Below are 144,179 nucleotides of genomic sequence, written 5' to 3'. Positions count from 1 at the left end.
GAGGCGGAAGCCGCAGGCGGACCTACCGAGCCAGTGGTGGACCAGGAGGAGGAGGAAGCCAAAGGAGGTCTCGAGGAGGAACCCAACGAAAACGAAGATGGTGATTCGGACACAAAGTTCGAAGTCATCAACCCCCCTTATCCGGTTAGGGTACCCGCTTATCGGGTAGGCCCCACTGGTCCTACACCCCCTGGTGTATCGACCTTTGGAGGTGGAGCAAGTAGCAGGGACAGCAACCCCCGTTCGGCATGTCACACGAGTTCTATGACCTGAGGGATGGAGGACCGGCCGATCAGATGCACCAGATGTGGACTAGGGTCGAGCGTGTGGAGCAGGAAATGCGAGAGGTTATCCGAGAGTTCCACATGAGACAGGCGAGGTGGGAGGCTCGACTCCGAGATGTGGAATGACAGGTGGCTCGTCTTCAGGGAGCATCCACTTCCTCAGCACCACTCCTTGGCACATCCCACCATGACTAGGACTAGTCATACCCGTCTTTAGTACTATTTCACTAGGATCGATGCTATGTACCCCGACTCTATGTTTAAGTGATTACACTACTCATAGAGCCGTTATGCTGCCGAATTTGCACCACTTATGTATGCTTTTTCGAGCAAAATTTTCATGTATCAAAAATGCGGATAATATTAATGAAAGGTTTTATGTGTTCTACTGTGATGTTGTAATCTGCTATGTGTGATATATCCATGATTGTATGCTAAATTGTGAAATTGCTTAAGTTCGTGCTACACACCTAGTTTATAGGATCACAATCTCACAAAACCATAGGCACTCAACATCTTTCCGTTCCATGACAGAAAGATGCCTCGACGACCAACTTGCGGTAACCCTGGACCAACCCCTCCAGAAGTTGACTCAGCTGCATTCCAAGCAGCTGTGTCTGCTGCGGTCACCGCAGCAATGGCACAGATTCACCAAGGGAACAATAGAGGAGTCAACGGAAAAGGGGCAAGAAGTTCGAACAACTGGATCAATCAAGGACCAACCAAAACATGCTCCTACAAAGATTTCACTAATGCCAAGCTGCGGACCTTTAATGGCACAGGTGGTGTAATAGCCCTGAAAAGGTGGATTGAGAAGGTGGAATCAGTGTTCGAAATATGTGAATGCCCCGAGGAATTGAAAGTGAAGTTTGCCGCGTGCACCTTTGTCGACCAGGCTCTCACCTGGTGGAATGGACATATAGAGGCCATGACTCTCCCTATAGCAAACTCTATGCCATGGATGGAGCTAAAGCAAATGTTGATGGCTGAGTACTGCCCTCATGGCGAAATTCATAAGATGGAGCGAGAGCTGTGGGATCTCACCATCCGAAACTCTAATATAGATGCATACATATCAAGGTTTAGCGAGCTGTCATTATTGTGCCCTGGCATGATTACGTCTAAAGGAAAGAAAATCGAACGATTCATCTGGGGACTGACCTCCCCAATCAAGGAAATGTGATCGTTGCAAAACCTGAAACGTTCGACAGTGCCAAGAGATTGGCCAAGAAGTTGTACGACCACAACAACAAAAAGGGCGAGAAGCCAGCAGAAATCGAGGGTAAGAAAGAAAATGACAACAATAAAGGAAAGAACAACAAGAGAAAAGGGCGACAAGGCTCGGAATCGGTAAAGAAGCAACAAACGGTGACGGTCAATGCTGCAACCACTCAAGTACCCTTCACACCACATGCTCCAGCCTCAGCTAATCCAAGTGCTCCTAGGCAGTATTCGGGAACTCTTCCAAAGTGCAAAAAATGCGGTCTCCACCATAACAGAGAATGCAGAGAAATGCATTGCACCAGTTGCAATCGGAAAGGTCACACGGCAAAGTATTGTAGGACCTATTCTCCCCAAAGTCAACCACAAGGAAATAGCAACAACAACAACAACCGCAACAACAACAACAACAATACCAACAACAGCAACAATAACACAGGATCAAGCCCCACTTGCTACAGATGTGGAAGGACAGGGCATATCCGTCGGAACTGCCCCAACACCAACAACCCTGGGAACGTAGGAATAGGAAGGGTGCTCGCTATGGGTCAGGGAGAAGTGGTTCAGGATCCCACTGTTGTTACTGGTACGTTTCTCCTAAACCACACTTATGCATGCATCCTATTTGATATCGAAGCAGAACGGATTTTTGTGAGCAATAAATTCAAACACTTGTTAAATCAATAACCCCAGAAGCTTAATGAAACCTTCATGGTGGAAATGGCTAATGGGAAGACAGAATCCATTGGGGAAATCTATATCGGATGTACCCTAGCCTTAAATCACCATGTCTTTCAAATAAACTTAATGCATGTTTCCATTAGGAGTTTTGATGTGTTTATTGGCATGGATTGTTTAAGCCCCCACCATGCTGAAATTATGTGTCACGAGAAGGTCGTTCGCCTTCATCTCCCAAATTACGAAACCCTAGTTGTTTACGGGGACAAACCCAGCACGAACCTTTGTCTTATCTCGTGCATTAAAGCGCAAAAGTACCTATGAAAGAAGGACTTGACGTTCATGGCTCACATAGTAGACAAATCCAAGAAAGAGGTCAACATTCAAGACATTCCAGTAGTTTGTGAATTCTCAGATGTCTTTCCTGATGATCTTCCGAGGATACCCCCAGAAAGACAAATCGAGTTTCGAATTGACCTTGTACCAGGAGCTACCCCCATTGCCAAATCGCCCTACAGATTGGCTCTTGCGGAGATGCAAGAGTTGTCCAGCCACCTCAATGAGCTTCTGGATAAAAGGATTCATCCGACCCATTTTCTCACCTTGGGGAGCTCCAGTTCTCTTTGTCAAGAAGAAAGACGGTATATTCAGGATGTGTATCGACTATAGAGAACTTAACAAGCTCACTGTCAAAAACCGATATCCACTTCCACGAATCGACGACCTATTTGACCAGCTCCAATGAGCTAGTCACTTCTCAAAGATAGATATGCGATATGGATACCACCAACTCAAGGTCCGGGAGGAGGATATTCCAAAAACTGCCTTCCGAACTCGTTACGGACATTATGAATTTGTCGTAATGCCCTTCGGTCTAACAAATGCTACTGCCGCATTCAAGGACCTAATGAATCGAATCTGCCGACCTTTTCTTGATAATTTCGTAATCGTTTTCATCAATGATATCCTAGTATATTCCCGAAGCGAAGAAGAACACGGCCAACATCTTCGACAAATCCTGGAAACCCTACGAACCGAAAAGTTATACGCAAAACTCTCCAAGTGCGAGTTTTGGCTCCGAAGCATGAAATTTTTGGGACATTTTGTTATTCAGGAAGGAATTCATGTGGATCCTTCTAAAATCCAAGCTATCGAAGGATGGGCAACCCCAACAAAACCCACAGAAATTCGCCAATTTCTAGGTCTCGCAGGCTATTACAGGAGATTCATCCAGAACTTCTCTAAGACGGCCAAACCGCTTACCATGCTTACACAAAAGGGCATACCCTTCGTATGGACGGACAAGCGGGAAGCCGCGTTTCAATCTCTAAAGCAGGCACTCTGCAGTGCGCCGGTGCTACCGCTACCCGAAGGAACAGATGACTTTATAGTCTATTGCGATGCATCAAATCAGGGTTTAGGCTGTGTACTCATGCAGCGTGGAATGGTGATAGCCTACGCGTCCCGTCAACTAAAGACGCATGAAGTGAATTACACGACCCACGATCTGGAGCTGGGAGCAGTGGTCTTTGCCCTGAAGATTTGGAGACACTACCTTTACGGTACCAAGTGCACTATCTTCATCGACCACAAAAGTATCCAGCACATCTTGAATCAAAAAGAGCTAAACATGAGGCAACGAAGATGGGTCGAACTGCTAAATGACTACGAGTGCGAAATCAAGTACCACCCAGGCAAGGCTAACGTGGTAGCCGATGCCTTGAGTCGAAAAGAATACTCAAATCATTTTGTGAAAACTCTCTCGATAACCGTCCAATCCCACCTGACCTCGCAAATCAGAACAGCCCAGTCAGATGCCATGAAGGCGGAAAACAAAACAAGTGAAGCACTGCGTGGAATGAAGAAGAACTTGGAGGTGAAGGAAGATGGAGCATATTACTTCATGAACCGCATATGGGTCCCTAAACTTGGGGGATTCAGAGAGGTAGTCATCAACAAAGCTCACAAGACGCGATACTCCATCCATCCGGGCTCAGACAAAATGTACTTGGATGTTAAGCAACATTATTGGTGGCCAAATATGAAGGCAGAGATTGCCACTTACATGAGCAAGTGCCTCACTTGTGCTAAAGTAAAGGTGGAATATCAAAAACCCTCTGGATTACTACAGCAGCCAGTAATTCCCGAGTGGAAATGGGAAAGGATTACCATGGATTTTGTGACCAAACTACCCAAGTCAACGGACGGTCTGGACACGATCTGGGTAATAGTTGATAGACTAACGAAATCTGCCCATTTCCTACCAATAAAAGAATCATACAAGATGGAGCGCCTGACAAGAATCTACATCAAAGAAATCGTGAGACTCCACGGAGTACCGGTATCTATCATCTTAGATAGAGATAGTAGATTTACTTCACGCTTTTCGCAATCGCTTCAGAAAGCTATGGGAACACAACTCGATATGAGCACTGCCTACCACCCACAAACGGATGGTCAAAGCGAGCGAACCATTCAAACACTATAATACATGCTCCGAGTGTATGTAGACTTTGGAAGATCATGGGATACCCACTTGCCTTTGATCGATTTCTCGTATAACAACAGTTATCACTCGAGTATCAAGGTTGCTCCTTTCGAAGCATTATACGGGCGTTAATGTAGATCACCGTTGCGCTGGGTTGAGGTAGGAGACACCCAACTAGCAGGAGGGTAGACTCCAAACAACGCCTTAATGGGACCATAAATCATATGCGAGACGACCGACAAGCTAATTCAGATCAGAGCACGACTGCAATTGTCACGAGACAGACAAAATACCTACGCCGATAAACGACGAAAGCCCTAGGAATTCAAAGTCGAAGATAGGCTGTTACTAAAAGTCTCTCCTTGGAAAGGAGTGATTCGTTTTGGGAAGCGGGGCAAACTGAACCCTCGATACATTGGACCTTTCGAGATTCTTGCCCGAATCGGTCCAATGGCTTATAAACTGCAACTACCCGCCGAGCTCAATAGTGTACACCCTGTGTTCCATTTTTCCAACTTAAAAAAGTGCTTATCCAACGAGACTCTCATCATTCCATCAGAGTAAATCGAAATCAATGAGAACCTTATGTTCATCGAGGAGCCGATTGAGATCATGGACCGAGAGGTAAAGCATACCAAGCAGAGCCGCATTCCAATTGTGAAAGTTCGATGGAACGCGAGACATGGACCAAAATTCACATGGGAACGCGAAGATTATATGAATCAGAAGTACCCTCATCTATTCTCGCATTCTCAAATCTAGCTTTTAAAAGAATTTTGGGACGAAATTCCCTCTAACGGGGGGATGATGTCACAACTAGAAATTTTGGTTCCTTGTAACTACAACACTTATAACAACTATGAATCAATAACATGAAAACATGCATGATGCTTATTCGATAACAACAAAACTTCATCAAATACTTCATTCTAGCACTACAAATGGTCAACAAAGAATTGGAAACCTTTGAAATCCCGATTTAAGTCCATTTTGGACTAGGATTTCCTTATTGGGCCTAATGGAATAATAAACTTCCAAATTATCCATCTTGAATCTAGATCTCTCTAATGGGCCCTAATTGGACTCATATACATGAAACTTAATACTTTTGGGCCTTATGAGCCCAAAATACACTAGGATAACTTTAATGGGCCTTAATGGGTCACAACCAATTTAATTCAGCCCTAATGAATCATAAAAATTATGCCTTGATTTATTTTGGACCAAAAATCATCTAATAAGTCATGATATGGGCTTAATCCAAGGCGCAATCATCTTCTCTTTTCCCCTCTCCATTCTCGGCCCAAGCCCACAAAGAAGGAGGAGTTGACTTTTAGTGTGCCACCTCATTTTTACTTAATGGTTCTCCATGCATTCTCCCATATTTCCATGCGACCATCTCATCAATCCTCTCTCTTCTCTCCTCTCTTCTTCTCTCAGCCGAACACAACACACACACGCTCACAAAATTCATTTTCATTCTCTCAAACTCTCACCAGAACATCCTTACATTCATTCATCAAATTTTCGAGATTAAGGGAGCTTTCAAGAAGATCTTCCCACAAATACATCATCTAAGGTAAGATATTGCTTGGATCCATAATCTAGCTACTTCATTTCATCAAAAATCTCTTCTAAATCTATTCAAACTTGTGATCTTACACCCAAGAAGCCACTAAACTCGAGATCTACCAAGAAGACTTGCTAGGATCGAAATTTTTGTAACGCTCTAAAAATCCAAGCCAATTTAAACTTTTCAAGAACCACCCAGTTTCATTAAGTTATTACAAAAGGTTTTTAATACATTTATTATCAGAGTATTCCCAGAACCATATCATAAAACAAGAACATGAGGAGCGGTACGATTACGCCTTTGCCTTGCCACGGTTTCCTAAAGTACCTGAAAACATTAAACCACAACTGCAAGCCCAAAAGCTTAGTGAGATACCCCCAAAATACCAACCACATATACCACGCATAACATATCATAACCGAACAGAACAGCCATGCACCTCGGGTCTACTGTGTGACTGGTCCGCCGCACTGGGCCTTCAGTCCACGTGGTCCACCCTCCGAGTCTAGCCATATCCATCGAGTCTGCAGTGTGGTTGGTCCGCCCGCACCGGGCCTTCAACCCACCTGGTCAACTCTCTGAGTCTACAGTATGACTGGTCCGCTCGCATTGGTCCTTCAGTTGGCCTGGTCCACTCTCTGAGCCTCGACATGTCTGGTCCGCCCTCGTGGGGCCTACATCCTATCCGGACCGCTTGCTGGGCCTTCGGGATAACCGGTCCACCCTAGGTATGTTGGCCTACAACACAAAGCAGGACCCGCCTCAACCCAAACCCAGTCCAAAAACCATGTGCACATAAACATACAATCATATAACAATACGTATCCAATCAAACCGATCTAGCAGATCACATAACATAACATCATCCTAACTAGGATACCGACCTAACCGGTCACTAGCATAGCATCATCCTATATACCAGGATACCAACCTTAACCAGGTCTCTAACATATACCATCCTAACTACTAAAATGCAAATATAGTAAAGCGATAACATAACAACGATACTCGGATCATAATCCGATAAAGGGCTGGCCTTGGTGCCTTAGACCCTGTTGATATAGTGAGGATAACTCACCTCGCAACTGCTGACTGAAAAGATAAGGTCACGTTGCTCCAACCTCTGACACGAACTTCACCACTGATCAATAACCAAAACACTAAACTCAATAAATACCAAAATACCCCTGGAAGACAACTGGTCAACCCAATACTATCTCTACTCGCCGAGTCACCCCGCTGACTCGTCGAGTCCCTATGCTATGAAACTCCCATAGCACGACTCAACTCGCCGAGTCACCCCAAGACTCGTCGAGTCCCACAACTCTGAGTCTAATCTCACTCAACTCACTGAGTCATCCCTTGACTCACCGATTCATAGCTAAACCAGGAAAGGTTAGGACCTCAAGACCAGACTCGCTGAGTCCAAGAATAGATTCGCAGAGTCCAAGGCTATCTTCAACCAACTCGTCGAGTTGTTCTTTCAACTCGTCAAGTTTCTGCCTATCTTCATGCAACTCGCCGAGTACACCGATGTGACTCGCCGAGTACCACTAGCTCTTAACCCATACAGAGGCTTTCCAAGCCATGCAGAGTCTCTAATCCATAAATCTACTCTTCTACAAGCCATCCATCATGTAAAGTGGCAATCTTTACATGAATCCAAGGAGATTTTGGCATAATACCCTCTAGGTCTAGGGCTTGGGACTAAAAGGCTTCATCAACAACTCTTGAACAGGGACTTTATGCTCTTTTGGATCATCACTACACTAGATCTGAGGTAGCAACCTCAGATCCAACCTCCAAACTCAAGATAGCACTAGATATACTCCCAAAAATCCCACAAATGATAGATCTAGATGGATAACAGCTCAAACAATGAATCATTACCTCTAGAAAAGACTCCAACAGAAGAATAAGCCAAAGCCTTGCAAATCCCCTTGCTCCAACCCTCTTAATCTTCAAAGATCTCGTCAACAACACTCCTTCAAGATCCAAATGCTCTCTAATTCTCTCACAAACGAATATTAGGGTTTCTGGACTTCAAGGGAGGGTAAAGAGGCTGGGGAGAGGGTATTATGTCCTTTATATAGGGCTCAACCCCCGGAATTAGGGTTTTCTCCACACGGCACCAACTCGCCGAGTCCAGCCACCGACTCGCCGAGTTGGCCACTTATCACGCGACCAGAATCACGACCTTACTCGCTGATTCTACCCATGGACTTGTCGAGTTGACCATCCATATTTCATTTTGAACCCTGAACTTTCACTCCTGAACTCAGGATGTTACAATTTTCTTCTTTTCTCTCTTCAAAACCGAAACTACAACCCAAGGTGAGCTTCATACCCCTCTCTTTTCGGTTTTCATATGTTTTATGGGGGAGAATACAAGCAAATGTGTAGATCTATGTGTATGTGTATGCTATGTGTGATTTTATGCATGTATGTGTGTGATTTTATATGTTTTTGTGATAAATACGTAACCAAAAGGGGTGTTAACTCGAGATCTATGACATGATAAAGGAAACAAACATAATCTAAGTTATTTTACACTAAACAAGTCAAGAAAAATAGCTTATAAGGTTATGAGGAACATATTCTAACATAAAACCCATTTTAGGGCTTAAATTGTCAAAAATACAAAACTTTGGTTAAAAACTGTCAATTAACGGTTTCTTGAGGGTCAAAAGAGTCAAAACAGTTTCTATAATCATTTTCTGAATATTAGAATTTTCAAAGGACTTAAAATGCAAAAATTTAGCTTAATGGGCTAAATTTGGGCTTTTCGGCCCAATAAGCCCATAATTGCGAAATTTGAAGCTTAAAGGGGCTTGAATTGTAACATTCTGCAAAACAAGGGATAAGAAGTGAAATAAAACTATTTCAAAGGTCAAAAATGCTTTTCAATTCCAAAAAGGATCAAAAATGTAAACTTTTTATATTTTCGGCCAAAACTGTAAAAGTTGCGAAATATGGGGTTCTAACCGAGAAACTCCATTCTGGAAGGGCTAAAGTTGTTTACAAAATAAATTTTGGGTTAAAACTGTCTTTTCAACAAGTTTATGATACAAAAGTGTCGAGAAAATGTTTTAAGGACTAGAAATGAAATTCTTTTATATAAAGGACTAAAAGTGTTATTTTTATAAAAGAAAGATAGTGAAAAGGTCAAAATCATACTTTTAAACAAATTAATTCATTAAGACAAAATACAAAATCCACGACTACCGACAAAACGGAAAACGAATACACATTCAACACCAAATATCGTTATAAACGAATTGATTCGGTCTCGAATCAATACAAAACAACAATCGTTAAATCAAAACTCTCCAATAGATATGTGATGACTAAAATGAATAAACCTACAAACTTTGGGCTTATGAGTTTCAAATCATGCTTGTTGGGCCTTGCTAGCCCACCAACATGATCTTTGGGCCCAAAGGGATAACGCTTATATGTTATTGGGCCTTCAATGACCCAATATTTTATAAAAGGACTTTCAATAGCTTTTATGTGCTAGTGGCCCAAAGTGTCCCATTAGAAAAGCTAGTAAGGTCACAATAATCAAATGTGAGTTGGACCATCATGTCTTTCGCATCCACGACAGCCTAAGGTACTTACGATAGTAGTGGGACATAATGCTCCCCTTCTCTTCGTTCGCTAAGGCTTACGAGAAGTCAAAGTAGACAAAATTAGGACGATGTACAATGTGCATTAATCAATATTCATTCATTAAGACAATACAAAAATCAGTAATCACGAATACATTTCAACATCGGAAAACATTGGGTTTTCCGGGGAATTCAATACTACTCGCTCGAAATTTTATAACTATAATACAAAATACCCTTCATATATATATATATATATATATATATATATATATATATATATATATATATATATATATATATATATATATATGTTTTTGAAATCATTCATGCATCAACTTATGGATCTTCAGACTTTGATAAACAAAAGTCTTTTCAGAAAATATCGGATTTTCTGGGTTTTACAAACTACACAAATCATTTTATCACAACATTGCTTATGAACTCACCAATATTTCATATGTTGACGTTTTTCCAAAATAACTTGTATTCTCAGGTAATAGGTAAGCGGAAGAGTAATATGAAGTAATGTTAGGATGTTATGTTGTTAGAAGCACTCAAACAATTTATGTTATGAATGTGTAATGTTAAAACAATGCACTTGATGTGAACAATTCCAGTTGTAATATATTGATGCATGGTGATATTTATGTTATGATTCATGTATATTCATTGTGATGATATTCAATTTAAGTCACACGAGCCCTCAGACGTTTCCGCCGTCTGGTTCGAGGTGTGACACAGATGCATCTCTTAACCACCGAAATCACCATGTTCATTGTGTGTTCTTTTTATTCCGCAAGCCTAACCAATGTTCATAATTCACATCAGTGTTGTTGTGTACAATTTGATGATTAGTTAGTACAAGCATGTGATTCGAAGTTTATCTGTTCCTTTTACTCATTGGAGGATTAAAAGCAATATCTTGGGCCCCTCGATGATTTTGTTTTGACTTATGTGTCGGGCTGGTCAGAACTGAATTGATGTGTTCGATTAAGTTTTATGTCAAACAAATCGGAAATCGGGAAACAAAATGCTGGACAATAAGTACGATGTTGTTCCATGTATTTGTCCGGCTGATATATTGAGAACAAAGGATTATATGATCACTTTTCTAAAATGGCACAACTTAGTTCCACGAGACTTTTAAGAGCTACGATTGGTGGTTGGATCCTGAAGTCATACTTGCAACTATAGTTATTAGGCTTATCCAAGTAGGAGACTATTGGATAAGGTATCTAAGTCCATAACTATATTTGGGGTGTACTTGACCCGATTTAGCATGTTCCATTTGGGTTGCATGGCATCGGAACAATTTGGATAGACTTTTGTGAGAAGAGGATATTTATGATTTATTAATATATTATAAGTTCAAATATATTAATATGAAATCATATTATTTAATTAGTATTGATCAAGAAGTAGTTTGGAATTAATTTTGTGATCAAAAGAGACTAATTAAATAAATGGGGATTGATTTAGTAAATCGTTCATTCTTATAAAGCGGGCTTATGATCCATAGTTCTTCATGTTGGGCTAAATCCATGTGGTGACCCATGGAGGTTAAAATCCGTGGATCGTGAGGAATGTGGAAAGTCATGAGTTACATGGTGTAACCCTAATGTGCACACTATATAAGAAGCCTCATAGATCATGAAATGGCACCTTTAAGTGATAAGAAGTAAGGGCTAGCCGATTTATGAAGCAAGTGCTCATCTCTCAAGTTATTCCAATTGTTGGTGGTGTTGTGTGAAGCATTTGAGGCATCACATTTCGGGTGATTGGCTCACAAAGCCTTAAGGAATCAAATCTACAAGAAAGGTATGTCATTCTACTAGAATTTGTATTACATATACCCCATGATATGCTAGTTAGGATGAAACCTTAGAAAAATGAAAGTTTGCATGTATAATAGAGAAAACATAGATCCAAGGTTTCTAGGGTTGCATGCACACTATAGGAGTGTTAGAATGCTCAAAACCCAACAATGACCCGTAAACCCAACTAGCGGGCCCCGTTGTGGTGGTTGGAGGTATTTTTTCCACTTTATAGGCAACCGCCAAAAACAGTGTTCATAGATTACATTGACCCTGCTTCCGTTATCAATGTGTACACGCTTGAAAAGTTTCTGACTAATGACCCCTATGATGTGTAATGGGTTGTTCATATCCCAATGTTCTGTTCAGGGATCACTCGTTGAAAAGGCTATGTTAAGCATGTTTTGATTATATACCGCTGCGCTGGCTTGTTGGCCTTCATAACCGCTGAATGGGCGAGGCCCGGTGATTGTTAGTATCTCTGGCCTCTTATCATGGCCCTTTCCCTTGTCTTTTTGATTTCTAGGCTAGTGTTGGTCCTCATCAAATTTTCTTCTGAGCTCTTTTGTGATGTCAACTATGTTTCCAACCAGTTGCTTCTCATCTATCTCCCTTTTCAACACCGCGCATTCAGTGGTATCATGAGTTTTGCTCTTGTGGTACTCGCAGAACTTGGCCTTGTCCTTTCTCTCCTTTGATGAAGTTTTGTTGATTGCATGGAAAACTGCATGACCATTCCTGTTGTCATCTTTGTGGAACGGCATGTACCTCCTTGACATGTGTCTAGAGTGGTGATTGTGTTTCTGTTGGTTACCCTCTTGCCTCTCCGACTGATTTGAACTTGGCCGAGATGCCGCCTCCTCCTGTTTGATGTATGTGTTGGCTACAACTTTGAGATTGGTCTCCTTTCGCTCTTCTCCTGCAATTTGTCTTAGGTATTTTTCCACTCGGAACTTGAGCTCATCCCTCGATCTAGGTACTGTCCCTTGCATCTTCTTAGATAGGAGCCCGAAAGCAAACATTGAGTGAAGGCGCCCATCATAAGGAACTCTTCATGTCATGGGAAGTTCAAGGTAGCTAACGTGAATGGATCGTAGTAGGCACGAATATACTCTCCTTCTATTTGCTTACACGCCATTACAGAGTTGGCGTCCCCTTTTCCTTTCCTCAACTGCATGAAGTTGTTGAGGAAAAGGAACTTCAGTTGCTCAAAATTCGAAATACTACCTGGTCTCAGAGACTTGAACCATTTTCCTACATTTCATGTTAGGGTGCAGGGAAAATAGGTGCAAGTAAAGCGACAATCCATCTTAAGAGATGTCATCGTCGAATCGTAGTTGTCGATGTTGTCATGTGGGTCAGAAGTGATGTCGTATTTCGGCATGTTCTGTATAATCACAATGTGTGGGATCTCGTATTGTAGTAGTTCATCGTCCACTCGTAGTTGTCGATGTTGTTATGTGGGTCATAAGTGATGTCGTATTTCGGCATGTTCAGTATCATCGCAGTGTGTGGGATCTCGTATTGTAGTAGTTCATCGCTGAAATTAGAGCTTGCACTTCGCATGGAATTATCCATGTACGAGTATGGCATACCACAATAGGCCATATGTTGATGTGCCTGGTAGTGGTTCGCGTACATCTGGTTGTACATGGTTGTCGGCGAGATGTACGGTTGATATTGTTGCAAGTTTGGCTATGACCCAAATTATTGAAATATGTATTGCCCTGTTGGGTGAACTATGTATGGGTTTGCTCCTGTTTATTGTTGTGAGGACGAGTTGAATGGTTGAGCAGTCACCGTGAAAGGGGTGAATTCTGGTGCTACTGAGAAATGGACACCAGTCGCCAGGTCCGTAGGAGTTGGATCCCTGGTTGACCGAGGTCTGCATGCCTGTGACTTGCGGATGAGACAATGTTGGGATTGGACGTTGAGCTTGTTGTGCGAACGGATTGAACACTGGTGGTTGTTGTACGAATAGTGACACGTGAGGCATGCCTGTCTTGGTGGCGTGTGGGTAGATCACCGATGAATATTGTGATTGCGGTTGAAAATTGTGAGGGATCCAGGTTCCGATCCTCGAATTGTGTTGAAACGATTGTTGCTGAGAAACAGGTATCTCTGTTTTCTGTGTTGCGACAGTCTGTGGAGTTGTGGTTACGATTGCTACTTGTTGAGATGGGTTAACTGTTGGACGCCATAGACTGGCTATGTAGGTTGCTGCCATTTTAGTTGCGGAGTTGGATAGTGTCTGTGTGACTGGCGTGAGATTTGAAGCGTGTTCTTCCTGGATGGAAGCTTGCCCTCCATCTAACAGTTTCATTGGATGCATCGGGCTTTTCTCCGCTGCCCTCGACATCGCTGGAATTTCGCTTTCCATCTTTGCTCTTTGATTTTGCTTCATGGATGTATCGTTCTGGAGATACATCCGAGTGGCACAAAATGTTGTGATATATCGGAGATGGTAGGATTGAGATCAAGGTTGGGTGTTGAGCTGGTTCTTTCTCCTGATATCACAGTACACAGAAAAGAGATGATTGTTAGACAACGTCTGGGAGTGGTTTCCAAGACGAAGCTCCTACGATCATGTTAGAATTGATTCAGAGAGAAGATATAGAATGTCTGAGAGAAAAGGAGTTGAGTCCCCTTCTCCGCGGAGAAGAATGGTTCTTTTATACCTGATTGAGAGGCACATGCCTCCTAACTGATTCTGTTGAGCCTTCCCTCGTGAGACGAGACGTGGAGGATCCGTATTAAAGGATCCTCCATCACGTCTTTCTATCTCGTTCCCCTATTGCCTACAGGGGAATCTTCGATATAATAATGATCGAGGCTATCGTTAGATAGGCAAGTGGAGCTCTCTGATTGGTTCCACCTTTGTTGGGGTATTTCTTCCTGGAGAGAAGAGGGTAAGGCGCAGTTCTGCCCCTTAACCGCCATACCTGTGAGTCCATGCAAGCGGAGGCCCGACCTTGGCCTCAAACTGGGTATGACCAGACTCTAACTAGGCCAAGCTTGGAGCTAGTTTGACATTTCTTCATTAACGTTTTTCCTGAGGGATACATTCACAATTCCCTTACCTAGGAAGGTTCTGGACCCTTTTTCTCAACTGTTGAAGAATTTCACTTTTAGTCCCTGAACTTTCAATTAATCCCTTTAATCCCAAAATTAATTCCAAATTAATTTTTGATTAAATATTAATTAAACAATATGATTTCTAATTAATATATCATTTCCATAACATATTAATAAATCATTTATTCCAATTTATTATTCCAAATAATAAATTTTTTCTCTTTCTCAATTAATCATTATGTCTAGATGCTAGTGTGAAGCCAAAAGACCATGCCACTGTCAATTCAAATACATACCAATTATATTTATGGACTTAGACACCTAATCCAACAATAACAACGTGTATTGTGTTTGTAGGTAAGTTTCCACTACCAGTCACTACCGCCATCACCCACCCTTCACCCCTATTGGAAAATGCACCACCATCGCGCACCACTTACCAACACTACCAAAGAAAGCCTAATACGCTCCGATGCTTCTCTGTTTCTCTCTAAATGTCATCAGACACTACCAATTACACTTACTGCTGCATGTTGCTTCCTACACCATCCAACCATTGAGGTATTTTTAGAATAGACGTAATTGCCCATTAGTTAGATACTTAAGCCTTTGGTAGAACCCTAATTGGTTTTTTTATTGGTTTGTCAGTTTTTATTAAACTGTAAGGCTCAATACAAAACATATATGGGTTATTTGTTTGTTGCTGAAATTGTACAACCCTAATTGCACATTTGTTATCCATTGTGAAAAGTAGGAGAACTCAAGAAAAAGTTTGATTTCATTCAAGGTTATGTAGGTTCTTAATATTGTTGACATTTACTATTTTTCCCTCATGATATGGTAAATATTTTACTATTATCTCATAGCAGGACTTAGGAAAAGATTTATTAAGAAGATGCAAGCTTGATGATAACATATTAATTAAACAATGGAGGGTAATGTAAAGAATTCTCCTTCTTGTTAACTTATTTTACTTTCAGCAAAGATTTATACTTCATTTCCTACATCTTTATGTTGGTTATTTATTTGGTTTGGGTTTTTTTTGTTATCTTATGTTATGTTATATGATTTGCAACATATAGTTTTAGTTTCAGTAAAGATCTATATTTTGGTTATTCATTTTAGTTTTGTTAAAGACAATATTTTGGTTACTTATTTGGGTTGTTTGTTTTTCAGAAAAAAAAAGGTTTTAATGTAAAGTGGTTCTTATAGGCATCATTAACATGTCATTTAGATTGTAAGCTCTCTGTTACAAAAAAAAAAAAAAAAAAAAAAAAAAAAAAAAAAAAAAACATTGATTTAGCTATAATATTGATTTATTTGTACAAAACACTTTGATTTAGTTCTAATATTGATGTTATTTCATGCGCAAGAAATGAATTAGAGATTTTGGGTTAAGAAAAAATAACCCTATGTACCCTCAAGGCATGTAATGTTCGGACATTTCTCATAAACGAGCCAGAAATGGTATACATTCTATTATTTATTCTTATATTTTGTTCTCACAATTCTAAATTATATTGGATAAAGAGTTCCTATTGTTTTAAAATCCTACGGTTTTTTTTTTGTATTTTTTTTAAATAGAAAGTTTAAGTTCTATAAAAAAAATAAAAAAATAAAAAAAAAAAACCCGAATACACCAAACTTAATTTACTATCTGATGTCAGACTATGTAAAAAACATGAATGAAAATGAAATCTAGAAGATTTGTTGCATTTGATAATATTTACAATAATTTTATTTGCACTTGAATGCCTTGTGTAGAATTTGGTTTTAATTTTATAATTTTTATGTGTGATTAGTTTTAGTTCTCAATGAATTACTCATTGATTTCAAGAAAGTTGCATTGCATAATGTTGTTTGATTTTATATGTTGAAGGAGTGTGAATCCAAAGTCTAATGACTTTTGTTCATCTTTTTATATCTCTACTGATCTCAATCTTAAACTCCGTGGTTTCTTTTTGTCTAGTGGATGTGGATCTATAAAAAATTGTGGTTCTTTCTTGACTCTATTTAGGGACTTTTGCATAGAAGGAAAAAAAAATTCCAGCTGGACCCCTACTTTCTATTTTGCAGATATGTTACGTCTCTCAGATGAACTTTAACTTAAACCTCTTTATATTTTCAATGTTTTTTAGGTTTTGTTCATATCTGTTTAATCTTCTCATTGAGATCCACTATATTCATATAGTTTTTTCTATTTAGATTTGTGATGAAGATAAACTGTCGACTTCTAAACATTTTATCATACATTGCTTTTTTTTGTGATTTAATGTTTTTTTTTTTATTTTAGAGATTTTGATTTTTTTTCATTTTCCATTGCCAAATGAAGACCAAGGTTTGAAATCTAGATTTTTGTTGTCTAAACTGCAAAATACACTACAAAAGGCTTTGTTCCAAATGATTTTGATTTTTCTATCCGACTCTAAACCCATGAATCTACCTTTGAATAACCTTTAATGGTTTTGAATGAATGTTATCAGGTTTGGAAGATTTAAACTATAAAATTTAATTTCACCTGACTTGTAAAAATTCAATGGTTTAGGAAGATGGAATGTAAGTTTAGCACATAGATAAAGAATAGAAAAACTTGGTTTAAAAAAATGATTGTAACGTGTAATTGAGTACTTTGATGTTGTTAATTTGTAATTTTAAGCTTACTTACTCATAATTTTTTTATCACCTACTGTTTTTTTTTCACTATAGCGATGGAGATGATTCCTATTATAATTGGATACAAGAAGGTCCTATCTTAATTGTGTTCAAGTTGTAAGAAAACGCTTTACTTTTACTTTTGTACAACCATCCTAAGGGCTTAGGCCTTGTGTATAATAGATTTTATTAGAAATTATAAGGTTGGTTGGTGGGTGTGTTTGTGGCAAATAGTAAGGAGGTATGTGTGTGACACAGGTGGTAGGGTGTCTGTGTTTTTTACTCAAGTTCTACCCTTTTGTGATTCTTACAAGACCTCTATGTTACTTTAGGTGTTATTATTGTCCAAACACAGACTCTATGCTTATTTGCTTATCTTTGTTCTCACTTGGACTGGAAATCTGTTTAACTTTTAAAGACTTACTCTCAAAATGAATTCATAATTTTGAAGACTTACTCTCAAAATGAAATTAGTTTTCAGTAATTAACGACTCAATGGAGATATTCCTTTGTCATCATTGTAATTTAATTCATGGTATGTCTTCATCAATCTTAGGAGTTAGACCTGCCTTTGCTTTTTGAAGTGGTAAAAATATTGAGATAAATAATAAATTATAATTTCAATGCATTTTAATTAATGTAATTGTGTGTGAGCATGAATCTTGGACTTTTTAGTAATTGTACAAGTCAAATGTAAACATAAATGTTATAATGAGAGGTATGTTTCCCTATTTTTTTTAGTGAGAGCAGAATCTTACTTTAATTTCTACTTCTTGATTTTTTTTTAAATTTTTTAATTTGTTTTTTTTCTTATTTAAACAATATACTTTATGTGTGTATGGTACATGTGGATGTGTGTTTGTGACCAAAACATCAAGAAATAGCAAATTAAAAGTTTCCCTCAAACGCATTCTTTGTTTTGTAGTCCTCTCTACTTTGTAATATTTTCATGAGATAGACAACATAAACAAGGTAAGAATGGCAAGTTATTTTACGATTTCAATTTTAGTAGCTCTTCCTTTTACTTAACTACTAGACAAAGTGAATAACGCTCTATGCAGTCTAAAATCTTACTTTTACTAATTGGGTTGATTTTCTAAAGTACAAAGTGTTTATAATTTTTCTTAGTACAAGGATATAACATAAAGAAGATGAGAGTAAGATGCTATTATAAACCAATAAGTCAAACTACATTCTTATTTCTTGTATTAAGCCATTTTAAAAGGACAAAAGGATGATATGAATGTTATATGATGCACCTCTATGCGCGAGATGAGTGTGTAAATATCTGAAGTAAGTATGTGGGCGTGATATTTTGGCTAGGGCTTGATATGTTTTTATGAAAAAAAAAATTGATCTTTGTTTATTTTAAAGGTTGTCAGATTATTAATAGAAAATATAAATTCTTTTTTTGATAGAAAATCATTAAGTTATCATTTTTTTCAAAAAAAATTTAATAAGTTATCACTCAATATAAATTTTCCACGTAAGCATAAATTTAAAATTTAAACAAACATCGGAGACAGTAAAAAACGGTCAACATCGGTCTAGGCAGTCTAAATTTTAAATTTTCTAAATTTTTAATTATCATACAAAAAAATTTAAATTTTCAAATATTACATCAGAAGTTTAAAATTTCAAATATATATTTTCTTAGGATATATAAATATTTGAATATTTTTTTTAATAAATTATTTATAGTTTAACAAAATAAGTAAATAACAAAAAAAAATGTCATATTTATTAATTTTGTTAGAATATAATTAGTAATATTTAATTTTTAAACTATAAATTCTAATACAATCAAAATCTTTGTCTAGGCATCGATTAGTCGTTTGACCTCAACCGACCACCTAGGACAATTAAGTGTCTCCGTCTAGGCATCGATTTATCAGTTTCCCTCTGTTGTGATAAAAAGAACATATATCATAATTATATTAAAAATGAAGATTTAATCGGGTTTTTAATCAACTATGTACATTTATCTAAAAAACAATAATGTACATTTATTTTAGTCAAGAACAACACTTCTTTTTAACAAAAAAACATCAAGATGCTTCTATTTTTAATCCAAACCAAAGAACAATTCGCCGCCGCCATTTTGCGCGAGTAAAAGACTAGTGTATGTATGCGTGCGTGTTTGTGTGTGTGTGTATATATATATATATATATATATATATATATATATATATATATATATATATATATATATATATATATATATATATATATAAAGCTAATCCATTTTAAATGCATAAATCTGCAAAAGTATTTAAATGTGGTAAATGTGATTGTATACCATTTGATAATACGAAAATATCATTAGCATAACAAAAATAAAATCATGATTTTTATTTTGTTTGAAATATTTGTAGAACATTTTTTAATTCAAAAAGCATAACAAACCATTCGTATTGTCCTTGAGGTGTTGAAAATGCAATATACGAAATACTATATGGGTGTATTTTTATTTGCCAAAATCCACTTTTACGATCAAAATTTGCAAATATCTTTTTATTTCTAGTCCAATTGATCAGACTTTCTTTATGTGGTAAAAACTATCCATCAAATGCAGTTTTATCATTTAATTTTTTTATAATTTATCACCATTTTAACTTTTCCTCTGGCTATTTTCAGCATGTTACCTTACCATAAAGGCACGAGGACTAATTGGACTATGACATTGTCTGATTATTTTAAGATCTAACAATTCTTTTGTTTGTATTTTAAATCATTTTGATCATAAGGATTATATGTAAAAGAAATTAATAGTTTATTTTAATGTGTTCAACAGAAAACTATTTTTTAACAAGTTCCTTATAATTACCAAGAGCTAAATAATAGAACAATAATATTTTCACATTATAAAAAGAAAAGGTCCAACATGCTTCTGTACCTATTTTCCGCTTTGACCAGAATATTGTCGGGTTATAAGGAAAAGAGGAATTTATTCAAACATTATTTTTATTACAAATGTGGTTTTCACAAGATAACATGATAGAAAACCCAGGATTACAAAGGATGCCCTTTTCTTTACCATTGGGCCTTTATTTATTGTACTACGTACATACATCAAAGACTCATCCCTTTCTTTAGTTCTTTAAATGTCTATCATCTTCATGTAAGAGTTTTTTCATGCATGCATAACACACACATGCAAGATGCATCCATTTCTTTAATATTTAGCCACGTATATCCCATGTGTAAGTTTCATCCTGATAGCTTGTTTATAATATTTTTCTTCTTAAGTCAACATGACTTATCCATTAGTACTTGTATTTTTGTCACTACATGGGACCCACAATCAATCTATATCATCGAAATTCATTGAAGAGTTTGATGACGAGGCTTTTTCTTGATCTTTTGATAAAGTACATGCTGGACAAATATCTTTAGTATGTTGTTTGTATTGACAAATTCTTCCTTATGCTTGTGGGCATGATTTTATCTTACCTTTATCAATTAACTTTATTTTTTATTGTAAGTATTAAATTGATGATTTAGGGGATTCCCTAGCAAATGATATCATCACTAGCGAATATATATGTCCACCATTCGTATGAAATCCTTTTTTAAAACTGGCTTCCATAGCTTGGAGAATAACTCTGATTCCTATAGCTCTTCGATAATCAATATCTTTTTCATAAAACTTTATAAATTATTTTTTCTGCCTTACTGTAGTAATCGAAATGATTATGTTGTTCCTACCTACAGGAAATGATAGGAATGATATATGTCTTCTTCATAAAAATCTGGTCCTGCTGATATGAATTGAAGGGCCATAATATCTTTTGGTGATATAGTAATGTTATTTGTATAACAATTTTTACACGCTCTATTATCCATTGTGGTAACATTTTTATCTCATGAAAATCAGGAGATATGAGATATATTGAGTTTATGGCACCAAAATCATACAAATATCTAATTTCTTCTGGTGGAGAATCTTGTTAATATTTAATTATAGGATAAATTCCAGAAAAATCAACATATCTAAAACATGTATCACATAGGTTAAATTATTCTCTCATTTTTATCTTTGTATTTCAACAAATGAATGTTGAGTTGTAAAATTAAGCTGAAATCTTATTTCATCAGGAATCTTTTTCCCACTCTAAGGTTTCAAAGAAATATGATCTTTAATAATTTTTGAATCTCTTGGTATATGTTCATCTTTAGAAATTGATTTCCATGTAGAAGAAGAAGGAGGTGTATTGTCTTTTTGGAAATTTAAACTTTCAATTATACTCATAATAGTTTTATTCTATGTATCATAATTGTTTGTTCTCTTTTCCATCAGTTTAATAATTGAGAGTAGTAAAGTAGTAATCTCTTTTGCATTGCTAGGAAGATTAGCAATATCAATAATGTTTGACGTGTATTCTTTGATTTTGCTTATATGTGCATCCATGGCAATGAGGAGATTCGAGATTTTCTGACCATTCTGTTCTTCTATCTCTGGTTAAGAAATCTGCAAAAACATTTTTATTAGATCTGATAATTTCAATATAAAAATATATATCCAGATAAAAGTGTTTTCCATCTTATAAGTCTTTTATATTCATGTTTAGAAGGAAAATTATTTTTTATAAATGCTTTGACCTGGGTGTTATCAGTTATTAATAAAAAGTTTTTTGGTAATAAAAAGTAATACATTTTTTTACAACTTTTAACTTCAGCTAATAACTCTTTTCATTAATATGATATCTAGTTTGTGTATCAGAAAACGTTCCTGAAGAATATCAACATATACTTTCACTAACCTTTTCATTTTTAGGGTTATACTCTATTCTCTTAAGAACTCCACTCCAATAATTTTCAGAAGCATCTATTTCTAAAATTAAGTCATCATCTTCTTTCGGTAATTGGAGTTTTGGTAAATTTTTTGCAACTTTTTTTTGTCTTATTTACTTGGTTTTCTAAATCCTTGTCAAAGCTAAAAACTCTATCATTTTTTAGTAACTTTTGGATGAGTTTCCTTAATGTTGCTAAATTATTAATAAAATCCGAATCATAATTCAGTATTCCAAGAAAATTTGTACTTGTTTTTTGTCTGTCAATTTATTAGGGAAATTAGTTATTTTTTCAAGTATATGACTTTGAAGTTCTATCCCATTACCGTTAATTTTCATTTCTAAAAATTCTATTTGGTCTTGTAATAATTTAATTTTCTTTTTAGATAAAGATAATCCATTTTTAATGCATAAATATGCAAAAGATTTAAATGTGGTAAATGTAATTGTATAACATTTGATAATATCGAAATATCGTCACCATAAACAAAATAAAATCATGATTTTTAAATATATTGTCTATTTTTCTTTGAAATATTTGTGGAACATTTTTTAATTCAAAAGACATAACAAGTCATTCGTATTATCCTTGGGGTGTTGAAAATGCAATATACAAAACACTATCCGGGTGCATTTTTATTTGTCAAAATCCACTTTTACAATCAAAATTTGAAAATATCTTTTTATTTCTAGTCAAATTGATTAGACTTTTTTTATGTGGTAAAACATATCCATCAAAAATAGTATTATGATTTAATTTTTTATAATATATCATCCTTAGAGCTTTTCCTATGGCTATATTTCAGCATGTTTCGTAACCATAAAGGCAGGAGAACAATGTAGACTATGACATTGTCTGACTAGTTTAGGATCTAATGATTTTTTTTGTTTGTATTTTAAATTCATTTTAATCATTATGATTATATCTCATTGGTTTGATTCTTATGTCTTTATCTTTATCTTTCATTTCCAACTTAGTTGTTATTTGGTTTTTCTCACAAAATTGTAATGGATATTCAGAATAATATTGCTTTATTTTATTTTTAACTAGTTTATAACCCGTGGAAACCACGGTTATAAAATAAATTGAAATTTTATAGTAAAACCTCAAAATTAATAATTAATTATTTTAAATAAATTATTAATTACGATATATTTTTATTAGTTTTGTGAAATTATAATCGTTGATTCAAATAAATATATATAATTAATTTTTAATATATATTAGAAATTTTTTATTTGTGAATTAATGAAAACAATAATATAAAATTTAAAATTTAAAATGGAGAATAAATATATTGACAAATAACATCACATTAATTAGGAGGTCTAATAAATTTAAAATGAAGAACTAATATATTGACAAGTGACATCATATTAATTAAGGGGTGTAATATAGTGACACATGGCAAAATGGCTACTCTTTTATTAATATAAGGATATGTTGTATGTCTACATCTAGTTTAACTGTAACTGATATTGTAATAATGGAGTTCCTTTTTGGAATATTACTTTTTGTTTGTAGCCTATGTCACCACGTTGGGTTTTGCAGGGTTTAAAGTCAATTGTATATCTTTTTGCATAAGCTTATATATATATATATATATATATATATATATATATATATATATATATATATATATATATATATATATATATATATATATATATATATATATATATATATATATATATACACATTAGCTGTCTACCCGCGCAATGCGGCGGCAACAATAGTTTCATTGGACAATTAGTTTCTTTCGGCAATTAGTTTTAATCGAAAATCTATATTATATTTCAAGGAACACAAAAGAAATACATATTGCTATCAGTCGGTTTTGCAGCAAGAATAGTTTCATTTCGTCAAATAGTTTCTTTTGGAGATTATATTCGTCTCAGATATTAGTTTCTATACGGAAACATGTCATCTTCCAAAGAACATGAAATGTATCGGAATTTGATTGCATCTCACAAAGGTCAAACACAATGTTCTTGCATGCAACCTGTTATCTCGAACTACAAAACAATAATAAAGTTCTTAGAGTTTTTAAGAACATATGGAAATTAGTTTCATTTTGGAAAATACTTTTCAAAAGTTAATTAGTTTTCTTTCTTCAAAATCCTTTTGACATTTTGGAGAAAAACATTTGTAAGAACAATGCTATCTTCACCCCTTCGATGATCTTATCGTGTCACCATCCTTCTCTCATATCCACATCCTCTTTATTTCTCTAGCATTAATCACATCCTCTATTTGTTCGGGCTCCTAGCTGTAATGTTGATTTCATGGAGCCAACCGGTTTCATGGAATACGGAAGCGATGGTAGATTTCATGGAGGAAAGTGGTCACAACAGTGTATGAGTTTAATTTTAATACATAATATACTTGCAACATAAATAAATTTAAATAAAACAATTAAAAATAATTTAATATATACATCAAACACAGTTTATACACACATGATATTCAATGAAAAAATAATAAGTAAAATGTCTTTTTCTCATTATCTATAAATAAACAAAGTATATCCGAACAATTCGATCAAAACTAATACAAAAAAAGGATCTCTCATTAGGAAGCAAATCGACATGGTATTGTGCTTCATATGTATATCTATTAGATCGGTCATCTTCTAAACATTTCAAAATCAACAAAAACTAAAAAAAATATAAGATTTCAAATATGATTTATGAATAACTTACGATTAGATATTGTGTAAAACTTTATGCAAAACTTGATATAGACAAAATTGTTGAGAAACTTAGTAAAGAGAATATTTTAAAGCATATTACAACCATTACTCCTTGTCAAATAGGCCTTGTTGTAAAGAAAGGTAAGCGATCAGTTGGGTTGTTGATCCGAACCTGAGTAAATAGCAAAACGTAAGTTCAAATATTAGGAATTTATGTCCATATGTGTGTGTTTGTGATTGTAAACCAGAAAACAACTTTTCCCATACAGTTTGTTTACACTACTTGAAAAAAGAGTAAACAACTACACAATAACCTTGATATGAATACAATTAATACAGTTAGATTGAGGGGCTTAAAAATACAATGCACCTGTTTCTTAAGCAATCTACCCATACAAATTGAGCCTGTATAAAATATATTCCTTTTGGACAAGCCAAGATGGACGCCAACTCTCCCTTCAACTGGTCCAAACATGAGGAACAAAATCATCATGACTGCCATCTATATCTTCTTTTTTACTCCATACAATAAAAAAATAACAAATGTTGTTAAGTTAGGATTATGTAATTTAGTTTCAAATATAAAATTAAATAACTATAAAAAAAAACATCATTGGCTTCAAATAACCGTAACCATAATAGTGATATACTTGGGATTTCAAATATGGCATTTTATTAGTTGATAGTGTATTATCTTTGAAGAAAGAAGTTAGAGCAATATGTTTTCAAAGTACATAAACTAACCACTGTGTGACCGTAGCTAAAGTCCTGCTTTGTTAAAATGTCGTTTTCATAAACAAAAATACAACATATATTATGAGAGAGAGAGAGGGACACACACACACATAAAGAGAGAGAGAGAGAGAGAGAGAGAGAGAGAGAGAAAGAGAGAGAATTGTCTTTAAACGATAGCACCTTAAATCTTATGAGTGTTTCACCTTAAACCATAAAACAGAAGCAGATGATTTGATAAAAGTTAAAACTTGATTTTTGTAAGTAAAAAGGTGAGATATAGAAGGTGTGATCAAAAGCTTATGTACAATCTTACCTGGAGGGTGGTGAAAAGAAAGCAACAGCCCATGGCCGTCATGGGCTGTCTCTGATCTCCAAAGAGCGAGGATGTAGTTCCTTTTTATGAAGATTTGTTCTGCATACCGAAATGCTTACACAATGAAGACCTTTTTGATTCTCGTGCGTCACTATCAAAGATAAATTAGTTGTAGACACAGTTACACATATTAGGGTGACATATACAGAGAGGAAAGTGGTGGGACTTACTTTGTATTGTCTCTGATTAAGGTGTCTCCGGGCGAAAAACACGTTGTTCTATGACCTATGAAATCAACAAACACACATAGTTAAATAGATACCTACAGTTAAAAACACATACGCAATTAGAAATAGGATTTTGAAGGAGAGAGTGGGAGAAGGTAAACAGTTAGCAAAGACGCAACTAAAAATAGATGCAGATCTAGATACTTACATTATCAACATGATAGTGTCGACCGAATTAAGATACGGTGAGTGACACTTACTTCCGGTCGTTAGCGGTCATTAACAGAAGGTCAAGACGACGGTGAGTGGTAATAAACGTTTGTCTGCGACAGAGGGTATACGAAGAAGGCAGCGACGTCTTTAGTTTATAGTGACAGAGGGGGAGATGGTGGTGGTGGTGGTAGTGGTCGCGTTTAGGTGGTGTGCAGAAAGAGAGTAAGAGTAAGGGGTACGACTATGGTTTGTGAGCGAAAGAGATGCAAGAGAGATTGAAAGAAAACACTTTTTCCCCCATTTTAAAAGCGTGTTTTTTTAATGGGAAGAAAGGTTATACGTCTATAGAAAAAAATGGAGAGATCGAGATATATTGATAAGGGATGAAAAATGGGGATTTCAAAATTTAAACCTAGAGAACTTAATTAATCATCCGATATATATGGATCCAACGAGACTCAATCATCGATTAAAGAGGCTGGGTCAAACTAAGGAAAAATATGCATCGATTGATTGTATATTCACATTGAAGATTTGGACAACTTAAATTTAATATTATTATATTGATAGTTTGTTGTACTTTAACCTTAAACGTTTGGACGTCTTAAAAAATAATATTATTATATTCAATCTATTTATAGAAATAGTGAGATTTCTTTTATAAGATAGTAAAGATATATATATATATATATATATATATATATATATATATATATATATATCTTTACTATCTTATAAAACAAATCCCACTATTTTTAAAAATAGATTGAATAAAATAATAATATTTTTTTAAGACGTCCAAATCATTAAGCTAATTGTGCAACTAATCACTAATAAAATAATATTAAAATTTAAACAAACTCCTATAAATCTTCTTTTCCAAGGTTTTGACCAGATCTTTTTTTATCAAAATAAATACTCAACACCCTATAATTTGGTCATTTCATGAATTTTCTTTATTTTTAATATGACATGTTTCCCAAAACAAACTAATGATTGAATTGAAAATAATCATTCTTCATCGAAAAGAAATTAATTGTCGAAACAAACTATTTGTCGTCCGCCGCTTTGCGCGGGTAAACGGCTAGTATATATATATATATATATATATATATATATATATATATATATATATATATATATATATACACACACAACGAGGTTCATGTGAAAATAAAAAGAAGATGTGAAAATGCAAGAACCAATAAAAATTGGACACATGTATGTGATTTATATTTTTATTTTTGAATTATATAAAAGTATTGATTAAAAATATAAGGGCAATAAAGTAATTATATATAGGGAAATGTAATCGTGGGTAGTAACTAGTAACTGGATTAAAGATTTTGAATTTCAAATTTCTGGATAATGGCTTTTGAATGTCGAAGAACTTTAGTAACTTCCCAAATCCTGGAGCGTGAATATAATCTGAATATACGACAAGAACAAAGAAGTTGTCTTATTTGGAGGTATGTTAATATTTTCGAATTAGATGTTTGCGTTTAAAGCGATCTTGGATGCTAGTTCAAGTAGGAAAAGGGTTAATACGCAAAGGAAAAAAAGAAGGTTTTGCAAATGGAATCTGAAGGAAATGTTAACCGGAACTTAAACTCTGTTGATAACCCAATTGAAATTGAAGATGACGAAGAATCGGATGACGATTGTTCAGTTGATCATTTACTTTTCCAGAAAAAGTTAATCGATGAAGGTTTGTGGTTTATACAAAACATTGTAGTTTTTTTGATCAAAACTTTGTGGTTTTAAATTTATATTTTGTATCAGATATGAAGAAGACAATTGAGATACATTCAAGTGGTTCTGTGAAGATTGAGAAAGATGACGAAGAAATTCCAGATGACTTTTTTGTGTCAGATATAAAAAATCCAATTGAGATACATTCTAGTGGGTCTTCAAAGATTAAGAAAGATGATGAAGAAATTTCTGATTCTGTTTTGTATAATATACATAGTCAGGGGGGAAATTTTGATGAAGGTATGTGGTTGAGAAATAAGTTTTTACATTTAATTTTAAATAAATTGAAGTTGTTTTATATGTATATCTATTGTCAGATCTGAAGAATACAGTTGAAATACATTCGAGTAATTCTTTGAAGATTAAGAAAGATGGACATCAGATTAAGAAGTCAAAGTCTAAAGTAAAAAAAAAAAAGAAAAAAAAGAGTGTATACGGTAATATACATTCATTAACATTTGAAGGTCCCGGTTACATATATTTTATTATTGTATTTTTTCGTTATGTTTTGTAGGTGAAAATGATTTTTCAAGTGATTCTGATTATGAAGAGGCGAGTATTAAGGGTTTTAAGAAGTTCATAGTCAAATCTCATAGAAAAGTTATAAAAAAAAAGTTGGTAAATCTGGGAATTTGAAATCTTTGTATGCTCGCGTGTCGCTTAATTCTCTTTATGGGGCTGTCAATTCTATGAATCAGATCCAAAAAGACTGTGTAAGAAGAATAGGATTTGGGTCATTGCTTGATATGAAGACTCAAAGTATACCAACAAAATTATGTTACTTTGTTGTGGATTCTTTTGATCATGAGGAGATGGTGATTAAGAGTAATGTTGGAAATATTGTTGTAACAAGAGAAGAGGTGAATAAGGTTCTAGGTTTGCCTTTGGGTGTTGAGCAGATAAGTTGTCTAGGTGTTCGTGGCAATGAGGATTGGTTTGAAATGTGGAAAGATCAATTTAAAAAACCATTGTCATTAGTAGTTCCTTCTGATTTGGTGGTTAAGATAGTAGAGAGAAGTGAAGCTGATATGGTATTCATTGCAAATTTCATAATTCTGGTTTGTACATGTTTTGGATCATGTACCAAACAAGGAGGATGTAATATGAAAGTACTTCCTTATTTGTCTTGTTCATCTAAGTTAGATAAAATTGATTGGTGTTCATATGTATTGAACTATGTGAAGGAGGAGAAATTGATATGGAGCAAGAATGACATAAAAACATTTTTAATGGACCATGTGAATTTCTGACGGTATATGATATTAAATTATTTGTTTAGTATATATAATAATAAATACAAATAACATGTTTGTTTGTAATTAAAATTGTATTGTGTAGTTGCTTTATGTTGACAGGATTAAATGTAAGGAAATGTCAATTGTGAGAAGATATCTTGTAATTAATTTCTGGACATCAGAACAACTTAAATTTAGAGAAAGCAAGGAATTGGCTAATGGAGATTTCGGTAATGGAGTTGATGCTGAAAAGGGTGATGAAGAACTTGAAAGTGGATACATATTAGTAAGTTTGAGTAATTGTATTTTTTTTATAAAAAAAATTTAAAATTGCAAACGCCTTATTAATGTATTGTAACTATATTTACAGGATATTCAGTGGGTTGTGTCTGACTTGTCGAAGAAAGTGGAAATGGCATTGCAAAAGCATGCATATCATCAAATATTTCATTTTTATAAGGGGAAATTAGAACAACTTGTTTTTGATATTTCAAAATTCCAACAGAGTGATTTTAAGAATGATTCAAGGTCTGACTCATTATCAAGGAAAATTACTTTTGAGGATAAGTCTTTCACAGATAAGGAAATGGGGAAAGGGTTTTACAGAAAAAATAATGGGCGTTTGTATGGTGAGAACGATGAAAGAAACAACTTTATGAATGAAGATGTACCATCATTTTATTTAGGAATAGAATCTGAGATGTGTACCCCAAAAAAGGATTGTTTGAGTTCGGGTATTGAAATTCAAGATAAATCAAAGTCTTCAGTGGTATTTGAATCGCCGGTGAATTTAGTCGGTAACAAAGTGGATGTTCCAAGTTATTTGAGTAAAAGAGTTGAAAGTGAACCGGATAAAAAATCAAGGCCAAAGAGAAACCAAATGTTACCACCGGTGAGAAGGTCTCCTTTTGTTATTCGTGCTGTTGATATTGAATCAAATTTAACGAGGGAGGAGAATATCATATCAAATTGGGTATTCAGTTTATGCCAAGATCCAATGTAATGTTTAGACTATATTAATAAATGTTATTATTAAATTATCATGTGTTAATATTTATATTGTAATTTTGTAGGGACAACTTATTTCAAAGCATATCAGGTCAACATGGAGAACGCCATATGTTTGAGAGTTTATACCCGCATGAACATCTTTTTTCTGGTACAATTGATTGCTTTGTCGATGTTTTAAACTATGATGAGAGATTAAGAAATATGGACACTCCTTCATGTTTCTTTTTCAAGACGTCTGTTTTGGTAAACCTCATATTCTTTTTAATTTTATTACTTATTTGGATATAACATTGATAGTTAGTGTTTTCTGAATATGTAGGATCCTTCATTTATGCACATAAAAGGATCAAAAACTGAACAAGATTACCAAATTTTCAAAGAGAATGTTGTTCACTGTTTGGGTGTATCTCAAGATAGAAGAAGGTTGAAAGGAATTGATATGGTAATGTTGTAATATGTTATTTATTTATTTATTTCAAAGAATAAAGGGTATTAGTGAAATTATGATATTGATTTCCAGGTTTTTTTTCCTGCACGTTCAAACAATCACTATTTTGTGTTTGTTTATGACTTTAAGAATCGCAAAGCTGTGATTTTGGACAACATATTGTACAGTTTTTCCAACGAAGCATATCCAGATCTTATGCTTAATTTGGTAAGTGATTTTGTATTTAATTAAATTTTAATTTTACTATAATGGATTTGTGTTATATTTTTTGAAAAGTGAAAATAATTTTATATATCAATGCAGAAATATATGTTTGGAAGGTATCTACAAGAAATAAATCATAATATGGCGTTTGCGGTTCAATATGAGATTGATTTTGTAGATCAATATATGACTTGGAAAACAAGAGGTAACTCTAATGATTGCGGTATTTTTTTTAATGAGGCATATGGAAACGTATAAAGGAGGTCCGTTAGCACAATGGTGTTGTGGTTTAAAAAGGGAAGGTGCTGAACAGTTATTTCAAATAAGTAATCTCCGAAGGAGGTATTGTTTGAAAATACTGTTGAGTGAGGTGAACATAATGAAGCCTAAAGTTGTTAATCTAATTAATCAATATCAAAGGATGCCTGCTAATGATAGGCGGATTATGTATCATGAGGCTATTATTAACATAGGATCTCGTCTCTCAGCATTTGGTCCATGAAAATGTGTAATGGTTGTTAAATTAGTAATCTGCAGTGGTAGGTTGTAGAAGTGATTGTGTTTAGTATTATGCAGTAGCAGTGTTTTGTCTTATTGTTTAGTTTTAGTTAGGTATGCTATAAGTGTTTGGTAGATAATATAATGTTATCTTTACTGTTAGATGTGAATTGATGAAATGTAAGACATGTTTTAAACTCGATGTGTTAATGATGTTTTGTTAAATTGTATAGTTATGTGTTAAAGTTACAAGTTGTTTCATTTGTAATGGTGACAAGTAGGGATGAGCATTTGCATCGGGGAACCGGCCGGAACCCGTATTGTAACCAGAACCGAATAGAACCGTTCGGGATGGACCGAGACGATTTTCTTGTGGATTTTTGGAACCGGGAATCGGTATTAATTGGCGGTCCGGTTCGGTTCATATTTTCCACCAAGTTCGGTCGGCTCCGGTTCGTGCCGGTTACGGCCGGGCTGGGTCACAAGTAAGTTATATATATATATATAAGTGAAAGGAGAACAATTCGTGAATAGTTATTAAATTAGTTTTGTAAATATTTTTAAGAATGGTTAATATGTAAGTGAAAGGAGAACAATTCGTGAATAGTTAGTTGATGAATTGAAAATGTCTTAACATATATTTCGGATGTTGTGTGGGTTATATATGTCTAAAAGATAATCAAAAATATACAGAATGGAGAGTTTACATGAAAAAAAAGTTTAAGAATAAAGAAAAGAGGTTGTGTAAGTTATGTAAAATGTTGGTGGATCATGACTCTAGGAATTGTCCATATGACAAAAGAGTTGCACAGAGGAGTTGCTATGAAGAATTTGAAGGAAAGAGATTTTGTAAGTTCTGCAAAAGAGTTGGTTTTCATGATATAAGAATTTGTCCTTATGACAAATTACATTAAAATTTATTTTTTATTATTACAATAAGTTTTGGATTTCTTTTAATTTTTATATATTTGTTTTCCAATAAGGTATGGGTTGTAGGTGTAATTGAAATAAGATTTTATATTATGTTTTAATGATGTTTTGTATATGATTTTTATGAAATAATCGGATTGCTTTTGCATAAAGTTTATTTGATGTTATTATAATAAGTTTTGCATTGATGTTACAGTATGTTAATATGTCGTTTTGGTTTTGAATGCTCGTTATATGTCATAATCTATTAGAACTCTAAAAGCATGACTACATAGTATTCCAAAAAATTGGAAATGCAAACATGCACAATCAATTGTTTGCTCATGTGCATTGAAAGATACCTGAAAGATAATCAAAATATTTGATTAAACAAATATTAAGATAGAACTTAAAATAATTGTAAATAAATATCATCAACAAATAGAATTAAAATTAACCTGAAATTCGGGTCTTTTGCCTGACTTAACTTCCTTGTAAACGATTGTGCATTCTTGAAAGCCATTAACTATGATAGAAGTCTTTTGAAAACACTGATAAAATGCCTTTTTAATCTGTTTCTGGACTTTAAGGAATGCTTCTCGTGTGTAGACTAATGAAGCATGTTTTTCAATCTTCAAAGGATCAGGAGCAAATAAAAGTTGGGGAGAAGTATCTCTTGATGCAATATCCAATCTTTTTTGCTCATGACGTTGCTTTGAAAGTGCAGTGTCTAAATTGAATATAAAGTTTACAAGTAAGTTTGTTGCACTGGAGAAAACATTGAAAAATGAATTTGAACTTTCAGACCGAGATGTAGTTTTCATAAGGCCACACATAGGTATATCTCTAAAGTATGAAGGAATCCACTTGTCTCTCTTGTTGAACATATCATCTAACCATTTATTTTCCCTCAGATCAAATTCATCCAACATCATATCCCACTGACACTCAAATTCTGATGGTTCAATATTCATACGCCAAATTAGTTGATTTATGCGTTTCTTGAAATCTGAATTTGAAACTACATTGGGATCAATCTGTCATTTAAAATGTGTAGATATTATTATTTTTACATAAGATATATAAAATTTAATGAATAAACTAATATATTACCTTTGAAGGCATTTTTGACATTATGTGCCACATACATAATCTGTGTGTACATCCTTGAAGCTCCTTTGATATAAAAGAAGTTAAAGCTGGATCCATATCTGTCAAAATCATGGTTGGTTTTTTTTTTATGTGCTGATAGAAAAGCTTTTAATAACCAGGAGTATGACTCGATTGTTTCATCTGATATTAGTCCTGCTCCAACATTGATTGTCTTCTCATGGTTGTTAATAGCAGTGAAAGGAACAAATATCATATTGTACCTGAAATTTTTAAAAAATTATATAAATAAATATATACTATATTTTACTATATATAATCATACCTGTTTGTTCTGTACGTTGCATCCATTGAAATAACATCTAAAAACTTAGAGTAGTTTTCTTTTCCTGTTTCATCAACCCAAAACATAGCACTTAGTTCTTCATCATTTAACTTGTATTCAAAATGGAAATTTGGATAATTATCCCTGCGAATTATCAACTGGTCTACAACACATTGAGCATCATTGGGTCCAACAATATTGGTATAATCTCTCCAAAAATTCTTGAAATCATTCTTTGCTGCTGGCAAATGATCATATCCTCCTTTTAATGATGCCCGTATCTTGTGTGCTTTAGTTGCACCAATGTTGAGAGTTGAAGCTTTGAAAATAAGTTCTTGATCAGAAATACTAAGTCTATGATTATGAGAACAAAGACTTTCTTCATTAAATTCAATAAGTGGATGGTTGTGTGCTTCTTCAAATGCATATATAGTAATAGTATTTGTTTTATAATCTCTGTCAAAACCAATCATCGCCATACATCCTGTAACTTTTGAATATGATTTTCTTTCCTGCTTTTTCAGTCGTTTGGATGTAAGAGTATCACTGGATTTTTTTCTTGGTTGTCCATATCTGTTGCATCTTACATGTTTTTTTCTTAGACTGTAGTCACCATATGTAGTTGTGGATCCTAATCTAATTCCAAAACCAGCGGCTTTTTCATATGTTCGATACATTTCAATTCCTTCATCTATAGTTGACACAGTTTCTCCTTTTTTAGGAATCAAATCTGTTGGAACATTTGGATGATTATGTTCTTCTTTATCTATGGTTGATTTTCCTGTCAAAATTTCAAAAAGCTATATATTGATGTTTATACTTTATATATATAGATATATATTTAATATAAAGTATGAAAACTTGCCCTTATAATTTTCGTTTATTGTTGATTGTGAAGTCCCAATTGCAGAATCATTGAAAGATACAGTTGCTTCATGGAACAAATAAAAAGAACATAAGGATTTAAAAGATTGCGTAATCATGTATTTCAATTGATAGTATATTCTTTTAAAATTAATCAATAATATATAATAATTAAATAATGGTTGAATCTTACCTTTATCACCTTCGGTGTCTTGAATTAATGTTGATTTGGAAATTGCAATAGCTGAATCATTGAAAGATGCAGTTGCTTCATAGAACAAAAAAAAAATAGATAATGATTTAAAAGATTGCGTAATTATCTATTTCAATAGTTAGTATATTCTTTTAAAATCAATCAATAATATATAGTAAAATAATGGTTGAAAAGTTGTCTGTATCACCTTCGGTATATTCAATTAATGATGATTCTGAAATTTCAATAGCTAAACATCGGAACGATTTATGCCCTTCATGATTAAAATCATAAGAAGATGACTTTTCAAATTCGTGCGTAGACATCTTTTCAAATGGTAATTAAATGTTTTTAAAATCAACGATTATCTTTTTCAATCTATGAATAATTGTTAGAAGAAAAAGCAATTGAGTTAAATGCGTAAAGATTAATGTGTTCATACAAGAAGTTATCGCTAAAGCAGTTAACGCACACGGTTTAGTAATTTGTAAACTGATTCAATTCCTTTTTCAATAAATTACTTATATACCATTTTTAAATAATTTAAATTAACAAAAATTTATAAAACATAACTAATGATGTGTAGCATTCCTATTGGTTTTCGCGTTTTCACATATTCTTTGCGTTTTCGCATGAGCCTTCCTATATATATATATATATATATATATATATATATATATATATATATATATATATATATATATATATATATATATATATATATATATATATATATATATATATATATATATATATATATATATATATATATATATATTCATCAAGTCAAGTTGATGAATGATAATATTTGACGTAGTTAAGAGTGATCTTTCCAAAAAAAAAAAAAAAATCTAATGGATATGTGAAAGAACACATCGTCTATCCACAAAATTGAAAAATGTTAGAATCAAATATGGCGAAGAAAACCCATGAACAAAAAAGCATACCTTTAATTACATCAGGAAATGGAATCTACCGGATATCGTTCATGACCCTCTCCCAAATAAATCTTTTATCTTTTTAAAACAAAAAACCCTAAAATTGTTTCTCGTGGACACATTTGCTTCTCCATTTAAAATCATAGGTTAGAGCATCAGGTGACGATGTTGAATACCTTAATGGAGAAGAAGAAGTATGAAGTAAACATGATTTGTGGAGTTGAGGCAGAATCATAAATGAGATCTCTTTCTTTCGTCAAAATGAAAGCAAGAGACAACGAAGGTCTCTTTAATAAGCGCTATTTAAGATTGTGGGTGGTTGGAACGTGGGGAGGAGTTTAAGAGAATGCCAGACGGAGAATTTGAGGAGAAAACCGTCTGAAAGCTGTAATCGACAAGGGTGCAGGAGGTTGAAGTTGATCGTGGGGTAAGAGGGAGGGGGAAGTTGAAGGAGTAGTTCTCGGATGCGTGAAGAAGATGATGTGAGAAACTAAAAAATACCTGTAAATAGAGAGTTTATGTGGCTGTGATTAAAATTTTGATGGATCCTACAGCTGAGGTTTAGAGGACGGTTATTAACGTCCCGACATTGCTAATAATAATAACAATGATTTTAAGATTGTGCATTGCAGCGGAGTTTAAGCAATAGTCTTTGAGATATAACATGTTCTTTTAATTTTTGCATTATCTGTGAGATCTTTTTACAATGTTGATGGAAAATGTATAATTGATGCATTTGGGTTATGTTATATTTTTTGAAAGGTCAACAGAAAGATACAACAATTATAGCAAGAAACCATTTGCATCTATATTTTACTTTTCTATTAAAGGGTCAATTTGTGTAATTTTACTACTACATCGGCCATTTCTATAATTTTATTGTTACACATGAACCATTCATGTAATTTTGACATTTCCGGTGTAACTAATTGCAATTACATTGGGACACCTTCTAAAACTTTGTCTATTTCATGAAAAATATAATGAAACAGGATATTTTTGTAATTTTAGCATTACATAGACTATTTCTATAATTCTGCAAATTAATAACATAGACTCAAATGAACATGGATATAGTTTCTTTGCAAGCGTTTTTGCATGAGATATTTGGGCTGTTGGGCAATCACATCACACTTACAAAATAATACCTGCCACGAATGATTGATATCAAATTGCAAATTACTTCAGATTCTTATTCAGAAATTTTGTATGTCCATCAGGCGTTGACGGTTGAACTAGCCATCAAACCCATGATTTGGCTACATCCCAGCTGTTGATATTCATTTAAGATATTCCTGATAAATTATGCGGGGATAAGAATAGATTTAGCTTGTGTGATTATGAGAAAATAGGTAATACATTCTTGAATTGTTATATTGTCCATGCCTATATATACATTTGTCAGCTTGTTTTAAGTCCAATATGTGCTTCAACATACTCCTGCTTGATATAATTGGTTAAGTTCAAACTTCAAACTATTAAAATAATACTATAAATGAAGGGAAATGATGTAATAATAAAAGTTGAGATAAGTTTAACTTGTGTGTAGTAGGTGTCTAAATCCACCGTTGCTCTTTGTACTCAAGTTTTTTCCCTCAAGGAACGCATTGCAATCGATAATGTTTGATGACCAAACTGCATAAACAATATATTTTAATAACCATTTTTACTCGTAATTAGTACATCATATTAATATATGAATACATCTTACACCCAAGATTTAAAAAAAAAAAAAAAAAAAAAAAAAGAATACAACAGTAGATCCGTAAAATACGGATTTATAGGACTAGAAGATGGTTTACTTGTGGCAATCTCTGCAAACACATGCTTCAATTGTGTGACTACAATAGGCGGGTGTTAACTATAACAATTTCTTAACAAATACTGTTGTTTTTGCATTGATTGAAGGGTGCAATTGCTTTAGCATATACAAAATTGAGCAACATGGTCGCCAAATTCATTAAATAGGTACTCATGTTGTGCCATCAAAAGTTATTGTATCTTCATGACCTAGGTAGCTTCTCTCTTCACCAAACTTGTTAAAAATATTAAAATTAAACAAAAAAAGATGAAGAAAAATTATCAGCAATTTGAAAATTTTACTTCATAAATATCAAACGAACAAAAATCAAAACAAAAAACATTAAATAAAATGGAGACACCCATTTACCACCAATTATAGAACATTAGGAAGATACACACTCAGAAGCTCAATGGAGAAAGCCTCACAAAATAAGTAAAAGAAAACAATGATATTGCCAACTTTCGTGTAGCTTGAAATGCCATTAGAAGAAGAAACAAAGAGACCTTTCATACGTACAACATAAACCTAGAATCTAAATTAGGCATGCATGAAGCACAAACAAAGATTTTAAACCTAATAAAGGCACAACATAAACCATAATCTACATCCATTTTACATAAATATAACCTGAACAAAAGAATAAATTTAAAGCATTAAAATGTAGAGCAAAAACCTTCAATCAAATCAAGTCTCGAGAGAAAAAGAAAAAAGAAGAACAAAGAACCAAGCTAAGGTTGTGTGGCTTTGAACTTATGTGATCCTTCAACCACTGTTCGTCAAACCACCTCCTGTAATAAAAAATAAGACATGTTTAATTTGAGTGGCAGTAGACGTAGTTTACTACCAAAACCTGCAAATCGAAAAAATCAAACCTAGTATCGATGGCCGAGTAGTGAAAAAGAAGACTTCAGGTGTCAAATTGAGACAGAGGAAGAAGATTTCGACTTAATGAAAACATGTATAGTTTTTCCTATTCATGCCCTAACATAATTCACCCTATATTTCAAAGAAGTTAATCAAATTCTAACATACCTATTAACCCAATCGGGCACATGAACTGGTGGATAAAGGAAAAGGAGGTTTTTACCAGGCTAAATGAAATCGAAAGAAAAAAATGAGAACGAAAGGGGAGAGAATGCTTTACGCTGCAAAAAGGAAGTAATTTGGTAACCACCACCTCTCTGCCGATGTCATATGCCACTACAACTGCGTTGCCTCCTCCCCCAAACTCTCTCTCTCTTCTCTCTCTCTCTCTTTATGTTAGATATTTATTTTCTCTCCAATTTTCAGTTCCGCCTTAGCGATGATGGAGGTGGTGGCCGCTTTTCGTCTCTCTAAACGACCACCGTTGCTTTTCCTCTCTGGAACCAATAATATCGTTTGGATTACAAGCCAATGTATAATTTGTTTCTCTTCTTTTTCAAACAATATGCTTCGTTTTTTTAAAGCCCAATTCTATTCAACCCTAACTTCTAGGGGTGAGCATTTGGACCGGCCCGGACCGAACCGGACCGGACCGGCTCTTGGACCGGATCGGTTATGGAGAATTTTGTGGACCATGGACCGGACCGGATGAGTCGTGTCCGTGTCCGTGTCCGTGTCCGGGTCCAGGTCCGGGTTTTCCGGTTTTTGGACCCGTTTGGACCGATACAACTTTAATTGCATAGAGTATAATAAGTAATCTACATTGATGTATAATATTATAACTTGCAAAATTAATATGTTTCCGTTTCATGCCTAACTAATCTACATTGATGTATAATATTATAACTTGCAATTTGCAAAAATTAATTTTCCAAATAAAAGCAACTAACATATAAATCAAGTTCACCAACAAAAGTTAAACAATTTTAAGACAAACATACAAAAGTATTACCGTAACAACAAAAATCATAGTTTAAACTTTAAAATCAATATGTAACATATTTAAAGCTTGTGCAATCTCTAAATAAACACAAATGAAAATGTTGTTAGTATTTAATAAAAAGTAATAATTGTATAAAAAAAGAATAAATATTGTAATTTTTTTATCCAAAGCTATATCATCATCGTTCAAGATGTCACCAACGTTGTCAACTATCGGATTTGTAAACTTTATCACCCAATCATGGGTGCATAACAAAGCTTCAACTATCAATGTTGATAAACTAGTTTGATACTTACTTACAACTCTACCACAAGTGCTAAACGCGGACTCGGAATTATAGTATAAAATAATACTAAAAAGCTGAAATATTTCAGCTTTGATAGCTCTACTTTGAAGGATTGTAACTCAATGAATATAATACCAAAATAAACAAAATTATAGTCTAAATTCATCTACAAATTGTAAACTAAATGTTGGAAAAAACCGTAGGTCAATCCGACTTAAAACGAATGAGTTATGGGTGTTTAAAAAACGTCACAGATTATAAAATCTTGCTAAAAAGCTGAATTTTTTCAACTTTGATAGCTCTACTTTAAAGGATTGTAGCTCAGTGAATATAATACCAAAATAAACAAAATTATAGTCTAAACTCATCTACAAACTGTAAACTAAATGTTGGAAAAAACCGTAGGTCAATCCGACTTAAAACGAATGAGTTATGGGTGTTTAAAAAACGTCACAGATTATAAAATCTTGCTAAAAAGCTGAATTTTTTCAACTTTGATAGCTCTACTTTAAAGGATTGTAGCTCAGTGAATATAATACCAAAATAAACAAAATTATAGTCTAAACTCATCTACAAACTGTAAACTAAATGTTGGAAAAAATCGGAGGTCAATCCGACTTAAAACGAATGAGTTATGGGTGTTTAAAAACCATCACAGCTTACAAAATGTTGCTGAAAAGCTGAGTTTTTTTCAGCTTTGATAGCTCTACTTTGAAGGATTGTAACACGGTGATTATAATACCAAAATAAACAAAATTATAGTCTAAATTCATCTATAAACTGTAAACTAAATGTTGGAAAAAACCGCAGGTCAATCCGACTTAAAACGAATGAGTTATGTGCGTTTAAAAAACGTCACAAAAATCTTAATCATGTCCAACCGGTTCTAAACCCGGTAAAAACCGGACCGGACCGGGAAAAAAACCGGACCGGACCGGCAAGAAATCTTAGAACCGAGAACCGGCCCGGAGGTCCAAAAAAACGGTCCGGTCCGGTCCACCGGTCCAAATGCTCACCCCTACTAACTTCCACCATAGTTCACATCATGTTTATATGGTGAGTACCTAATATTTTTATCCTTCAAACTCTTGATTATCATCCGATATCTTTAATTTTGACTTTTTTTTTCTTGTTTCTTTTTGCAGTTTTTGCATTCAGAATTAGATGCACCGTGCACTTCTTTCTTCTCACAAAATCACACCACCACCGGCTTGAATTTATTTTGGCGGTGTAAGAAAGAGTAGGTTTACGGTGGAGATCTAGATACCAACTTAGATAGTGAGAACATTTTTCGAATTGATATTTCTAACCATGGGTTGCAAGAAATTCAGCCTAGGATATGTAAGAACGTGAATTTACAAAACAATTTTCATTTTAAAATCTTATTTTCAATCATCAAAACAATATCAAACAACTGTATCCAATGTCATCATAATAAACAATCCCAGAATCTCAAAGATATCAAATACATAAATCCTCTCAGTGTGTACGGATCATGTCGGCGCCTTCCCATGGTCCTCGCTAGTACCTCAACACACAACACAACAACTGTAAGCATAAATGTTTAGTGAGTTCCCCAAAATACTGCATACAACACATACGCCTTTCCAGGCCATAACTTTGTGGAACCTTCCGGTCCAAGTGTCTCAGGGGACTTCCGTCCCAAATCTCGGTAGACCTTCCGGTCCTACCCGTATCGACCTTCCGGTCCGTAATCTTCTGACCTTTCGGTCCACGTCCTCTTGATCTTCCGGCCTATAACATCTTGACCTTCCAGTCCTTATCATACATAGCATACATAAGACATACATATCACATAGTAGCATGTAGCACATACATCTCATAGCATATAAGACGTTCCGGTCACACATAGGTACCCTTCCAGGTATAGTATTGTGAGAAGACTCACATCGGCTATCTCGTATAATCTCACACTCGTATACACTGATCTAGCCTCCGCCTAAACACATAAACAATTATCTCAAATCAATAACGGCTCTCCAGGCTAGACTAGTCTCTTCCATGTCCTCTAAGAAGGCTAAAAGACCATTTTACCCTTCAAATGGTCCACAAGTCTGATTGTTGATCAAACCCTCAAAGTCAACAAAAGTCAACGATCAAACTTTGATCAGACTCGTCGAGTGCACTCGTGTGACTCGGCGAGTAGATGCATGTCCTCTTCGCCCCTGGTCCTCACTCGACTCGCTGAGTCGACCCTACACTCAACAGGTTATCACAGGTCGCAAATTGTGGGGCAACCCGACTCAACTCGTCGAGTCCCTTATGGGCTCGACGAGTTCCTCCCATGAAAACATTCGAACGATCTTTTGAGGTCAGATCTGCTTCACCAACCAGTAGATCTAACCTTCTAACACTCGAAAGTCACGTAAAGGTTCAAAACTTTACGTTCATGCAATGCTTATAAGACCAAAAATGGAGAAATAACCATTAAAATGGGGTTCTACTCTCAAGGCTCACATGAAACCTCATAAAGCTGGAAGCTTGGGACCTTTTGGACCTCTCAAGGTCCAGATCTATCATCTATACCCAAAGGGACCTTATATCTTCACAATCTAACTCAAAATTGTGCAAAGGAAACCCTAGATTCAAGGAATCTATCAAATACACGAAATGGGAAGGAACTTGTACCTCAAAACGTGAATCTCAGTGTGAACAACACAGATCCAAGCTCCACAATCGATCTAGCTTGGATTTTCCCACTCCTTCTTGCAAGATCACACCAAAGGATGAAGAATTAGCCTCCAAAATGCTCTCTAAGCTCTCTTTGCTCTCTAGGGTTTTCACAGGGGAGTAGTGGCCACAAATGACGGCCATAAGGGCCTTTAAATAGGGCTCAGGCCCTGAGATTTAGGGTTTCACTTAATAGCACAGACTCGCCGAGTCCACCCATCGACTCATCGAGTTTGGTCATTAATCCAGACAAGAATTCGCGATCCTACTCGGTGAGTCTGAGCGCCTACTCGCCGAGTCTCTCCCTAATACTCAAGATAAATACTTAAAATAAGATATCTGGGAATCCGGATGTTACAATTCTCCCCCACTAGAATCAGACTTCGCCCTCGAAGTCTCATTCTACAAACAGCTCTGGATGAAGCTTCCGCATCTCCGCCTCCGGCTCCCAGGTCAGCTCGGACCCTTTTCGATGCTGCCACTGAACCAGAACCAGTGGCACTTCCTTGTTCCTCAAAACCTTGATCTTCCAATCCACCACCGCGATTGGCCTCTCAACATAATTCAGGCTCACATCCACCTAAATATCCTCCAATGGTATCGTCGACTATACACTTCCTCAGCTGAGACACGTGGAAGGTATCATGTATCTGACTCAACTCCGCAGGTAGCTCCAACTGATATGCTACTCTGCCCACCCTCGTGGTCACCCTAAATGACCCAATATATCGAGGCCCCAGCTTGCCCCACTTCCTGAATCGAATCACTCCTTTCCAAGGAGACACTTTCAGGAGTACGAAGTCTCCGACCTGAAATTCGAGCTCGGATAGTCGCCTATCCGCGTAAATCTTCTAGCAACTCTGAGCTGTCAACAACCTCTGCCTAACCTGTTGTATCTGCTCTATCGTCTGAAGCACTATCTCAGTGTTGCCCATCACTCGCTGCCCTACCTCTCCCCAACAGATGGGAGTCTGACACCTCCTCCCATACAACAACTCGAAGGGAGGCATACCAATGCTCGAATGGTGACTTTTGTTATAGGAAAACTCAGCCAACGGCAAATACGTGTCCCAACTCCCTCCAAAGTCGAACACACATGCCCGAAGCATGTCCTCGAGCATTTGAATCGTCCGCTCACTCTGTCCGTCCGTCTGAGGGTGCTAAACGGTACTGAAATGCAGCCTCGTGCCCAACTCCTCGTGGAACTTCTTCCAGAACCTGGAAGTGAAACGTACATCCTAATTTGACACAATCAAGATCAGCACTCCATGTTGCGATACCACCTCCTTCACATACAACTATGCCAACCTCTCTGCAGAAGAGCTCTCACTGATAGCAAGAAAGTGAGTGCTCTTCGTCAGCCGGTCGACGATCACCCAAATTGCATCGACACCCCTCACGGTCCTCGGCAATTTGGTGATGAAATCCATAGAAATATGTTCCACTTCCATTGGGGAACCTCAAGTGGCTGCCACTTGCCATGCGGACGCTGGTGCTCGGCCTTAACCCTACGACAGGTTAATCACCTCTCAACAAACCATGCTACATCCCTCTTCATACAGGGCCACAAATAATCTTTCTTCAGATCCAAATACATCTTAGTGGCCCCGGGATGGATCGAAAATCTCGATCTATGCGCCTCCTCCATCAAAGTGGTGCGTGCCCCGCCTGTATACGACACCCAAATCCGACCCTGGAAGGTCATAAGCACGCGACTATCGGTAATGAACTCTAGTACCTGCCCAATCACCCCTCTCTCTTACGGTTCTCCGGTCTCACGGCCTCTGCCTAGGCCTCCCGAATGGTGTCCAACACCGGAGTCATCATTGTCAACCGCATACAAATGTCTCGAATCGGGGCGCTCTCTGCCCTACGGCTCAGGGCATCAACTACAACATTATCCTTGCCCGGGTGGTACAGGATCTCACAATCGTAATCCTTTACCACGTCCAACCATCTCCTCTGGCGCATATTCAGAATGGGCTGATCCATCAAATAATTCAAGCTCTTGTGGTCTGTGTAGATGGTACACTGAAACCCATACAAATAGTGACGCCAAATCTTGAGGGCGAACACCACTGCCCCTAACTCTAGATCGTGGGTGGGATACCTCGTCTCATGAGGCTTCAGCTGCCTCGATGCATACGCTATCACATGCCCCCTCTGCATAAGTACTGCACATGTGACAACCCGAAATTTCCATTCTGAACAAACCATATCAAGCCAATAGAAGTTAGAACAGTTTCAGCAAAATTCCAAACTTTGGGTATAAGTTTGGCAGTTTTCAGGATTTACACTTAAGGAGATATCAGGAGAGTGGTTGCACTAGGGTTTTGTGCAACACTATTATTCTAACACTCGGTTATATTAGAAATCATTTCGGGAATAAAAATATTTTTCTGCCAAAATATCTCAGGACTATAAATAGAATTCTGAACCAAATTATGTCATTATTCGCATTTCCAACTAGAGAAAAACAATTTTCTCTCTCACGGATCTTCGGGTTTTTATCCCAAATCGTGAGTACACTTCTCTAGTTGTCTTATAATGCTTATTATGTGCTTAATAACTTAGATTACATATCAAATCTGTGAGATTCGGGAGTTTACTGCCCAAGAACGTTCTTGGAGAGTAAACTCCTATATGTGGCTTAAATGCTACCTAGTCTTTTCCCCATGTTAGGTAACTACCTTAGGCTTGTATATAAGTGTGTTTGAGACTAGAAAACAAACAAAACCCAAAGATTCAGGAGTTTACCGCCCAAGAACACTTGGGGAGTAAACTCCATTTTAAGGGCTAAAGGTGTCCCAAAGTCCCTCAAAGCCTCAGATCTCAAACTAGAAGCCTACATTACATGTTTAGACCACCAAATCAATTAATATTCAAGGGAGAAAGAGAGTTCACGGCCCAAAAGGTTCTAGGGCCGTGAACTCCAATAAATGGTGCCAAATGGTGCCATAATTCCTCCTAAAGCCTTGAACAATTGCCTAGAACCTATACCAAATGAGCAAGAGACTTGAAAGCATCAAAAACATCCATACTTAAGAGTTTACAGCCGCAAACTCTAAGGGAAATGGCCTTAGGTCCGTAAACTCCTAAATGGAGTGTTTCTATGCCTTAAACCCTTCCAAGAATTTAACCACCAAGTTGGAATAATTCTAGGAATCATTTGGAACTTCAAAACACACCAAACACCCATGGTTGGGATTTTACGGCCGTAAACTCAAGAGTTTACAACCGTAAACTCCATGTGTGATGGTATATGAGGAGTAAACTCATATATGGGGTCCTTTGGAACCCTAAACACAAGTACCTTGTCCCACAATAGCTTAGATGCAATCCTTAGGGCTTAAAACACTTATATAAAGTGTTTATTATGTCTAGGATGTCTTAACATTATCAATTAGTGATTTGAGACTAATTGAGTGCATATATGTGTGATTATATGTTCATTAGGATCGTAGTGTGTGTACAAGTCCTCGCTTGACACCTAGCAATCCTATACCGTTCAGTTCATCCCAATCACCAACTTCAGGTGAGTTCTTAATCCTAATCAATGTTTTAAATGATTTTAAATGCTTTAAAGGGGGGGGGGGGGAATTCAAGTAGAAACAAACATGTTATTAAATCATTAATATGTATTTTATAACTGTGTTTGTCATTTAACAGATTTCACATGCTACAAAATGTGATGCATGAAATGGTTTTAAATCTTAAAAACACATTGTTATCAAATGTTTTACCTTTGAAATGTTTATTAAAATGACATCAAGTCATTGTTAATTATTTTTCAAAACCCATAAGATGTCTTACAAAACCATTTTACATTCTTGAACTAAACTATGCATATACACTTATATTCATATATATATATATATATATATATATATATGTATATATATATATGTATTGATGTTATAGTTTACACCTTTCATTTAGTTTCCCACACCCTTGAGTAGTAAGAGTGTATAAACCTACATGATCAACCAGTTATATTATAGTAAATTATCATAGGGATAATTTGAAGATATTAAACATTACTTCTATTACAAGGAATCACACAAGAGTCAGTTCATTCATGAGTCTATACTAGTACATTACCTGATACATGAGTACTTACAGATGTTTACCTGATACATGAATATGTTTACATATACTTAACTGTTACATGGACACACATACATGAATACCATACAGGAACACTTTTACATAGGTGCATTATCTCGTATTCACTTACCTGGATACTTGTACTTAGAACTACGTGGACGATTTATTAGTACTTACTGTGTAAATTATCTTTCCTATCTCGGTTCAATGGGATAGCTCGGCGGGACTTACCATTCCAAACCCCACTGATTAGCACCAGTGGTCGATGACCATCTATGGAGGTCTAAGGTTACTACTTATACTAGGTAGATCTTTAACAGGGGCTAACCCCTCCACCCACCTGCTGCTGCTACAGAGGACAAGTGGACAATCTTCGATTGTTCATTAGGTTATACCTTTCGCTTATTGCGATGTTGTGTTACTCCTAGTACCCAACGATGACACTTACATTAATACTTGTTCTGGACAATCTTCGGATATTCATTAGGTTACATATTTCTCTTGATGCGATGTTGTGTTAGTCCTAGTACCCAGTGACAACACTTACAGTAGTACAACTTACATTAATACTTGTTCTGGACAATCTTCGGATGTTCATTAGGTTACATATTTCGCTTAATGCGATGTTGTGTTAGTCCTAGTACCCAGTGACAACACTTACAGTAGTACATTTTCCTGTTTACTTTATTTTGTGATACTTTCACATAAACGATGAGTTAGACTAAGTACTTTAGTACTAAACAATTGAAGGAAAAACTATCATTTTACTTACAAAACATTCGGGTCTTGGTAGAAGATTACATTATCATAACAAAACATTCGGGTCTTGGTAGAAGACTACATTATCATAACAAAACATTCGGGTCTTGGTAGAAGACTACATTGTCATAACAAAACATTCGGGTCTTGGTAGAAGACTACATTGTCATAACAAAACATCCGGGTCTTGGTAGAAGACTACATTATCATAACAAAACATTCGGGTCTTGGTAGAAGACTACATTGTCATAACAAAACATTCGGGTCGTAAACTCACTTTTATGCCCTAAATCATTGTGTTTTGATGTTTAAACACTCCTAGGCTAGATCCCTAATTAGTTTCCAAGCTTAAGGGCAAGTTTAAAGGCATGTTTGGCACCATTTTAGGGGTTTACGGCCCTAGAGTGTTCCTGGGCCGTAAACTCCTTATCCCATGCCTTCTTGGATGGTTTTTGGGCTATAACTACAGCTAGTAATGTTTAGAACAAGCTAGGGTAAGCGGACTTACAATTTGGAAGCGTTTGGTTGCGGATTCGGGGCGAAAACGGGTCTAGAGAGAGAGTATAGAGAGAGAGCGTAAAAAGTATCCAATGGACTCCACTCTCCCTTATATAGCGTTCCGGGTCGGGGCTCCGTGGAATTTTACAGGTACTGTCGTTAAACGGGGCTTTTGGTCGCACCCGATTTAGTGGTCGTAACAATAAAACTTAACATTTTCCAAATAAATGGAAATGGGTGTTATGCGTTTTTACTTCTCTTTATCACGACTTAACGGCATTTTAAATGTACACAATTGGGATGTTTATTAAATTGACGCCCTCTAATTAACGGAACTTTTATACAGTGGAATATTCCGTTAACGGTAACGGGGAAATGTAACAGGACAACTTGGGTTGTCTCATCATCCCCCCGTTAGAGGGAATTTCGTCCCGAAATTCAGGTCTAGGCAAGGAAGTAGGTACGAATGGCCAAGTAGAGGCAAGAGAGTACTTCCTATACGATTGTCCTCGCATTCCCAAGTGATCTCTGGTCTGTGTTTGTCATTCCAACAGGCCCTCACGTACGGGATGCGGATTCCGCCTAGTGTAGCTAGTGGGTTCTAACTGGTGTATCTACAAGGTTAGGGTTCTCGATGGATTCTATCAAGGTGAGTGAGGCACGAAGAGTGTTGTCGGGAAATCTCATATCAAGTCAAGAAGTGGGTCGACCAGGTGTGAATCTTGTGGTATATCCGAAGGTAGCAGCGGCTTGAATAGGGTTGGACCATGACTCCATGAGGATTCTCGGATGGTCCTACACTCTTGGAAGGGTAGATATTTTCAGTACTTAGAACATAGTGTACTTCTATGGCAAGGTCATCACTGGCGTGATCGCCATTCCGAAGTTCCTAACGTTCTCTTTCGTACTGGTAGTGTAGTTCTTCAGGTTGGTTCTTAGAAATCTCGAGGGGTCCTTGGTTTCGTGTTTTCTGTCAACTGCCTGATAGAGACTTTCTAGATCGTCAAGCGGGTTGCGTGACTATGGTTATCGGTTTGCTGTAGAGTGTCTATCTCAAGCTTGTGCAAAATGGACCTGCACTAACGAACCTTGAGATACGGAAACCCTGAGGGTCGGGGAGATAGGGTTTCATTAGACGAGTGTTGGACTATCTCGGGAGGTGGTTCTACTATATGTGTGTGAGATAGTATTCATGGAACACCTAATAGTCCAATGAATCTCTAAGATTTTGGTTTATTCTAGCATGGAAAGTGTATGCTCCTGCATAACCCCTCGACTAACACCAAGGCTGGTGTCGAGTCTATAATCTCTTCAGGATCTGGGTCATGAGGCTTAACGCAACCACTTTCGCACTTTGATCAAGTATTCTTGGCTGCGAGGGTTCTCCTGTGGGTTCTCGGTATCCTAGTGTTCACTTCGGAGAGTGTATTTCATCGTCTACAGGACGACGACGATTTCCTCCATGAGAGAGGGTGGAGGATGATAGGCACTCCTTGTCTATAACAGGGTGGACAAAGTGCCTGAGTAGTGCGAGCATCTACTGCAACTACTCTTCCGAAGGTTATGAGTTTCCTCGGTCTAGGTCAAATCTAGTGGGTATAGGGTCTCCCGGGGGATTCTACGGAGTATGCTTCGGATGGTGGTCGTCTTCTTAGAGTATCTGCAGTGCCTTTCGCTTCGGTGTTTATCTGCCTACGAGGGGTCGGTTAACTGTGTGCGGTACCCTCTCCTGGGTACTTCAGAAAGTTTGAGTTAAGGGGAACGATTGACGGATCGCATTATGTTTGATTATTTGTGTTAGGTTTAGGTTTGGGAGAACCTTTATTTGCCGACATGGCTTCGGAGAAAGTTCTTTTACACAACACTAAAGGTGAACACATGGTTGAACGAAGTCAAACCATGATCGATAGGGTCGTCGAAGTTGGCACACTTCGACCTGATATAAAGTGAAGATCGATAGAGTCATGTGCCGAACAGGCACACAAGTTCTAGGCGTCTCGGGGTTTCGTCCTATGTATCACTACCGCGGATACTTGGGCTGATAGTGTCGACGCGGAACTATAGAGAGTTCTAAGTGCTTCCGAATAGAGTATCTTTTCATGAATGGATTCTCACGAGGCATTTCTATAATCGCCTCACAAATACTAGTCATGTATATTTAAGGTGGGGAGGACTGTTGACTGAGCGACCCCGCCCTAAATCCACAACCAAACAAGGAATAGGAAATGAGGCGGCATTCGCTCACTCTAGGTCTGTCCATCTTAAATATACATGGCCGTAACATATATGTTTAGCCATTATAGTTTTACCTAATGAATTTTAAATTTTATAACAGTGCTGCGACTTTCGCCTTACTGGGAAGAATTTACACTTGAATTAGTCTTTTGTTTTTCTTAGTTTAGTTATCCTAGATCGAGAGACGTACCAAAAATCTAACGAGTTCCTTGCTGCTTCTCCCTAAGCAGTAGTGTCGGGCTCCTTCTGTGTCTTTGTCTTTCTCTTCGGTTGGGCAGTCCTTCTTGAAGTGTCCCATTTTACCACATAGGTGGCAAACTGTATGGGTCGCCACATTGGTGGTTGATTTAATGAACTCAACCGGGGTTTTGCAGACGCGAGCAGTATGCCCCAACATGTGGCACCTAGCACAATAGAGCTCTCGGCAGACCCCATGATGGTGATAGCTGCACTTGCTGCAGTGGGGAAGGTCTCCTAGGTATGGTCTTCTTGAGGTCAGGAGGGAAGGATTGACAGGGGTATAGACTGCCTCAGCTCGTTGCCCTTCGGAAGGTCCTTGAGCCGAGGTACTTCCCTCCTCTATCTTGAGTTTTCTCTTTAGTGGGTTCAGTGGAGGTTCTCGGGTGGCTGAATGTGGAAGTGTTGGCTGCTGCTGTCTATCGCCAGGATTGGAAATCCCGACAGGGCCCTTGCTAACATTGGCGGTGTTAGCATTCAGGTGAGCCATGACAGCTGCTACGGCTGCTGAGACTGCAGCTTGGAACGTAGCTTCATCGAATAAGAGAGCAGGGTTTCTTGCTTGTGGATTGGTTACGCTTCTTCGGTGGCATGGTTTTCCTACATGGAAAGGAATACAAGGTAATGAGAGACGATGGTTAACCCTGGACATTTCTGTCCTGAACGTATTAGGCATAAATTTTTCCCGTGCCTCGGGTACTGGTTGTCTGAGTGTCAACCTACATCCCTATGATGTAGTCCTAGTGATCAAGGTAGGAGTGGGTGAGTATCGGAAAAGGCCATCAGATGCGAGTCGTTCCTACTAAGTTACCTTTATACTGGGAAAGGTTTCACTCTCCGGCCTGGAGAGATTTGAGAACAGTTCAGAACGAAACTGCGGAAAGAGAGGCTCACAAGGGTAGATGGCTAAAATTCTCTCAATAGAGATGCGGGGATCCGCCCTAATCGTGTATCTGGCAACGGGAAACGACGATTTACCTAACACATAGCGTGAGTAGTGTAACCACTAACTCACTAAATTGTATCATTTTATGGGTGCATTAGCGTGACGAACACGAAGAAAAGACCATTCCCGGGTTCCATGCACTGGCTCGCTCGGTCTGCCTCGTATCTTTGACTGGAATCGGCGTTGGTTTCCTTTGGGTAGTTTCCTAGGGTTCTCTTCTTGTATGGACATATTGAATTTCTACTCCGCCTTCCTTCTGATTCCAACTATGGGTGTCATCACTTCACGATGGATGAGTGGGAATCTTCGAAGTTTAGGCGAATTCCTCACCGATGTCCCTAAAAGATTATAGGTACCTGGTGAATTCAATAGTCTCGACCCAGTTCATTTATTTCCGAACAGGAAATCTTCTCAATGAACCTCCTCGGGGTCGGAATCAACTCTTTTGTCAGGCACTGAAGTGGGTAGGGTTTTCTACAGGGTTCGCGCAAGAACGGAAATGTCTAAAGAATCCTAAGAGATTATTAACATTTCACTGGATGATCCATATCGAGTCCTGCTACGATTACACAGGGTATACAAATCATATATAGCTTAGATCCGATAGGCCTTCGAATATGTGATACTACTCTAGAACCACATCCCAACGAGGAAAAGGAAATAGAGCGAAACCACACATTCTCAGCCTATGGGATCCTTATTATATATAACCTTGGGAGTATACCCTCTGTAGTTGTAGGTATATCAATAAGGATCTTTTTAGTTATTCACGCAAGGTTGTTTATGTTTCCTAAAATACCCCTATGGTATTTTTAATTATGGTTTGATTCTTATCTTCTGAATATGATTCTGGTATTAGTGTGAATCTTTTAGCGTTCTAAAATACTCCTATAGTATTTTAACTTTATGTTTGGCTCTAGCATTCCTAGTTGGTAAGTTTCAGACCTGTTGTACACCACTATCACTCCCGAGCACACGTTCATCGCATCTCGGATAAATGTAGTTGATCAGGTTACATTTATCCCAGCTTACGATTACATAACTGCCCAGGTTTGACTGTAGGGCTCAACATCCGAAGACTTTTATTGTTGTTCTTCTTATGATACTTTTGTTCGAGTGTTTAGATTCTGGATGTTATTATACTTTGGTAAAATATGGTTATATTTTAAAGTATAATTCTTGGTCAGAGTGTTTTATCCCTTTTGTGTTTATAGGTTGTATATCTTTTATGAATTGATATACTTAGCTCACTATAAACAATGCTCTGATACCAATCTGTCACACCCCAAAACCGGAAGGGCGGAAACGTTCTGGGGTGGATGACGTCATGTCAAGTATCACAACACATGCATTATAGTAATCAAAGTACAACAAAACATTGCATTAATAGAATAATTTTACATGGTTACATTACAAGGTATCAAAGTAATACAATTAAATATAAGTAAGTACGGCCTGGCACTAAGCTATCTTCATCAACAGCTCCGAGGTGTACCTGTCTAATGTAAACATGAGAATACAAGTTATTTGAAAAGAGAGTATCAACATTTTTACAAATGCTGGTGAGTTCATAAGCATTTAGTGACGTTTCATTCAAATAACTTAATAAAGTAATAGTTTAAGTGTTTACTGTGTATTAGATTTCTTTCCAGAAAATCCTATATTTTCTTTTAATAAAGCAACCTTCTACCAAGGCTGGTCAGTGTTGTGTGGTAAAAAGTAGTTTTCCCTAAGTTGCTATCATTATCAAAATACTGAATTTGATTATTGAGGAAAGCAAACGACATCAGGGAATATCATATGCCTCAGCAGTGAGGACTGCTGACTAAGGCAAGGAACCATAGACTCCAGGAAAGTATCAAACGAACGACACGCCTGGTTCAGTCTAACAAGTGAAGACACAGACCCCGGAAGGTACCAAATGAAAGGTACAACTAGTAAGGTCCAAAAAAAATGATTACAGACCGCAGACAATATCAAATGAAAGATACGTCTAGCGAGGTCTAAAACAGTGAACACAGTGAATACAGTGAATTCTGTGAATACAGTGGATACAGACCCCAGACAGCATCAAATGAAGGATACGTCTTGTAAGGTCAAAACAGAGGAGACAGACCCCAGACAGTATCAAATGAATGATACGTCTTGTAAGGTCAAAACAGTGGAGACAGACCCCAGACAGTATCAAATGAAAGATACGTCTTGTAAGGTCAAAACAGTGGAGACAGACCCCAGACAGTATCAAATGAAAGATACGTCTTGTAAGGTCAAAACAGTGTGACTCTGAAAATGAATTACCAGCATACAGTGTAAATTGCTGGCGAAATACCGTTACCTTAAAGCCAAAGAATTATAAGGTAACCCGGGATACTCGTAACCATACTGACTAGAGTACCAGACGCCCTACAAGCGTCTAAGATGTGACATTTGTCACCCGTTGGCTTGGTAGGCCGGGACTGTAGCTAGAAGTCTGGGTGCGGGGTTGTCAATCCCGTATAGATCTATACACACAATGTCCGCTCTCCATACAGAAGACTCTGGTTACCAACTAGACGACGGAGAAGGCCATGTCCTGAAGATGCATCCCAAATAGTGGGTAGAGACTTCCAAATAGTGGGTTTCTAATGAAAGTGCTAAACTAGAGGTAGAGACTTCCCAATAGTGGGTTTCTAATGTAAGTGTAGACTAGAGGTAGAGACTCTTAACTGAACTGACTGAAGTAACCCGTATGTCTAAGCTTGTATACATAGTATATAACTAATGAATCAAACGACCTTCGGATGGACATCCGATCCCACCATACCACATCTCAACGAAGAAAAGGAAATAGCGCGGACAAGCCTTCCTAAGTCCTTCAATCATTATTTATATGCATCTATACAAGCACAGACATACATCTAACTACGCTTGAGTGTGTATCAAGTAGAAGTGATTCTCGTGAAGTAGGAGTGTCTAACAAGTGAAGTAGGAGTGGTCGCAAGTGAAGTATAAGTGTCGAATAAGTATAAGCGTATCACGGAGTAGAGACGACAATAAGTGAAGTAAGAGCGTATCGAGTATAAGTGAAGTAGAGTCGATATCAAGTATAAGCGAAGTAGAATCATATCACTAAGTAAGAGTGTGAATAAGTATACACGTCCATCAGGTATAAGTGAAAGCGTTACAGAGTAGGAGTATAAAATAAGTATAAGCGAAGCAGCAGTATTTAACAAGTAAAGTATACGTCGAAAAAAAGGGAATCTTTGATGAAAAACCTTTATGTCCAGAGAAAATCACCAATTGTATTCTTTTGTAAAATATGTTTGAAAACCTTAGAAAATCTTTCATAAACCAGTTTAGAATGAATCTAGTTAAAACAATATAAGTAAGAGTTTTGAAACAATTGAAAAACCATTATAGTGTCCTACTCGGTAAAACAGTGTACAGTGGTAAAATCTTGTGCATGCGGGTTATCATTCACATGTGATTGATATGATAACTGGCATGTTTAACTTGTATCCCCCCTATAAAACATGTAAAAACATTTAAAAGGTTCATTCAGGGGTATGAACTCACCTGGTGTAAGTAGGTCCGACGAAGGTGCCGTTTGGGCGTTCGGTGTCACACAAGGACTCGAACACATACAATGACCTACCTATTTAACATATGATAACATATGTTCACATACAATTAGCATATATAATACTAATTAAACACATATACACACTCACAGGAGCGGAAAACACTTTGGCTAAGTGTTTGGGTGTCCCGGGTAGCGTTTAAGGGTGTGTATGACTAAGGAATGGAGTTTACTTTCCAAGAATAAACCCTTATCAACTAGTTTACGGCCCAGGGACATCTTACCATGAGTTTACGGCCGTAAACTCATGGTGATGGGTTCTAGGGTGTTTAAGGCTTCTAGCTTGCTCATGGAATTATTCTAAGTACTTTTCATAAAAGGCATGAGTGGGTTTAAGGCTTCTAAGGGTACTTTATAGGAGTTTACGGCCTAGAGACACTCCTATGGGAGTTTACAGCCGTAAACTCTCAATCTTTGATTTAAGTGAAGTTTTAAGCCCCTATTACCTTTCTAGAAATTTCTAATGAAGTGTGATGCCATTTTGGGGGATTAAATCTATCATTGTTATGTGTTTTGGGGAGTTTACGACCTAGACACTTTCTTGGGCCGTAAACTCCTTTTTACCCCTCCAATTCATGTGTTTAAGCCCTTAAATCCTTCCTAGTATTTTATGGAAATAGTCTAAGGTCATTTGGGGGACAAAAACCAACATTTTGGCTTGGTTTCGGGAGTTTACGGCCTTGACACATGTCTGGGCCGTAAACTCCTATTAATCCTCCAATTCTAATTCTTTAAGTGATCTAAACCCAAGAGAATAAGCCCCTAATTTATGTGATAAGCCCCAGTGTGGTTTGGGAGTGTTTTGGAGGCATTTTGACAAGGTTTTGAGGGGTTTACGGCCTAAGCATGTGCTTGGGCCATAAACTCACTTTTATGCCCTAAATCATTGTGTTTTGATGTTTAAACATGTTGGGCTGAAGATTGTTTTTGTGTTGCGTCTTTTGGGCTCGTTAGATTAGCCTTGTATTCTCCGGTTTGGGCCTGTCCAACCGAGAGCCTCTTATGTATAGTATTTAAGTTAATGCTTGCATGTATATTAGGTTAAGATTGCAGAGGTTATTGATATAGCGATTCATCAAGAGTATTATATTTTTCTGTAATCGTTCTTGTAATCTTCTAATCCTTTACAGTTGATGTTCTTAATCGAGCTCTTCTAAGGATTTTATTTAATCATTCGACACGTTTGATTCAAGCTGTTTTGTTCTTATTATTGCGTTTTTGCTGTTTCATATTCATATACTTGTTCAAGATCTAATCGATCTTCATAGAATAAAAGTTGTTTTAATCTCATCAATTGGTATCAGAGCAGGAGGCTGTGTAATCGATACACATCTTTTCTGTGAAAAAGATTTTCATTAGGGTTTTCCGCAATCATCGATATTTATTGAGCCGTCATCTTAATTGACGTATCTTAGTATTTATTGTTTTGCCCTAATCTGCTTTATTACAAGTCTGATCTTTGAACAGGTTTTTACGATCATAATAGACGCGACGCAATCAAACCCTATTAATATTTCCAACAGCATCGGTTCGACGACAAAGATTCCAATCTTATACACCCATGACTATGAAGTATGGGCGCATCATTTTGAAGATTACGTGATTGGATCGGAGGACAATGGTTTTCTCATATGGGAAGCCATCATCAATGGACCGTTTTCTCATTCTGCGACATCCAGAATCATTAAGACGCAAAAAGAGTACAATGATCTGCTTAAGGACGTGACGAATATTGCGCAAGATGAAAAAGACAAATTCTAGTGCAATATTAAGGCACTAAGGTTGATCAGATTCGCCCTTCAGTCCGACACATTCAGACTGGTCAGCTCATGCACTACGGCGAAGGAAGTGTGGGATAGACTTCGCGAACTGTATTCCACAGACGAAGATCTTGAACATTCTATCCAAACCTTGCTTCTATCTGAGTTTGGAGAATTCAGGCAAGGGGCCGAAGAAACGGTGACCCAGACGTTTGATCGCTTCAATCATCTTCTCAGCAAGATGATCAAACACGACATTGAAAGGAAGCTCATCGAACAAAAGGTTACTTTCTTGAACGGACTGAGATCTGAATGGAGAGCAGTAGTTTCCACAGTCAAAGCCCATGAACAGTTTAAATCATATTCTTTGGCGAAACTGATGGGTATTCTAAAGTCACAAGAGAAGATTGTGGTTCAAGAGAAGAACGTGGTTTCTAGTCTTGGTTCGTTGGCCCTCCTATCTAAAAGTAAAGCAGTGATGGAGGATAAAGAGCTCAACTTGGAAGAGTATGACCTCACAACTGAGGATTATGCCATGATGGTATCCAATCCTAAGAGGTTCATAAAGAAGAGATTCCCCAGCACCAAAAACCGAAACTGGCAGGGGAGTTACAGCTTTGAAAAGGCAAACAATGAACCAAAGGTTGAGGAGCCCAAGAAGGAACCGAAGGCAGATGGCGATTCCGGAGTAAGCTATTTCTACTGTGGTGGCAAGAACCACTATGCTAAAGACTGTGTTCTTAAGAAGATGGCTGAAAAGGACGATGGAAAGGATGAGGAAGCCGTGCTGCAGAAGAGATTGGATGAGTTGAGAAAGAAGAAGTCTATCGCTAACCCTTCTATTAATGCTCTTATTGTGCAGGGTTCGGTTAATGACGATGAGTTCGGTAGCACAGAAGTTTGGTCTACTGACTCAGAAGACGAAGAAGTGAGGAAGCCTACTCATGGAAAGGCTTATATGGCTAAGGAGGAAAGCAGTGGTGGAAATGCTTCATGGTGTCTGGCGTATCTCAAATGAGGGGATACAATACCGATGGAGGAAGCAATGGACCGAAGGTGCAGGAGGATATGTGCTTTACGGCCAAACCACTCAGCCAGCAGTTCAATGAGCTCGATGAACTGATAAAGAAGGTACAATCCGTATTTATTTCTTCCAAAATACCATCATCCTCATATGAGAAAGAACTAAAAAATGTTAATACAAGAATTTCTCATTTAGATAGTAGCTTAACTCAAACTCGAGTCACCAATTCTAACCTGACTGATCAATTAAGCAGGGTGGCGTCGAAGAGTGAGGAGCGGCGAATGTGGATTGAGTTAAAAGAATCTGAATTAGTTAAAGTCAAAGACGAAAACATTTATTTGCAGAGAGACAATTTAAAATTGTTAAAACAGCGAAATGTTTTTTGTTTAATTGCTAAACGCTTATATTCCAATATTACTCAACTCCACTTAGACTGTGAAATAGGCCAAAAGATCCATCGCATGATTTTGCCCTTCCTAGAGTTTAAGGAGGATGAAATCGATGCCGAAGCCTACAATTGTGAGAGTGTGATATCGCCTGATGATGTCAACCCAACCTATATGTATGGACTGGACAAAATTGAGTCCTTCATCAAATCCAAAGACCACAAGGACATGCTCAAAAATCTTTTGGACGAAAATGACAGACTTAAACTGAGAACCGAAACCATGCAAAAATTTGATTCTCTAAACGCCAACGTAAGCTCAGAAAATAAAATCGATGTTGAAAATGCATCTGAGCTTAACGAGGACGAAAACATGAGTGAAATTTCTGTAGAGGATACGGTTGACTGCTCAGAATTTGTTAAAAGCGAAACTGAAAACCACAAAAATCTTATTTCTGAAAATTCTGTGGAATTTGCTAGATTGTCCCAACAAAAGTCCCCGAAATTAGTAGAAAAAGCAGTTGTGTATCAAAAGGTCAGGACCACTCCAAATCAGGTATACAAAGTGACTGGAGTAACCAAACATCAAACAGCCGAGCTCACAAATATTGTAAACGAAGACAATGCTGATGGCTGTGATGAGTACTTCTGGGAAGCTCCAATAGATAATGGAAATGAAACTGTTGGATTATCTGAAAGAACCTCCTGGATGAGAAAAGGAAGATACATCCCTGAACCTTTGAATAAGCCTGATAATTTTAGTGAACCAAGCACCAGTGGTACGAAAGATATTCCTCAAGAGGATGATCGTTCAGCAAAAGAAGACATTCCCTCTACTCCAACAGCTCAAAGTGAAACCTCATCAGATATTCCTTCCACTTCCTCAGTGCAAACTGAATCTTCTTCGGACATTCCCTCTGCTCCCTCGGCTCAATGTAAAACACCTGAAGTTCAAAAGGAACCAGCAAAGGTGACAACAAAAACGAAAGCTAACGTTGATAATCAACCTAAGCAGATGAGGGATAAGAAGATAGAAAGGAACCAAAGATACAGGAAAAACCTTTCTGAAAGGAAACAATTCTGGCACTCCCAGAATGCATACTATTCTCACAAAGACAAGAATATGAAGTATGAAAACAATCCTGTACGAAAGCCTGAAAGTTCCAATAACCGAAAGCCAAGGTTCGGTTCACAGGAAAATACCAACCGAAAGCCAAGGTTCGGTTCACAAGAAGATACCAACCGAAAGCCAAGGTTCGGTTCACAAGAAGATACCAACCGAAAGCCAAGGTTCGGTTCACAAGAAGATACCAACCGAAAGCAGAGGTTCGGTTCTGAAAAGGACTTCAACCGAAACCAAAGGTTCGGTTCCAAGAACAACTCCAACCGAACGCAGAGGTTCGGTTCTGAAGTCAAAGGAGAACAAGACTCTAAGGTCAGTTCCCTTTAATGATCAAAAGCAAAAGAGTCACCAAGAATCACCAGCCAGGAAGACTTCTCCATCCAAAACCTCTCATTCTAACTCTTCTCGTACATCTAATTCTTCTACTTCCACCAATTCATCTCCATCTTGCTCCAAAGCTAATCCAATTCAGTCTCGTAAACCTCGTTCATCAGCGGAACAGAAGGGAAAGCAGAAGGTCGACGAATCCCAACCACAGTCCAAAACGAACACAACTAATCCTAACAAAATAAAAGTCTTTACCATTAAAAAGAAAGATGAAACAACTCTAATAAAACGAACATATTTGGTTGACATCTCTCTTACTATCCCCGTTCCCATGAAAATCTCACATGGACCCAAGAAACTTTGGGTTCCTAAATCTGCTTAACTTTTGCAGGTTATAAGTGACGAGCAGTTTGACGAAGAATGGTACATCGATAGTGGCTGCTTGCGTCACATGACAGGGAGGAAAGAGGAGCTCAGGGAATATAGATCTCTTGCAAATGGTGGCAACGTTAAGTTTGGAAATAACTCTTTCGGCACCATAAAGGGATATGGGATGATAACGAATGGTGACTTTACAATAAGGAAGGTGGCTTATGTGGAAGGACTCCAGCACAACCTCATCAGTGTATCTCAGCTTGTTGGAGGTACAAGTCTCAAAGTCTCATTCGATGATGAAGGTTCTGAAATCATAGAGAAAAAGACTAAGAAAGTAATTCTAAAGTCAGAGCGAAAGGGTGAAATGTTTCCTCTGAACATGAAACCCATCAAAGGAAACCCAGCCATATGTTTGTTATCAAAAGCTCAATCCGACGAAAGCTGGTTGTGGCACAGAAGACTCTCTCATCTCAATTTCAAAGATATCAACCGACTTGTCACTGGAGGTCATGTTAGGGGTCTTCCATTGCTCAAGTTCGACAGAGAGCATTTGTGTGCTGCATGCGAAATGGGAAAGCAGAGTCGTCAAAGTCACCCCTCTGTAATCAACACAAAAGTTGTTGAACCACTCGAATTGCTTCATATCGATTTATGTGGTCCTTCATCTATCGAAAGCATCGGTGGTAGCAAGTATATTCTTGTTATCGTTGATGACTTTTCACGATTTACATGGGTGTTCTTTCTAAAACTCAAATCTGAAGCGACTCAAAAGCTGAAAGTATTTATCAAGCAAATTGAAGTCCAGCTCAAGAAGGTTGTTCGTAACATCAGGAGCGACAATGGTCTTGAATTCAAGAACAGGGAGTTTGAAGAGTTTCTTGCAGAAAAGGGAATTAGTCACAATTTCTCAGCTCCTTACACACCACAACAGAACGGAATAGTCGAAAGACGAAACCGATCCTTGTGTGAAGCTGCCCGAACTATGCTAAGTTTCGCTTCCTTACCTCTTTATTTTTGGGCTGACGCTATTTCTGCTGCTTGTTATACATAGAACAGGTCCTATCTCAACAAGCGATTTACGCTCACACCATATGAGATAATAAATAACAGAAAACCCAACGTGAAATTTTTCCATGTGTTTGGCTCAAGGTGTTTCATCTTTAACTCAAAAGAACATCGCAACAAGTTTGACGTCAAAGTCGATGAAGGAATCTTTCTGGGTTACTCACTCACATCCAAGGCGTACAGAGTCCTAAACAAACGTTCAAGAAGAATTGAAGAGACATACTATGTGACCTTTGACGATAGCTATGTCAAGAAGCTACAGGCCATAGAAGACACTGCCGGGGAAATCTTTCCTCAAACTGGCCAAGTCACAGTCTCGATCGCCAATTTATACGAGAAGTTTATGGAACTCTTTGACGAACCGGAAAAAGCTTCTCTCTCAGAAGCGAATGCAGCCGACAACAAAGTTGATCATATGAAGCAGATTGTCGAAGATGCTGCAAGAAGAATGCATGAAGGAGAATCGCCCACTGATAAATCTCCATCTATCAATGCTTCAGCCGAGGGGGAGCCACGTTCTCAAGTCGAGGGGGAGCCAAGCTCACAAGTCCAGGGGGAGCCAAGCTCTACATCTTCAATCGAAGATGCCCCACCAAACGAAGGTGCTTCAACGTCTGAAATTCCAGTACCACAAGAAACCCCTGAACCTCATGTTTCTCAAGACTCATCAATTGAGGGGGAGCATGATGATATGACGCTTGATTTCGATAGCCAATCTGAGCCAGAAGAAATGGTAGACGCTGAACTAGACCCAACCTTTGATCCGAATTACCCTCCTCTTACCAAATGGACCAGAGATCATCCTATCTCTCAAGTAGTTGGTGATGTATCTGAAAAAGTTCTAACCCGATCTCAACTGAAGGCAAAACAGACATCCTTATTCTCAAAGGTTGAGTTTTGTATGTTTAACTCATTCGTATCAAAAGTTGAACCGAAGACAGTGAACACTGCCCTCGATCACTCTGATTGGGTTCAAGCAATGCAAGACGAACTGAATGAGTTTGAAAGGAACAAAGTCTGGCGCCTCATTCCAACTCCTCCAGATGCTTCGGTTGTTGGTCTCAAATGGGTTTTTAGGAACAAAATGGATAAGGAAGGTAATGTCATAAGGAACAAGGCTCGTCTGGTGGTCAAAGGATACTGTCAGGAGGAAGGGATAGATTATGAAGAAACATTCGCTCCAATAGCTAGGCTAGAATCGGTACGAATATTTCTGGCCTATGCTGCTCACAAAAACTTTGAGGTTTTCCAAATGGACGTCAAGTGTGCATTTCTCAATGGAGAACTCGAAGAAACTGTGTATGTGGAGCAACCTCCTGGGTTCATGAACGAAAAGTATCCAAATCATTGCTATATTTTGGATAAAGCTGTGTACGGCCTCAAACAAGCTCCGAGAGCCTGGTATGAAACGCTTACAAAATTTTTAAAGATGTCTAAATTCAAACAAGGTTCGGTTGACCCAACCTTCTTTCGCAAAAAGGAAGGTAACCACCTTATGATAGTTCAAATTTATGTCGATGACATCATCTTTGGCTCTACGAATCCCAGCTTAACAGCTGAATTCAGAAAGTTGATGGAGACTAAGTTTGAAATGAGCTCAATGGGTCCTATTAATTTTTTCCTTGGTTTAAATATAAGACAGGGACCCGAAGGCATCTTTATCAATCAGGAAGCTTACACAAAGACTCTCCTAGCGAAGTTTGGAATGATGGGAGACTCAAAAGTAAAAGTCCCAATGGCATTCGGCACCAAGCTTACCCCTTCACTAGATAAACCGGCTGTCGACATCACGCTCTATCGTCAAATGATAGGCTCACTGATGTATTTAACTGCTAGCAGGCCTGACATCATGTTTTCTGTGTGTTATTGTGCTCGATTTCAGGCTAACCCACGCGAACCCCATATGCTGGCAGTAAAGAACATCCTACGCTATCTCAAGCGAACCACCTCCTTAGGTCTATGGTATCCATCCAATTCAGGCTTCTTCGTTCAAGCCTACTCTGATGCTGACCTTGGAGGATGTGGACTCGACCGTAAAAGCACAACTGGTGGCTGTCAGTTTCTTGATGGGAAGTTGGTCAGCTGGCAATCCAAGAAACAAACGTGTGTGTCGCTGTCTACTGCCGAAGCGGAATACATTGCCGCTGCATCCTGTACATCCCAAGTGATTTGGATCCAGAGTCAACTTCGAGACTATGGACTCAATATGAAGAAGATCCCACTATATTGTGACTCTGAAAGTGCAATTAGGATCTGTCATAACCCAGTGCAACACTCTAAAACCAAACACATAGCACTGAGGTATCACTTCATCAAAGATCATGTGGAAGATGGAAATGTCGAAGTTCACTTTGTAAGAACCACTGATCAACTGGCTGACGTCTTTACCAAAGCTCTTCCTAAAGCATCATTTATCAAAATATTGCAAGGGCTAGGAATGATGGAATCAGAGTCAGTACCTCACACTACCTCTCATACTCAAACGTAAGAAGCGAAACCAACCGAACGTTCGGGTTCGGTTCAAACATCTGACTCGCTCATTACTTCAAAGGTAGTTTTTATGAGTTGTATATTTTCTTTGTACAAAATTTGTTTTTCTTTGTGTAAAAAGTTTTTCCAAATAGCATATCTAAACTTCTTGGTTTTTCAAAATTTTCCAAAACCGAAACCTCCAGAAGGTTCGGGTTCGGTTTTCCAAAATTTTGTTGAACCGAAACCAACCGAAGGTTCGGGTTCGGTTTTTCAAAATTTTCCTGAACCGAAACCAACCGAACGCTCGGGTTCGGTTTTTCAACTTTTCCCAACCGAAACCAACCGAACGTTCGGGTTCGGTTTTTCAATTTTTTCCAATTTTTTTTTTTTTAAAAAATCGTATTTCTTTTAACTCTTTTATATTTTTTTAAGTTTTTTTTTTTATCTTCTTTTTATTTTTATTAAGATATCAAAACTCCAAAAATATTTTTTCTGTGTGTGATTATTTGTTTATGGGGATATACTTGATGACTTACTTAAGTGTCACTAGAAGCATGCTGCTGTATGTGTCCCAAGTCTCATAAGATTTTGAATAATAGCCTTCATGACCTGGTATACACAAACCTTGTCTTCCCAATAAGGCTAACATATTTATTCTAATCGTGAGCTACCTCACTCTTTTCTCACATGAGCTAAGAAATTCCTGCTTGGTCCCTATGTTCGCAGCAGAGGTACTATGTTTTCTTACACCATCCCCATTACACTTCTCCATTACATTCGTTTCATCATTGTAACCCTTGAGACTCTCAGCAACTACCACTGAGGTTTATGGTTACACAACATCTGTGTTCATGATCTTAGTTTCGTGCCACTACGAGCTAAGTGAAACCCAAATTTCAACACCAACGAATTGACGGTGACAACTTAATTTGATCAAGATTTCACCAATGAATTAACGACTGTACCCTTATAAAATCTCAAATTTTCTTTTGCATGATTCCTATGAAATTGTTACACACCATAACCTTTCTTCCCAAGGAATCCAATTTTAATTTTTTTTTTCTGAGGTTTTATATTATTCCAAGCCAACATAAAATACATTCCTACCTACTTGTTCAACAGACTACACCGGTCTCACAAGTACTTTGTTCACTTTCTTTCTTATTTCAAGATTAGCATTGATGAATCAAAGCAAACCACCTTTATTTAGCCTTATTAAAAGAAGCCTTTCAACATTTATTAATAAATGTTTGATCGTAATCCAACAGGACTCCACATTAACACTTTGAGGTCTCTCTTGATCTTGAAGGAAGAGATTCGTGCCCGGGATCATCCGTTTCGTGTCATTATTGACATCACATAATATCCTTAAAGAGTTGCTTTATTTCTTTTTCTTTTACACTCTTTGCACGAAAATCCTTGATTTTCAAAAAGTCCGTTACTAATTATTTTACAGGCTGGATTAATATTGGATGGTTAATAATGAAGTTGTGGTCAGCAATAATCCACATGGACGGTTAATTCAAAAGATGCCGTTTAAAAGGGGATAAGACGAAAAGGTTGCTGACGCGGCGGGAGTTCACAAGATAGAAATTCAAACGACGGTAAAAGACAGGCGCGTGTGAATTTGAAACGGCCGTGCTTTTTCTGACACTTATGGACGCGTGTGCGAAATTCAAGCGTCAGATCTCTGGTAATTAATGGCGCGTGCGGATTTGAAGCGATTTTCTTCTGAAACGGCGCTTGTTGGGTAGCGTGATCCTAGGATTCTGACAATCTCTCTCCTACGTGATCATCGCCTAGAAGATATGAAACGATCTTTCTCTCTCCAATCCCTCACTATAAAAGGCAGTCCACAAAACCTTTTACCTCTTTACTGCCTCCAAAATTTCTCAAGAGCAAAAACTCATAAACCGTCTACTGTTCATCATCTTCTCCAACCTACAACAATGGCTGAATCTTCTTCCGTTCATGCTACTTCTCAGATCCTCCCCATCCGTCCTCAGCAATGTCTGGTCATTGATCTCAACCCACTGGCGTACGACTCCTACATGTCGCCGGTCATAGAGTGCCTCAAGTACTCCCAGCTTGCACCGGCTCTATCCAGAATTGAAACTGTACCAATGGTGGCTCTATCGCAGGTCTACGCGACGGCTTACTACGACAAGGTTGTTGACAGGGTATTTTTCCAGCTTGCAGAACACAAGACCTCGATTTCTCGACCCCGTTTCTGCACTATGTTAGGGTTTGCTGCTGACCCGTCACGAGTTCATCCGGAGACGATTCCGGTTGGGATGCTGTTTAACATGTTTTACAACATGGGCTACACAGAGGTTCTCACCTCCGTTCCCAAATTTAAGAAGTCCTGCCTACCGCCCCAGTGGAATGGGTTATTTATAGTTCTCTTCAAGGGACTGTCAGAGAGAAGCTCAGGATCTGACGGTGCCAGTCGTCTTTTCCTTTCGATAATGTACGGGGTATACAACGGGATCAACCTGGACTATGGGTTTGTCCTTTGGCAACAACTGATTCAGAGCCTATCTTCTTCTTCCCGACACTCCGAGGTGTCGCTGGCCCGGTTCTGGATCCTGATCACAAGATGGGCCATGGACAAGTTTAACGTTCCAACAGCCGATGATGCACCGATGTCTTCTATTGGTACGTTTCATACCAAGAAGATCATCGTATCCGATGCATCCAAATTCTCCTTCATTGGCTCTATCCCGAAGTCGATGTATGCCGATGTGCCCGCTGATAGCAGACTGATCCGAACGATCAAGGAGTTTCGCCCAACTGGTCCAAGGGAACTGACACCGGACATGCTGCGATCGATTCATGATGCCGATAAACCGGCGGCCAGGGGAAAAAAGGGTGATAAAGGGAAGCAAGTGTCCAAAGCTCCAAAGGGACCTTCTCCCAAGAAGCATAAACAACCGAAGGCTGCTTCATCCCCACAACCGAAAAGGAGGAAGACCCAACAAAAGGGAAAGCTTGTTATTCCCTCCTCTTCGAGCGAATCCGAAGGTGGGAGTTCGGACTCTGAAGGATCACAAGGAGACGAATCTCCTCAACGAGGCAACACACCACCTCGGTCCCCAACCCCAGAGATGGAACTTAATCAATCTCCTATTCCTTCACCTCCACCTACAATTCCTATTTCCATTCCCACCATAAACCCCACTATTCCACCAACCTCATTCCCTATACCTCCACCCATATTCACCACATCAACCGAAACACCACCTGTTACCGAAACCCCTCCAGCAACCGAACCTCCACAAACCGAAACACATACCACCCATCCTACCCATACACATCCACCACCCGAAACTAACCCCCCACCCACTCAACCTGAACCAACCAAACCCATCACACCCCCAGCTTCACCACCACCTCCATCTCCAGAAGACGCCTCCGATGGCGATGATCAATACCTTGGTGGTGATCACATGAATTTTGACTCGGTCTACTATAGTCCGTTTCAAGTTCAGAGTGATGAGGAGGATGATGCTCCAGTGACAAATAAGCATCTTCGTGAGCTTAACGAGAAGGTTGATCAACTTCTTGCCTCCTCTTCCAACCAGCAGTCATCTTTGTCTAAAGCTGCCCTTCAGAAGATAGTTGATGCCTTCTCCAGGGCTCAACATGATTCAGTGGCTTCAGCAACTGCTGCGATAGACGCCTCCACCAGAGCCTGTGAGGCTGCGACCGAAAAAGTCGATAAACTATTCTCCGACGCTACTGTCCTGTTAAAATCTCTGCAGGAAAGTGCCGACGCCACAAAGACAACTCTGGAACCAATTGTTCAACAATTGGCCAAGTTCGTCTCGACGGAGTTGACTTCGTTCGCTACCCTCAGACAAAATCTCAGCGACGACAACTCGGCACTCCGTGCCTCCATTGATGCCCGCCTGGCAAAGCTTCAAGAGGATCTTGCAGCTGAGAACTCTCTAATGGACGTCTTGGTGAGTAAAACAACTGCCCTAAAGGTCAAGAGCACGCAGCTTTCCAACTCTCAAGAACAATTGGAAGCTCTTCGATCCGAGAGGGAAGTCATAAAGACGTGTGTTTCGGATGTCCACGCAGCTCTATCCAACATCCTGGAAGCACACGACCCCATCCTTAATCATTCGGTGAGGCGTACCCTCGCTGAAAAGCTCTCCCCGGCCACGGATCTTTTAAGTAAAATTGAAGGCCTACCAAGTTTCGTGTCCATTCCGAAACAAGGGGGAGATGAAAAGAAAGGATCGAAACCACCTCCTTCCTCAAAAGCTACTCACACAACCGAACCACCCCCAACTGGTCATGCCTCGGGTTCGGGTGTGAAGAACAAGGGTAAAAACGTAGCTGAGGGAGATGAAGATGACAATGAAGATGAAGATGAAGACAAGGAGACCATTGCTGACATGTTAAAGCGAAAGAACAGTCGCAATGCTGACACTGATGCCAGTCGTGTGGCGCGTGAGGCTGAAGAAGCCGAACGAAAGCAAAAAGAAGCCCACGATCTCCTTGAGAGCCGAAAGTTGCTCTTCCCTGCCTGGACCAGGGACCGTATGATAAAAGAGGCCATAGAAACTCCATGCATATTATGGCTCGAGCCGGTGATATCTTTCGACTGCAACAACACTGTCGATTCACAGTTTGATATGCCGCTGACTCGAAAGGCGTTCATCTTCCACGCCTTCTCTAACATTTTTGAAGTCCCGTATCCGAACGATGAGCTTGACAGGGAGCTCATTGACTTCTACCTGGAGGCCGCTCGCCCTCAATACCTCACATGGAGCGCCCAGAAGATTGTTAATGTTCGGGTGCTGAAGCCTTTTGCCGTGGGGAGATTCACGAATGTTAAGTTCAAGCTTATTCGTGGATCAGCAAGAACTGCTCACATTATCACCCTGGCGGATCTGCCAAATCTGAATCCTCATGACTGGATAGTTTTGTACAATATCCTGCTGACAAATGAAGCCGAATATGGTCCCATCTTAGACCATGTCAAAAGGATGTTGGCTTGCTACATCATGGAGGTTGCCCAAATGGATCAGGAGGTCGCCACTGTTTTCAAGAAGAAACCGAAAGTAGCACCAGTGGGATCGGCCAGTGATCTAAATACAATGCAAATGGGTAAGATAGATCCAAGGCGAAACTCAGTGATGTTCACCAGAGCCGAAGGACAGAAATGTCTCTTCGCTTTAGCAGACAAGCATCTTTACACCACGACTTGCTTGGAACACGTCTTGTCGATTATCAAGCGGTGTAAGGACAATTCGGCTGATGACATCAAGTACTTCAATGATATGATCAATTGGTACATCCGGTTTAGACAGACCATCCTTTCCATAACCAAGTGTCTGTTTAGCACCGTGAAGAAGAAGGTACCAGCTTCAGCTGCCGGCCCAAGTAAAAAGTGAAGGTCTCGCTCCAAATTGACGCAAAGGGGGAGATTGTTGGGCTGAAGATTGTTTTGGTGTTGCGTCTTTTGGGCTCGTTAGATTAGCCTTGTATTCTCCGGTTTGGGCCTGTCCAACCGAGAGCCTCTTATGTATAGTATTTAAGTTAATGCTTGCATGTATATTAGGTTAAGATTGCAGAGGTTATTGATATAGCGATTCATCAAGAGTATTATATTTTTCTGTAATCGTTCTTGTAATCTTCTAATCCTTTACAGTTGATGTTCTTAATCGAGCTCTTCTAAGGATTTTATTTAATCATTCGACACGTTTGATTCAAGCTGTTTTGTTCTTATTATTGCGTTTTTGCTGTTTCATATTCATATACTTGTTCAAGATCTAATCGATCTTCATAGAATAAAAGTTGTTTTAATCTCATCAAAACACTCCTAGGCTAGATCCCTAATTAGTGTCCAAGCTTAAGGGCAAGTTTAAAGGCATGTTTGGCACCATTTTAGGGGTTTACGGCCCTAGAGTGTTCCTGGGCCGTAAACTCCTTATCCCATGCCTTCTTGGATGGTTTTTGGGCTATAACTACAGCTAGTAATGTTTAGAATAAGCTAGGGTAAGCGGACTTACAATTTGGAAGCGTTTGGTTGCGGATTCGGGGAGAAAACGAGTCTAGAGAGAGAGTGTAAAAAGTCTCCAATGGACTCCACTCTCCCTTATATAGGGTTCCGGGTCGGGGCTCAGTGGAATTTTACCCGATACTGCCGTGAAACGGGGCTTTTGGTCGCACCTGATTTAGTGGTCGTAACAATAAAACTTAACATTTTCCAAATAAATGGAAATGGGTGTTATGCGTTTTTATTTCTCTTTATCACGACTTAACGGAATTTTAAATGTACACAGTTGGGATGTTTATTAAATTGACGCCCTCTAATTAACAGAACTTTTATACAGTGGAGTATTCCGTTAACGGTAACGGGGAAAGGTAACGGGACAACTTGGGTTGTCACAAATTACTTATGAATTCACCAGCTTTAAAGCTGATACTCTCTTTCAAAATAACTTGTATTCTCAGGTTATCAGTTAGACAGGTGCGATGGCCAGATTTTTGAGAAGATGGAGCACAGACAAGGCTCACCTTATTTTGATTATTCATTTTATTGTTGTACATTATGAAATAACACTCATGTATTAAAACTTTACTTATAATGCAATGGATGATGTTGTTGCTTGTTTATTATATTACACTGTTTTATACTGTACATGACGTCCTCTACCCCTGAATGTTTCCGCCGTTCGTAGTTTTGGGGTGTGACAGATTGGTATCAGAGTATTTTTTATAGTGAATTAAGTATATCAACCCATAAAAGATATACTAACTATAAACACGTAGGGATTAAAACACTCTGTCTAAGAGTTTATACTTTTAAATAATAAAATATTTAACAAAGTATACGTGCCTGCATTCATACTAAAATCAGTGTCACAACGACAAGAACAAAAGTATTACGATTGTTGAATATCACAAGTAAGCCTGGGGATATATGGTCAGTCTTGGGAATGGCATAGCCTGATCAACTATGCTGGTCCGAGGAGTGATTAGTATATGCCCAAGAATGGTTGTGATATGGCACAAGTCTAAAAACTTACCAACACAACCATACAGAAATACCATAGGGGTATTTGGTCTTAATGTAATTATCTTAGTCAGTTCGTATATGTAGCTATTTCTTATATCCCCAAATTCTCGCGTAGATAACATGGCTGGATTCCATCACCACGACAACCCGTTCCTTCCGAACGCGGTTATTGCTGGATGGTTTGGAGAAGAACTAGTTAATGATCATCCAATCCCTATGAATGATCACCATGCTGAAGACCTTTCAGACGATGCCATCTCCGAACCCGAGGTTGAGAACCTACCCCAGGCAGCTCCCTTTCCAATTCCTAACCCTCGTCCGGCTTTTCATGGCCCGATGCCTGAGTGGGTGGAATGTTTGGAAACGTGGAGCCAAGGACAAGATCAGCCCATGCCATTTAATGGTGACCGAAGCTTCTATGACCTGAGCAATGGGGGCTCAGCAGATAGAAGCATGCCAATTCTGATCCGAAGAGTTGCCCGAAACGAAATTCAGGGCAGGACAACTCTACAACGTATCGCAGAAGTTGATACAAATGGAGGAATGCACATGCTTTGCACCAGTCGCCTTGAACATGCTCGTGAGAGATCTGAGAGAGACCATGAAACCCTTCTGCAAGCACTGGCTGAATCACGAGTCGAAGTCATGGAACTTCGGGTACGCCAGAGAGTGTACGAAAGACACCTACTTGATGTGGAACGCCAATTGGCTGAACTGAGAGTTCACCAGAGGGATGACCGTCGCTAGTAGTAGATACTTTACTTTATTTTTCCTTGTTAGAAAGGAATCGTCATTCTGTCTATGCCCGATGTGGCATTTTCTATAAAACTATCTTGTACTGTAAGTACTTTAGTTAGTTCTTTATGCTGTAAAGAACTATCTTCTCTGGATATGATGTAAGACCTTTTTACAAGGTCATTTTCCCGGACTTGTACGTCGTGAATATCAAAGATATTGACAGTCGGCTAACTTCTGTGTCGTTCTTTATTCGAATACTCTTATCATACTTTCATTGAGACTATTTGAAACATGCTCTAGTCAAGTCATTGGACTTTAGCCATTTAACTCCGGAGACATGTCCAAGTCTCTGGTAATGGTTGGATCATGTTATTCGCCAACCAACGATACCTCGACTCGAACAACAAACATCTTGAGACCATTGCATGAACTTACTTCCGATCTTTACTAGGACTGCATCATAGGGATGTAGGTCGAACTTTCCTGAACATACTTCCATTCCATACTAGGACTGAATCATAGGGATGTAGGTCGAACTTTAGAGAACATACTTCTATTCTTTTCATGAACGATCGAACTACGTCTAGGTTCAACCATTCTCGCTCACAAATTCATTTTCTTTCGGTGTAACAGAATCATGTCACCCAAGAAAAACGATCAGCCCATCAACCCAACACCAACTCTTTAGATTGATGCAGCTACCTTTCAAGCTGCAGTCTCGGCTGCCGTGTCAGCTGTTATGACCCACCTGAACGCTAACAACGCAAGTGTTAGCAGGATCGCTATCAATCATTCCAATCCAAGTAACAACCCAGCCCCGCAACGACCAACAAACTACCACGGTACCCCGAGTGCCGAGGCCAAGAGTAACAGCCAGAAGTTTTGGGCCAAAATGAAGAACAAATCGCTTCGAGGGGCGAATAAGAACACAACTATGACATCTGCACCTCCTACTACCATTCCTTCTGGTGTCACAATTGCCCCTACACCCGCCAGAAAATATGCCGGAAACCTACCGAAATGCTATGAGTGTAGCTTTCATCATCTGGGCGGTTGCCGACCGTTACACTGTTATAAGTGCAATAGGAATGGACATACTGCCAGTTACTATAGGGTCCAGATCCAACACATTTCTTCAACCACCAATGTCCAAACCTCTCAGATATGCCATCTATGTGGCGTCATGGGACACTTCAAGAGGGACTGTCCAGCAGGGAAGGGCAACGACGAATCCGGAGGAGTTTGACCTCAGAATGCAAGGAGGCAGTTAAGGACCCTAATATAGTATAGTTTACCTCCAAGTCGTCAGTATTCTATATGTTCAAAAACATGTTTAAAACAAGTGCAACTCGAGTCTTATCTTTTGCGGGATCCTGTCGGTATAGGGATGCTCGTGCTGCGTATACTTGTCTTTTGTAGTATATCTGATTCACAGCAATAGTCTTGTAGCAAATCTAAAGTACTGTAACTCTAATCATGGTTGCACAGTTGTTTTTGTCTGTAAACGTTTTATGCTCAAATCTAATGTCTTTAAGTTTCTGTATGATTCCGACATTATCATATGACTCGATTCAATTCGATCCTCTCAATAGCTTCATAAGTACATCTCTTTCTCTGTAAACGTCTTTTAGCGAAGCCGTCATATCAGAACACCGAAGTACTCATACCAGGAGTACCTTATAGTTCTTTTCCTTTCCGAAGGAATCCCCACATTATTGCTTATGCATTACGTCAAGTTCAATTCCAGGATTCATACGGTTGATCTATCACTGAAGACTGTATGCATGAGAGTGTTATATAATTAATGTTCTACGGGTTTAGAATTGATGATTTCACTTTAATTTCTTTTCCCTCGATGGGATGTGAGATTAAGGAAGAATCAGTTATTCGACTACCTTTTCAGTCTTAATTATATACGACTTGTATACACGAAATTGTGATCATTGAATCACGTATGAATTCTAATATGAACTTCAGGACGGAGACTGTCTAGGAGTACGAGAAATTGCATTGGAATAGGAACTAACTTAGGACCCAGTATGACTCTTATAACCAGATCGCCTTCAGTCTAAACACCTACGGAAGATACAAGAACAGTCCGGACAACACAACGAACTACTCAACAATAGAATTAGAAGACCAGGCTTCTCACCCTTGAGAGCTCTGGTCTTATTCTTACCAGAAGTCGATGGAGTGCATCATATGTACCTCGACGACAGGAGACTTCATTTAGATTTCCTTTAGAAATTGTTATCTCTGCCTCGCTTAGAAGAGTTGATTGAGCAAACACATGGAAAGTGTTACTTTCAGAAATGGACCTGAGAATTTAATATCACCAGTTCGAGTGTAGGGAAGGGTGTCCTAAAGTCTACCCTCCGAACTCGATACGGACACTTCGAGTCCGTAGCGATACCCCTCGGATAGGACCAATACGCCCATAGTATTCATGAGCTGAATAAGTAGAGTACGCCTTTCTTACAGGGATCAGTTCGTCATTTCTCCATAAAATGACTACTTATCTACCCTCGTAGTAAGAAAGAACCCATAGAAACATTACCCTCGGAGATACTTTCCGCAAAGTTCTCTAAACAAGAGTTTTTGAATTTAGAGTCAAATTTCCTGAGACACACTTTTAGTGTTGTGGAAATTCTTGAGTACTCTGTCAAATTATCCAAAACCGTTGGGAATTTGTCGGCACCATAGTCACCGACGGAAAATTCACCAAATTCTAGGTCTTACAGACCTACTATCATAGTCCATTCGGAACTCCCCACAAATTTCAGAAAACCTTTCGACTTTGACCCAGCAAGGGATGGCCCTTGACTGGGAAGTAAGCGGGAGAAAGAACCTTTGGAATTCCAAGTGAGAGACCAAATTCTTTAGGAAAACTCACTCTGGGAACGGCTTAATACGCTTCGTAAAGCGTGGAAAGCTAAAATACAATATAGTTAAGACCTCCGAGATTCTTACCAGAATCGGTCCTGCATTTCACAAACTAGACCTACTCCGCGAACTCAGTAACGTACATTTCCCCTTCGCGTCTCGAACTTGAAACAGTATCCTTCCATTAGGACTTTCGTAATCCTTCTCGACGAGATCGAGATTTACGAGATCCTTGCCTTTGTATTAGGACCGTAATGACCCTCGACCGAGAGGTCAAGCAGACGAAGGAACGCCGTCGCCCGTTAGTGAAGGTTCTTTGGGATACCAACCGAGAACCCGATTTCACATAGGAGTACGAGAACCAATCGATTAAGAAGTTCGAATAACGACTCGATCATTCGTACATACTTCCTTGCCTAAATTCTAATTTCGGGACGAAATTCCCTTTAACTAGGGGATGATGTGACAACCCTAAATTTCCATTCTGAACAAACCATATCAAGCCAATAGAAGTTAGAACAGTTTCAGCAAAATTCCAAACTTTGGGTATAAGTTTGGCAGTTTTCAGGATTTACACTTAAGGAGATATCAGGAGAGTGGTTGCACTAGGGTTTTGTGCAACACTATTATTCGAACACTCAGTTATATTAGAAATCATTTCGGGAATAAAAATATTTTTCTGCCAAAATATCTTAGGACTATAAATAGAATTCTGAACCAAATTATGTCATTATTCACATTTCCAACTAGAGAAAAACAATTTTCTCTCTCACGGATCTTCGGGTTTTTATCCCAAATCGTGAGTACACTTCTCTAGTTGTCTTATAATGCTTATTATGTGCTTAATAACTTAGATTACATATCAAATCTGTGAGATTCGGGAGTTTACTGCCCAAGAACGTTCTTGGAGAGTAAACTCCTATATGTGGCTTAAATGCTACCTAGTCTTTTCCCCATGTTAGGTAACTACCTTAGGCTTGTATATAAGTGTGTTTGAGACTAGAAAACAAACAAAACCCAAAGATTCGGGAGTTTACCGCCCAAGAACACTTGGGGAGTAAACTCCATTTTAAGGGCTAAAGGTGTCCCAAAATCCCTCAAAGCCTCAGATCTCAAACTAGAAGCCTACATTACATGTTTAGACCACCAAATCAATTAATATTCAAGGGAGAAAGAGAGTTCACGGCCCAAAAGGTTCTAGGGCCGTGAACTCCAATAAATGGTGCCAAATGGTGCCATAATTCCTCCTAAAGCCTTGAACAATTGCCTAGAACCTATACCAAATGAGCAAGAGACTTGAAAGCATCAAAAACATCCATACTTAAGAGTTTACAGCCGCAAACTCTAAGGGAAATGGCCTTAGGTCCGTAAACTCCTAAATGGAGTGTTTCTATGCCTTAAACCCTTCCAAGAATTTAATTACCAAGTTGGAATAATTCTAGGAATCATTTGGAACTTCAAAACACACCAAACACCCATGGTTGGGATTTTACGGCCGTAAACTCAAGAGTTTACAACCGTAAACTCCATGTGTGATGGTATATGAGGAGTAAACTCATATATGGGGTCCTTTGGAACCCTAAACACAAGTACCTTGTCCCACAATAGCTTAGATGCAATCCTTAGGGCTTAAAACACTTATATAAAGTGTTTATTATGTCTAGGATGTCTTAACATTATCAATTAGTGATTTGAGACTAATTGAGTGCATATATGTGTGATTATATGTTCATTAGGATCGTAGTGTGTGTACAAGTCCTCGCTTGACACCTAGCAATCCTATACCGTTCAGTTCATCCCAATCACCAACTTCAGGTGAGTTCTTAATCCTAATCAATGTTTTAAATGATTTTAAATGCTTTAAAGGGGGGGGGGGGGAATTCAAGTAGAAACAAACATGTTATTAAATCATTAATATGTATTTTATAACTGTGTTTGTCATTTAACAGATTTCACATGCTACAAAATGTGATGCATGAAATGGTTTTAAATCTTAAAAACACATTGTTATCAAATGTTTTACCTTTGAAATGTTTATTAAAATGACATCAAGTCATTGTTAATTATTTTTCAAAACCCATAAGATGTCTTACAAAACCATTTTACATTCTTGAACTAAACTATGCATATACACTTATATTCATATATATATATATATATATATATATATATATATATATATATATATATATATATATATATATATATATATATATATGTATTGATGTTATAGTTTACACCTTTCATTTAGTTTCCCACACCCTTGAGTAGTAAGAGTGTATAAACCTACATGATCAACCAATTATATTACAGTAAATTATCATAGGGATAATTTGAAGATATCAAACATTACTTCTATTACAAGGAATCACACAAGAGTCAGTTCATTCATGAGTCTATACTAGTACATTACCTGATACATGAGTACTTACAGATGTTTACCTGATACATGAATATGTTTACATATACTTACCTGTTACATGGACACACATACATGAATACCATACAGGAACACTTTTACATAGGTGCATTATCCCGTATTCACTTACCTGGATACTTGAACTTAGAAGTACGTGGACGATTTATTAGTACTTACTGTGTAAATTATCTTTCCTATCTCGGTTCAATGGGATAGCTCGGCGGGACTTACCATTCCGAACCCCACTGATTAGCACCAGTGGTCGATGACCATCTATGGAGGTCTAAGGTTACTACTTATACTAGGTAGATCGATAACAGGGGCTAACCCCTCCACCCACCTGCTGCTGCTACAGAGGACAAGTGGACAATCTTCGATTGTTCATTAGGTTATACCTTTCACTTATTGCGATGTTGTGTTACTCCTAGTACCCAACGATGACACTTACATTAATACTTGTTCTGGACAATCTTCGGATGTTCATTAGGTTACATATTTCTCTTGATGCGATGTTGTGTTAGTCCTAGTACCCAGTGACAACACTTATAGTAGTACAACTTACATTAATACTTGTTCTGGACAATCTTCGGATGTTCATTAGGTTACATATTTTGCTTAATGCGATGTTGTGTTAGTCCTAGTACCCAGTGACAACACTTACAGTAGTACATTTTCCTGTTTACTTTATTTTGTGATAGTTTCACATAAACGATGAGTTAGACTAAGTACTTTAGTACTAAACAATTGAAGGAAAAACTATCATTTTACTTACAAAACATTCGGGTCTTGGTAGAAGATTACATTATCATAACAAAACATTCGGGTCTTGGTAGAAGACTACATTATCATAACAAAACATTCGGGTCTTGGTAGAAGACTACATTATCATAACAAAACATTCGGGTCTTGGTAGAAGACTAAATTGTCATAACAAAACGTTCGGGTCTTGGTAGAAGACTACATTGTCAGAACAAAACATTCGGGTCTTGGTAGAAGACTACATTATCATAACAAAACATTCGGGTCTTGGTAGAAGACTACATTGTCATAACAAAACATTCGGGTCTTGGTAGAAGACTACATTTCATACTTATAGAAAGCAAGGGATTCCCTAGGGTTTTTCATACTTACATCAACATTTTCATTAAAGGTTTACATGGCCTTCATAATAGATTTTCATAAGCTAGACAATGACACCTTAATTACTTATGAATTCACCAACTTTAAAGCTGATACTCTCTTTCAAAATAACTTGTATTCTCAGGTTATCAGTTAGACAAGTGCGATGGCCAGATTTTTGAGAAGATGGAGCATAGACAAGACTCGCCTTATTTTGATTATTCATTTTATTGTTGTACATTATGAAATAACACTCATGTATTAAAACTTTACTTATAATGCAATGGATGATGTTGTTGCTTGTTTATTATATTACACTGTTGTGATACTGTACATGACGTCCTCCACCCCTGAACGTTTCCGCCGTTCGTGGTTTTGGGGTGTGACAGCACCCAACCTCGATATCGATGCGTCACAATACACCACAAAATCCTCCATCCCTTCTGGGAGGGCTAGCATCGGGGCTACGCATAATCTCTGGCGAAGTGTCTCAAATGAGGTCTGCTGCTCTAGACCCCATGAAAAAGCAACACCCTTCCGGGTCAACCTGGTGAGAGGCATGATGATCTTGGAGAAATCCCTGATAAATCTCCGATAATAGCTAGCCAATCCTAGAAAACTCCTGATCTCGGTGGGTGATCTCGGCACCTCCCTCCTCATAACCGCCTCAATCTTGGCCGGATCGACCAAAATCCCATTCTGGTTAACGAGGTATCCCAATAATTGGACCTCTCGTAACCAAAAATCACACTTGGAGAATTTGGCATAAAGCCTCTCCGACCTCAATACCCCGAGAATCTCTCTCAGATGCTCCTCATGCTGCTCTCTAGATCTCGAATACACCAAAATATCATCAATGAACACAATCACCGACCGATCCAGCATCAGCATGTACACCCTGTTCATGAGATCCATGAACGCTGTCGGTGCATTGGTGAGCCCAAAAGGCATCACCACGAACTCATAATGCCTATAACGAGTTCTGAACGCCGTCTTCTGGATATCCTCATCCCGCACTCTCATCTGATGATATCCCGACCTCAGATCAATCTTGGAGAACCAAGACGCTCCCTGCAACTGATCGAACAAATCGTCGATCCTCGGTAATGGGTAACGGTTCTTGACCATCAACTTGTTCAACTCCAGGTAATCAATGCACATCCAGTGTGAACCATCCTTTTTCTTGACAAAAAGGATCGGTGCTCCCCAAGGGGAACTACTCGGTCTAATAAACCCCTTCCCCAGCAGCTCATGAAGTTATGAGGATAACGTCTGCATCTCTGGCGGCGCAAGGTGATAAGGCGCCTTGGCGATAGGCGCTGCCCCCGGAACGAAATCGATACGGAACTCTACCTGCCTCTTGGGAGGCACACCCGACAACTCCTCGGGAAAAACCTCCGAGAACTCGCGCACTATCGGAACCTCATCAATCGAACTTGGCCTCTCAGCGGCCACTCGTGTGTCCATCACATAGGCTACAAACCCGTTGCAGCCCTGTTGTAAACTCTGTCTTACTCTGGCAGCCGAACAAAACGCTGACCCACATCGGGTACTCTCGCCGTAAACTGTAAGTAATCCCCCACTAGGGTCTCGTATCGTCACCAACTAACGCTCACAGTCTATAACAGCCCCAAATCGGCTCAACCAATCCATGCCCACTATCACACACACATCCCCCATTGCAATCGGGACCAGATCTATCGGGAACTCCACACCGAAGATCTCAAGTACACATCCTCGAATCACATCCGAAGCATACACCACTCACTCATCAGCTTTAGAAACTCGCAGATCTCGACTCAACGCCTCTCGTCGGATACTGATGTGCTGACTAAACGCTAAGGAAACAAATGATCGAGTCGCACCCGTGTCAAATAACACCAAAGTAGGTATAGAATTCCCAAGAAAAGTACGTACACATATCATAATAAGCACAACACCTCAAAATCAACATAAATAAATGAAAGAATACATACTAGCCACGACATCGGGCGTTGCGCGAACCTCCTCTGCTTTCAAATGTCCGATAATTCGAGTTCAATACGAACTCACGAATATCCCTCCTCACAATGCCCAAACATTGGCTTATGCGTGCCTGCTCAGTAGACACCTGCTCAGGGAAGAACATCGCCTTCTTATGAAACTTCCTGGTAACCACAGTAACAGAATCAGTACCCTGCTTAAGGTTCAAGAACTCCTGAGCCAACCATTCCCTTTCCACTGGGGGAACATACTCGTCTCTGAACATGGTGGTGAACCTCTCCTAGGTCACCTCTAACATCTCTGCAAGAGTAAAGCTCGCCGTCACGAACTTCCACCAGTCTTTCGCTCCCAAGCGAAGCTGGTGCAGCGCGAACCATACCCTCAGATGCTCCGGACATGAACACGTGTAGAAGCATTCCTCGATATCAGAAATCCATCTCATCGCAGTGATCGGGTCCTACGTCCCATCAAACTCTGGTGGCTTCATGTTGCTGAACTCCCGAAACAACAACGAGTCACCTCCCTGAGGCCTGGCAGCAACCACAACTGCAGTAGCTGCAACAGCCGCAACCTCAGTCACTGCTGCGTACCGCTCATCAAAAGTCTCAATCAATGTGGTCTTGATAGACCCAAACATCTATGGAATCTCGGCTCGGATGGCAGCAGCCACCTCCTCATGAATCAACCTACGAATCTCCTCATCACTAACACCACTGCTCTCAGGTGTGTGGCGTGTCCCAACCATGATGTCTCTCTGAAATACAACATAAAATATTAGAGATCGGCTCAAGCATACTCGCACTCGATAACACAACCCTACTTGTTCCCTAGTAACCTAAGGATTCTTACTTGGACTGTGCACTGATACGGTGTCTTCGGTAGTACGGGCCCTTATACTACCGTCCACACCGCATCAATATTCACCCCAAGTCCTCCTCCTTGGATCCCAGATCACAAGTACTCTACATCTTGCTACCATAGGCTATCCTTCGGTAGACCTCTCATAAGCTCCTCAATGCTACCTACTCATTCTCAAGCATCTAATAGCAGCAGAAATCTTCCTAGGCTAAGGCATCACAAATCAGGCCACTCTAGTCCTAATATGAATACCTAGCCTATTCTAGCATGCATTGTTGGATAAAGTGTCTAAGTCCATAACTATTTCTGGTAAGTACTTGACCCGACCCAGCATGGTCCATTTGGGTTGCATGGCACCATGCAATTGGATAAACTAAATGAGAGAAATAACACATATGGTTTATTAATATATTATAAGTTCTAATATATTAATAATATTATTTAATTAGTTTTTATCAAGAATTAATTTAGAATTAATTAAGTGATCAAAAGATAACTAATTAAATATATGGGTAGATTAAGTAAATCTTCCATATCTTATATAGTGGGCTAAGAGGCTCCATGGATTATCAAGTTGGGTTCCACCCATAAGATACTCCATCGATGCTCCATGGAGTTAACCCATGGATCAAGAAATGAAGAGTCATGGAACATTAGGGTTTACCTAATGCAACACACTATATAAGCAATGTAACTCTCCCCAAAATCTGCTACACTAAGAAACAAGAGGGTTTGGCCGATTTTGCATGTGTTAGAGTATTCTATCAAGTTTATTCTTTGCATTTGGTGTTGTGTGAAGCATTTGAGGCATAACACTTGAGGTGCTAGGCTCACAAGGTTTCAAGGAACACTTTCAACAACAAGGTATGTAGTTCTATCTTTTATACAAAGAAAATTGTACCCCATGTATGCTAGATAGGTTCATAACCTTGGAAAACAACTTTGCATGATTATTAGACAAACATAGATCCAAGGTTATTAGGGTTGCATGTACACTTAGGAAGTGTTAGAATGCTCAAAACCCATCAGTGGTATCAGAGCCTAGGCTTGCTTGTTTGATTTTTGTGTAATCTGCTTGAAAAATCGAGTTTTCTGCTTTCTGGCCGTATGAACTCACCGAGTCCATGACCAAATGCAAGCTACTCGTCGAGTCTGTTCATGCACTCGACGAGTAGAGGCTGCAATTTTCAGAATTTCGATTTTCGTTGCTGGAAATGGACTAGGAACATTACCCTAAATTGTTTTGGTGTTTTAAAACTTGTTTTAGTTGGTTTAATGTTCATGTTAATCCATTTACAATGACAAATTATCAAAATTACAAGTTTTAAGTGTAATTTTTGATTCATGAAAGTGTTCATATTCATATTCTTGATCTTATGATGTTTAGATGATCATAGGAATTATTTGTAACCTATGTGGTAAATTTATTCATGATCATTATGTGTTTTAATGGAGTCCATAACTTGTCCTCAAGTTATGGAAAACCAAAATTCACTTAGTTTTTAAAACCATTAAAAGAACACATGGGTTATAAAATGAAGAGTCTTCATTTTTAATACTCTAATTAACTCATAAGTTACAAGAAATGAAAAGTTTTGAAAGTTTACAAAACTTTCCCTCAAGTTTTGGAACAAGTAAAGTCTTGATTAAAACTTTAGTTCCAACCCTTAGAATTTTAATAGTTAAAATTCAACCCTTATACTTATAATATTATAAGTTAATAATATATATATATATATATATATATATATATATGTATAAGATCAAAGTCGTCTTATTGTTAGTACGCCTCATTCATGAAGCCAGTCTATAAGGTGGGTATAAGGTTGTTGCCTATAAAATGGCAACTTAATGGGTGTCCACTCTCACCCACCGCTTGCTTGACTGGTGGAGGGTCGTTAGCCGAACGGGTAGCACAAGGACTTATAAATTCTCATTAAAAGTATGATGAATATTATAAAGTAACTAAATGTTTTATTAAATTCCCAATCTTAGTTACTTTAGGAAAAATGTGAATAAGGTGCTAATCCATGAAATTACACTTTACACTTTGTCTAAGTCGTTAGTGGAGCGTGTGTGGTTAACCGACACACTAACTTGAACTTAACAAGGTAGGTAAAGGGTGACTTAATGTTTATCATAGTATTGATGGAGCGTGTGTGGTTAACCGACACATCGATTGAGGGGTAATACATTAAGGGTACCAAGTAATTTGCATGGTTACTTCACACCTCGTTTTGTGATCCTCAGCATCCCACTCACAAAACTTGGAGGGCACACTCGAGATTGAAACATGCCTTTGAAAATTTCATTGAATCTCAAAAGAATCTACGAGTTTCTAAGAACCAAATTAAATATTTTTAATATTTCGTCTTTGGTGGAAATTGGTGAATCGTCATTCACCTACCTTTCAAATATGTTATTACTTAGATTACGGCATACCTATTCTAAGTATAATATATTGTGATTGGGTCCTAGCCTTAATACTACATTTAGGTGTTGTATTAAGGACTATCTCTATTTCTAAGCTAAACTTTTCTTCTTTTCAGATGTCTGCAAACACTGCTGCTTCTGACTCTAATCCTAATGGCTCCTTTTCTCTAATGAACTTGTGTGGGAAAGTCACTTTTGATGGATCCAACTTTAATGAATGGATCAGAAACATCCGAATGATTACCCGCTATGAGGACAAAGAATATATCCTCGATAAGGAGCTTAAGGAGATTGCTACTCCTCAAGAGACCGCTGACTTTAGGGCACATGCAAGGGATGCCACCAAGGTGGCATGCATCATGATGGCCACCAACCTCCAAAAGTCCTACGAGGACTTCTACCCTTTTGAAATGCACCAAGATTTGATGGAAAGATACCATAGAAGTGCAAGACAAGAGAGGTATGAAATCATCTCCTCCATGATAACAACCCAAATGAAGGATGGTGAACCCATCACGGGCCACATGCAGAAAATGCAAAGATTTGTGGACCGTTTGCTGAAGCTTAATGTGAACTTCCCCGAGGAGCTTGCAATAGATATCATTTTGCACTCCTTACCTTCATGTTATGATAAATTCCGCATGACATACCACATGAATAAGGAAGAGGTCACTCTTAGCAAACTTCAAGGACTCTTAAAGACCATGGAAAGTGGTCTTAAGGGTAAGACGGTTGTTACTACTCCTACTCCTACCAACTCCACCCCTATCTTGGCAATCGGGAAAGGACGAGGGAAGAGGAGAAAGAGTTCTTCGAAGGGTACCAAGGCTAGGACCCTTGATGGCTCTTCTTCAAGTGGAACCAAGAAAGGTTTCATCACTCCTTCTTCTGACCCAAAAGAGGCTGAATGCTTCTATTGCCATGAAAAGGCACATTGGAAGCGGAACTGCCCAAAGTACCAGCAAGATGTGAAGGATGGGAAAGTCAAACCCAAGCATGCAGGTATTTAAACTATCTTATCTAATAACTCACCCCATTCTAACTCATGGGTCCTTATACCGGTTGTGGTATTCATATCTGTTCTGATTTACAGGGACTAAGAAGAAGTGAGAATATGGAGCAAGGAAGAATAAACTTGATCATGGGAAACAGGAAAGCTTCACCTGTCACCAAGATTGGAGTTTATACTTTATCGCTAAGTAGTGGGTTTAGTTTAGATTTGAATAAATGTTGTTATTCGCCAGAAATGGCAAGAAATATTATTTCCTTTCATGCATTGTATAAACAAGGTTTTACCTTTTCATTTGATAATGAAGTTGGTTCGATTAATGCTTTCTTTATTTTAAAGCATTACCTTGTGATGGTGTGTATGAAACTGTATATGTGGTTGATAAATTAGGAAATAATGTTTTGTGTATTGATTCTCCTAATAATAATAGCTTGGATAAAGCATCATTATGGCATTTTCGTCTTGGACATATAAGCAAGAAACGCATAGTACAACTCCAAAAGGATGGAGTCTTGGAGTCATTTGACCTAAAGTCAGATGATAGTTGCGAATCATGCTTACTTGGAAAAATAACAAAGTCTCCCTTCACAGGTTCTTGTGAGAGGGGTGAAGGTTTGTTAGACCTTGTACACACGGATGTGTGTGGACCATTCAAACATGCCATAAGGGATGCTAATCATTATTATTTGACTTTTACTGATGATTATAGTAGATATGGATATGTCTACTTAATCAATCATAAGTCAGAGACTTTCGAAAGGTTTAAGGAATTTAAACAGGAAGTCAAGAATCAATTGGGCAGGAACATTAAGATGCTTCGATCCGATCGAGGTGGTGAGTATCTTAGTTCAGAGTTCCTTGACTAGCTCAGGGAATATGGGATTGTCTCACAATTGACACGTCCCAGGACACCGCAGTTGAATGGTGTAGCTGAGTGGCGTAATCGAACCTTGTTAGATATGGTTCGTTCCATGATGAGTCGAGCTTCGCTACCAATCTCATTCTGGGGGTATGCTTTAGAGACTGCCGCTCATATTCTTAATCTAGTCCCTACAAAGAAAGTTTCCAAAACTCCTCATGAGATGTGGATTGGTAAAGTACCCAAACTAGACCACATCAATATTTGGGGTTGCGAGGCTTTTGTGAGGCGTGGGTCTTATGATAAGCTAGAACCCCGAAGCGAGAGGTGTATTTTCATCGGCTACCCACAAAGATCCTTTGGTTACCTCTTCCACAGACCTAGTGATAACATGGTCTTTGTAGCAAGAAGAGGAGTCTTTCGAGAGAGAGAGAGAGAGAGAGAGAGAGAGAGAGAGAGAGAGTTTATAAGCCAAGGAGACAGTGGGAGGCAAATTGACCTTGAAGAACTTCAAGAGTCAAGTGGTGAAGGAACTTCAAACCCTAGCCCTCAACTTGAGGAGGAAACTCCTGTTGAGCCAATTGACAAGTCTGTACCTCTGAGGCGTTCCACAAGAGTTAGGAATGCTCCTAAGCATTACTATGGTTTCCATATTACTGCGGAAGGTGAGACACTTATTAGTGATGAGACACTAGTAGGTCTGGATGAACCTAACAGCTACACGGAAGCCATGGCAGGCCCTGAGTCTGCTAAATGGAAAGAGGCTATGGATAGCGAGATACAATCCATGTATGACAATTAAGTTTGGAGCTTGGTTGAGAATGTACTAGGTCGTAAGACTGTAGGGTGCAAATGGATCTTCAAGAAGAAGACCGACATGGATGGTAATGTACACACTTATAAGGCTCGACTGGTTGCAAAGGGCTTCTCTCAAACTCCTGGAGTGGATTATGATGAGACTTTTTCTCCAGTCGCCAAGATTAAGTATATTATGGTTATGTTAGCCATAGCTGCATTTCATGACTATGAAATATGGAAAATGGATGTCAAAACCGCTTTCCTTAATGGAAAGTTGACTGAAGATGTTTACATGAGTCAGCCATAAGGTTTTGTCAGTAACGAGTACCCTAATAGAGTGTGTAAGCTTGAGAAATCCATTTATGGATTAAAGCAAGCACCTCGCAGATGGAATCTTCCATTTGATGAGAAAGTCAAGGAATTTGGCTTTTCTAGGAGTGAAGATGAATCTTGTCTGTATGTCAAGGCTAGTGGGAGTATAGTTAGCTTTTTGGTATGGTATGTGGATGACATACCACTCAGGAAATGACGTCCCAACTCTGCAGGAAGTTAAGTCCTGGATTGGGAAGTGTTTCTCTATGAAGGACCTATGAGAAGCTGCCTATATTCTAGGGATAAGGATTTTGAGAGACCGGAGTAAAAGACTAATTGGACTTAGTCAAAGTACCTACTTGGACAAGGTGTTGAAGAGATTCAACATGCAGAACTCCAAGAAAGGAGAGTTACCCATCCAGAGTAATGCCAGATTGAGTAAGACACAAAGCCCTAGTACTAAGGCCGAGATAGCAGAAATAAGTTGAGTAGCTTATGCTTCGGCAGTAGGCTTGATTATGTATGCTATGACTTGTACTCGACCTGATGTAGCCTTTGCCTTGAGCATGGTTAGCAGATATCAGGGGAACCCTGGCAAGGCTCACTAGACTGCGGTAAATAATATCCTCAAGTACCTACAGAGGACTATAGACTGGGTCCTTACCCTTGGTGGGAGTGATGACTTGAGAGTTGTAGGGTATTGCGATGTTGGTTTCCAGACTGATAGGGATAATTTCCGCTCTCAGTCGGGCCGGGTCTTCACCCTAAACGGAGGAGCAATCACTTGGAAGAGTTCCAAGCAGGAGACAGTGGCTGATTCTACTTGTGAATCAGAGTATATAGTAGTGAGCGAGGCAGCAAAGGAGGCTATATGGTTGAAGAACTTCATAGGAGAACTTGGAGTAGTACCAGCTATAAATGAGCCCATGGAAATTTTCTGTGATAGTGAAAGTGTTGTTGCCTTAGCCAAGGAACCAAGGGATCACGGGAGATCCAGACACATCGACATAAAATATCATTTTATCAGACATCGCATAGAAGAAGGAATCCTCGTGGCAAAGAGGGTATCATCGGATGAAAACCCAGCAGATCCCCTCACAAAGGGACTGAGTAGGGTTAAGCATCTCCAGCATGCTCGGAGCATAGGGCTGAAGGATGACATAAGTTTTAGTAGTTAGATAAATTATGAAATTTGTAAAGGGTAATTGACATTTGATGATGAATAAAAGTTGTGTTTATTCATGAGTAAAGTGTTGCTATCTTTTGTCAATCGTTTACTATAATTTCTTTTGCATGTTTTGACTTCCAGAATAGTATGTTGTGTTTTCACATATTATTCAAAATTTCCACAGTCAGTCATATGTTGGAAGTAGATATGAAGTAAGACTGTCATGAAGTTGGTTGTAGGTGTCAGGATATAAGACAACACTTCATGAGTGGTCATAAGTTCTGAGTATTGGAATCAACCCACGCTCACTGGAATCACTTCATGGAATTTTATCTCGAGTGATCGTGAGACAGTAATATCATATAAGTCTTCAAACCTAGAGATATGATTTGTTGCCTATGAATTGATTATGCATTGATTGTACGAAAACGCATTGGTAACTCGATGTTATAAAACGTGCTTTTGTGTATAATTCAACTAGTAGTAGAACAAACATATGAGTCGAAGTTTATCTGTTCCTTCTTGGATTAGAAGCTGATATCTGGGCCCCTCGATGATTTTGTTTTGACCTATATATCGGGCCCGATTAGAACTAAGTTGATGTGTTCAATTAAGTTCTTTGTCAAACAAATCGGGAATCGGGAAACAAACTGCTGGACAATAAGTAAGACATTGTTCCATGTAATTTTCCTGCTGATATCTAGAACAGAGGATTATATGATCACTTATCTTAAATGGCGTATCAACATCTTCTCAGTTCTGAGAGACCTTGAAAGAGCTACGATTGCCGATCAGTTCCTGAAGTATTACAGTTATAGTTATTAGACTTATCCAAGTGGGAGACTGTTGGATAAGGTGTCTAAGTCCATAACTATTTCTGGTAAGTAATTGACCCGACCCGGCATGGTCCATTTGGGTTGCATGGCACCATGCAATTGGATAAACTAAATGAGAGAAATAACACATATTGTTTATTAATATATTATAAGTTCTAATATATTAATAATATTATTTAATTAGTTTTGATCAAGAATTAATTTAGAATTAATTAAGTGATCAAAAGATAACTAATTAAATATATGGGTAGATTAAGTAAATCTTCCATATCTTATATAGTGGGCTAAGAGGCTCCATGGATTATCAAGTTGGGTTCCACCCATAAGATACTCCATCGATGCTCCATGGAGTTAACCCATGGATCAAGAAATGAAGAGTCATGGAACATTAGGGTTTACCTAATGCAACACACTATATAAGCAATGTAACTCTCCCCAAAATCTGCTACACTAAGAAACAAGAGGGCTTGGCCGATTTTGCATGTGTTAGAGTATTCTCTCATGTTTATTCTTTGCATTTGGTGTTGTGTGAAGCATTTGAGGCATCACACTTGAGGTGCTAGGCTCACAAGGTTTCAAGGAACACTTTCAACAACAAGGTATGTAGTTCTATCTTTTATACAAAGAAAATTGTACCCCATGTATGCTAGATAGGTTCATAACCTTGGAAAACAACATTGCATGATTATTAGACAAACATAGATCCAAGGTTATTAGGGTTGCATGTAAACTTAGGTAGTGCTAGAATGCTCATAACCCATCATGCATATCATATCATAACATAGCTCATAACACATAATGTAAGGGTATTTTGGGAAATCACCGTTCGGGTGCTGGCTGATCGTACACACTGCTCCGTTCTGCCTTTCTTAAAATCTTTTACTCTCTTAGAAAAATTGTTCATTTTATGAAAAACTTTCTCAAATCTTGAGTTTGAGTTCAGATACATCCGAAGTTGCACCCGAATCCCTCAAACCAAGGCTCTGATACCAACTTGTAACGACATGAATTTTCAAAACAATTTTTCATTTTAAAATCATATTTTCAATCATCAAAACAATATCAAACAACTGTATCCAATGTCATCATAACAAACAATCCCATAATCTCAAAGATATCAAATACATAAATCCTCTCAGTGTGTATGGATCATGTCGGCGCCTTCCCATGGTCCTCGCTAGTACCTGAACACACAACACAACTACCCGTATCGACCTTCCGGTCCGTAACCTTCTGACCTTCCGGTCCACGTCCTCTTCACCTTCCGGCCTATAACATCTTGACCTTCCGGTCCTTATCATACATAGCATACATAACACATACATATCACATATTAGCATATAGCACATACATCTCATAGCATATAAGACCTTCCGGTCACACATAGGTACCCTTCCAGGTATACTATTGTGAGAAGACTCACATCGGCTATCTCGTATAATCTCACACTCGTATACACTGATCTAGCCTCCGCCTAAACACATAAACAATTATCTCAAATCAATAACGGCTCTCCAGGCTAGACTAGTCTCTTCCATGTCCTCTAAGAAGGCTAAAAGTCCATTTTACCCTTCAAATGGTCCACAAGTCCGATTGTTGACCAAACCCTCAAAGTCAACAAAAGTCAACGATCAAACTTTGACCAGACTCGTCGAGTGCACTCGTGTGACTCGACGATGTCACACCCCAAAACCAAGAACGGCGGAAACGTTCTGGGGCGGAGGACGTCATGTTTAATATCAACAACAATGTAAAGTAGTAAACAAGCAACAACATCATCCATTGCATTAATAAAATAATTATTATACAATTGTATTCTGTCAAATTTTGATAAACACTAAAGCATAAATCAAAATGAAAGATAAGTCTTGAATAAGCTTCATCTTCCTTTCTCCTTGCATCGGTACCTGTCTATGATGACCTGAGGATACAAGTAATTTTGAAAGCGAGTATCAGCTATAAAGCTGGTGAGATCATAAGCATTTAGTGTCTTAATTTGTATGTAAGTATTTGTAAGTCTATGTATTATAAGAATTTGTAAATGTATATGAATTGTAAGTGTTTGAAAAACCCTAGAATCCCTATGATTCCTTTTAGTATGTGAAGGTGTCTTCTCCCAAGACCTAACTGTTATGTGTGTGTGTCTCTTATAAGAGTATGTGTTTTTCCAAAATATAACTATCATTATCCAAAAATATAGTTTGTACATTTATGTTTAAGTGAGGTTATCACTAAAATATGTACTGGAAAAATTAACGTAGTACTCAATCGTAGCTCTAAGAGGCTACTATTTATCAACAAATAGTAACTACATTACCGTGCTTCCTATGAAGAATTCACTAAGTGAATGTAATAGGAAGAAATGGTACTATGGTGTAGTGTCGGACTACAACCGTACCTATTACCATAAGTCTAGGGTAATATTTCCAAGTACCACAGTATTTGGATATATATATGAGTATATATATCAGTACACCGATACTCAACTTGCCTTATTTGAGGGATAAGGTACAATGTGATGTCTAGATCCCAGACTGTTTCGCTCCCCTATCAAAGGGATTTTAGGACCTACACACGACCCCTGCATGAATGCAAGCCGTGAGCATCCACATTACTATGATCATGTATACTCGATATACCAATCACAATTGTAGTGTGATTTATCAATATAGTTAGATCTTGAACTGGTTCTGAGCTATAGCCCCTAGTGACGTCTGTTCTATGTATATGTATATGTATATGTATATGTAAGCGTATTCATGTAAGTGTGATCCTGAAATTGTACACTGGTGTACTGAAAGGTTCTACGTGTGCTAGCTGAAATATGTGTTCTCTCTATCTAGCAAATACTGTTACGTAAGCGTTCTAGTATATCTGTATGTGTATTGTTTCTAGTATATCTGTATATGTATTGTTTCTAGTATATCTGTATATATATTGTTTCTAGTATATCTGTATATGTATATGTATATGTATATGCATATGTATATGTATATGTATTGTTTCTAGAAAGTATTGACTCATGAATGAACTGACTCCTTGTATGATATCGCGTTCTAGTACTGGTTCTAGTATCTTCCTGAACTACCCATATGGTAGCTTACTAGTGATCTGAGTGGTACGTATGGACGTGGATGTATACCCTTGCTACCCAAGGGCATAGGATGAATTGGAAGGACCTTTTATGACTTTATATGTACACATGATATATAACAAATATTTAAACGACCTTCGGACGAGTATCCGATATCCCACCAGACCACATCTCAAGCGCGAAAAGGAAATAGGGTGGATAGCCTTCCTAAGCCTTTTAAACATTCCTTATATAACTATACATATAGAGGCATGCAATTTTATAATATCGAAGCATAAATAAATTTAGTAACATTTGAAATATAAATATTAGTCTAAAGAAAGATCGACTTGATGTCAATCTATAAAACAGTTTGAAGGCATAAGTTTGATAAAACAGTATAAGAACAAAGAACATTTGTTTGAAAACACAGTTGTAAATGAGTTTGAAATATGATGACAGAGTAAGAAGTACAGTGTAATAAGTAGTTGAAAACATATGAAATGTTTATAAAAATCTTTTGAAGGAAAACTATTTGGTAAAACGGCTAATGAGTAGCCAAATCTTTTGAATGCTGTATATTAATCGCATGTGATTGATGTAATAAGTAATATAATCCAACTTACTAATCACATGTGATTGACATAATAAGTAGCATGATTCTACTTGTATCCCCCCCATAAAACATTTGAAATAGTTAAAACATTAGTTAAGGGGTATGAACTCACCTGCAGTATGCGACTGGAAATGAACGGGCTGTTATCGTACGGAAGGATCGGACAAGTGCTTGGTGTCAAGTGATGACTTAGACACACACAATGATCCTAATTACATATGAAGACATATGTATATAAATAACTAGTGATTATAACACTAATTATACAAGTAACAACATTTAAGCGCGAGGACAACACTTTTGGTCAAGTGCTAGGAGGCAAATGGGTTGCAATAAAGGAGTGCAATGCCCCTAATGAGAGTTTAAGGTCAAAAGATCATAATCATTAGAGTTTACGGCCTAGGGGAGTGGGCTCCTGGCCGTAAACTCTCAAACAAGCCATGAAATGGAGTTTAGAAGTACTACAACTTTAGAGGGGAATTGTTTCAAGGCTAGGCAAGAGTTTAAGGCACCATATTGACTCCTAAGGGGAGTTTACGGCCCAAAGACCCTTTTCCCTTGGAGTTTACAACTGTAAACTCCCTTGGGAGGGTTCTTATTGTCTTTTCAAGTGTCTAACAATTCTAGGAACAAGTCTAGGCTTCAATACTTGGATTAAGGGAGGTTTAAGGCACTAAATGGGACCATTTGATGGAGTTTACGGCCATAGAACTCTTTGGGCCGTAAACTCCCTCACACATGAGGTCCTAAGAATTTTAACTAGTCCATATCTCCTCTAAGTACTTGCCCTAAAAGTTTCTTGGCCTATGGAAGTGTTTAGGGTGTCCTTTGACCCCATTTAAGGAGTTTACGGCCCAAGAAATACTCTTGGCCGTAAACTCTCAAACACTTATGCTTTTCATGATTTTCCTTGGTCCTAAACCCATTAAGGTGCATGCAAAAAATGAAGACTAAGCCCTAAGAAGAGTTTGAAGGGGTTTTGGCCCTAAATTTTGGAGTTTACGGCCTAAGGAGCATCTTGGCCGTAAACTCCCTTCCAAAGTGGGTTTCTAATTGTTTTGTTGGTCTAAAACACTTGCTTAAGGCTTCTAGGTTCTTGTTCTAAGGCTAAAGGATCACTAGGCACTCATTTGTGCCCTTTATTTGGAGTTTACGGCCCAAGAGGTGGTTCCTTGGCCGTAAACTCCTCAAACTAAGTGATTTTGATTTGTTTCTAGCCTCCAATGATCATACACTAGGTCCTTAGTTAGTTTCCTAACACGGAAATGGGACTATGTGGCCTTTAGGCTTGATTTTGGAGTTTACTCCCCAAGAACGTTCTTGGGCGGTAAACTCCCGGATCTTGTGTTTTGAACATGAAATCAATGTTATAAAGCATATAACAAGTATTAAAACACATTTAGGGAAGTAGACTCACAATCTGGGATGAAAACCCGAAGATCCGTGAGAGAGTATTTGGCTTTTCTCTAATTGGAAATCAAATAATGAACCAATTTGGTTCAGAATTCTATTTATAGTCCAGAGATTTTTGGCAGAAAATATTTCTATTCTCGGAATGGATTCTAATGACTTAGAGTAATGGATTTACAGTGTTGCACAAAATCCTAGTGCAACCACTCTCCTAATAACTCCTTAGGGGTAAAACCCTAATACTGCCAAACTTATTCCAAAAGTTTGAATCCTCACTGAAACTGCTCTACTTCTATTGGATTGATGTGGTTTGATTTGAATGGAAAATTTCGGGTTGTCACAGACGAGTACATGCATGTCCTCTTCGCCCCTGGTCCTCACTCGACTCGCTGAGTCGACCCTACACTCAACAGGTTATCACAGGTCGCGAATCGTGGGGCAACCCGAATCGACTCGTCGAGTCCCTTATGGGCTCGACGAGTTCCTCCCATGAAAACATTCAAACGATCTTTTGAGGTCAGATCTGCTTCACCAACCAGTAGATCTAACCTTCTAACACTCGAAAGTCACGTAAAGGTTCAAACTTTACGTTCATACAATGCTTATAAGACCAAAAATGGAGAAATAACCTTTAAAATGGGGTTCTACTCTCAAGGCTCACATGAAACCTCATAAAGCTGGAAGCTTGGAACCTTTTGGACCTCTCAAGGTCAAGATCTATCATCTATACCCAAAGGGACCTTATATGCTTCACAATCTAACTCAAAATTGTGCAAAGGAAACCCTAGATTCAAGGAATCTATCAAATACACGAAATGGGAAGGAACTTGTACCTCAAAACGTGAATCTCAGTGTGAACAACACAGATCCAAGCTCCACAATCGATCTAGCTTGGATTTTTCCACTCCTTCTTGCAAGATCACACCAACGGATGAAGAATTAGCCTCCAAAATGCTCTCTAAGCTCTCTTTGCTCTCTAGGGTTTTCACAAGGGAGTAGTGGCCACAAATGACGGCCATAAGGGCCTTTAAATAGGGCTCAGGCCCTGAGATTTAGGGTTTCACTTAACTACACAGACTCGCCGAGTCCACCCATCGACTCATCGAGTTCGGTCATTAATCCAGACAAGAATTCGCGATCCTATTCGGCGAGTCTGAGCGCCTACTCGCCGAGTCTCTCCCTAATACTCAAGATAAATACTTATTGAGCAATCAAGTTTGTTGCTACAAGGAGCAAACAAGTTTATTGTTAAGACAAGTAAATAATTTTCCAGTAATAAAAGTCCGTTGCTATAATGAGAAACAAAGTTCATTGTTATAATGAGAAACAAAGTTCATTGCTATAATTAATAAATGAGTTTGTGTGTATATGAGCAAAGAATGAGTTCACAACAAAGCCTATGATTGATGCCCTATCAAGATCTATGTTTATCGTTCCATAGATTATAAGGTATCATGCTCTCCAACAATTGGGTGAGTGAGGAGTTGTAAATTCCTAATAGCGCTATCCATAATGACCATTGACTCAAATAGTTAATGGTTGGAGTAAAGTGTAAGGGAAGGGAGTAAAGACGATGAGGCCTCATGTTTCAAGTTGCATAAACATACATAGCAAAATATAGCAATCAAGCTTGATACAAATCAATACAAATACAACGAACAATAAATAGTTTTTCGGACATGCTTTTCCACCCAAAACATAAAAACCGAAAATAGGGGGAGTTGTGAATACTCACAATGCATTGAGATGATGCATATGGTGCCTTGAACTACATTCCACTTGTATCACTACCGATTCCTACAATAATGGTATACATTATTGAGTCTCTAATCGAAATCTAACACCAGTATAATTACTAAAACAATAGAATTATGCCAATATTGTGTCAAAATTTAATATTGTTCAGTTACAAACATTTTTCTGTAAAATTTAGATTTCTATGAATCAATTTGTTGTATAACAAATTCAAATGGAATTTTCCATTATTTAAAATTTAACATTTTAGGAGGTGTTCCAATGATTAAATATTTAAAAACTAAGTCAATTTAGTTCCAAAATTTCCCAAACTTTGCATTTCAATTTTAATTGAAGTCAAAGATGTTAAGATAAATTTTCTTGAATTTTTGATTTGTGTAGCTATTTTTCACCATTTTAATTTATTAAATATTCATAAAATCATGAAAAATACAAAACAGTTCATAAAAATTACTAAACTTCTGATTTTGGGTTCTAAGTGTGTTAGAAGACTTCCAGATAAATTTTCATGGATTGTAAACATATATAACCATTTTCTTATATTTAATTCTCTTAATAGATAAAAACTCATGAAAAATAGCAATCAGTTAAGAAAATTCACCAAACTTTGTGAGCTACTGTTACAAAACATATTCAATATGGGGAAAATATAAAAACTAATTTTCAAATTGTTTAACATGATATTTCATATTTTTTTGTATTTATTCTATCAAAATAGAGATAATTAGAAAACAGTTTCAAAAATTCTCCAAACTTTTTTTACTAGTGTTATTACATATATAAAATCTGGGAAAAATGTAAAAGCAGGTTTCCATATAGTTTAGATATTTTCTTTGTTTTATTCACTTAAATAAACATTAATTCGTGAATAATTATTAAACAGTTAAGGAAAATTACCAATATTTTTGTAAACTTCATATACAGTATACATAATCTGTGTAAATACGAAAATTGGTTTTCAAATAGCGTAAGATGGTTTTATGAGTTTTGTATGTTTATATTAGTATAAATGAAGATACTTAGAAAACAGTTTGTAAAATTTCACAAACTTGGTGTTCCACTTTTATTAAACATATATAATATGGGAAAAATGCCAAAGATGATTTTCATATATAGGAGTCTGATTTTCATAATTTATGTGTATTTAATAAATAAAAATATTAATAAATAGTAAACAGTTAGGATAATTCTTGAAAACTTTTGTAAAATTATTTAATGTTGTATATAATATGGGAAAAATATCAAGAGTTATTTGTAAATAGTAGAGTCTGATTTTTGGATTTATGAATGTTTAATCTTTGGAAAATAGAACAAAAATAACATACAAAAGAGAAAAATAATCAAACTTTTCATATAGAATCTTAATGTAATATATATGTTCTGGTAAATCTTCATAAATTTTGGATGAGTAGAACTATTTTTCCCGATTTTAGTCCATCTTTAAATATTATTAAAAGAGAAACCTTATGACATCATCTAAAACAATCTGGACCGTTGATTGTGTTTTCTTTATAGGTTTTACACCCTTAGATCAATTTGCTTACGTCACCTTGATCAAACAAGAAGTCAACCCGTTATATTAGGAAATTAAATGTAGGAATTGAATGAAATTGATACTTGAATTCTTTCCAAACTTACAACTAAAAATTGGTTCCTTATTAATGTAAACCTTAAATTTAGGCTTTATTTCCATTCAAAATTGCTTTCCAAATTATATTATATGTTGAAATCTCGGAAACTATTAATTTCAAATTTCAAAAGTTTCAGATATTTTTATGAACCAATACACTTTTCAAGCATGATATCTTCTATTTTAAGTTTAAATGAAATTTCAATTGATTACCTGCTAATTTTCATCATATTGACTTGTATATATATTTCAAACCTTTTTAATAATCGATTTACACAAACATTATGACATAATTCCCACATAGAAAACAAATCTCTAAATATTATTAAAAGAGAAACCTTATGACATCATCTAAAACAATATGGATCGTTGAATGTGTTTTCTTTATAGGTTTTACACCCTTAGATCAATTTGCTTACGTCACCTTGATCAAACAAGAAGTCAGTCTGTTATATTAGGAAATTAAATGTAGGAATTGAATGAAAATGATACTTGAATTCTTTCCAAACTTACAACTACAAAATTGGTTCCTTATTGATGTAAATCTTAAATTTAGGCTTTATTTCCATTCAAAATTGCTTTCCAAATACATTATATGTTGAAATCTCGGAAACAGTTAATTTCAAATTTTAAAAGTTTCGGATATTTTTATGAACCAATACACTTTTCAACCATGATATCTTCTATTTTAAGTTTAAATGAGATTTCAATTGATTACTTGCTAATTTTCATCATATTGACTTGTATATATATTTCAAACCTTTTTAATAATCAATTTACACAAACATTATGTCATAATTCTCACGTAGAAAACAAATGAAAAAAAACTTCAACCTTCCCATCAGTCTGATTAGTCGAATAAATGTATGTATTTCTTCCTTAAATCATTTTAATCTATAAGTTTGATATTGTTTCCAAAATTATATGTTTTTACTCATTCGTATGGTTCTTTGTTGAATACTTATAATTTGGATTTATAATGTTGTTTTTGAATTTTTTTTTGATGTTGTGTTCGGTTCTTGGTTCCATCTTTTTAATCAGTAACTATGATCCTATTTTCGAAAACAGTAAACTCAATGTTAAAATTGGATGTTATATATAATGAAATTATGATGTTACATGTGTGTGTATACCTTTGTAAAAATTCAATAGACAAGACAAGAGATGACATGACATAATATAACAGACGGGTTGTACAAAAGACATGGACGCCCTCATTAGAAGTTTTTTTATGTCTCCGGTAGTAACAAAATAAAAATAAGAAATATACCTTCTTAACAATTGATGTGAGCTTTAAAGTTAAATATAAGCATGTTGTGAAAGATGAAAATACGCTCCCGTATTCTTTTTTCAAAAATAATCGGTATCATACATGGGCAGGTAAGAATGCACGGTATAATAGAAGTGTGCACTCAACTAGAGTCACCATTTGACCCTGAAATACCAAAAACGCCCCTCATAACCTTCTGAAAAAAATCAGGTATACTCAAGGACCAAAAATGTAATCTACTCTAAAAAAAAGGAAAAAAAGAAAAAAAAAGAAAAATATAAATTTTGTTGTTATGCTATATGTTTTATTAGTTTTGGTTCAAAGACAAAATGTTGATTTAAAAAAAAACTAATAGCTAGGCTGCTAACTTAGGTAATCATAAAAGTTTTATGAAACAGTGAAACAAGGTCCAAAAACTACAACCTGATTCTTTTAGGGACCAAAACCAAAAAAATCAACTAAACACAAGGACCAAATATGTAAATTACTAAAAATAAAGGAAAAAACTGTTGTTTATACTGACCCCCCCTTCGTTTTGAGGTCATGGTAGTAGATTGAGCTTCATCACTTCTGCCCCTAATTTTCTCTTTGCTTTATAGTAAGGAATGTTCTTTACTACCATTGGATCATTTCTTGCACGTTCAGGATCCATTGATATAATCCATGTTGTACTTCAAATTCAATAACAAAATTGTAATTAATTAATTTCTCATTGAAGTTAATAAATTATAAATTTATCTCACTTCCTGCTCATCCAAGTTTTCTCATTGCTATAGCATCATGAAGTTGATCATATCGCATATTTTTCTAAATAAGAAACACTAATATCAACAAAAGAAGCTATTTAATTTCGTAATAAAGTTGAATTAAAAAATAAGTAAATAAATAAATAAGAAATAGAAGAACCTTGTATTACCACCATATTTTATGTTTGACCTCATCACCATATTTAAATCGTCCCATAATTTGAGGCATTGTGATTAACCAAAATGCAACAATGCTTGGATCTTTTATGCTATCAATAATATGCTGAAACACAAAAGTAGATGTTTGAAGTGAGATAATTGTTACAAGAGGAAAAGGGGTAGAATCGTAATTGGCATTTACCTCATAAGGGATTTTTGTTTTTTTTTCATTATGTTGTAAGCTTTGCATGGAGGCTCGATAATTTGCAAAGTAAATAAAACTAAAGGGGTGTTTCTTTTTTCCTTCATTAAACTCTATAGTGAATGACTATATGGATAAAGTGTTATATACATAAAGATTGTAGACAAAGATGGAAAATAAAACACAATGGATTATGAGAAATCACAAAAAATAAGAACCAAACCTAGGAACCAACATCGAACAAAAACCCTACTTTCTTTACTTCAAAAAAATCACATACCTGCACATACTCAAAACCGTAGAAAGAATTTCACAAAAAAATGTTATTTCATAAAAAAAGGAGCCTAAAAAAAAGATGGGGGTAAACCGAAGAAGGCATATCGGAATCAACAAAAAAAACGAAGATATAAACATAAATAATGGACTTGATAAATGATTTCTGTCATATTATCCCTAAAATAAAAAAGAAGCCATCAATGAATCTTAACATTGTCGATGATAGTGACAATAACTTAGATTAAGGAAAAAAAGATATGATATTAGAGATGAAGTGGAGGGAGATGATTAGCTTCGTTGCAGATTTATTGGTTATAGTTTCTTTATATTTAATATTGTGGGGGGTTTTATGTGGTTCATTTTGAAGGAACATAAATAAGTTGCTATTTTTTGAAATAAAAAGTTATATTTCGCAATATAGCCATAAAATAACAATGTATTTTGAAAGTACATTGTTAAATGTTGGATTATACTTGTGTAGACCCATTTTCATGCATGGTTGGCTATATATAGTTGTTTTCCGTGTCACAAGTAAAAAATGTTTGAAGGTACTTATATGTGACAAACAAGGTCATTGAACTAATAAAACAAAAAAATGTTGTCTATAAAGAGGTCATTTAACGCTATATATATTTACCTATTTTAGTGTAATTTCTACACATTTCAATAATACCAACAACCCTACTTTTTTTATAATTATTTTGTAATATCTATATAAATTTGCATTTTATTTATGTGTTCCCCGCGTTTAACATGGGTCATAATCTAGTTATATACTAAAAAATCATGGAAAAATATAAATACATTATGCAAAATCCTCAAAATATTTTTCTAAGTATGAAACATGACCTAGACGAAGCAAAAATTATTAAATGCTCTTTTAATATCTCGAAACTTGGTTTTTAGATTTATTTGAGTCAATCATAAAGAAAATTAAAAATCATAGAAAACAGTAACAAAAATTGATGAAACTTCACGAGAAATGTTTATTAACTTTATGGGTCATCCATGAATTTATCAAGGATTCATAGACCTAAGAAAGTATTTTATATGATTTATTGATCTATTTTCTTGCAATAATTATAACAATTCGAGAAAAATGAATTGTTTTCTAAAAAATTACAGATCATCTTATTTTGTTGTTTGTATTCTAGGAAAAATCGTATTTGAACAGAAAATGTGATTTAGATATTTATTTGAGAATAAATCCTTTATGAACATATTTGAAAGCTTTTATCAACAAACTTTGATCATCTAGCATCTAAGCTTGAAGATCTTCACGTGCATGTTGGTTTAAAGACCATTCATGATTTTGAAATGTTCAAAAGTCATTTTTGAAAGAAAACATAGGGTGCATGTGGTGTTTTTCCACCAAAACGTGTAGAAAAGTACATTTCCTTGATTTTGACTTAGGTTTAGGTCATGGATCTTCACCATTTCATAACATGCAAGATGTTTTTGGTGAAAATCCACCACAATCATCATCAAATCCTAGGGTAGATGAACATGCATGAGATTTTATTGAGAAGAAAGATGAAGATGAAGAAGATACTAAAAATATGTCAAAAATAAAGAGGTATAACAAGAAAACTTAGAAAAAATTATTATAGATCTTCAAAATGTATATGCTTTACCTTTTCTATGGTTTGTGCATTCAAAAACACCATCTAAACTTGTAAATTTCGTGGCTTTTAGGGTTGATTCATAGAGGGAAATAATGGGGGTTTTAGAGAGAAGAAGAGAGTGAAAAGAAGGATTTCATCTCTCTGGATACCCAATCTCGCTCGTCATCTCCTTGGGGCTTCTCTCCACTAAAATGGGTCACCAAAATACAGAGATGTGTGTGTAACCTATGAATAATGAAATGGGAAAATCTCTCCCGCATAAGTTGCTTCTACCATCCGATTTTCTTTAGAGAGAAGGAAGAGAGAAATTTAGAGAGACAAGTAGAGTGGTAGAGTGAATAAGTGAGTGAATTGATTGAGTTTTGGGGAAGAGTGGTTTTAGGAGGGATGTGGCTGATTTTTGAGTGGAGAGAGGAGATTTTATTTTATTTTGGTTATTTATTTTACATCAATTCCTTAATTTTTATAAAAAAAATTCAATTTATATAAAATGTGTATTTTATATAAAATTTGTTCATAACTCTTGGATTTTTAACTTATAAATGTAAATTTAATGTTAATGAATTAAATTAATTTCCTTGAATATATTTTGTCACAACTAGCCTTTTTGGCTAGGAAATTTCATCCTCAAGTAAGCAAGGACTATTGTGAGGCTTGTGCTAACACACTTAAGTGTTCAATATGAGTTCCTAAGGAGCCATATAGTGTTAGAATGCAAATCTCTCCAAGTATGCAAAATCTCTCCAAGTATAGTGAATCTCTCTCAAATCTCTCCAAGCATGTGAAATCTCTCCCAAATCTCTCCAAGAATGCGAAATCTCTCCCAAATCTCTCCACGTATCTCAAATCTTTCTCAAATCTCCCTAAGTACCTTCCTCAGTCGAAAACAACTCAAAACCGGAAGAGGAAACCCCAAAAGAAACCCTCTTGCTCCTGAACCTCTTGCTCCTGAATGTCTTGCTCCTGAACGTCTTGCTCCTGAACCTCTTGCTCCTAAACGTCTTGCTCTTGAACCTCTTGCTCATGAACATCTTGCTCTTGAAACTCTTGCTCCTGAACGTCTTGCTCCTGAACCTCTTGCTCCTGAACGTCTTCTTCATGAACCTCTTGCTCGTGAACGTCTTGCTCCTGAACATCTTGCTCCTAAACCTCTTGCTCCTGAACCTCTTGCTCCTGAACATCTTGCTCCTGAACATCTTGCTCCTAAACCTCTTGCTCCTAAACCTGTTGGTCTGGAACCCTCTTATTTCAGAATACCTTCTTAGGAGCCAAGAGGAATTACACTTCGGAACCCTCTTGTTGACTCCGAAATTTCGAGAAATGCTCCGGAAATTGATCTACAGCTTCGGAATTCGCCTCTAAGTTTCGGATTTTAGACCATTACGCACCTTTTTAGCATTTTAAGGTATTTTGACGTTAGGAATTCCACCAAACTCGTGCTTTTCTTAACTAAGACCCCTAAAACCCCTATTTAATGCTAAAATTAATTATTTTAAGCATATTTTTCATAAAAATAAATGTTTGGGACTTAGGAAAACCTTATCCTAAATCAAGATAAGGATAAAGAGGTTGACTTTGTGAGTTGATGGAATCCTCATTTCCCATGCAAATCACAGTATTCAATGCTTTACCCACCAAATATCCATGCATGGACCATCAAATCCCCATACACCACAAATTCCCTCCCTTTTCTCACTCTTAAGCATGACAGTTGAAGGAAATTTGGACTTTTCACATTTCCCTCTCACCTTCCTCTCATTTTCTCTCAAGGATTCATTTCAAGAGCAAGAACAAGATCTTACTGAAAACAAAATTCTAAATTTCTCCTTGGAGTTGTAATGTAAATTCCTCCACTCATCTAATATTTTATAATATTCCAAAATGAATCCATATTATTTTATTCATAATAATATGTGATGAACACCTTAAAGATAACCTTCCTCCCATGGAAGTTCCTCATCTTAGCCAAGAGTTTAAGCTTGAGATCTTCACTCCATAACTCCAAAAAACTCCTCAACTAACTCAAGGTGAGTTTCATACCCCACCTTTTTCAATGTTTTAATGTTTTTGGGGGAGAGTACAAGTCAAATCTCGCCTAAATTCTTAAATGATTGCATATATACATATGTTTGTATGTGTGTGTGAAATATTATTAAATTAATATTTTAGTAATATACTCATGATCGTAAGAAATATCAATTTCATAAAGAACAAAGGATACTTTGTACAAAAGAGCCTCCCAACTATTGGGTGTGTCCAACTTAACCCCTTTATCTATGCTTTCATGTCTAGAGATAAAAGTTATAAAAAGGGATCTTGATATGTGGACACCAATTCTAGAAATTTTCAAAAATGGAAACTTTGTGACTAATTGCAAACTAGCACGGGGTATTTTATAAATATTCGATATAAAAGTTTGCGTCAAGAAAATATACAGATAGAGCCCTTATGACAGAAATATTTGCATGTTCTAAGCTACTGTCATAAAACCTCCAAGAACATAAGTAATGTTCTATATGTCATAAAATAAAAAATGTGTGTCATAACCGGCAGTTATAAATTTATATAAATTATAACTTGACACTTGTTTTCTCTTGACTAAAATGACTCATTTTTCAATAAACGAAAAAGAACGAACACGAGCACCCAGTTAACGAGCACAACCAACGATATGGAACGAGAACGATATTTCGATTCAAAGAGTACGGATTTCATTATTTATCTAACAAATAATGGATCTCTAACGATTGCTCAAAAGGTTGTTAATATTCTAGTCAGACAGATCTCAAAAGTACCTAAATATGAAAATATTAGTGTATGTCTAAGTCCTGTAGGGAGTTATAGCCAGAGTCTCCTGGAGGGAGAGCGGGAATTTGTGTATAGATCTGTACGGGGTTGACACCCCGTACCTTCGCTGTTCGCTATAGCTAGACAGGCCAGTCTAGGGTGACAAATGTCTTTTCCAAACCGAGGGCGCCTGAGAAACGCCAAAACAGGCACTCCGTCGGATTACTATGGTTATAACGACTCACTAGAATATGTTATATTAACTAGAAATTTATGTAAGGAAAACCTCATAAATAAATTTTGGCACGTTGTGTTGACTATCCTATACGTGATATGTGATGGTCTGCAATTGTTGCGTTGACTGTCCTTTCTTTTCACCGTGTAGAATGTCCACAATTGCCATGATTCTTTCTCCTAAAAAGTATAGAGTCGTAATACTACTATTTTACAAATTAAAAAGCATAGGACTCTATGGAAAACGATTTTCTACGATTACGATAATGATAAACTAGAACTTACGAATATTTTATAGCATAAAATAAAGTATTTTCTGGAGAAAACGATTTTCTACGGTTTCGATAATGATAAAGTAGAACTTATGAATATTTTATAGCAGAAAATATATGATTTTCTAGAGAAAACGATTTTTCTACGATTTCGATAATGATAAACTAGAACGCACACTCAATTTTACTCGATAAGAGGAACAAGATTTTCAACCATATTTCCTTTTTGAAAATAAGGGATTTTCGTGAAGCGGTTGATTATTGCTATTCAAAAGAACCATTCTCGGACACAACTCGCTTTCACAAATTACAATACTTTTCAAAGACCACTCTTTATAGGGATGAACAAAAGAAATAACATACACACATATATCCATGATTTTCAAGGCAATACTTCAAACGATTTCATAGAAAATATCGGATTTTCTGAAAGTACAATGAGAACGATTCTAAACAAGTGTAAACGATTTTATACAAAAATGTTTATGAACTCACCAAATTTTTAGTTCACGCTTTTCAAAACGACTTGTATTCTCAGGGATCTAGTAAGCAGGTAACAAGGGACGCTGATGCAAGACCATTTAGCTGTAGTTTGGATTCTTTTCCATTTATGTATCTTTTGTGTAACTCGTAGAACAAATACAATATGTAAATAATGTAAGTTTGTTATCTCAATGTATAATGTTTGGATTGCTCTGTTTCATTTATATTCAATTGTTATGATACTGCACAATGAAGTCATCCGCCTCCGGACGTTTCCGCCGTCTGGTCTGGGGGTGTAACATATTTCAACATTTTAAATATATTAATTTGATATTATAGTTTTTAAACTTTTTTATGAGATTTTAATATAAAACTTCATAAACTAGAGTTTTTATGACTTTTAGGGTTTTAAGGAATTTTGTAAATCTTTGGATATCAAAATAAGTTGAATCTTTGAGACTTCAAACTATTTTAAAGTTTCAGAACTGATATTCAAGTTAGAAATAATGTTTGTAATTTATTTTTATCGATTTATTGACATTCTATGTAGTGGTTTCGAGATTCACACAAAATTGAAGAATCAAGTATACTAGTCTTAGTTTTTAACTTTGACTTAAGTTCCAACGAGACTCGAACCTAATTTCTACTACTAGGTCAAATGCATGATGTGTGTATACGATTCATGAAAAGGTGTTCAAGTCATGGAATGACCTGAATTTGAATAGTCGTTATAGTTAAAGTAACTATAGAAGTCACGTATCAATGCGAAATCTAAGTACACTATCCTTCAATTCTACTTGTTTCCAAGTTTCTATTAGGTTATAACTAAGCTTCTAGTTACTAAGTCTGGTATGTGTCGTGCCTACATGTGCAACTAAGTTTATCAATTCTAGAACCGACTTGAATTTTGACGGTTGTCAGAGTCTCCCCCGGTTGAAAGAATTTCGTCCCGAAATTCAATCCGTGACATATTTTATTAAAACTCAGTCGAATACAAATGTATAGCTAGAGAGGTGGTGACTTGGAGAGATATTTGATTATTTTGGGTTAATTCCTCAAGGGAAGAGCCCAATACTTTAGCTATAATCAAATTAGTTTTTCCTTAATTCAAGTTCTACAGTCTAGATTGTGAGAAATTAGGATCATGGAAATCATGATCCAACCATGGCGACCTAGTTGAAAAGATTATCTAGTTTGATATTATCTAACTTAAAAGAGCGTTATAAGTTTTTCTGAAGCATCAACTACATTGGGTGCTAAATCCACACTGATCCTTAAGCCGCATTCTAAATCATCACTAAGTGTAACTTTGCCGTCTAATAAAGAAGGGATTAGGATCAATTTGTTCACTTATGGATTGGATACTAAATCTAAAAAAGGTATATTCGGAAATATGAAAGGGGTAGCACGACTGAAAGACAAGCAATCGAGGGTAAGTTCCTAATGATACGTGCTATTGATACATCTCAAGCGTAAAACTATTTAAGTCCCTTCTACAAAAGAAATTACGAAACGATCGAGGATTTACGAAGCTTTAACTTCTACTACGGGTACTATTACTAAAATAGAAATTGAAGAGTATAGTTAAAGAGTCGTTACATCTAATAAAGGCAGTGAAAGTTTATGATATTTTAAATCACATAATCTAGATAGCATTTTGAGTGTTTAGAAATGATAAGTAATCTCACTATTATCAAAATGTTTAATAATTTCAAGAAAATGAAGATACATGTGTGGCGATCAAACGAAGTAGTAAAATAATATAAAGATTAATTAAGGTTAAAGGTTTAAGTCGTCACTAAGGGAATTTGTATAGAAATATTTACATTCCCCTTTTGAAAAATTGTATATTTGTCTAAGTCAAGAAAAATACAAGTTTAAGAGGAATCACGACTATTACCGTTATTATTATTTACCAACATTTATAACGGTTATATTTCGTTCTTAATTAACACATGTGTAGAAATAGTCAAGAGAAGACTTATTCTCAACAGAGAGTCGTCTCAACTATGCTAAAGACCCGGAATACCAAGTCCAAAAACGTTCACAAAGCTGGGCATAGAGGATCTTGGGAATATCGGACGTCCTATTAGCTGGTTTAGACTATAAATTGACACATGTATCTCGTACATGACACACTCTATTGACTATTAGCTTACTCTATGAACTTTTTCATTTCTTCTTACGAAAATAATCTTTGTAATCATCATTTTATATTAATAAAATCGTCAAGGCGGGTGATCATTATCACCTCCCAAGGTTTTGTAGCAGAGATCCTAGCAAGGATTAAGAGCTTTCCTTGTGAACAATCATGTCAATCTCTTTACCTTTTTATATTGCACAATTCAAACATCATAGCCTCACATTCAATTTGGTTGATCTATACTTATGTAATTTTTGACCAAAACAACTACCCTGTACAGATGAGGGCCAGGTATAACACACCGGAGGGCAGGACCATTATATCTTTTAAGCCATTTTGAAATCCAACAACCCTATGCGGCCCCTCAAACCAGATTCCCTGTACCGTAAATAATAGAGTAGTAAATAATACTTTTACATAATTTATATCGCATAAAAACTGATAACATTGTTTGTATAAACAAAGCAATTAGGCACATGTATATATATATATATATATATATATATATATATATATATATATATATATAATATAGTACAAGTAGTACATGTATTCCCCCCTCCCCAAAAATATGTAAAAGTGGGGCCGTTACACTCACCTTAAAGTGCAATTGACAATTTGTTTTCGAGAATGGATGCGAGAAAGTTGGCATGTGTTGTCGCAACGTCATAATTTTCGAGATTGACTCGATTTTCATGGGGAGAGAGTGATGGCAACGGGCAAACAGTAACACTGGTGTGACCTTCGGTGGTGATGGAGGGTGGCCAGTAGCCTCCCACTGCCAGTTTTTCGTGGGTTTTCTAGCGAAGAAAAAGGTAGAGGGAGGTGGAGGGATGATCGTGAAGGCTTTGCAAAGAAGTACCACTTCAACAACAGGTGTTGATGGTGGTTTACTGGAAAAAAGAGAGATGGAATTGGGTGGTGGGTGGAGGCAGTAGGATGGCAGGGGTGTTTCCAGGGGGTGGTTTCCTCTCTTTTGTACTAAAATCACAGAGGGGACAGTGGGGAACGTGTTTGGGAAGTATTTTGATAAAAAAAAGGGTGGTAAAAGGTGGTAGAATGGTGGTTAAAGGTGTAAAATGGGAGAGTCTAGAGAGAGAGATTATAATGCCCCAAAAATCACGACACATTTTTTTCTTTTTGATTAGTAAATCGTTAATACATTTCTTTCTCATGAAACCAAGGTAACCAAGAGTTAGCAAAAAGATTATCAAATCAGAGTAATTCACGGAATGCAGAAAACATGTGGTGTGTGCCTTGCAATCATCCCGAGCTCTTTCATTTGAAAACTAGAGTACATGAAACATAAAATGAAAACTGTAAGCACAAAGCTTAATGAATTCCCCAAAATAACATAAACATACAACCACAAAATATCATGCAACATACATATAATTTCCATGGGCTCCCCTGCATGGTCTTGATCTGGAATGCCATGGGCTCCCCCATGGTCTTTACCTGGAGTGTCATGGGCTCCCCCCATAGTCTGATATCCAAGTGACATAGGCTACCCCCGGGGTCTTCCATGTAAGTATTGTAGAGACAACTAGCATACCACATATCACATAACAACTATCATACCACATAACACATAATGGGCCGACATTGGTGACTTCGGACCACAGATATAGTGAGGAGACTCACCTCGCACTTAAGAAGCTCACTGAAAGAATCCCTAGCTACTGTCCTGACGGCTTCCTGAACTAGCAATATCAATAATACACCCAATTAACAATTGGGCTCCAATCCATAAGCACAACTTCATATCTGGGGTAAACAGACCATTTTTCCCCCAACCTAGCTTTGACCAAGCACATGAACCATACTACAATATGAAAGGCCCAAGGCCCAGTAATTAACCAATGGCCCAATTTTCAAAATTAGGCCCAAACTCCTTACATGGCCCTGCCTTAAGGCCCAGCCATTCTTTCTAGTCCAAACACTTTGTATCCCGATGGCCCATTAACAACTCAAGGCCAAAATACCAGAAACTACTTGATCCATCAATGCTCACTAATGGCCAAATTTTCCAAATTAGGCCCAACCCCATACAGGCCTAAGCCCATAATTCCCTTAATTATAAGTCAAAAGTCAAAGTCAACGGTCCGAGTTGACCCAACTCGCCGTGTTGTCCTTCAACTCGTCGAGTTCTCCCATTAAATGCACAGATCGGGAAAATTCGCATCAACTCGTCGATTTCTCCGCATGAGCTCGTCGATTTGGCCAGGAATCAAACAATTTAATGCATTAATCCATTTCCATTAAATCTAGAAGCTTCTATTCTCAGATCTCTTCCCAAATGATGACTAGAAGGGTAAAGTTTCCAACTTGACCCTTAAAAACCACTACAATGAACCTAAACCCGAATCCTTCACTTAATAGAGTGAGGCTTAACCCATTAAGTCCTTAGACTCTCAAAACATACTCCCAAAACACAGATCTGGCATCCCAAGGCTAGATTATCACGTAAAGTTTCCAAATTTACGTCCATGCATGCAAGGAAGGAACCATAGAGTCCAAAATGGCTCAATAAAGGAGTTAACACATAGATGGGACTTAGGACTTAGCAAAGCTTACAACTTTATGCCAAGAGAGGTCATAAAAGGGTCAGGTCTAACATAATAACCCTTGAAACCCTTAACCTTTGGACAAACCAATCAAACACCCAAAATCAAACTAAAACATCCCACAACGAGATGTAGAAGATAACAACACAAAGGTTCGACTTTATACCTCAAAAAGACTACACCAAATGGAGAATTTCTAGATCCAAAGCCTTCCTTCCAAAGATCACAAAAAAAAAAACAACTCTCCAAGCTCACCACAAGCTCACACACTCAATAGTAAAGGGTAATCATTGAAACTAGGGTTTTCTGGACAAGGAGGCTGGTAAGTGTGACAACCCGAAATTTCTATCTTGTACACTTATTCAAATCAATCAAGGTCAGACTTGTTTTTGATATCTTTTATCATTTTTTTAGAGTCAATTTGAGAGTTGTAAGCCTAGTATAACCAAGGTATGAGGCTAGCAATGAGTGTATTTGAGTTCAACACCTTTCAATTGAGCCAAACACCCCTTCATGAGGTGTGTGCGGCTGCACACATGGGTGTACGGCCGTACACCCATCCCAACCGTACACTCTCATGTATAAATGAGAGTCTTAGCCTTCATTTACTTCTTTTCACACTCTTAAGCCAAGAAATCAACTTCTCTCTCAAGTATCATCCGATTTTTCTTCTAGATCTTCAAGTTGTAAGTGTTTCTGCCTTTGACTTGATGATTCATTAAACGATCATATAAAGATCTCTCATTTCATCCGTGAAATTACTCCTTTTGTTTAGATCTTCAAGTGTTCACCAAGAACACCAAGAACACCTACTAAGTTTTTGGACCTCAAACACCCCTAAAGGCTTCTCTATTGTAAGTACCACTCCTCATACTTGTTACTTACTCGCTTTACTCCTTAAAAAACGTCCAAACCATGATTATTAAGGAGTGTACAGCCATACACACCCAATGTGGCCGTATACCTCTTTTTTTAGTGCTATTTGTCTTCAAACTCATGATTCTATGCTAGCACATGATCAAGGACACTTAGGGGATTCAAGATAGAACCTTGGAATACACTTTTGACCATTTTTACATGAATATCAAGGGTGTACGGCCGTACACACCCCTTTTAAGGTCCAAAATGGTAACAAACTTCCATTAAGGTTAAGCATTGGTCAAAACACACTTCCTAGATGCTTAATAAGACTTTAAATCACTCAGTGGCATGTTTCACCATGAATGTGCGACCGCACACCCACTTTGGCCGTACACTCTGGCCGTACACACACATGAAACACACCATTCTATTCGTACACTCCAAGGTGTGGCCATACACCCATTATATACAACCCTAGGTGCTTTTAGCACTTGAATCTAAGTTTTTTCTATGTCCTTGGGTGTCTTTCCTTGCATAATTAGTTGTTTAAATACTAATTATATACATATATGTGTCATTATATGCTTATTAGGATCCGTTGTGCTCAAGTCTTCACTTGACACTTAGGTGAGTTCATACCCATTAACTTATCTTTTAAATGATTTTAAATGCTTTTATGGGGGGGGGGATACAAGTAGGAATATTATAGTTATTATATCAATCCCATGTGATTAATAACTATCATATGGTCAAATTTCTTATACTTCAAAGTGTGCTTTCAAACAAATTGCTTCAAAATCGTTTTACAAACTCCTTGATATGCAAAACTTCTTATTAAACTCTTTTAACTTATACCTTGTCAAAAATCATGTCTATGTAGATATAGTTATATAAGTAGGATTAAAAAGACTTAGGATGGATAACTCGCCTTATTTCCTGCTCCTTGTTTGGTTGTGGACTTAGGGTATCAGTTGTTTGTCCGAAGGTCATTTGAATCTTATTTATATATTATGTGTATGTATATAGATATTAAAGTTCTTCATTCAGTTCAATACCTTTGGGTAGCAAAGGTGTGCAAACATGTTCATTCATGCAAACAACATTACTAGTAAAATATAATAGGTATAGTTTAGGAAGTCACTACTCACTATTACTAGAATAATGAAACATACAAGAGTCAGTTCATTCATGAGTAAATACAAATATACTATTATGAGAAACAAAGAGAATATACTATTATGAGAAATAAAGAGAATATACTATTATGAGAAACAAAGAGAGCATACTATTATGATAAACAAAGAGAACATACACTACACAATACAAAGAGAACATACAACACACTAGTACAGAGAGAACATACAATACACTAGAACACTATAACATTAATGTGAGCCACTACTTCATGGCATGGCAATCTACTGCTGTGTCACATTTTGCAACCGGAATCTCCTGGAAGGAGAGCATGAGTTGGTGTATAGATCTATACGGGATTGACTATCCTACACATTGCTGCTAGCTACACTGGGACCTACAGGTCTACGGGTGACTAATGTCATACCATTTCGATGCCTTAGAGCGTCGTGTTTTAAACTAGTCGATCAAGCATGGTTACAACTATATCACATTTTTCCTTAATTAAAACAATGGCTTTAAGGTGGTTAGTACAATGGTAGTAGCTATCTACTAATACTAAAAGTACATCATCATTATTTTCCCATTACATTCAAATTGTGAGATTCTCACTTACACGGTAATTTAAACTATATTTCTGGTAAATGATTGTCTATCTTTGGGGAAAATTACACACGTTTACAAACAAACAACATACAAAACATTCGGGCCTTGGTAGAAGGCTACTTTTAGTAGAAAATATAGGATTTTGTAGGAGATACAAACATTTACAAACAGTTATAAACATTTACAAACAATTACAAACATTTGCAAACATTTACTACAAACACATTCATACAAGCAATGACACTAAAATACTTATGAACTCACCAGCTTTAATGTTGATCTACGCTTTCAAAATAACTTGTATTCTCAAGTCATCAATAGACAGGTACCGATGCCAGGTTTTTAGAAGATGGAGCACGTTCAAGACTCATTTCTTATTTTGATTCATATTTTTGGTGTCTTATAAACTATACAGAACACACTTGTATTAAATTATATTATTAATGCAATGGATGATGTTGTTGCTTGTTTACTATTATGCATTGTTGTGATACTGTACATGATGTTCTCCGCCCCGGAACGTTTCCACCATTCAGGTTTTGGGGTGTGACAGATTGGTATCAGAGCTTTGTTTATAGTGAATCGAGTATATCAACCCATAACAGATATACAAACTATAAACACAAACGGGATTAAATACTCTGACCAAGAGTTTATACTTTTAAATAGTAAAATATATAACTAAGTATACATACATGTATTCATACTAAAATTAGTGTCACTGGGACAGAACAAAAGTATTGCGGTTGTTGGAAAGCACAAGTAGGCTTGGGGACATATATCAGATCTGGGAGTGATATAGCCTGATCAACTATATCTTTCCGAGAAGTGATTAGCATGTGCCTAGGAATGGTTGTGGTGTTGCAGCAAGTCTAAAAACTTATCAACACTACTACAATGAAAACATTAGAACATAACATAAACTTAAAATACTATAGGAGTATTTTGTGTTACTATATGTGACAACCCGATATTTCAACTCTTTGTAATGACCAAAAAGGGTCAAGTATTGTAACCACTTTTGAGTAATAAAATTTACTTTCATAATAAAATGTACAAATAGTTCTATTTAATTTCCTTCTATGTTTAAATGTCTTTGAACCATAATCGTACGTGAAAAGAACGCCCAAATCCGACTTCATATAGCGAAGTTATAATTTTTCCAAGTTCGGCTTAGCAACAGACAGCTAAAAACTCGAATCGGAGATCGAGCGACTTTTGGCCGGAATGACCTAAACGAGAATCGAAGGTCTCGACAATGGTATTCCAGCGGTAAAAAGTCTGGCAAAAACCGACATCAGATAAAGAAGTTATGAATTTTCAAAGAAATTCCTTAAACACGATGAGTTTATAATAAATAATAAAAAAATAATTTCGGAATTTGCCGACGGAGTCTAAACAAAAGTTGTAGAGCGTAATCTCACCTACGCGTAGATATAAAGACCATCGATAACGGAGTTCGTATGAAGAAGATATGAATTTTTGAAGTTTATTAAATACATTAATTATTTATTTAAATCAAAATTCGGACAATATCCGAAGGGGAGTCAGCGTCCTCATCCGAGGTACGCGCTGCGTACCCCTGTACGCCCTGCGTAACCGAGAGGATTGGCCTCCGATCGTCCACGTCGCCATATCCGAGGAAGCCGACCCGTCCGACCCGTCCGTAGCGCCGACCCGTCCGACCCGCCGTCCCATCCGACCCGTCTCCCCAGCAACCCGTCCCATCCGACCCGTGTACCCAGCAACCCGTCCCATCCGAAGCCGAGGCAGTCGAGGCTTCGGTCATGCATGACGTACGCGTACGCGCTGCGTACGGGCGTACGCCCAGGGTACCGAGGCAGACCAACCTTACTATAAATAGGATGCGAGGGCTTCCAAGGAAAGGGCTCATTTCTCTCCTCTCTCTCACAACCTTGCCTCGTTTTCCGTGTCCGTTCAAACCCGAAGCTCTGGTCTTTTTGGCTCAAGTCCCGAGGGTCGATTTTGCTCCCGAGATTCCCGAGAATCTCGAGGAAAATCCGTTTCCCGAGACGAAACTCTGCCCGGTTTTCCATCTCGCTATCTTCAAACTTTCAAGTGAGTTTCATACCCCTTAATCAACCTTTTTAAATATTCTAAATGCTTTTATATGCTTTCAAGGGGGGGATTACAAGTAAAACACACGAGTATTATCGTGTGTTGCATAAAGAAACTCTTTTATATGCTGTTATATATTCAAATCACATGCGATTTATAAACCTTTACGGAACTTTTATATATATATATATATATATATATATATATATATATATATATATATATATATATATATATATATATATATATAACATATGTTAAAATAGCATTCTATCTTGGGAAATATAAATTTGTTGTAATGCATATATAAACTAAACTTTTCTTAGATTATTCTTGTCTATCTTAGACTCTACACTAAAAATCTATGCTTTCATAAACAAGTGATCCTTTTTCTAGGTATTTCTAAACAAACAAGACACACTTTTTGAAAACTATAATAGGTATAGTTTTACGAACAGATTTCTAACTCTTATGTACTAGAAACATAAATTTCAAGAAGTTTACTTTCGTATACAAGAACAAACGTAACATTTTAACAAGTAGATCTGTTTTTATACCACGGTTTTGTGAGACACTAACTTCATGTACGTTCGAGTACACATTTCAAGTCCTGTATTATATACCAGAATCCCTTAGAGGGGGAGCATGGTGTTTGTGTATAGATTTATACGGGCTTGACAACCCGCGCCCTGACTGTTAGCTGCAGTCCACCGTTTGGGGTGACAAACGTCATAACATTCCAACGCCTGAAGAACGTTGTGTATAGGCATTCCGAGTCAATAGTATGGTTATAAAACTCACAAGGGGTATTAAAAATGCATTGATTTACAAGGTTTTCAAACTCATTGGTTATTTTACATTTACATACATTTTGGAAACAAACATTGGTCGTGAGTGAAGGCTACTTTTATACTAGTAGAAAATATAGGATTTTCTAAACACAAACAAACAAAGATAAAACATTTCATTCAAACATTGTCACTTAAATACTTATGAAATTCACCAGCTTAAATGCTGATCTACTCTTTCAAAATTACTTGTATGTCCCAGGAAATCAGTAATTTCAGGTATTCATTACGCTTTTGATGAAGGGATGCTGCGGCGCCAGTTTAATCTCGTATTTTTGACATCATATTGTAATGGAGTTTTGAACATGTAACTTTTGACAAATGTAAACTTTCAATTATATATATGATGGTTGTATTGCTTTCTTTACTATGTATTCATTTGTTACGTTACCACATGAAGTCATCCGCCCCCGAACGTTTCCGCCGTTCAAGTTTGGGGTGTGACAGATTGGTATCAGAGCAATGTTTATAGTGAACTAAGTATATCGAACCACATAAGATATACAAACTATAAATGCTTAAGGGACTAATACTCTCTGACAAAACAATTTTTTTTTTTTTTACGCTTAAGCAGTTTTGCGTTCAACTTAAATTGATAGTTCATTTAAGTACAATAACATGCATACCACAAACTATTTACATGTTATACAACTATACAAGTATTTAGACAAGTTGACACTACGATTGAGACTCGATATATGTAATCAGATTTTGGACAAATATAGCGTGATCAACTATATTTGCCCGAGATTGGACCAACGTATATCGAGGAATGATCGTAGTAAGCAACAAGTCAAACCTTACCAAAACATTACAAGAATCAAACACAAGAATTTAAATACTATAGAACTATTTGCTATCTAAACTAGTTTAACTTACATGTTTTGCATGTTCCGACTTTATTCAATTCTTATAACCCTATTTCTCGTACAATCAAATGGCTGGATTTCACCACCCTGGCGACCCCTACTTTCCCAACCAAGGCAACGGAGGATGGATCGAAGATGATCCCGAAGAGGACGAGGAACCCATAGAAGTGGGTGATGACTCCGGTACCGACTCAGAGCCGGAAGTTATCGATCCACCACCCATTCAACCTCCCGTCTTCGTAAGGAACTTTCAAGAACCGACTCTCGTCTGGGGAAGTCACCTCCACCATTGGAGCCAACAGCAAAACCTACGCCCTCCCAACGGCATGTGCCGGGACTTCTATGATGTCCGCGGCGGAGGTTCGGCTGATCGAGCACTCCCGGTAATGGTGGGTAAGTTAGCCAATCAGTCCTATCAGTCTGGAGTTCAAGCTAGTCGACTCCGGGATATCAACGTGGAAGTGCAGATTCACACTTCTGACATCCGTAGACTGGACAAGATGCAAGACAACGCTCAATTCCAAACCGAAGCATTTCAAGCGCAAATGATTGCAGCCCTCGCCGAACTAAGGGAGCAACAAGCCGCTTTTGATAGGCGTCTAATGGAGTCAAAGCAATCAGATGCGGAGTCAAGCTCCAAGCGTAACCTTCGACGCAAGTAGTGCTTGTCAAGGACTCAAATTTTGTTATAGCTTAGGACCTCGGCTAAAAGTCTTTAAATTTCTCGAACTTTGTAATCGGAGACCCTTATAGGGGTCAAATTTTCATGATCGTTGTAACAACTTTTATATTAATATAAGTGGCACTATTACTACTATGTTAAGTATTTCGTTCGAACCTTGAATGGTCTTTGTGGACCCAAATACTTGTTTCATACCTTCAGTCTTACAAATAACTTTCATTCTTCTATTTTAAGACTCATACTATCATCTGTTGTTGAACTATAGCGATTTAGTTCATGAGACACATACATTTTCTATTCTATGAAATTCTTATCCTTGTCTTTTCAACCTATAGTTGATGGATGCCTCCGCGTAGGAATCCAAGGCGAAACAACGGTGAGGAAGCACCTATACCACCACCACCTCCACCACCCCAATTTGATGCTGTTACGTTTCAAGCAACAGTCACCGCAGCGGTGGCAGCTGCCATGTCACAGATCAATAACTCGAGTACTAATGGCTCGGGATCCGGCACACACCTATCCAACCATGGCGAGAGTCATGGACCACCTATAGAATGCACCTATAAGGACTTCACTAATGCCAAGCCCCTGATGTTTTATGGAACTGGTGGTGTGATGGCCCTGAGACAGTGGATTGAAAGGACGGAAGCAGTCTTTGAAATCTGCTCCTGTCCCGAGCACTGCAAAGTCAAATTTGCAACTTTCACCCTTCTCGATAAAGCTTTAACTTGGTGGAATGGCCACGTTAAAGTACTTACCCTAATCGTGGCAAACTCCATAAGCTGGGAGAGCCTGAAAGCCATGATGATGAGAGAATACTGCCCACGGGGAGAGATTCAAAAGCTTGAACACGAGCTATGGACTCTCGGAATGGTTGGTATCGACATCGCTACTTATACCAACAGATTCTGCGAGCTGGCAATCCTTTGTCCAGATATAATTGCTCCCGAGAACAAGAAAATAGAAAGGTACATCTGGGGACTAACGCCCCAAATGCGATCAAGCGTGTTAGCTTCTAAACCTGACACCTTTGAAAGTGCTAAGGAACTGGCACAATCTCTGATTGACTATGGAGGTCATCAGAACTCAACCACTTCCGCACCAGCACCACAGAAAGGAAACAACAACAACAACAACAATGGCAGAAAGAGAGTGTGGAATAATGGGAAGGGTGGGTCTTCCCAAGAATCCGCAAAGAAACAACTGGTTTCAGTGAATGTTGCTACTGTACCTACTACAGCCCCTACAAATACCTACCCAACAAAGCCTTATATAGGTAACCTCCCAAGGTGCACCAAATGCAATTACCACCACCATGGACCTTGTCGAGAAATGCAGTGCGCCAACTGCAACAGGAAAGGACACACAGCTCGTTTCTGCAAGAAACCCGCAAAGCCAATCACTCAAGTTCCCGGTGCAGGTGTAGGGCAGGCTTGCTACGGTTGTGGCGAGGTGGGCCACTACAAGAGGAACTGTCCTAAGGCAGCAGGCACCGGAGGTGTGGGACGAGTGTTGGCAATAGGCCACGACGAAGCTGTAGCTGACCCAACTATAGTTGCTGGTACGTTCCTTCTCGATAATTCATATGCATGCATATTATTCGATAGTGGAGCGGAGAGAAGCTTCGTGAGTCAAAACTTTATTCATTTACTTAAACCTAAACCTAGCAAGTTAGAAAAATCATTCACTGTAGAGATGGCCAATGGAAAAACCGAAAACACAAATTGCATATACATGGGCTGTACGTTAACATTAGACGACCATTCTTTCCCAATCAATCTCATGCCGGTTCAAATTAAAAGTTTCGACATCATAGTCGGCATGGATTGGTTGAGTCTTCTTCGCGCCGACATCATGTGCTTTGAGAAAGCAGTCCGTCTTAATCTTCCTAACAACGAAACATTAGTTATCTACGGCGACAAATCTAGTACAAGCCTTCGCGTCATTTCGTGCATCCAAGCTCGAAAGTGCTTGCGGAAGGATTGTCGAGAATTCCTAGCGCACATCGTTGATACAAGTCAAGAACTGAAGGACATCAAGAGCATCTTGGTAGTACGCGACTTTCCCGATATCTTTCCAGAAGAACTACCAGGATTACCACTGCAACGCCAAGTCGAGTTCAGAATCGACTTAGTTCCAGGAGCTACCCCAGTGGCGAAGTCGCCTTATCGTCTTGCACCAACAGAGATGCAGGAACTTTCCAGTCAACTTAATGAACTCCTTCAAAAAGGATTCATAAGACCAAGTTTCTCACCTTAGGGAGCACCGGTCTTGTTTGTAAAGAAGAAAGACGGATCGTTCCGTATGTGCATCGACTACATAGAACTGAACAAACTTACTGTCAAGAACCGCTATCCTCTACCCCGTATTGACGATCTATTCGATCAACTTCAAGGAGTGAACTACTTCTCCAAAATAGATCTACGATCCGGATATCACCAATTACGAGTTCTAGAGGGGGACATTCCAAAGACAGCTTTCCGAACTCGTTATGGACACTACGAATTCGTGTTGATGCCGTTTGTCACACCCCAAAACCGATAACGGCGGAATACGTTTCGGGGTGGATGACGTAGTGAACAGTATCATCACAATTGTATAATAGTAGAAACAAGAATCATACAACCATAGTATTACATAGTGAATTTAATTACATGCGTGTTTTGTAATGTTTAACAATCACCCAAAAGTAAATCAAAAATAAGAGATGGTTCTTGTGTGCTCCACCTTCTCCAAAAATGCCGCGTCTGTACCTGTCTATCTTTGACCTGAAGATACAAGTTATTTTGAAAACAATTATCAGCATAAAGTTGGTGAGTTCATAAGAGTTTAGTGTGAGTTTTTGTATACAAAGCATTAGTGTTAAAAATGTATCATTTGGGTTCATAAGTAGTAGAAACTTAGAAAAATCCCATATTTTCCAGGAAATACATTGTAAGTGACAATCTGTGAAAAGTACGCATTCTTTATTTCTTTGAAAACAGTATATTGTAAAGTACATTGGCAAATCTCCAAATAACAAACGTGATAGGATAAGTTAAGCCCGTGATCAATGATAGAGGTGCGAGCTTCCTTTAGTGATAGATACTTACTTACTTCGGGATGTGGTTTAACATTTAGTGTAGTATTTTAGAGTAATTGTAGGGTATTCCTTGTACATTACCAATAGTGAGGATAATAGAGAATCCCATGACCTTCCCGGTCATGCACAGTGTATTGAAGTAGTGGCATCCCTGGGCCTGTACGGCGCGGACTGAATTAACAGTCAGGATGTAATAGCGTCTGCCCCGTATAGATCTATACATGTAGAGTCGTCTCCTGCTGGAACACTCTGGGCGTAGTGAATAGCGAATACAGTATCTCGTAGCGGGTTAGTGTATTATTGTTTGTTTAGTGTTTTCTCTATGGTTATAGTGTAGTAATCTTTTAGTATTGATCATAGTGTATTCTCTTACTAGTGTATCGTCTAGTAATAGTGAGTATTATAGTGTAGATAGTAATAACTTTAGCGAGTAGTAGCGGTAGCGACCCTAACCATACCTATTATGGTTATCTTAGTGGGAATGTTTCTTAGCACGTTAGTGACTTTAGCATTAAGTGAAAGCAGTAATATTCGTATCCCATACTGACATACAGAGTTTATATAAGTAAGAAATCAACAACAGTCGGACGGATAACTACTACCCTAAGCCCACAATCAAACAAGAACAGGAAATAAGGCGAGATATCGGTCCTAAGTCCTCCAAGTCTTATTTATATAAATATATCAGAGTGGTTACATTTTATAAGCAAATTGATTTAATAAAAGTATTTTCCAAAAGAACATTTAAATTCTGATTCACTGTTTAAAAATAGTTTGAAAAGGGTAAAACCCGTTTTTAAGGCATAGGGACAAATCACATGTGATTTGAACTAAGAGTAGTGAATCACATGTGATTAATCCTTGTAACTCGGAAATCGTTCTGTAAAACTTTACATAAACATTTATAAGCAACTTGTATCTCCCCCCTAAAACATGTAAAACACTTGAAAGGTTCATTAAAGGGGTATGAACTCACCTGAAAGCGCGGAAATCGGGTGAATCGGGTAAATCGGGTAATAGTGTCGATTGAGCGTTTGGTACCAAATAACCACTTGAGCACCTTTTAGGACCCTAATGTCATATGAAATATGTATTTTACAAGAAGTTAATCATCTTTTGCTTTTCATTATAGAATTTGGACATTCTAGTGTCATTTTCGGGGTTTTAAGGACTAGAAAGGGTTCCCGGGAGTGGTACAAGGCCATGAATGATTTACGGGAGGGTCCATGAGTTCAATCTTTTAGAGTTTATAGCCTAAAAGCCACCCATTGGGAGTTTACGGCCATAAGCCCCCTAGGCTTGGCCGTAAACTCTTATGACACTCCAAAATGTGTGTTTAAGGCCTTATCTCACTTCCTTGATTTAGTGGTGTGTGTTTTGGACCAAGAGGGAAGGATTAAACATCATATTTTGTAATATTTTGGGGAGTTTACGGCCAAGGCTTGTTCTTGGGCCGTAAACTCCTATAAGTCCTTTAAGATGATGGTTTTTCTTGTACAACATGGTCCCAAATGGCTTAGAAAAATCCTAGAAGGCCCTATAGTGAGTTTGGAGCAATTTGGCACATATTTATGGGGAGTTTACGGCCCAAGAACATCCTTGGCTGTAAACTCTTCATTTGGTGTCAAAATGAAGTGTTTAATGGTACAACACACTTCCATAGGCCTTAGATAAATTCCTTTCATGCATTAGGGTAGTTTAGGGGCTTGTTTGACACAAAAGTTTGGGTGTTTACGGCCCAAGCTTAGCCTTGGCCGTAAACTCCACTTTTTATGTTCAAATGATGATGTTTAATGCCTTTAAGCCTTCCTTGTTGTCAAGTCTAAATTCCTAAACACCCTAGAAGAGTTTTTGAAGCCTTAAACATGGATTTGTGGGGTGTTTGTGGTGTTTACGGCCTAAGCACATGCTTGGGCCGTAAACTCCTTTTTAAGCACCATTTTCTTGTGTTTTAATGTCCAAACCCTTCTAGTCATAAGCCTTAATTAGTGTACTAGCTTAAAGGAAGGAAAAACATGGTCTTGGGCATGAATTTGGGGGTTTACGGCCTAAGGAGCTTCTTAGGCCGTAAACTCCACTTTGAACCTTGATTCCTATGATTTTTGGCCCTCAAATTCAATGAAGCATGTCTAGGATAAGATAGAGGATGAGTACTTACGTTTGGAGGCCGGAAATTAGCGGAATCGGGGCCGATTTCGAGTCTAGAGAGAGAAAGTAGAGAGAGAGAGTGGGTGTGTAGTAAATGAGTGTTCAAATGTTGGGCACACCCATTGCTTATGTCTCGGGAATCGCACCCGATACACGGCTACCCGATGTTTAAAGTTAACTAGGTTAAAACTTTTTACCCGGGTGAAGTGGTTGAAAAGGTAATATAACTTTATTAGGTTAAACGGGGTTAACGCATACGAGTTATATTCCTTATAATAATATCAAGCCATGTTTAAATCTAGACATTCGGATATTGATGATTTCAAATATTACATAAAATAACGTATAGTGACACGTTCCGTTAGTGAAAATGGGATTTTAACGGAATTAGGTTTGGGGTTGTCACATCATCCCCCCGTTAGGGGAATTTCGTCCCGAAATTTAGAATACAAACAAATATGATATTACAATACTACTAAGCGAAGAGATGAGGGTATTTGAGTTTCATTTGATCCTCGCGCTCCCAAGTGAATTCCGGTCCTCGCTTGGCATTCCACCGAACCTTCACAATTGGGATGCGACTTTGTTTCGTCCGCTTTACTTCACGATCCAAAACCTCAGCAGGTTCTTCCACGAAGTTGAGGCTCTCATTGATCTCGATCTCGTCGAGGGGAATCACGAGAGTCTCATCAGATAGACATTTCTTCAGGTTTGAGACGTGGAAGGTAGGATGTATGTTACTTAGCTCGCGGGGTAAGTTTAGTTTGTAAGCTACAGGGCCGATTCTGGCAAGAATCTCAAAAGGCCCTATGTACCTTGGGTTTAACTTTCCACGCTTCCCGAAGCGTATCGTGCCTTTCCAGGGCGAGACCTTCAGAAGGACCCGGTCTCCGACCTGGAATTCCAAGGGTTTCCTTCGTTTGTCTGCGTAGCTCTTTTGTCGATCCCTAGCGGCTTTTAGTCGTTCACGTATCTGTACAATCTTCTCGGTCGTCTCTCGAATGATCTCTGGACCAGTGAGGGCGCTATCAGGAACTCGTCCTTTAGCTAACTGAGTGTCTCCCACCTCGGCCCAACACAAAGGGGATCTGCACTTCCGGCCGTAGAGGGCTTCGAATGGAGCTGCCTTGATGCTCGTATGATAACTATTGTTGTAGGAAAACTCCACAAGAGGTAAGTGTGTATCCCACGATTTCCCGAAGTCGATCACACAAGCTCGCAGCATGTCTTCTAACGTTTGGATCGTCCTCTCACTTTGTCCGTCAGTCTGCGGATGGTAGGCTGTACTCATATCCAGCTTCGTCCCTAGTGCCTTTTGTAACGATTGCCAAAATCTAGAGGTGAATCTACTATCTCTGTCTGATATAATAGATATAGGGATGCCATGCAATCGCACTATTTCTTTTATATAAGTCCTAGTGAGCTTTTCCATCTTATCCGTCTCTTTGATGGGTAGGAAGTGGGCGGACTTGGTCAACCTGTCAACGATGACCCAAATAGTATCTAATCCACCTGCTGTCTTGGGCAGCTTGGTGATGAAGTCCATTGTGATTCGCTCCCACTTCCATTCTGGTATTTCTGGTTGTTGGAGGAGTCCTGATGGCTTTTGACATTCTACCTTGACCTTCGCGCAAGTAAGGCACTTACTTACAAAGGTAGCGATCTCTGCTTTCATGTTCGGCCACCAGTATAGCTTTTTGAGATCCAGATACATCTTATCTGAACCCGGGTGGACGGAGTAACGAGTGTTGTGTGCTTCCCTCATAACCAAATCTCTGAAACCTCCATGGCGTGGAGTCCAGATTCGGTCCATAAAGTAATAGGCTCCGTCACCCTTAACCTCCAGATTTTTAACGCGAAGACGACCGCTCCTAACTCGAGGTCGTGAGTAGTGTAGTTCACTTCATGGTTCTTTAGCTGTCTCGAGGCATAGGCGATAACCTTGCCTCGTTGCATCAAGACACAACCGAGCCCCTGATTGGATGCATCACAGTATACAACAAAATCTTCAGTTCCTTCGGGAAGGGATAATACTGGTGAGGTGCATAGGGCTCGCTTCAGGGTCTGAAATGCCTTCTCCTGTTTCTCTTCCCAGTCGAATGGCACACCCTTCTGTGTTAACGTGGTGAGAGGCTTCGCAATCCGAGAGAAGTTTTGGATGAACCGACGGTAGTAGCCAGCGAGGCCTAGAAATTGACGAATTTCCGTAGGCGTCTTTGGTGCTGACCAGTTCTCAATAGCCTTAATTTTGGAGGGGTCCACGTGGATTCCTTCCTCACTGACCACGTGTCCTAAGAATTCGACTCTCCGGATCCAAAACTCGCACTTAGAGAACATCGCATACAACTTCTCGGATCGCAGGGTTTCCAAGACTAATCGTAAATGGCTTCTGTGCTCTTCCTCGCTCCGAGAGTAGACGAGAATGTCGTCAATAAAGACGATGACGAACTGATCTAGATATGGACGGCATACCCTATTCATCAAGTCCATGAATACTGCGGGGGCGTTAGTCAGTCCGAAGGGCATCACCACGAACTCAAAATGCCCGTAGCGGGTTCGGAAGGCTGTCTTCGGAACATCTTCCTCTAACACCCGTAACTGATGATACCCCGATCTAAGATCAATCTTGGAGAAGTAATTTGCTCCTTGGAGTTGGTCGAATAGGTCGTCGATACGAGGGAGAGGATAGCGATTTTTGATCGTGAGTTTATTGAGTTCCCTATAATCGATGCACATCCGAAATGACCCATCCTTTTTCTTCACGAACAAGACCGGAGCTCCCCAAGGTGAGAAGCCCGGTCTTATAAAACCCTTGCTAAGCAGTTCGTTGAGTTGACCGGATAGTTCTTGCATCTCGGCGGGCGCTAGGCGGTAGGGCGACTTAGCTACGGGGGTAGCTCCTGGAATTAGGTCGATTCTGAATTCAATCTGTCGTTTAGGAGGTAGGCCTAGGAGATCCTCCGGAAAGACATCAGGAAAATCGCATACTACTGGAATGTCTATTGGATCTTTCGATTTCTGGTTAGTGTCGACGACGTGAGCAAGAAAGGCGCGATATTCCTTGCGCAAGTATTTTTGAGCCTGAATACTGGAGATGATACGAAGGTTTGTACTTGGCTTATCTCCGTATATCACTAGGGTCTCTCGATTCGAAAAGTTTAGGCGAATGGCTTTCTCGGAACATAGGATGTCGGCGTAGTGAAGGCTTAGCCAATCCATACCCACAATGACATCGAAATTTTTGATTGAGACTGGTATAAGATCGATTAAAAAGGGGTGATCATCTAACGTGAGAGTACAACCTATATATATTTCATTAGAGCTTTCTGTCTTCCCATTAGCCATTTCTACAACGAATGTTTCTTTTAGTGGTTGAGGGGTTTGTTTGAGTAAGTGTTTAAAGTTTTGATTTATGAAGCTTCTTTCTGCACCACTATCGAATAAGACACAGGCATAAGAGTTGTTGAGAAGAAACGTACCCGTGACCACCGTGGGATCGGCTACCGCTTCATTGTGACCGATAGCAAGTAACCTTCCAGTTCCCCCAGCATTTGCAGTCTTCGGACAGTTCTTCTTAAAATGGCCCGCTTCGCCGCAGCCATAACACGTCGGGGTCACTCCCGTACCAGGAACCTGTGTAATAGGTTTGGGAGGGGCCTTGCAAAATCGGACAATATGGCCCTTCCGACCGCAGTTGGAACACTGCAATTCACGGCATGGACCGTTGTGGTGAAAAGGGCACTTGGGACATTTAGGCAAGTTCCCACTGTAAGCTTTCGGTGGGGCTGGAGCACCTGGTACGGCCGGGGTGGTGGCAGCATGAACCGCCACCATTTGCTGATCCCTGGAGGCGGTTTGAGTTTTCTTGCCCTTCTTCTTATCCCATCGTTTCCTTTTTCTGTCAGAGGATCCGGATGGTGCAGTGGTAGTTGTGGTTGTTGTTGCTGGAGTGGAGGAGATTTCGTGGTTGATCAGACTCTGGGCCAATTCCTTGGCGCTGTCGAAAGTGGTAGGGCGTGAAGCCAGAACATTTCCTCGATACGGGGGCACTAAACCCCTGATGTAACGTTCAATCTTCTTGCTTTCAGAGGGGATCATGTTGGGACACATAGCCGCCAAGTCGCAAAACCTGGCCGTATAAGCCGTTATGTCAGTTCCCTTCATCTTGAGGTTCCAGAGTTCTTCCTCAAGCTTCTGAACTTCGCCCCTAGGGCAGTACTCTCCTCTCATAAGATCTTTTAGAGTGTCCCGGCCCATGGCATTGGCTGTGACCAAGGAGAGTGCGTTGACATGGCCATTCCACCATGTCAAAGCCCTGTTAGTGAGGGTAGCAGTAGCGAACTTGATTTTGCTCTCTTCGGGACAAGAGCACATTTCGAATACAACTTCGGTTCTTTCGAACCATTGGGACAATGCCAGAATTCCTCCGGTCCCATCAAAGAAAGTAGGTTTACAATTCATGAAGTCTTTATAAGTGCATCCCTGCACTCGTTGGTGGACTTCACCAAATCTAGAATTTCCACCGCTCGCATCGCCCGAGTTCATTTGGGCCATGGCTGCTGTTACAGCCGCAGTCACAGCCGCTTGGAACAACACCGGATCGAACTGCGGAGGAGGAGGTGGTGGAGGAGGGGTTTGAGTTTCAGGTCTTCCTCTGCTGGGACGCTTTCGTGGTGGCATCCTTCACTGGAAGATCATAGAAATGATAGCAATAGTAAGAGTCTATTGCGAATATGAATAGTGTGTTTCATGGATTAAATCAACATAATCCAAGATCAGGGTAAGAGTTATAGCAATAGAGAAATCATGATGCAACAGAAGTTCATGAAAATTGACCTAGTAGTAGGTATTACATCATACCATAGAGAAAATATTGGCAGTTTAGAGGTTCAGCTAGAGTACTTTTAAACTAGGAATGTTTACAGACAAGAGACCTACGGAACATAGAGAAAAAGGCTAGTCCTTTAAACAAAAGAGTGAGGTAACTAGATGTCTTCTACTGGTGACGGCTGCTTGTCGGGCGAATTCTCAGATCCTCCAATTGACGTATAACTTCTTGAAGGTGTTGATCCTGAGTCCTTTGGCGTGCTTGGAGTTCCCTAACTTCAGCTCGGGATGCTGCCAGCTGATGCTGCAGAGCCTCGTTGGTCCTCCTTGTCCTGTCCATGGCTTCTTCGAGTTGGCGGATGCGAACAGTGTTGAGGTTTGAGTTGGCATCCACTTCTACAACTCGACCAATAGCAGCTTGACCTTGCTCAACATTCCTGGCAATCCTTCGGATCATGATGGGCAGAACCCGATCTGCTGATCCTCATTCGCTTATGTTGTAGAAGCTTCGGTCTCCATTGTAAGGCAAGGGCTGACCCTGCTCCTCGCTCCATCGATGCAAGGACATTGCCCACATAGGAGTGGGGCCCTGAAATGCGGGTCGGGGGTTAGGGTTCGGGGCTTCAGGAGGTTGGTTGTTGACTTCTGGCTTGGAGCTCGAGCTATCCGAGAAACCTTCGGCATGATGATCATCCAAAGGAATAGGGTGATCGTCGTCTGACTCCTCTTCGAGACATCCTCCATTGCCCTGGTTCGGAAAGTACGGATCACCAGGTAGGTGGAAGCCAGCCATGCTATCTACGCGAGAAGGGGGAAAGAAGATTAATAGACGCACTATTCTAAGATACTTATAGGAGGAATCATTACCAGTTGACCCAATACTTGCATAGTGCATACCGATTACATGTAACCGAAGCAAGATAGTCCTTCGAATAAACCACCCTAACTTCAGACCCCCAATCAAACAAGAACAGGGAATGAAGCAAAGGCTGCAGATTCTGAGTCTATAGCGCCCCAATCACATGTAATCGTGGTGTATCCACTTAGCAACTATTGTCCTACTAGTAACGACCCTTGATGTTAACACATACGTAAAATCTAGAGATACAGAATACTCCTATAGTATTCTTATGTTAGCGTTATTGTGGTATTGTTGGTAAGTTTTAGACTTGTTGCAACATCACAACCGAACCTTAGGCACATGCTAGTCACCCTCAGGAAAACGTAGTTGATCAGGCTACATCATCCTGAATGTGACTATATGTCTCTAAACCCAATTGTGCTGCCCAACAATCTTAATACTTTTGTTTTGTTCTAGGATGATACTGATTCCTGTGTTTCATAGTGATGTGTGTATATATATACTTAGTTAGATCTTTTAGATACTTAACAGTATATATTTTTGGTCAGAGTGTTTTAGTCCCGAAGTGTTTATAGTTCGTATATCTTTTATAGGTTGATATACTTGATTCACTATAAACAAAGCTCTGATACCAATCTGTCACACCCCAAAACCGATAACGGCGGAATACGTTTCGGGGTGGATGACGTAGTGAACAGTATCATCACAATTGTATAATAGTAGAAACAAGAATCATACAACCATAGTATTACATAGTGAATTTAATTACATGCGTGTTTTGTAATGTTTAACAATCACCCAAAAGTAAATCAAAAATAAGAGATGGTTCTTGTGTGCTCCACCTTCTCCAAAAATGCCGCGTCTGTACCTGTCTATCTTTGACCTGAAGATACAAGTTATTTTGAAAACAATTATCAGCATAAAGCTGGTGAGTTCATAAGAGTTTAGTGTGAGTTTTTGTATACAAAGCATTAGTGTTAAAAATGTATCATTTGGGTTCATAAGTAGTAGAAACTTAGAAAAATCCCATATTTTCCAGGAAATACATTGTAAGTGACAATCTGTGAAAAGTACGCATTCTTTATTTCTTTGAAAACATTATATTGTAAAGTACATTGGCAAATCTCCAAATAACAAACGTGATAGGATAAGTTAAGCCCGTGATCAATGATAGAGGTGCGAGCTTCCTTTAGTGATATATACTTACTTACTTCGGGATGTGGTTTAACATTTAGTGTAGTATTTTAGAGTAATTGTAGGGTATTCCTTGTACATTACCAATAGTGAGGATAATAGAGAATCCCATGACCTTCCCGGTCATGCACAGTGTATTGAAGTAGTGGCATCCCTGGGCCTGTACGGCGCGGACTGAATTAACAGTTAGGATGTAATAGCGTCTGCCCCGTATAGATCTATACATGTAGAGTCGTCTCCTGCTGGAACACTCTGGGCGTAGTGAATAGCGAATACAGTATCTCGTAGCGGGTTAGTGTATTATTGTTTGTTTAGTGTTTTCTCTATGGTTATAGTGTAGTAATCTTTTAGTATTGATCATAGTGTATTCTCTTACTAGTGTATCGTCTAGTAATAGTGAGTATTATAGTGTAGATAGTAATAACTTTAGCGAGTAGTAGCGGTAGCGACCCTAACCATACCTATTATGGTTATCTTAGTGGGAATGTTTCTTAGCACGTTAGTGACTTTAGCATTAAGTGAAAGCAGTAATATTCGTATCCCATACTGACATACAGAGTTTATATAAGTAAGAAATCAACGACAGTCGGACGGATAACTACTACCCTAAGCCCACAATCAAACAAGAACAGGAAATAAGGCGAGATATCGGTCCTAAGTCCTCCAAGTCTTATTTATATAAATATATCAGAGTGGTTACATTTTATAAGCAAATTGATTTAATAAAAGTATTTTCCAAAAGAACATTTAAATTCTGATTCACTGTTTAAAAATAGTTTGAAAAGGGTAAAACCCGTTTTTAAGGCATAGGGACAAATCACATGTGATTTGAACTAAGAGTAGTGAATCACATGTGATTAATCCTTGTAACTCAGAAATCGTTCTGTAAAACTTTACATAAACATTTATAAGCAACTTGTATCTCCCCCTAAAACATGTAAAACACTTGAAAGGTTCATTAAAGGGGTATGAACTCACCTGAAATCGCGGAAATCGGGTGAATCGGGTAAATCGGGTAATAGTGTCGATTGAGCGTTTGGTACCAAATAACCACTTGAGCACCTTTTAGGACCCTAATGTCATATGAAATATGTATTTTACAAGAAGTTAATCATATTTTGCTTTTCATTATAGAATTTGGACATTCTAGTGTCATTTTTGGGGTTTTAAGGCCTAGAAAGGGTTCCCGGGAGTGGTACAAGGCCATGAATGATTTACGGGAGGGTCCATGAGTTCAATCTTTTAGAGTTTATAGCCTAAAAGCCACCCATTGGGAGTTTACGGCCATAAGCCCCCTAGGCTTGGCCGTAAACTCTTGTGACACTCCAAAATGTGTGTTTAAGGCCTTATCTCACTTCCTTGATTTAGTGGTGTGTGTTTTGGACCAAGAGGGAAGGATTAAACATCATATTTTGTAATATTTTGGGGAGTTTACGGCCAAGGCTTGTTCTTGGGCCGTAAACTCCTATAAGTCCTTTAAGATGATGGTTTTTCTTGTACAACATGGTCCCAAATGGCTTAGAAAAATCCTAGAAGGCCCTATAGTGAGTTTGGAGCAATTTGGCACATATTTATGGGGAGTTTACGGCCCAAGAACATCCTTGGCTGTAAACTCTTCATTTGGTGTCAAAATGAAGTGTTTAATGGTACAACACACTTCCATAGGCCTTAGATAAATTCCTTTCATGCATTAGGGTAGTTTAGGGGCTTGTTTGACACAAAAGTTTGGGTGTTTACGGCCCAAGCTTAGCCTTGGCCGTAAACTCCACTTTTTATGTTCAAATGATGATGTTTAATGCCTTCAAGCCTTCCTTGTTGTCAAGTCTAAATTCCTAAACACCCTAGAAGAGTTTTTGAAGCCTTAAACATGGATTTGTGGGGTGTTTGTGGTGTTTACGGCCTAAGCACATGCTTGGGCCGTAAACTCCTTTTTAAGCACCATTTTCTTGTGTTTTAATGTCCAAACCCTTCTAGTCATAAGCCTTAATTAGTGTACTAGCTTAAAGGAAGGAAAAACATGGTCTTGGGCATGAATTTGGGGGTTTACGGCCTAAGGAGCTTCTTAGGCCGTAAACTCCACTTTGAACCTTGATTCCTATGATTTTTGGCCCTCAAATTCAATGAAGCATGTCTAGGATAAGATAGAGGATGAGTACTTACGTTTGGAGGCCGGAAATTAGCGGAATCGGGGCCGATTTCGAGTCTAGAGAGAGAAAGTAGAGAGAGAGTGGGTGTGTAGTAAATGAGTGTTCAAATGTTGGGCACACCCATTGCTTATGTCTCGGGAATCGCACCCAATACACGGCTACCCGATGTTTAAAGTTAACTGGGTTAAAACTTTTTACCCGGGTGAAGTGGTTGAAAAGGTAATATAACTTTATTAGGTTAAACGGGGTTAACGCATACGAGTTATATTCCTTATAATAATATCAATCCATGTTTAAATCTAGACATTCGGATATTGACGATTTCAAATATTACATAAAATAACGTATAGTGACACGTTCCGTTAGTGAAAATGGGATTTTAACGGAATTAGGTTTGGGGTTGTCACGTTCGGATTAACCAATGCACCAGCAGTATTTATGGACCTAATGAATAGAGTATGTCGTCCTTACTTGGATCAGTTCGTCATCGTCTTTATCGATGATATACTTATCTACTCTCGAAGTGAGGAAGAGCATAGTCAGCACCTACGAAGAGTCCTAGAAACACTACGAACGGAGAAACTCTATGCGAAGTTCTCTAAATGCGAATTTTGGATTCGAAGAGTCGAATTCTTAGGCCATGTTGTTAGCGAGAAAGGTATACACGTGGACCCCTCCAAAATTAAGGCTATTGAGAACTGGTCGGCACCAAAGACACCTACAGAAATTCGTCAATTTCTAGCTCTAGCTAGCTACTATCGCAGATTCATAAAGAACTTTTCGAGCATTGCGAAACCTCTTACTACATTAACCCAGAAAGGTGTGGCCTTTGACTGGGAAGCGAAACAAGAGAAGGCATCTGTGACATCCCCAAAATCTCGGCCAGAAAAGACCGATTTTCATTTATGCTTTTAAATATTTTCAGAGTAAATCCTTTTGATTTGAAGGAGTTGCGGAATTTGTTCCCAAAAACAAAACATGATAAAACATTGTTTACCGAAGCATTTCATAAAAGAAATGTATTTTCATTATAATCAAAACTCGGGGTGTCATGTTCCGATACAGACCAATAAGCATAAACGAATACATTACAAGTCATATAACAAATATAAACATATGCAGACTTGTAAACAAAACAACTTGATGGTTCATCCATCTCATGCCCTTCCGCCACTACCTGTAATACAATTTAAAACTGAGTGGGTCAGGCTTGGGAGCCTGGTGAGCATATAGGGTTTTCAACCCACAATAAATATCATATTTAATTTTCACCAACCAACAATAACCCAATTACCCATTCCCGTTATTCTCACTTTAATGTCCCTAAAACAACTAACATAAGGGACCTAGTCTAAGAATATTTCATCGGGGCGACAACACATGCTTCGGGGGTACCTCAGCAATATAAGTCAAATAAGGCAACCATGAGGGGGATGGAGTACAACGAATGAACACCCAAGTTCATTAACACCTACAGGTGGCGAACCTGCTAATGTTTCCACAAGACTGTCTAGAATAGCCAGTGGTCGTCATCTAAACTCCGCTAGATGACTCAATCAAACAACAACGAGGCCTCTCATCTGTTTATTACACACCAACTGTCTACCCATGTTCTACCCAACATATTAGTAGATAAAAATATACATTTGTATACATAGTTTAAAAACCTGTATAGCATGCTTTAATCCACACATATATCACATAACAGATGAGGCACACACACACATAACACATATCTCATAAAGAAATAAGCAGATCTGTAAGATAGAAGAGAGTGAATACTCATTCACACATAACACAACCAAATATATACACATAGCACGTATTTTATATATAATACTTTGTATTATTGTATTTGGAAAAGGTAACTACACACTCACACTTATAAACAACAATATACTTAATACACTCGAACCAAACTCGTATTATTATTGTGTTTATGAAAGGTAGTATACACTCACCTGATCAGAAGATGATCGGACAACACTACGACTTGCAGAAGTAGTAATCCTCAGCAGATCTGGAAGATCTCCTCGAAAATCGAACTTCTCGCGGGCAGAGCTTCGACTCGGGAACCGCACTCCTCGGGATCTTCGGGATCTCGAGACTTGCCTCGGGGCTCGGGAATATTACCAGGGCTTCGGGATGGCTTCGGGGGTTTACGCGCAGAGCTTCGGCACAAAAACGAGAGGAAATTAGCAAATGACTCGGCTGCCTTCGGATTCCTTTTATAGAGGCTGGAGCCTCGGAGTACGCGGGGCGTACTGCGTTACGCGGGGCGTACTGCTCCAAGTTCGTAAGCGCATGCGTCATCCGAAGCCACTTGCTGCGATGTCGACACCTTCAGAGTACGCGGGGCGTACCTCGGATCAGATCGGTGACTCCTTCGGATAATGCTTCCGAATTTTGATTTAAATTTAAATACAAAATATTAAATAAACTTCGGAAATTCATATCTTCTTCATACGAACTCCGTTTTCGATGTTCTTTATATCCACGCGAAGGTGAGACTACGCTCTACAACTTTCGTTTAGACTTTGTCGGCTAATTTTGACTTTATTTTTATTATTTATTTTTAATAGGCCGCGACAGAAAAACTTCGTTATAAATTCATAACTTCTTCGTTTGACGTCCGTTCTCGCCTAACTTTTTATCGCTTTGATACCAACAACGAGACCTTCGATCCTCGTTTAGATTGCTTCGGCTAAAACCGCTCGATCTCAAATCGAGTATTTCGGGCTGCACACCGCTAAGCCGAAACTTCGATAAATCATAACTTTCTCATACGAAGTCAGATTTGGGCGTTCTATATATATTCGGAAACCTCGTTTCAACTACTACAATATAAATCAATGTTATTAAGTTTATTTTACACTTAAATTTTGACGCTTATTTTTATTCTTAATTAATCAAACCACATAATTAAGCAATTAAGCACAAAACACATAATACTCAAATAATACAATCTTATTACTTCAAAACAGGTTACAAAGGTTAACCTAGACCATTACATTGCTACAAATGGCAAGCCTGGAAACACAGGCGTTACAGCATTCCAGACACTAAAGCAGGCCTTGTGCACCACACCGATACTATCCCTCCCCGAAGGGATAGAAGAGTTCGTAGTGTATTGCGATGCATCAAATCAAGGACTTGGTTGTGTTCTTATGCAGAGAGGGAAGGTTATCGCTTATGCCTCTCGACAGCTTAAGACACACGAAGTGAACTATACAGCACACGATCTCGAGTTAGGAGCAGTGGTATTTGCTCTGAAGATCTGGAGGCACTACTTATACGGAACAAAGAGTACTATTTTCACCGATCACAAGAGCCTTCAACACATTTTCGATCAGAAGGAACTCAACATGCGACAACGACGATGGGTTGAGTTACTGAATGACTACGAATGCGAAATTCATTATCATCCTGGCAAGGCCAACGTAGTAGCTGACGCCCTCAGTCGAAAGGAATACACTGGTCGGAGGGTCAAATCTCTGACTATGACTATCCATTCCCACTTATCCACACAAATTAAGGAGGCACAAATGGAAGCTTTGCAACCTGAAAATGTGGCAGGTGAATCCCTGCGAGGAATGGAGAAGAACCTAGAAGTCAAGGGTGGCGGAGCCTACTATCTCATGGACCGAATCTGGACCCCAAAACATGGTCTCAAACTTGAAAAAGTGTCTGTCCGACGAGACTCTTGTTATTCCACTCGACGAGATCGAGATCAACGAGAGCCTCAACTTTGTGGAAGAACCAGTAGAAATCATGGACCGAGAGGTCAAACAAACAAAACAAAGTCGCATACCCATCGTGAAGGTTCGCTGGAACGCCAAGCGGGGACCCGAATTCACATGGGAACGCGAAGATCAGATGAAACAAAAGTACCCTCATCTCTTTCATGTTCACTAGTATCTTTATTACCTTAAATTTCGGGACGAAATTCTCTCTAACGGGGGGATGATGTGACAACCCGATATTTCAACTCTTTGTAATGACCAAAAAGGGTCAAGTATTGTAACCACTTTTGAGTAATAAAATTTACTTTCATAATAAAATGTACAAATAGTTCTATTTAATTTCCTTCTATGTTTAAATGTCTTTGAACCATAATCGTACGTGAAAAGAACGCCCAAATCCAACTTCATATAGCGCAGTTATAATTTTTCCAAGTTCGGCTTAGCAATAGACAGCTAAAAACTCGAATCGGAGATCGAGCGACTTTTGGCCGGAATGACCTAAAAGAGAATCGAAGGTCTCGACAATGGTATTCCAGCGGTAAAAAGTCTGGCAAAAACCGACATCAGATAAAGAAGTTATGAATTTTCAAAGAAATTCCTTAAACACGATGAGTTTACTATAAATAATAAAAAAATAATTTCGGAATTTGCCGACGGAGTCTAAACGAAAGTTGTAGAGCGTAGTCTCACCTACGCGTGGATATAAAGACCATCGAAAATGGAGTTAGTATGAAGAAGATATGAATTTTTGAAGTTTATTAAATAAATTAATTATTTATTTAAATCAAAATTCGGACAATATCCGAAGGGCAGTCAGCGTCCTCATCCGAGGTACGCGTTGCGTACCCCTGTACGCCCTGCGTAACCGAGAGGATTGGCCTCCGATCGTCCACGTCGCCATATCCGAGGAAGCCGACCCGTCCGAAGCGCCGACCCATCCGACCCGCCGTCCCATCCGACCCGTCTCCCCAGCAACCCGTCCCATCCGACCCGTGTACCCAGCAACCCGTCCCATCCGAAGCCGAGGCAGTCGAGGCTTCGGTCATGCATGACGTACGCGTACGCGCTGCGTACGGGCGTACGCCCAGGGTACCGAGGCAGACCAGCCTTACTATAAATAGGATGCGAGGGCTTCCAAGGAAAGGGCTCATTTCTCTCCTCTCTCTCACAACCTTGCCTCGTTTTCTGTGTCCATTCAAACCCGAAGCTCTGGTCTTTTTGGCTCAAGTCCCGAGGGTCGATTTTGCTCCCAAGATTCCCGAGAATCTCGAGGAAAATCCGTTTCCCGAGACGAAACTCTGCCCGGTTTTCCATCTCGCTATCTTCAAACTTTCAAGTGAGTTTCATACCCCTTAATCAACCTTTTTAAATATTCTAAATGCTTTTATATGCTTTCAAGGGGGGGATTACAAGTAAAACACACGAGTATTATCGTGTGTTGCATAAAGAAACTCTTTTATATGCTGTTATATATTCAAATCACATGCGATTTATAAACCTTTACGGAACTTTTATATATATATATATATATATATATATATATATATATATATATATATATATATATATATATATATATATATATATATAACATATGTTAAAATAGCATTCTATCTTGGGAAATATAAATTTGTTGTAATGCATATATAAACTAAACTTTTCTTAGATTATTCTTGTCTATCTTAGACTCTACACTAAAAATCTATGCTTTCATAAACAAGTGATCCTTTTTCTAGGTATTTCTAAACAAACAAGACACACTTTTTGAAAACTATAATAGGTATAGTTTTACGAACAGATTTCTAACTCTTATGTACTAGAAACATAAATTTCAAGAAGTTTACTTTCGTATACAAGAACAAACGTAACATTTTAACAAGTAGATCTGTTTTTATACCACGGTTTTGTGAGACACTAACTTCATGTACGTTCGAGTACACATTTCAAGTCCTGTATTATATACCAGAATCCCTTGGAGGGGGAGCATGGTGTTTGTGTATAGATCTATACGGGCTTGACAACCCGCGCCCTGACTGTTAGCTGCAGTCCACCGTTTGGGGTGACAAACGTCATAACATTCCAACGCCTGAAGAACGTTGTGTATAGGCATTCCGAGTCAATAGTATGGTTATAAAACTCACAAGGGGTATTAAAAATGCATTGATTTAGAAGGTTTTCAAACTCATTGGTTATTTTACATTTACATACATTTTGGAAACAAACATTGGTCTTGAGTGAAGGGTACTTTTATACTAGTAGAAAATATAGGATTTTCTAAACACAAACAAACAAAGATAAAACATTTCATTCAAACATTGTCACTTAAATACTTATGAAATTCACCAGCTTAAATGCTGATCTACTCTTTCAAAATTACTTGTATGTCCCAGGAAATCAGTAATTTCAGGTATTCATTACGCTTTTGATGAAGGGATGCTGCAGCGCCAGTTTAATCTCGTATTTTTGACATCATATTGTAATTGAGTTTTGAACATGTAACTTTTGAAAAATGTAAACTTTCAATTATATATATGATGGTTGTATTGCTTTCTTTACTATGTATTCATTTGTTACGTTACCACATGAAGTCATCCGCCCCCGAACGTTTCCGCCGTTCAGGTTTGGGGGTGTGACACTATAATTACTTATCTGAGAACTAAAGGTCTTTATTAGTAGGTCAATAGTTGCTTGGTGGATACGCTAAGGTTATATGCGATTAGGATGTCATACACTTAGAATCTGTGATCTTTTCTTTATTTTTTGTTCCTTGTTTGGATGTAGATTTGGAGTTAGGGTCACTTATTCCAAGGTCTATCCTGTTTTGATTTCATGTAACTGGTATGCACTATGCAAGTATTGAAGTAACTGATAAAGATCATCTTATAATTATCTAAATTAGTATGTTTATTAATTATTTCTTTTATCCCTATTCTCGCGTAGATAACATGGCTGGATTCCATCCCCACGGTGACTCGTACATTCCCAATCAAGGTAACGGAGGATGGATCGGTCCAGAGCAAAAGAGAAGCATTCACTCCCTTTGGATGCCGACTTTGCAGAACTCTAACCCTCGTCCAGCATTTCAAGGCCCCACATCTCTATGGGCAACAAACTTGAATAGATGGAGCCATGAACAGGGTCAACCCTTACCTTACAATGGAGACCGAAACTTCTATAACCTGAGCGAGGGAGGCTCAACGGATAGAGTCCTGCCTATTCTGGTCAGCAGGATTGCTCGTAATGATGAGCAGGGTAGAGCGGCCATCAACAGTATCATGGAAGTTGATGCCGATGCGGGAGTCAATACCGTATGCATTCACCATCTAGAGTCTGCTTATGAAAGGACTCAGAATCAGAATGCGGCCCTACAGAGAGATCTTACTGCAACCCAAGCTGAAGTCATGGAACTTCGAGCTCGTCATGCAATGTATGAAAGCCGCATGAGAGACATGGAGCGCCGTCTGTCAGAATCAAGGACTCATTCCAGTGGTTCTCGTCGTAGATAGAGCCTACTCAACTTTTTTTATATAACTTAAGTCTATGTAAAAGCTCTAGTTTTAGTTTCCTGTCTATGATAAGACTTTGAACTTGTTAAGTCTTGTTAGGTCCTAGTTCTGTCAAAATTTTCCTATCTTGGTGTGATGTAGACCTACTCCTAAGTCATTTTTCCCAAACTTGCTACATCTGTAATACCAATATTATTGACAGATATCTAATCTCATGGAAATTAATGTCCAAGTACTTTCATCTTTTTAGTACTAGATCTACATTCAATCATACTTTCATTTGTGTTGTTGGACTATGGAGAGTTAGTCCATGAGTCACTCTCATCATTCTCTCTATTAAATTCTTACCAATATCTTCATCTTTGTGATCTTATAGCTACAAGATGCCTCTACGTCGATCATCAAGGTGCACTACTCCAATAACTCCAAAACAAACTCCTCCTCCTCAATACAACCCATCAGCTATCCAAGCTGCTATGAATGCGGCTGTTACGACAGCTTTAGCACAATTCACCTCGACCGGTACTAGTGGGAGTGAAACTGATGTGCCTCCCACTATTGTCGAAGCTCCAGTACGCGCTAGGGAGTGCTCGTATAAAGACTTCACCGGCTACAAACCCGAAGCCTTCAATGGAATTGGCATAATCATTTCCCTCTCGCAATGGTTCGAGAAAACGGAGTCGATCTTTGAGATTTGCTTATGTATGGAAAGGAGCAAAGTAAAATTTGCCGCCTGCACCTTCGCGGACCGAGCTCTGACATGGTGGAATAGCCATGTTAAGTCACTATCTCTTATAGTGGCAAATGCTATCGGCTGGGAAGCTCTTAAGGAGCTCATGATCAAAGAGTACTGCCTGAGGGGCGACGTTCAGAAGTTGGAGCAGGAGCTCTAGAGCTTTACCATGAAGGTCTACGACATAGTATCCTAAACTGCCAAATTAAGCGATCTGGTAGCGCTATGTACGGGAATGGTCCCTTCTGAAGCAAAGAAGGTGGAAAGATATATATGGGGGGCTGGTGCCTCCATTTCAGGGGAATGTTCTAGCTTCAAACCCCGCTACCTTCGATAGTGCCAAGCGATTGCCACAACGACTCATTGACCATGGGGTCCGTACCCTATCAACAACAACCCTAGCCATCTCAAAACCCTCCAAAGCCGCTGATAACTAACGGAAGTTTTGGGATGACAAGAGAAGAACGCAACACAGAAAGCTGCCAAAAAGCAGCAGGTCGTGGCGGTTCATGTTGCGATAGCAGCTGCCGCTGCTACACCGGTAAAGCAGTATGCTGGAAACTTGCCGAACTGCAACAAATGCAACTTCCACCACAGTGGACCCTACCGATAAATGCAGTGCTCTAACTGCAACAGGAAGGGGCACACTGTGCATTTCTGCAAAGCTCCGGCAAGGCCAATCAACCAAGTCCCCGATGTTGGTGTGGGCCAACCTTGCTACGGTTGTGGCGAGGTGGGCCACTACAAAAAGGAACTGCCCTAAGGCAGGGAATGCCGGCGGATTGGGAAGAGTTTTGGCTATAGGCCACGAGGAAGCAGTTGTCGACCTCACAGTGGTCACTGGTACGTTTCTCCTTGATAACTCTTATGCATGCATACTGTTTGATAGTGGAGCAGAGAGGAGTTTCGTGAACCATAAATTTGCTCACTTATTTAAGAAAAAATCACGAACACTTAAAGAACTGTTCTCTGTAGAAATGGCTAGCGGAAAGACTGAGAGCACTAGCAGTATATACATAGGATGTTCTCTAACTCTAGATAGCCATTCATTTTTAATCGACCTCATGTCGGTCTCAATTAAAAGTTTTGACATCATTATCGGCATGGATTGGTTGAGTCTATATCGTGCCGACATCATGTGTTATGAAAAGGTTGTTCGCCTTAATCTGCCATTTAGCGAAACTCTAGTAGTCTATGGCCACAAACCCGGCACGAACCTTCGTATCATCTCGAGCATTCAAGCCCATAAGTACTTGCGAAAGGAATGTCGTTTATTCCTTGCTCATGTTGTCGATGTGAGCCAAGAGACGAAAGACATAAAGAACATTCCAGTAGTACGCGATTTTCCCGACATCTTTCCAGAAGAACTCCCAGGATTACCTCCACAACGTCAAGTCAAGTTCAGAATCGACATAGTTCCAGGGGCTACCTCGGTAGCCAAATCGCCCTATCGTCTAGCACGAGATGAGATGCAGGAACTGTCCGGTCAACTTAACGAACTGCTCAGCAAGGGATTCATTAGGCCAAGCTTCTCACCCTGGGGAGCACCAGTCAGTAACCATAGGGAGAAACAGGTATGGGTCAGGTAACTAAATACAAGTACAACAACATTCACTAAATTCAAGAACAACATACTATTTTCTAGTGCAGAACATACTTTTCCATAAGTACGTTTAACTAGGGCATACATACAAAAAGGATTGCATACAAACATAACTGTAATTCAACGCTTTTACATGTGTGAGTCAACAAAACTTTCATTTCTTTACATCAGAAGATATAGGATTTTCTGGAGGGACAAACCAAGGTTTTCAAAGAACATACTTTCTAAATACAAATGCTTATGAACTCACCAACTTTAATGTTGACACTTTTTCAAAACCACTTGTATTCTCAGCAAGGGCTTCCTTAGGCCAAGCTCTTCCCAATACGTAATTGTATTGTACTAGTAGTTTAGAGAGATTTGATATTGACATATAAGTATTTAAACAAATATTTCACAACCTAGAAATGTGTTTACAAAAAATAATTATAATTCATGTGTATTTTGTATGAAAAATATTAGTTAGTACACATACTATCATGTACAGAAGAGGGCCAAACATGAAACACCGGAGGGCAAGACCATTTTAACATTTAAGCCATTATGAAATCCAACAACCCTATGCGACCTTCAAACCAGATTCCCCGTATCGTAAGTAGTATAGTTGTAAATAATACTTTTGTATAATTTATATCGCATATAAAATGATAACGTTGTTTGTATAAACAAAGCCTTTAGGCACGTGTATATATATATATATATATATATATATATATATATATAATATAGTACAAGTAGTACATGTATTTCCCCTTGAAAATATGTAAAAGTAGGGCCGTAACACTCACCTTAAAGTGCGATTGATGATGTATTTTCGAGAATGGATTTGAGCAAGTCGGGATGTGTTGTTGCGAAGTCATAATTTCCTAGATTGATTTGATTTCGATGGGGAGAGAGTGATGGCAACGGGAAAACAGTAACACCGGTGTGACCTTCGTTGGTGATGGAGGGTAGCCGGCAGCCTCCTACTGCCGGTTTTTTGTGGGTTTTCCGGCGAAGTCAAAGGTAGAGGGAGGTGGAGGGATGATGGAGAATGCTTTGCAAAGCAAAAACACTATAACAATAGGTGTTGATGGTGGTTTATTGAAAAAAAGTGAGATGGCAGTGGGTGGCTGGTGGTGGCAGTAGGGTGGCAGGGGGTGTTTCCAGGGGTGGTTTGCCTCCGTTTTGAGCTGAAATCGATAGAGGGGTGAGCGGGGAAGGATTTTGGGAGGTATTTTGATCAAAATAGGGTGGTAAAAGGTGGTGGAATGGTGGTTAAAGGGGTAAACCAGAAGAGATCTTGGAGAGAGTCTAGAGAGAGATTGGGATAGAGAGGGATATAAGAGAAGCTGGTGGTTTTTGAGTGAGTTTATGAGGCTCCTCATGCTTCTTTTTATAGTGAAAACTCAATCTCACATACCAAATTAAATCCATACTTTTACCATCGCTTGTACTCTTTAGGAAATCTTACACTCAATAAGAAGGAGAAGGAAGCCCTCGTTGTAACGCCCCAGTTTTTCTCAGTATGTTTGGTTATTTTAATTTAAATATTCTTGTAACCTTGGGTTAATTTATTTAACCAAGGTCTGATTGCTTATGTTATTGGACTCTTTTGATCATCTTGCAAACCTCTTTTATTGAAGTCCATGGGCTATGGGCCTATTTGCAAAGTCCATCTAGTAAATAGTACTTAATGTGTTAATTGAGTCATTTGGAACACACACAAGAAAAACACTCTAAACCCTACTCTCTCTCTCTCACATCGTTCTCTCTCTCTTTGGGATCAAGAGAAGCCAAGGGGCTGTTGTTTGGAGCTTAATTCTTGTTCATTTCCAGCCTTGATTCATATTGGTATGAACCTCCTTATCATTTCTTACAACTTGATTCATAACCTTGTTCTTGTTTTATGATTTCATCTTCACTTATTCTCCTTGTTATTTGATTTGTATCTCTTTTGTTATTTGCAAATAATTGTATGTTATACATCATCTAAAGATCCTATCTTCACCCCATATATGGAGGATGATGGATCTAGGGGATTACATGTTACAAAAGATCATGGAAACCCTAAAAGGGAGAATGGTGATTTTATGTGCTTTATGTTCATTTTCATGTTGATTATTATTACAATCTTGTGGCAAAATGAAATCCGAATGATACCTAAACCTTTTTAGTACCACCATGATCATGGGGACTAAATTGGGATGATGAACACATCTTAAAATGTGTTTCAAAGGGAGAAGGATGGATAAGCCAAAAAGGAATCACGGGTGGCTACGATTATGTTTTCCATCAGATCTGTAGTCATTTTGTAAAACTTATATCTTGAGATCTAGAACACAAACCGACCCCAAACCAGTTCCCAGAGTTCACAAATTGAGTTGGCTAACTTTCTTAAGCAGCCCAACCTCACGGATAAGGAATTTATCTATGGGAAATAATGGCATCTTTGCTGTTAGGTCTGATCCGGGTCTGTTCATATATGTCATTTTGTTTTCATCATTTCTAAGGATTGGAAAAGGATCCAGAGTGATTCCAAGTTTCTATATGTTCCTGATATTATGAATTTATGATCTGGAGCATATGGGGTGTTATTTCGAATTATAAATTGGTTAGAATGGATCCACACTCCAGATCAGTGGGCAGTCACCAGCTTTTGCTAGTGCTGTGATTGTCCACAATGTGAATTTTATATCTGGAACTTGGGAGATGCTTTTCATTCAATTCCAACTCTAAGACTTTCATTTGTATGTCCTTTACTTCTTTGAATTTTGTTTTGGACGAATTCTACTCACAAGTTGGGTAGAATTTGAAAACATCACTTGACTGTATTGTTGGAGACAGAAGTGATACACAATTTTGTAAAATTTATATTTAATTCATCTTTTAGAGTTAGAATGAGTTCTTTATATTTGTGGAATCCTGAGCAATCATAGTTTCCTATAAAATTTAGTTAAGGTTATGTTTCTGTTTTAGATTTTGGAGTAAATCCGTTTTGAACAGCAGGTCTGTTTTAGAGACCTTGCTGTGATTACTCTTTTCTCAACTCATAACTTCATTACTTCTCCTTTCTAACCTTTAGTCCTTCTTAGGTGAGGTTTTGAAGTTTGCTCAAGCTTAGCAGTATTATTTTATTTTTAGCTATCCTTACTACTCACTCAAGGTGAGTTCTGCCACACCTTTGTATTTATGATTGTGTTTGCTAGTTAGCTCGTGTGTGATTATTTGAATTTATTATAAAAGCATGCTATATAAGTATTGTTTTAATTCGTACATGTGCACTGTATGTAACTAATCATGGATATGGGGACACCACCAAAGGATACAGATTTACCAGTGCGGTGGGTAGGTAAGATCACCAACGTAATACTCATCGTGAGGTGCGGTGATTAGGGCCATGTGATACGGGATCTTCCCGGTGCGGTTCAAACCTACAAGTCCTTCTTGTATTATTGGCGTGGATTCGTTCTTTGCCCTTGTTATACAACTATAATTGGAAAATGGATTAGGGTTAGTAAGTATGAATGTTAGTACAATGTCTGTGTTTGAATTCACTATGCTTTGTGCTTACTGTTTCCCTTATAACTTTTCGAGTGTTAAGATTAAAGAGGCTAAGGCTTGACATGGAGCACCAGGACATCGCTACTGGTTATTTTTGTTGGGACCTTATTATTATTATTACTTCCGCACTTATTTTATATGATTGTTAAGTTGATGGATTATGTTATGACTATTTCAGTTGTTTTAATTTAATTTAAGATGGGTTTTAAAATTTAAAATTTTTGCAAAATTTGGGTGTCACAAGTTGGTATCAGAGCCACAGTTTGAGGGAACTAAGCATTCTTGTGGATGTTCTAGACTCAAATTTGAGGCTCTATAAGAGTTTATTTTCTTTTTAAAAGATTTTTCAAACTTTCTGAAGACTAGTAGTGGAAGATGTCGCGGTGTGCCAGTCGGCCAGCCAAGTAAGCCTTATTTCTTATGTTAAATGTTTATGTTAAATTGTTGACTATGAATTGGATTTTGCTAGTCTTAAAATGTTAGATTACACACTTATTTAGTGTTAACATGTGATAGAGTTGTAAAATTAACGACTAGAGCGAGCTGGAAATTTTGAAACTAGACGCAAAT

The 144,179-nt window shown here is 38.1% G+C and overlaps 2 protein-coding genes and 2 long non-coding RNA genes across 5 annotated transcripts; 1 reads left to right on the top strand and 3 right to left on the bottom strand.

The window, feature by feature from the left end:
* Positions 1 to 24,671: 24,671 nt before the first annotated feature.
* On the bottom strand, positions 24,672 to 26,214 carry LOC111910962 (uncharacterized). The gene is made up of 3 exons (XR_002856690.3): positions 26,164 to 26,214; positions 25,256 to 26,084; positions 24,672 to 25,057 (listed from the first exon to the last, which is right to left on the bottom strand). It is a non-coding gene; the product is annotated as an uncharacterized LOC111910962 (long non-coding RNA).
* A 6,467-nt stretch (positions 26,215 to 32,681) lies between these two features.
* On the bottom strand, positions 32,682 to 35,406 carry LOC111910963 (protein FAR1-RELATED SEQUENCE 5-like). Its single transcript, XM_052765783.1, has 5 exons — positions 34,923 to 35,406; positions 33,866 to 34,796; positions 33,544 to 33,803; positions 32,889 to 33,451; positions 32,682 to 32,792 (listed from the first exon to the last, which is right to left on the bottom strand). Exons 2-5 carry the CDS (start codon positions 34,540 to 34,542, stop codon positions 32,682 to 32,684), a joined length of 1,611 nt encoding a protein of 536 aa, XP_052621743.1. The 5' UTR covers positions 34,543 to 34,796; positions 34,923 to 35,406.
* A 1,394-nt stretch (positions 35,407 to 36,800) lies between these two features.
* On the bottom strand, positions 36,801 to 39,114 carry LOC111910964 (uncharacterized). Of its 2 annotated transcripts, XR_002856693.3 has the most exons (4): positions 38,537 to 39,114; positions 38,338 to 38,452; positions 37,400 to 37,495; positions 36,801 to 37,300 (listed from the first exon to the last, which is right to left on the bottom strand). It is a non-coding gene; the product is annotated as an uncharacterized LOC111910964 (long non-coding RNA). The 2 variants fall into 2 exon arrangements; XR_002856691.3 differs by having other exon boundaries at positions 36,801 to 37,495; positions 38,537 to 39,111.
* A 1,711-nt stretch (positions 39,115 to 40,825) lies between these two features.
* LOC128127320 (actin cytoskeleton-regulatory complex protein PAN1-like) lies at positions 40,826 to 101,918 on the top strand. Its single transcript, XM_052765782.1, has 3 exons — positions 40,826 to 40,873; positions 40,963 to 41,057; positions 101,534 to 101,918. The coding sequence occupies exons 1-3, from the start codon at positions 40,826 to 40,828 to the stop codon at positions 101,916 to 101,918; spliced, it is 528 nt and encodes a 175-aa protein (XP_052621742.1).
* Positions 101,919 to 144,179: the final 42,261 nt, after the last annotated feature.

Source organism: Lactuca sativa, chromosome 7, assembly GCF_002870075.4.
Source record: "Lactuca sativa cultivar Salinas chromosome 7, Lsat_Salinas_v11, whole genome shotgun sequence".
NCBI lineage: Eukaryota > Viridiplantae > Streptophyta > Magnoliopsida > Asterales > Asteraceae > Lactuca > Lactuca sativa.
Note: the sequence above shows the minus strand (reverse complement) of the source record. Positions and strands in the feature narration are given on the sequence as shown.

What these genes read in the sequence shown, in the direction of transcription:
- LOC111910963 (XM_052765783.1), bottom strand. Translation starts at nt 34,542, where the DNA reads ATGTATCGAACATATGAAAAAGCCGCTGGTTTTGGAATTAGATTAGGA. An exon ending in TGTCAAAAATGCCTTCAAAG is followed by an intron (nt 33,452 to 33,543) that starts GTAATATATTAG and finishes ATCCCAATGTAG; the next exon opens with TTTCAAATTCAGATTTCAAG. An exon ending in GCAAAAGACCCGAATTTCAG is followed by an intron (nt 32,793 to 32,888) that starts GTTAATTTTAAT and finishes ATTATCTTTCAG; the next exon opens with GTATCTTTCAATGCACATGA.
- LOC128127320 (XM_052765782.1), top strand. Translation starts at nt 40,826, where the DNA reads ATGCTCACCCCTACTAACTTCCACCATAGTTCACATCATGTTTATATG. An exon ending in GTTCACATCATGTTTATATG is followed by an intron (nt 40,874 to 40,962) that starts GTGAGTACCTAA and finishes TTCTTTTTGCAG; the next exon opens with TTTTTGCATTCAGAATTAGA. An exon ending in TTTTGGCGGTGTAAGAAAGA is followed by an intron (nt 41,058 to 101,533) that starts GTAGGTTTACGG and finishes TACCTTCCTCAG; the next exon opens with TCGAAAACAACTCAAAACCG.